This window comes from Perognathus longimembris, chromosome 13 (assembly GCF_023159225.1).
Source record: "Perognathus longimembris pacificus isolate PPM17 chromosome 13, ASM2315922v1, whole genome shotgun sequence".
Taxonomy (NCBI): domain Eukaryota; kingdom Metazoa; phylum Chordata; class Mammalia; order Rodentia; family Heteromyidae; genus Perognathus; species Perognathus longimembris.
The window spans coordinates 54,934,302-55,073,121 of record NC_063173.1 but is presented as its reverse complement, the minus strand read 5'-3'; the positions used below and the strand labels follow the sequence as shown (position 1 = coordinate 55,073,121).

The 138,820-nt window shown below is 53.4% G+C and overlaps 5 protein-coding genes across 9 annotated transcripts; 3 read left to right on the top strand and 2 right to left on the bottom strand.

Moving 5' to 3' along the window:
• The first annotated feature begins 16,931 nt into the window (after positions 1-16,931).
• Fth1 (ferritin heavy chain 1) lies at positions 16,932-19,716 on the top strand. Its single transcript, XM_048360432.1, has 4 exons — positions 16,932-17,251; positions 18,645-18,791; positions 19,159-19,284; positions 19,397-19,716. Exons 1-4 carry the CDS (start codon positions 17,138-17,140, stop codon positions 19,559-19,561), a joined length of 552 nt encoding a protein of 183 aa, XP_048216389.1. The 5' UTR covers positions 16,932-17,137; the 3' UTR covers positions 19,562-19,716.
• A 464-nt stretch (positions 19,717-20,180) lies between these two features.
• Best1 (bestrophin 1) lies at positions 20,181-29,631 on the bottom strand. The gene is made up of 10 exons (XM_048361146.1): positions 29,480-29,631; positions 27,253-27,347; positions 26,623-26,856; positions 25,574-25,728; positions 24,869-24,946; positions 24,004-24,156; positions 23,667-23,747; positions 22,856-23,007; positions 21,247-21,867; positions 20,181-20,238 (listed from the first exon to the last, which is right to left on the bottom strand). Exons 1-10 carry the CDS (start codon positions 29,629-29,631, stop codon positions 20,220-20,222), a joined length of 1,740 nt encoding a protein of 579 aa, XP_048217103.1. The 3' UTR covers positions 20,181-20,219.
• Positions 29,632-46,353: 16,722 nt separating this feature from the next.
• On the top strand, positions 46,354-75,504 carry Rab3il1 (RAB3A interacting protein like 1). Of its 5 annotated transcripts, none has more exons than XR_007213062.1 (11): positions 46,354-46,543; positions 58,048-58,291; positions 59,015-59,110; positions 59,201-59,278; positions 59,648-59,866; positions 61,506-61,634; positions 61,725-61,843; positions 62,070-62,169; positions 64,297-64,363; positions 64,802-65,149; positions 75,492-75,504. XR_007213062.1 is itself a non-coding variant. In XM_048361151.1 (11 exons), exons 1-11 carry the CDS (start codon positions 49,408-49,410, stop codon positions 64,882-64,884), a joined length of 1,293 nt encoding a protein of 430 aa, XP_048217108.1. In that variant the 5' UTR covers positions 49,289-49,407; the 3' UTR covers positions 64,885-65,796. The 5 variants fall into 5 exon arrangements, 4 of the variants coding, with proteins under 4 accessions (XP_048217106.1, XP_048217104.1, XP_048217108.1 ...); XM_048361151.1 differs by lacking the exons at positions 46,354-46,543; positions 75,492-75,504 and adding exons at positions 49,289-49,418; positions 60,652-60,798 and having other exon boundaries at positions 64,802-65,796; XM_048361149.1 differs by lacking the exon at positions 75,492-75,504 and having other exon boundaries at positions 64,876-65,796.
• Fads3 (fatty acid desaturase 3) lies at positions 73,740-88,932 on the top strand. The gene is made up of 12 exons (XM_048361152.1): positions 73,740-74,131; positions 82,542-82,652; positions 83,038-83,235; positions 84,793-84,894; positions 85,023-85,145; positions 85,358-85,418; positions 85,699-85,775; positions 86,138-86,235; positions 86,554-86,650; positions 86,828-86,907; positions 87,073-87,198; positions 88,620-88,932. Exons 1-12 carry the CDS (start codon positions 73,898-73,900, stop codon positions 88,669-88,671), a joined length of 1,359 nt encoding a protein of 452 aa, XP_048217109.1. The 5' UTR covers positions 73,740-73,897; the 3' UTR covers positions 88,672-88,932.
• A 5,232-nt stretch (positions 88,933-94,164) lies between these two features.
• Positions 94,165-119,856, bottom strand: Fads2 (fatty acid desaturase 2). The gene is made up of 12 exons (XM_048361154.1): positions 119,607-119,856; positions 114,354-114,464; positions 113,099-113,296; positions 112,910-113,011; positions 107,461-107,586; positions 100,917-100,977; positions 100,638-100,714; positions 96,270-96,367; positions 96,041-96,137; positions 95,707-95,786; positions 94,557-94,682; positions 94,165-94,358 (listed from the first exon to the last, which is right to left on the bottom strand). The coding sequence occupies exons 1-12, from the start codon at positions 119,811-119,813 to the stop codon at positions 94,307-94,309; spliced, it is 1,335 nt and encodes a 444-aa protein (XP_048217111.1). The 5' UTR covers positions 119,814-119,856; the 3' UTR covers positions 94,165-94,306.
• Positions 119,857-138,820: the final 18,964 nt, after the last annotated feature.

The window sequence follows — 138,820 nt, the reverse complement described above, 5'->3', positions numbered from 1 at the left end:
ATTGGATGTACCCAGAGGATACAGAATAATCTCTCCATCTTAAAATCCTTACCATAATGACATTTGTCATATCCCATTCACCATGTAAGGCAACATATATGCAAGTTGTAGGACAAGGACCTTGATATCTTTGGGAACTATTACCCAAGCCCATGGTACTCTATGGGAGAACATGTACGTCATCTAATTTTTGAATGGAAACATCAAGTTTGCAGGAAAGTGTAATGTCCAATTTTAACATCCCACTCTACACGCCTCTTATTTTTTTTTCAATTAATAAGCTATTAAAGGCAGCCAGGCACAGGTGGCTCATACCTAAGATCCTAGCTACTCAGGAAGCTGAGCTCTGAGGATCGCTGTTCAAAGCTAGTTCTGGCAGAAAAGTCCCTAGGAGACTCATCTCCATTAGCCACTCAAAAACTGGAAGTAGGGCTGGGAATGTGGCTTAGTGGTAGAGTGCTTGCCTAGCATGCATGAAGCCCTGGGTTCGATTTCTCAGCACCACATAAACAGTAAAAGCCGGAAGTGGTGCTGTAGCTCAAGTGGTAGAGTGCTAGCTAGCCTTGAACAAAAGAAGCTCAGGGACAGTGCCCAGGTCCTGAGTTCAACCCCCAGGACTGGCAAAAAAAAAAAAAAAATGGAAGTAGAGCTGTGATTCAAAGTGGTGCACTAGCCTTGAGCAAAAGAGCACAGGGACAGTACCCAGGCCCAGAGTTCAAGCCCCACAAGGGACAAAAAGAAAAAAAAATTAAAGGCTAGAGTTCAGTGGTAGAATGCTTGGGCTATCTTTCACGTGCAAGGCTTTGAGTTTGATCTCCACCACTACCAAACTAATTATTTAACTATTTAAGGTTGAGTTGAAGCCCCCTTTTGTAGATCTCCCCAACTTTTTCTTCAAATTAATTCAAGTATCATCTTAAATTTAATGTTCCCATCAGCATGGCTTTATATATTTAGTGTGCCAGGACACACTAATTATCTGCTCAAGCAGATAGGATCCGAGGTACAGACCTATTCTTCTTACTCCTCCCCTCCTTTTTTTTTTTTCTTTTTTTTTTCTTTTGCCAGTCATGGGGCTTGCACTCAGGGTCGGGCATTGTCCCTGAGCTCTTTTGTTCAAGGCTAGTAATGCTCTACTACTTTGAGCCACAAAAAACTGGTATTTAATTGGAGATAAGAGTCTCATAGGGGCTGGGAAAATGGCCTAGTGGCAAGAGTGCTTGCCACGTATACATGAAGCCCTGGGTTCGATTCCCCAGCACCACATGTATAGAAAATGGCCAGAAGTGGTGCTGTGGCTCAAGTGGCAGAGTGCCAGCCTTGAGCAAAAAGAAGCCAGGGACAGTGCTCAGGCCCTGAGTCCAAGGCCCAGAACTGGCCAATAAATAAATAAATAAATAAGAGTCTCATACATTTTCTTATCTGGGCTGGCTTTGAACCATGATCCTCAGATCTCAGCCTCCTCAGTAGCTAAGATTACAGGTGTGAGCCACCAGCACCTAGCTTCTACCACTTTTTACTAAGTATTACAGCTCATGAGGCAGTGTAACGCTTAAAGCAAAAATAGACCTAGGTGCTTTTAATCCAATTAATTTTAGTCAAATGAATCTAGCATCTCTGAATCCCTAGCTACCATTTCCTGTGCCTCGTTTTCCCTGATCTACCCTGCCTCATTCTTTTTTTTTTTTTTTTTTTTTTTTTTTTTTTTTTTTTTTTTTTTTGGCCAGTCCTGGGCCTTGGACTCAGGGCCTGAGCACTGTCCCTGGCTTCTTCCCGCTCAAGGCTAGCACTCTGCCACTTGAGCCACAGCGCCGCTTCTGGCCGTTTTCTGCATATGTGGTGCTGGGGAATCGAACCTAGGGCCTCGTGTATCCGAGGCAGGCACTCTTGCCACTAGGCTATATCCCCAGCCCCCCTGCCTCATTCTTGATGAACATAAGCCATTAAGGTCTAATAAGTTACTTGTATATACAATGCCTCTCCAAAGTGGTTATCACCAGTAAATCCTCAGACACCTCTCCTACTCTAGCTCGCTCTCTCTCTCGCTCGCTTTCTCTCTCTCGCTCGCTTTCTCTCTCTCTCTCTCTCTCTCTCTCTCTCTCTCTCTCTCTCTCTCTCTCTCTCTCTCTCTCTCTCTCTCTCAGAGCACCACCTGTCCCAGAGTGGGGATGAGATGGGAGACATAGATCAGATTTCCATGATGACACACTTGTCCTGCTAAGTATAATTCTAATATATAAGATGGCCCCTAAACGCAGAGTCACTTCTTCGCCTGAAGCTCAGCAGAAGAATGGACAACCCACTGCACTGCTGGAGGAAATACTGGCTTGGGTCACTCTGTGGAGGAATGACATGGATGACCTCCCATGTGAGAATGTCACCTGTACCCTAACTTCAGAAATCAACTAGCACCAAAGACGTGGGTCCACAAGCAGGAATGGAGTCTTACGGCATTAATTAGGGTTTAGCCAAGAAGAATGGGGAGATAGAGCAGGGTGACAAGGATGCTCCTGGGAAGAACAGTCCACATGTGGGTAGCAGAGCACGTGCGCTGGCTGAAGCATTGGAGGGAGGTGAACAGTAGGGACCAGACCTTTAAGGGCTCTGTGTGTTGGGCTGTGGTACCTGGATTTTACCTTCTAGGTGATGGGGACAGTCCATCTAAAGTAAAGAATGAGATCAATACACCTGGGTAGAATTCTGGCTACTGGCACCCCCTTGGCTGCTATGCCCCCTATGAATCTCACTCAACCCCCCTTTTCTCATTTTTCCATTTCTACACCCAACATAAGACTTCTCGATTGTGAGGCAAAGAAGGTTTCAATGAGGTAATTCGTATCTATAAACACTACCTGGAACGCACAAAGCCTTCACTAAATGCCAAACCCACTCCAGTTTGTTATTGTTGTTGTGGTGGTTGAAGGCATTCATGCAAGACAGAGGCAAGGGCTTTCTTCCTGGTTCATCCTGGGCACAGGGAAGAGGGCAGATTTGCAGTGTCACAATCTGTGGGCCAATCCTTTCCTACAGAGAGTTCCAGGAAAGCTGGCAAGCAGGGTGTGCAGTCACCTCCAGGGAATTTCCCAACAGCTCAGCTGCCCAGGGGGCCAGAGAGAAAACTTGAATATAGCCTTTCAAGAGGCCAAGAGTAAGCCAGGTACTGGTGGCTCACACATATAATTCTAGTTACTTGTGGGGGCTGAGATCCGAGGCTCACAGTGTGAAGTCAGCCCAGGCAGGCAAGTCCATGAGACTTACCCCCAGTTATCCAGCTCAAGTGTCAGAATGCCAACCATAGTGAAAAAGCTAAGAAGCAGTGCTCAGGTCCTGAGTTCAAGGCCCAGTACCAACACAAAAACAAAAAGAAAGAAAGAAAAACAGGGTACCTATCATCCTAGCTACTCAGGAGGCTGAGATCGGAGAATCTGTTTTGAAATAAGCCTGGGCAGAAAGTGTGTAAACTCTATCTCCAAGAACCTAGCCAATCACTAGAGTGGAGGCATGGCTCAAGTGGTTACAGTACTATCCGTGAGTGCAAAAGCTGAGCATGCGCACAAGGCCTTGAGCATGCATGCGGGCAAGCATGTCTTCCTGCCTGTCCTGGGTCTTAGGGTCTGGACCTTGTCCTTGAGCTTTTTAGCTTACGACCAGCACTCTACCACTTGAGCCAGGGATCTACTTCTGCCTTCTCAGGTTAGCTGGAGATAAGAGTCTCTCATCGACTTTCCTGCCTGGGTGGCCCCAAACCACAACCGTCAGATCTTAGTCTCCTGAGTAGCTAGGGTTACAAGCATAAGCCTTGGATAGATCAATTTAATAAAGGGAGAGAAAAAAACAACACTTCATCACAGTGTATTGGATTGACTTTGTCAGGATTATATATATTCATGGAAGATAGTGAGACATATTTTCCTCTTTGAACCTTGAATATTGATGGGACTGCAGTTTCTAGACTTTTCCAGGGAAGAGCTTCTTCTGGGAAGGGGCTCATACATGTGCTGAGAGCCTCTCTTCTCTCTCAAGAGTCCAAGGCAGATAAACACCCATGGATTCTTGGAGGTCTTAGCTTGTGAGTTACTATCCCTGGAGAAGCTGAGGACCCCCATATCTTATCAGAGTCCTTGCTACCACTAAACCCTCCTAAAGGAAAAGGCTCTGAGTCCAACCGAATGGCTCAGGTGAGAGGAAAAAGCTTGGTCACCCAAGGAGTGTCTGTGGCATTCCTCTGAGACTGGCTGCAGCCTGGGAGGACTTGAGACAGCCACTTCTCCTGTTTCCCCCTCACCTGCAATGAGACAGAGAAGGCCGCTGCCTGCGAGTGAGAAGAACTGGGTGCAGGGGTCGGGGGTATGGGGCCGAAGAGGGAGGCTGTCTGTGGCCTTGAATTACACATCTTTCTTTGCACTGTTTGCTTTCTCCTGGCTGGACTGGAGGCACAGCCCTGCAGTGGATTTGACAGTGGTTCAGACTGTTCCCCATGGCGCTTTCTTGGGGCTGATAGAGAGCGGGGTGTAACACTGGCCTTCAGGTTGCCCTGAAAGTGTCTTTTCTGCCTTTTATCTATCCTTCCATCCATCCTTGGACATCCTAAGAGCTAACGCTGAAGGGAGCTGTGCATCTAAGAGCAGAGAGGGAGGGAGAGAGAGAGGAAGAGAGGACCCGTCTCTTTGGTATCTGAGTGACAGATGTGGCCAGACCTCAGGCTTTCTAGACCTCCCAATTCTACGCAGTGGGGCTCAGAAACTCGGGCGCAGCTGAGCAGTGCTGTAACAGCGGGTCTGCACATCCATGCGCCAAGGTCAGCTTTCACTTCCTGGGGAAATTCCTGCACTTGACCTCTGAGACCTCAACACTGCGTGTGTCCTCGTTCCCCTGATGGTTTTGGTTCACGGGTTCTCTGCAGTGGATCAACTTCAGGAAGATGACATATACATTTGAGTTTCCTAAAGGCTATAATCCCAGCAATGCTAACACCCAGAAACCCAAGACACACTGAAACCAGGTGAATGAGTTAGAAAATATGTACTCTAACTAGAATTACAAGAGGATTCACATGGCCCAACTCCTAAGCTCATCAGTATCCTCCAAATTTAGTTGTTCACCCAGTTACCTCACAGTAGCCAGCTACATGTGGGTAAAGACCCACAGCCCTAGCTTACCAAGGACTGGCAGGCCCAGTCAGAGGAAGAGTTGGATCCAGAGCAGGACAGGGTAGGATAGGTGATGGGGAGAACTTTCAGAGCAAAGGAAGAGGGTCCTAGAGGCAAGAGTAACAAGCAAAGTCATCTCAAGAAAGGAGCACAGTAGGAGTCTGGAGGAAACCCTAGAGGTGGCCCTTACCCTAGTCTGTGCCACAGACTGTGATACGCCCCAGTCCCCAGGGGAAGCGAATATTGTGAACCTTGGTTGCTATGAACTCACAGAATTGTCTTTGGATGAAAGGATCTGCCTGATCATTAGTCACCCCCAGGGGTGACCTACAGGGAATGGTAAACTGACAGGGACAAAGCCAGGCAGTGTGCCAGCGGAGCTGAGATTCTTGAATGACTAGGGGGTACCCAAACAGAAGGACCCCCGGCTCCTTCAGCCTGACCTGGCCTCACTCACTTACTTTTAAAGCTCAGCAAGGGGGCTGGGGATATGGCCTAGTGGCAAGAGTGCCTACCTCGTATACATGAGGCCCTGGGTTCGATTCCCCAGCACCACATATACAGAAAATGGCCAGAAGTGGCGCTGCGGCTCAAGTGGCAGAGTGCTAGCCTTGTGCAAAAAGAAGCCAGGGACAGTATTCAGGCCCTGAGTCCAAGCCCCAGGACTGGCCAAAAAAAAAAAAAAAGCTCAGCAAGCAGGCCCAATGCCAGTGGCTCACGTCTGTAAGCCTAGCTACTTAGGAGGCTGAGATCTGAGAATCACAGTTCAAAGCCAGCCCTGGAAGACAGATCCAAAAGACCCAGCTCCAATTAACCAGCAAAAAGTCAAAAGTAGTCAGGTGTCAGGCTCACACTGGTAATCCTAGTTACTCAGGAGGCTGAGGTCTGAAGATCACAGTTCAAAGCCAGCCCAGACAGAAAAGTCCATGAGACACTTATCTCCAATTAATTACCAGATTATGGATCAGTGGTAGAACTCTAGACTTGAGTGAATAAGCTCAGGGACAGTGCCCAGACCCTGAGTTCAAGCCCCATGATCAACCAAAAAAGTCAAAAGTGAAGGCATGGTTGAAGTGGTAGAGCACCAGCCTTAAAAAGCCAAGTGACAGACTAAATTCCTGAATTCAAACCCTAAAAAAGAATGTAAAGAGACAAAAGATAAAAAGGCAAATGATTCCAAAAGCAATACTTACAAAACCATTTGGTATAAACCAACTGTACAACTCATTGGGGGGAGAGGGGAAGGGGGAGGGGGGAGCAGGGGAAAATGAGGGAGGAGATAACAAGTTGAACAAGAAATATACTCACTGCCTTACGTATGAAACCGTAACCCTTTTGTACATCACTTATGGCCTAGTGGCAAGGGTGCTTGCCTCGTATACATGAAGCCCTGGGTTCGATACCCCATCACCACATATACAGAAAATGGCCAGAAGTGGCTCTGTGGCTCAAGTGGCAGAGTGCTAGCCTTGAGCAAAAAGAAACCAGGGATAGTGCTCAAGCCCTGAGTCCAAGGCCCAGGACTGGCAAAAAAAAAAAAAAGAGAGAGAGAGAGACAATAAATAAGTAAATATTAAAGGGACCGGTCCTTGTCCTGGGTAACATGCTTATTCAGACAGAGGAAAAACTTGGAATTGAGGGACAGGCTAGGCAGTTAGAGATAGAAGAAGGCAGCTAGAACAAAGGCAGAAAACATAGGAGTGACATAAATCCCCTTTGTGTGTGTGTGTCTCTGTGTGTGTGTGTGTGTTTGTGTGTGTGTGTGTACATGTGCTTGATCTCAGGGCCTGGGTGTTCTCCCAGAGCATTTATGTTCAAGGTTACTGTTCTACCACTAAAGCCACAGCTTAAGCTAGCTTAGGTTGGCTTTGAACCTCAATCTTCGGATCTCAGCCTCCTGAGTAACTAGGATTACAGGTATGAACCTGTAATTTTTTTATTTTTAAAAAATAAATAAACAAAATTTAAATGATAAGTGGATGGTAAAAAAAACCACTATGATCTACATCACACACATTTCTACATTCACTATAAATACAAATATTCTTAGTGTACAATGAACTTCTAACAAAGATTTACAAAGGCCAACAACCCAACAGAAAATTCACTGAAGTGCCAATAACTCATAGAAAGATAAAAGTAAATATTACAAAACAGTATGAGGAGATAGCCAATCTCTTTTACAGTAAGTAAAACACAAATTGCCTCTAAGGAACTATTCCTCACTGATCAGATTGGCTAAAATCCAAAAACTTAACAAAATGCTCTCTTATCCCAGCGGTAAGAAAACAAGATCCTCACACAGCTGGAAGAATATGAATAGAGAACCTGGCCATGGTTAGCAAATCTGCACTTGCATTTGCCCTTTGATCCTGCAATTACGCTTCTAGGAACCCATCCCAGTGATCAAATGCACACAATACAAACACACACACAGGAACCAGGTTGTTCACTGCGTTTCTCTTTGTAATAACTCAACCCTGGAACTAAGCCACATATCCAGAGAAAGGCACTGGAGAAATAAACAGGAGTCCATCCACACAGTGGCCTACTTTGCCGCCATGAAAACAACACAAAAACAAATGAAATGATCCTCAGGACTTTGTGTTAAAGAAAAAAGAAAAAAAAAAGTGGTCAGGTGCCAGTGGCTTACACCTGTAATCCTAGCTACTCAGGAGACTGAGATATGAGGTTCGTGATTCCAAGCCAACCTGGGTAGAAAGGTCCATGAAACTCTTATCTCCACGTAAACATCAAAAAGCACCCAGGGGTCTGGGAATGGGGCTTTGAGGTAGAGCGCTTGCCTAGCATGCATGAAGCCCAGGGTTCAATTCATCAGAACCACATAAACAGAAAAAGCCGGACGTGGCGCTGTGGCTCAAGTGGTAGACTTGAGCAAAAGAAGCTAAGATCACTCAGCTTCATATTTCTTAAAAATAAGTTCCATTTCCATTTTTGAAAGACTGAGCATTATTGTGCAATGTTATACAAAATGAGCACATCTAGTACGCAGATGTCCTCTGACTAACATTTCCTACCAAAGGAACAAGGGTGCCTTAGACTCATGACTAAGTGCAAGAGTGAAGAGTAGAAATAAATGTGTGAAGCGAACAGAGTTCAGGGGTGAGGTGGCTCACACCTGTAATCCTAGCTACTCAGAAGGCTGAGATCTGAGGAATAGGTTCAAAGCTGGCCCAGGCAGGAAAGTCTGTGAGATTTGTATCTCCAATTAACCACCCAAAAAGGCCTAGTGGTAGAGCACTTGCCTTGTATATATGAAGCCCTGGGTTCGATTCCTCAACACTACATATATATATATATATATATATATATATATATATATATATGCCAGAAGTGTCACTCAAATGGTAGAGTGCTCACCTTGAGCAAAAAAGAAACCAGGGGCAGTGCTCAGGTCCTGAGTTCAAGCCCCAGGACTGGCAAAAAAAAAAAAAAAGCCAAAAGTGGAGCTGTGACTCTAGTGCTAGCCTTGAGCAAAAAAGCTCAGGAGAAGCATTCAGTCCCTGAGTTCAAGGCCCAGAACTGGCACACATACGAAAAAAATCTAGAAGTAGACCATGGCTCTGGTAGTACAACACGAGCCCCCAGTGAAAAAACAAAGGAAGATTGCAAGACTCTGTTTTCAATCTCCAGTACCAGCACATGCACATTACATGCACATGCACACATACATATACACGTATACAGATACACATACACACAATAAGTGACTCCTTAACCAAAGAAGCAAAAGATGCAAACACTGAGGACTGGGAATATGGCCTAGTGGTAGAATGCTTGCCTAGCATACACGAATCCTTGGGTTTGGTTCCTCAGCACCACATATATAGAACATGGCCAAAAGTGGCGCTGTGGCTCAAGTAGTGGAGTGCTAGCCTTGAGCAAAAAGAAGCCAGGGACAGTGCTCAGGCCCTGAGTCCAAGGCCCAGAACTGGCAAAAAAAAAAAAAAAAAAAAAAAGATGTAAATCACACAAGACATGCCTAAATAAAGATACCCTGTGTTCTTGGGCTCGATGTTTAAATGCTTCTAATACTCAAAGTTGTCTACAGATTCAATAAAATACCTATAAAAATCTCAATGACACTTTTTACATGAAAATAAGACAAATCCTAACATTCATATAAGATCTGAGTAGCAAAAACAGTCTTGAAAAACAACCAGGCTGGAGGCCTCAAATGACCTAACTTCAAAACATGTCACAAAGCTATGGCAATCAAAACAATGTGGTAAGGCTGGGGATATGGCCTAGTGGCAAGAGTGCTTGCCTCCTATACATGAATCCCTGGGTTCAATTCCCCAGTACCACATTTACAGAAAATAGCCAGAAGTGGCGCTGTGGCTCAAGTGGCAGAGTGCTAGCCTTGAGCAAAAGAAAAGAAGCCAGGGACAGTGTTCAGGCCCTGAGTTCAAGCCCCAGGACTGGCAAAACAAACAAACAAACAACAATGTGGTGCTGGCATAAAGATAGAGACAGATAGACCAACAGAATAGAATAGAAGGAATAAGTGTTCCTGCACCATAGCAAAATATAAACTCCTGAGTTCAAATCTGCAACACCTGCCTCATGCCTGGTCTAGGCCCGGGGAAGCCTGAGGTCCAACCCTCAGTCACCCTGTGCTCTGAAGAAATAACAATGCAACAGCATGAGTATCTGCTATCAGCTAACATGGAAGGGATGTTAGCAGATGCATGGGGGGCGGGGGGGGGGGAAATCACCTCTAAATCCAAGAAGTGAGGGCCAAGGAAAGATTGGGACTGGAGTCTGGAGAACAGTTGGAATGGGTCCTGTTCAGATATGGAAGGTGCTTCAGTAGGCTCTGCTTGCGGTTACTAATTGATGCTCCGGCTCCCCTAGTGAGGAGATGGCTGGACCTTCTGCAGCCTGATGGGGCCAAAGGTGTGGCTGGCAAGGTGGTTATTAAAGACCTTCACAAGGAATGTGTTAGGCCAGGCTAGAAGCTTATTCTTACTCTATTTGTCACTTTGTCTCAGTGGCCTGACCCTGGGCTTAGCCCAGGTTACTGGTTAAATATTTATTGAATGAATAGCTTGTTAAGCTACTTCCTTCCTCTCCAGGTTCTCGCCAGATCATCGTAACACAATGTGACGTCTTACCATGAGTGTTTTCTTTGCAAGTATGAGTAGACCCTAAAATAATAGCCAAAAGTGCAGTTTCGTATAATGAATATGTAAGCCAATAACACAGTCATTATTATCATCAGGGGTGGCAGATGGTACATAATTATGGGAGCTATGTGTCTCCAGGACTGAGAGTGCGGTGGATTTGCGATCACCACAAATGCAAAAGCAGTGGAGTGCAGTTTTGCTATGACATCACAAGAAAAGTTTCGGCTCCATTATAGTCTTACAGGATCACTGTCATGCACATGGTCCTTTGTGTTGGCAAAAATAACATACCACACATGACTGCATGTCAGTGTGGTGTGCACATGGGCTTGTATGTTGCTAAGTTTTGCAGAATCCTTTTTTTTTTTTGCCAGTCCTGGGGCTTGGACTCAGGGCCTGGGCACTGTCCCTGGCTTCTTTTTGCTCAAGGCTAGCACTCTATCACTTGAGCCACTTCCAGCTTTTTCTGTTAACATGGTACTGAGTAATCAATGCATGCAAGGCAAGCACTCTACTGCTAGGCCATATTCCCAAGCCCAGAAGCCTGCTTTTTATTTCTTGGTATTTCTCTCTCTCTCATCTCCCCATCTCTGTCCTCTCGCCTTCTCTCTGCAGCCTTCACTGCCTCTTCTTTGTCCAAGACACCAACGATAACTGCTGGACATAGAGGCCCCTGCTTTTTCAGGCTCACAGAACCACAGAGAAATGTGTGCCCCTCGCCCCAGTACTTCATCACTCATCCTGGGAAGCAAAGGGATGTAACAGAAGAAAGTTGGTTTAGGATCCAAAGGGCTAGCTGCTAATCCTTGATTCCATTTTCTTGTGACCCTGGGCTGAAATTCCATTTGCTGAACCCTCTTCTCTGTTTTTTGTTTTTTGTTTTTCTTAGACCTAGGCCAGGCAAAAAGTACCACCTTCCCCAGGTCCTGGTAGCTCATGCCCATAATCCTAACTAGTCAGGTGGTTGAGATTTGAGGATGATTGCAGTTCAAAGCCAGCCCAGCAGGAAAGTCCTGAAAACAATAAGCAGAGCTGTGGGTCAAAGTGGTAGAGTGTTAGTCTTGAGTAAAAGAGCTCAGGGACAGTGCCCAGGCCCTGAGTTCAAGCTTCACAATAAATACACCCCCCCACACACACACACACAGTACCATTTTCTTTTTTTAAATTTTTATTGTTATGATAGAGGGGAAGGATTCGTTACATAAATGAAGTAAAAAGTACATTTCTCTTTAGACAACATCACCCTCTCCCTCACTCTCTCCCACCCACAACTTGTATCGTTCATTTTCAACATAGTGTTCCATGAGTACTATTGCTGCCTTTGTTAACCCTTAGTTCCTTCACTTCTGTGCCTCTTCTTGCCGTCCCAGACAGATAAATGAGCAAACAAATGAACAAAAACAAAAACAGCAACAACAAAGAAAAAACTTGAGAGAAAATGAGGGAGGGAGGAACATTGTTCAAAAAGAAATAACTGTAACCCTTCTGGGCATCACCTTTACAATAAATTTTTTAAAAGAAAAAAACCCTCTTGTTCTCATTTAAAATATTCCATTTCCAGTTGAATGCTGGTACTAAATTGGAAAGTCTCAAAAGCTCCTTGCTGCTGACTTGACCTAAGTCGGTAAGTAAGGAGGGATCTTAAGAAATCACCAATTCCAGAAAGAAGAAACTATCTGGCTTTTTTTTCACTCTACATGCACCAACACCCCCGCCCACCCACATGCCCATATTGAAATAAAGGCAGACAGATGAGCATAAATTTTAGAAGGCAGGGACTCGAAGAGGATTAGAATCTCATCTGTGTAACTGTACCCTTTTTGCACAACACCTTGTCAAAAAAACTTGTGTTCAATTAATAAATAAATTAAATTTTTAAAAAAAGAATCTCATCTGTGTAGCTAGAAACAAAAATCTGGGAGAGGAAATAGCACATAGGATGGCCTTCTCTTGGGCAGGCTCTCCCAGGCCCAACTCAGACCAACAGAGTTGAGTCTGAGACGCGCGCTCAGACAAGAGATGGGTGAGTCAGCAGACTGGATGGAGGGGGCCCAGGCTCCTGCCCAGTTAGTTGCTGGTCATCCTACAGCCTATTGTGTGAGCTTAGCTTCTGCTCCAGGAACTCTGGGGCTCGCTTAGGACGGTCCAGGTGTTTCTCAGATCTCAGAAATCCTCCTTTTAACCCCCAGTCTGGTGCCTCCACCTGTGACTGACATATGGCTCCTCCAGGCCCTTCGGGGAATAGCCAACCCCTTTGGGAGCCCTGAAGGTCCCTATTCATACACAGTACACCCAGAAGTTCCCTCATGCCCCAAGAGTCAGCCTAGAAGTAGCATAGGGAAGGCCCAGCTCCAGATACTGTAAATGCTGCTTTTTTTTTGGGGGGGGGGGGGCTGCCAGTCCTGGGGTTTGAACTCAGAGCCTGAGCACTGTCCCTGCCTTCTTTCTGCTCAAGGCTAGCACTCTACCATTTGAGCCATAGCACCAATTCTGGCTTTTTCTATTTATGTGGTGCTGAGGAATCGAACCCAGAACTTCATGTATGCGAGGCAAGCACTCTATCACTAGGTCATATTCCCAGCCCTCCAGATACTGTAGATAAATACGGGAGATCACAGCTCCAAGGAGCCAGGTGGTGTCTTTGAAGCTTCTTGGATGTAAGCAGATGGGGGCAGAGGGATCACAGGGAAGGATTACAGCAGGGAACTAACCAAAAAGAAAGAGAAAAGAAAACCCTGTTCTTCAGATGCCTCCATGCCATCAGAGATGCAAGATGCAAAAGGCCAGTGATCCAGCTGCTGGGACAGGAAGAACCTCCTCCTAGGCTAGCTTCTGTGGACATGGAGTATAAAGCTCAAAGTCTAAAGGGAAGCCAGCAGAGCAAACAAACAGCCAGGGCCCCAAGGTACGGCCTCTGGCAGAAATCTAGGGCGCTGGCCTGCCACACTGAGAAGCTGGAAAGACTTCCGAGAGGCAGGAAGGCCTGAGTGGCCTTTACATAACTGTCCATTCACAGCTGTCTACTCACTCTCCAGGCTGTGGATGTCAACCTTTAACCTTCTGGAAGGGGGAGGGGGCGGGGCGGGTTCTGGGTACCTACAGGAGTCTACATAGCTAAACTTACAAGACAAAAAGAGTATTTAAAAAAATAAGGAAAAGTTCATAATTGCATCATCCAGAAATGTACCCAAAACAGAATGAATAGAGGGTTTGGGGTATTTTTCTTTTCCCCCAAGTTTGGAATTTCTGAGGTCTAATTTCCTTCATGTTTTACTTCATGGGAAATCCCATACTTTCACAACACTGGTTCTTAAGTTAAAATGTCTTCCAATTCCTTCTCATCCACTCCTGTGGTATTTCTTCATTGTAATCTCCTTGAGGGAACTATTTTGGATTCTGCATTTTCCTCATTATTCCATAAGCACCTTCCACACTGTGTTCCCTCTTGTGCTTTAGCCTACATTTTTCCCTTGTGTTTTGGCCACTGACTCTAAAGCCTCCCTTCTCTGGGCCTCCCTTCCTAATCTACAAAATATGATGATTTGGAAATGAAGCAATGGCTAGAAGACAGAGACCCAGTGTGAGAAGGGATACCTCCTTTCAGGCCAGAAGCAAGAACAAAACAAAAACCAAATAAAAACTACTAGGAAGACCCTTTGTTCCAGGTCCAGCCTCCTTTGGCCTTTGGCCCAGAAGGAAACAAGAAGAAATGACAGGTCTCAGCCCTTTCTGGATCCGTGGTAAAACCACAGCCCTCCAGATCATCTGACTTCCCCCCCCACCCATGACAAAGCACTTTTGCAGCCCAGGCCCCACCCTTGGACATCAGCAGAATGCTGAGTCACGGTGGGGCAGCAGCCCCTGCCCCAGCCCCTACTTCCTTTCCGCTCTGGAATGAGCTAGTATCTCCCAGAAACAACCTACTCTTCTCTGCCTTGCAGTCCCTCTCACAGCTCCTGGCTCTGGGAGGCTGTTGTTCTGGGAGGCCAGCCAAACTGCCGCCTTCCAGAAGTCATGAGGCACAAGATGGGTGTGGGGAGGCAGAAGGCCTGTCAACAAAGGTCCAAAGACCAGGCTGCCTCTAGACCCTAGGCCCTCAGTTTTCCTAACAGATGAACAGACCCAAGCAATTACAAACCCACTCACACCTTCCATTTTACTCTCCGCTGACCTCCCTCAGTGACCTCAACATACTACAAACCCGGTCTTGCTATGTCTCTGTCACTGAAGCTCTGGATTTGTCTAGGAAGCACAGAGACCACATGGTTTCATGAAGCCTACTTTATGTAGTAGACTTCCTTCGTGTGTGTGTGTGTGTGTGTGTGTGTGTGTGTTGGTATTGGGGCTTGAATTCAGGGCATCATGTTCTTACTTAGCTTTTCTGCTCAAAGCTAGTGTAGCATTTAGCCATGCTGGTGCTTGCAGCTTTTTTGCTGGCTAACTGGAGATAAAAAGTCTCTTAGATTTGTCTGTCCAGGCTGGCTTTGATCCACAACCCTCAGGTCTCAACCTGAGTATCTAGGATTATACAGGCATGAGCCACCAGCACTCAGCAAAGGCCAACTATGTACTTACTGACTCTTGTCCTCTTGGATGTGATAAAGGCCCAGACCCTCAGCATACCCAGTCCAAAACCAGGATGACCTTCCCCAACATCCTCACCCCAAATCTGCAAATATGGTGACTTCAGCTTTCCAGTAGTTTTGTGTGTGGTTTTTTTTTTTTTTTTGCGAGGGTGGGGGGAGGGGACTGTCAGGTTTCATTTTAGAGACATTTTTTAATGCATTACCTCCTTATTGTCTCCAGGATGAAGCATAACCATTGTTTTTCCTGAATAATTACTTATTTATTGGCAAAGTGATGTACAGAGGGGTTACAGTTTCATACATAAGGCAGTGGGTACATTTCTTGTATAATTTGTTACCTCCTCCCTCTTTTCCCCCTTCTCCCTTTCCCTCTCCCCCCATGAGTTGTTCAGTTGGTTTACACCAAATGGTTTTGTAAGTGTTGCTTTTGGAGTCGTTTGTCTTTTTATTCTTTGTCTCTTGATTTTGATATTCCCTTTCCCTTCCCTAGTACTAATACCAGTATATACAATATACAGGGTACTCAGATACTCAGATGAGACCTTTTTTTTTTTAAATAGCATACATCCTTGCCCCTATATTCTGTCCTTTGCTGCATTTCCTAACATGCCTTCTATGGTGCTGACCAACACACTTTAAGGACATTTCCACACCTTTACATCTTTGCAGATGCTATTCCGTCTGCTTGGAACTGAGTTGCCTTCCCCATCTTCTTCCTACACTTCCCCCTGTAGAAACTCTTTCTTCATATTTGCCCCCCCCACCCCCCGCCGACCTTTTATCCCTATCCAGAAGCACCTTCCTGCTTACTTTATCGAAGCTGTAGCACCATTAGATTTTACTCCTAGTTTGTGCCTGTAGTACCCTGTAGTAGACTCCAGAGGTAGGGATCAGGATAGTAGCTGGGCCCAAGTGGAGCTTGCCTGTCACCCCAGCTACCTTGAGGAGGCTAAAAATAAGTGGATCTCAGTCTAGGCCAGTCTGGGTTTAAAAAGACAACCACCCTATTTCCAACTAGAGTAGGGCTGAAAGAGCTGCCCAAGCAGTACTGAGTGCCTGCCTAGCCAATATGAAGTCATGAATTCAGAGCCCAGTATTGCCAAAGAAGAATATGTGTATCTTTACTGAACGTGACAGGTTCGTTTTGAAATGAACAACGACCCGAGAAATCTGTGGCGTGGCACGGACGATTTGTCTTGATGTTTCAGTAGACTACCTTGGAAGGCCTGGAAGTTCAGCTCGCAGTTGCACTCGCACGGGTTCCCCGGGAAAGGCCTCCCATCTGGGTGGGTAGGCTGGGTGGCCCGCCTCCCCCTTCTGCAAGCCGCAAATGCCCAGCCAGGGCGGGCGCCAAGGCCACCCGCGGTGTGGCGTCCCACACCCGCCCCCTGCCGCGCGGGGGGCCGAGGGCCCCCCAAGGACAAGCCCAAGGGTGACTGAGAAGGACGGAGAGGCCATCTTGGAGCGGCCTCGGCACGGAGATGGCTATTTACCAGGTGGCCTCTTCCAAGTCTCCTCCCTTTTGTCACCCCGAAGCTATGATTTCAAGCGGCAGCCCCCCCCACCCCGCCCTGGCCGTGTGCATTTCTTCGGAAACCCGGGCGTCCGGGGCACGCGCGCCCGCCCGGCCTCGGCGCCACACGCGACACCCGGAGCCATGTTTACGTGCAGCAGAAACGCGGCCCTCGGTCACAGGGTTAGCCGCCTCCCCCTCCCCCCCCCCCCCCCCCCCGCCTCCAGCCGTGAATCCCCGCTTCCCGGTGTTCCCTCACAAAGACTCGGAGGAGGACAATGTGGTGGCCACGTCTAACTTACCCACCGACACGGTGGGTGAGCCCGCCAGCGTCCCCGCTTCGGCCGCGGGCGTGGGGAGGGGAGCGTGGGGGGGGACGTGGGAGGGGCCGCGAAGAGGCAACCGCGCGCCCCTGCGCGCGCGCTCGCCGCCGAGAGGGGAGGAGCTTATCGGGAGGACTGCGCTGATTGGCCAGGATGTGCGTGACGCAGGCTCCTGCTATAAGTACCACCAGGACAGGCTGTGGGCGCCAGACGTTCCTCGCCGAGAGTCGCCGCGGTTTCCTGCTTCAACAGTGCTTGAACGGAACCCGGCGCTCGACCCCCCATCCCGGCCGCCCGCTCGGAGCCACCAACCTCCCACCACCTCTCTCTCGCTCCACCGCGCCCTCGGACCGCCCCCGGGCCTCCGCCGCCGCTCCAGCGCCGCGCCGCCACCGCATCTCTCCTCGCCGCCGCCATGACGACCGCATCCCCCTCGCAGGTGCGCCAGAACTACCACCAGGACTCGGAGGCCGCCATCAACCGCCAGATCAACCTGGAGCTCTACGCCTCCTACGTCTACCTGTCCATGGTGAGCGCAGGCGGGCAGGCGGGCGGGCGGCACGGGGGACCTCGGCACCCGGCTCAGGCCGCACCCGCCCTTTCCCGGGCCTGCTGGGGACGAAGCGGGGCGGGGTGTGGCCAGACGCCCGTCCGTGCAGCCCTGCGGGTAGGAAAATGGAGGTCTTCCCCCGGCCCAGGAAGTCTGGGAGCGATTGGTCCTTCCGGCTCGTCCCTCGGGAGGGCTCCCGCAGACTAGATCCAGTGCTGCACACTTTTCTCCAAAGGGAGCCTCCTTTCCAAGAACCCCGCGGTTGCACGCCCGCTTTCCCCTACCCCCACCCTTAGTCCATCCTTGCAGTTAGGTTAGGAAGTTGGAGTTTTGCACTCTTGTACCCCGTTATCTGCCTGGTCGCCCTTAGGTCCTCTCGTCTTGTTTGGATATCCAGCTCCCATTCCCCCCCCCCCCCACATATGGCAAGGACTCCTGGGTAATGGTGTCCAATAGCAACCTCTGGGGGCTGGTGGGAGGTGGTTTGTGTGCTTGCTTATCCGACCCTCCGGAGTAACAGCCCCTACCTCTGGGCCACTTATCTCTTCGACTCACTTGTAGGGGAGGCGTTATCTCTAGAACTATCTACAGTTACCAAAGTGCCTCCAACCTTGCACTTTGTAGTACTCCACTTTATCATTTTATTGCATGAGATTGTTGGGGTTGTGGCTCCCTAGTTATTGAGCCCTTAGTTTAGACATGTTCCAGTGTTGAAACAAGCCTGGGTTTCTGTAACTGACATTCCCTCACATAAATATATTTTTTTTTAAAGTTTGAAAATTCAAAGCTGAGTATTTGCTTACCCCCAATGTCACCTGGCATGGCAGAATAATTTTATAAATCAGCAATCTTCTGTATACGTGGCAAGCTCAAACTTGTTTTAGCCATGTTTTAGTATAATCAGGAAGGAGAACTAAACTGGACTGAACAATGCAGGATGGGTGCTCCAGTCCCTTTAGACAATGAAATTAGGCCCCCACTTAAGAAATTTCCTCTGAGCAAGTACAGATCCATATGACACTGCTGGTGGCAATTCCCATGGTGCTCTAAAAGTTCCTTGAAGTAATAACCTTTGACTATCAAGTTCACTTCTCTATTTCAGAATGGAAGTAAACTGGTGTTGTGTTCAATACAAGAACAAAACAGTTTCCCGTCTCCATAGGCACTCACTTCTTCCTGTACTGTGAGAAATGCAGAGGGCCAGGGGTGCAGCAAAAGTGGTAAAGCACTTACCTGTGAAACACAAAGTCCCTGAGTTCAAACACCACTACCATGAGAAAAGCAGGCGCTCAGCTGTTACTACCATAGTGTATCACAGCTACATCCCTATGGGACCTTCTAAAATCTTAACGTGTTCTTGTGTCACTTTCAGTCTTACTACTTTGACCGAGATGATGTGGCTTTGAAGAACTTTGCCAAATATTTTCTTCACCAATCTCATGAGGAAAGGGAACATGCAGAGAAACTGATGAAGCTGCAGAACCAGCGAGGTGGCCGCATCTTCCTGCAGGATATCAAGGTGAGCGGAGGGTCAGTGTGCTCTCACAAGTCTACCAGTAGTCAGTAGTGGCCCTGATACACCTACTTTCTAAAATGGACAAACAGGGGCTGGGAATATGGCCTAGTGGTAAGGGGTTCACCTCGCATACATAAAGCCCTGAGTTATTCCCCACATATATAGAAAAGGCCGGGAGTGGTGCTGTGGCTCAAGTGTTAGACTGCTAGCCTTGAGCAGAAAGAAGCCAGGGACAGTGCTCAGGCCCTGAGTTCAAGCCCCAGGACTGGCAAAAAACAAAGTGGACGAACAGTAGTGAGCAAGGTGTTAAAGCGGAAGCTGTTGCCATGAGAAACTTACTCCTGAATTGGCTTAACTTCCTCTCCTTCAGAAACCAGACCGTGATGACTGGGAAAACGGGCTGAATGCAATGGAGTGTGCATTGCACTTGGAAAAAAGTGTGAATCAGTCACTACTGGAACTACACAAACTGGCCACTGACAAAAATGACCCCCATGTGAGTATTGGAAGCCGGGGGGGGGGGGGTAAGCAAAGGGAATTGCTGGTCGTAGGGGCTGGGAAAGCCGGTGAGTAACTCACTCGTCCTCATTCTTTTTTTTTCCCCCTAGTTGTGTGACTTCATTGAGACTCATTACCTGAACGAGCAGGTGAAATCCATCAAGGAATTGGGCGACCACGTCACCAACTTGCGCAAGATGGGAGCCCCTGAATCTGGCATGGCGGAGTATCTCTTTGACAAGCACACTCTGGGAGACAGTAACAATGACAGCTAAGCCTCAGGCCGATCCCCCAAAGCCACAGTGACTGCCCCTCACCGAGGCAGTGCATGCATGCTGGGGTTACCATTACCTTTTCTATAAGTTGTACCAGAGCATCCTAAGTTCTTTTAATTTGTACCATTCCTTCAAATAAAGAAATTTGGTACCTAGCTGTTGTGTTTGTGGAATGAGCCAAAAATCTGTGTATTAAATTTCTTTTTTTTTTTTTGGTAATTTTTTAAAAATTTATTTGTTAAACAAAATTTTTTTGACAAGGTGTTGTGCAAAAGGGGTACAGTTACGTAGTAGGGCAGTATGTACATTTCTTGTGTTATCTTATACTGTGTGTGTATTAAATTTCTTAGTTGGGGAATAATATCGGGGTATGAGTGTGTTAAGTTCACTTTAGACTCCCGCTTTAGTAGTAGTTGTTCAGAGCTACTTGTTTACAGTGATTAATTCTAGCTCAGCTTACCTTTTTTTTTTTTTAAAGGCATTTAGAGGCTGAAGTAGTCCTTAATTTTTGTTATTAAACTAACCATTTAATTCAGACTGATTGGGAACATAATCTTCTGTGTAGACCACTGTATATCTGCACAACCAGATAAGTCGGTATCCCAGTAGCATGCACACAGGCAGGGACCAGGCAGCAAAATGTCCCCGTTGGCCAACATTAGGTACAAGCTTCATCCCTGTAAGGAAGGTGTGAGAAGACTGTTTTGGGTGCCAATCCTAGGGCTTGAACTCAGGGCCTGGGCACTGTCCTGGAGCTGCTTCTCAAAGCTAGCATTTTACCACTTGAGCCATTCTACTTCTGGGTAGATTATTGGAGATAAGCATCTCAGGGACTTTGCCGCCAGGGCTAGCTTCAAATGGCAAGCCTAAGATCTCAGCTTCTTGAGTTGCTAATATTACAGGCATGAGCCACGCAACAAAATTAACTTTGTACAAAGGTTGAGTCAGGTTTGGGGCCATCCACTTTTCCTACACCAGCTGGGGTTGTTTGTCCCAAGAAGCAGGACTGAAATTGTTGCCCTTTGTGGGTTTCAATCACAAGCCAGGTGTGACCACAAAAATAGCTTGCAAATGTAGAAGTAGGAAGTCACACTTCCCATATTGTGTGGGATGGGATAGACTTTCATTTGACAAGAGAAGTCTAGAATAAAGGGAACTCATAACTCTAGGCCTAAGAAAATAGGATCCCCAAAGCATTAATAAGATAATCCAAGGGGGCCCTGCCACCCTTCTTGACTGATTACTTGATTACTTCCCCACCTTAAAGACTGGCAGGAGGGAGGGCTGGGAATATGGCCTAGTGGTAGAGTGCCTGCCTCGTATATGCAAATCACTGGGTTTGATTTCTCAGCACCACATACACAGAAAAAGCCAGAAGTGACACTGTGGCTCAAGTGATAGTGTGCCAGACAGACATTGGGGTACAGGGTAGAGTCTCAGGTCTGCTTCAGTTTTCCTGTCAGGCTGCACCTGTCACCCTGCACAAAACTTATTGGGCCCTTCTGAATCTGGCCTGCTACCTCAGGGGTTCCAGGGTAGTCTGATATAAGCCGTTGGGTGCCTCCAAGAGTCCCTACTGCGGAGCCCCGTGCTAGCTTGGAACGAGATCTGGAGGAAGGGTGGCTTTGAGCTAGGAGCAAGGAAGAGTGATCACAAGGGAATGGGCCTGGTTTGGGAGAACATACCTGTTCTCCAAGGCTGAAAAGGAATCTGCATGGTCTTTAAACACGGTGTGTCGATTTCTTGGTGACTGTTCCAGTAAAGGATCTTTGAGATAATTCTTGGGGATCTCTGGCATATGGTTTAGATTAAACTCCACAGTCTTCCTCCTCGCAGGACCTGGGCGCTCCAGCAAAGTTTCAGCGTCTTCTGGGAGCAATTCAAAACTCTGCTTGGCCTCAGAAGTCAGAGGACTTAAAAGGCCTTGGTCTTCTGTGTCTGTGCCTGGGATACCATGAAGCCTCAAGGGCACGGATGGCTCTGGGGGAAAGACAATGGGGGTGTGACTGAGGGGTGTCTGAGGGGCACTGTGGTAGCCTGGGCTCTCATAGATTGAGGCAGCTCTGAATGCATCCAGCCCCTTAAGTCTCCAAGCCTTGCTGTCTTCCTGGTCCCTTGGATGCTGTTTGGCAGTTGTGGGCCGGCCCTCCAGGTACAATTCCTTCCTGGACCTTAGTAGCTTGCTCTTGGAGTCTGTCCTGGGAAGACAGTGGTCATGGGATTGCAGGCCTAGGAAGCGGCCAATGATGTCATTATGAGTGTCCTCCTTCTGGTTTGACTGAAACTCCATCTCTTCTTTCTGCAGGCTGGGAATAAAAACAACCGAGACAGTCGGGGCTGAGTGGGTAGACAAAAGCTGATCTTCCCTCCCTGGGTCCTGAGCCAAAGCTGCATAGCTCTGTGTCTGTGTCTGTGCGCACACACACGTGCGCACACACGTACTCCCTGCACACACACCATTACTGTTTCACCCGAGACTGGTGCTCTGCAACCTGAGCTACAGCTCTACTTCTGGCTTTTAGGTGGCTTGAACTTATAGCCTAACTACTGTCACTTAGCCTTTTTTCACTCAAAGCTATTGGTGCTCTGCCCACTTGAGCCACAACTCCAATTCCAGTTTTTTGGTGATTAATTTGAGATGTGGGTCTTATGGACTTTCCTGTCCAGGCTGGCTTTGAACTGCAACCCTCAGATCTCAGCCTCCTGAGGAGCTAGGATTAGAGGCGTGAGCCACCAGTGTCTGGCTTGCAAAGTCTACCCAGCAGGTGCTGAATGGCCCCACTCCTGTTAAGCTCCCCAGTTTGTCAGACAGCAAAGACAGGGAGAGAGTTGGGAAACAGGTTCTAACTTCCCACTGTGTGCTTAGCCACAGGCTGCCCTTGAGCAGCTCTCTTTCCTCTTCAGGCCTCAGTTTCCAACTCTGGACAAGGATGGGCAGCCTTGATAAAGGGAACTAGGAACCTTTCTAGCCTAAGGAGCCCTCACAGCATGGCTGTGGTGTGAGAACGTGGCAGCAAAGGCAAACATACCTGGCTCACGTGTGCCCTTTGCTAGCTATGTGACTCTGGCCCACACAACTTAGTTAACCTCTTTGAACTTGTACCCAATTGTCTGAGAACTAGAGATAACAAACAAGCTCAATTGAGGAAGAAAAATAAAAACAACATGTCTATAACAAGCCTAGTATACTACCTGGCCCTTATTAGACATCTTAATTATACATCATTAACAAAGGTTGCTAGGCATCCTTCTGCACCTCAGGGATTTCCCACCCAGTTTTCTGGCACGGCCCACCTGATGTTGAAGGTAGAGCCCCAAAAAGAAGGTTGGTGGGACTGGGCAGAGGCAGCTGTGTAGGGGGGGTGAGGTTCCCTCTCATTCCAGTACATGTCCCGTTCCATAGGAGGCAAGTCTTGGTGCATTTCATCCACGGACAACAAGGACACCTAGTCCCCAGAGACAGAACAACAATGCAATAGAAAGTTCAGCCCAGGCAGTGCCGAGCACTTAGCTGACGATTTACTGGAGTCACTTTTTTTTTTCCTCTGTGGACCTATCTCAACAGATGGTTATGTCTATCCTCAAAAATCCTGATGAACCTGACAGTGACTCACACCTGTAATTCTAGCAACTTGGAAACTTGATAGTGGGAGGATCGTGTTTCCAGGCCAGCCTGAGCAGAAAAGTTCACAAAAATCTGCCATCTCAACCAAGAAGCTGGGTGCAGTGGTACATGCCTACCATCCCAGCTATGTAAGAAGGGCAAATAGGAGCATTGTGGTTCAAGCCAGCCCAGGCAAAAAATGAGGCCCTAGTAGGAAAACAGCAAAAGCACAAAGGGCTGAGGGCATGGCTCAAGAAAAAATGGTAGGGAACCTATCTAGCCAGTGGGAAGCCTTGAGTTTAAACCTCAATACTACTAACACACACACACATACACTCAAAGTTGAAGTGAGAATTCTGTGAGTGAATGGTTGGCTATGAAGGGGGTTTGGATTGGGGACAGATCACTGTAAGGCATCCTACAGAACTGTGGGGACCGCCCCTCTCCTGGGGTCCGGCTTGGGAAGGCTCCATGGTATGTCCTTCCTCCCCTCCCCTATACCTGTAAGTTCCTGTCGATGATCCAGTTGGTCTCAAAGTCATCATCATCTTCTCCAAAGGGGTTGATGAGCTGCTCCGCCACCTTGGGGGACAGATGGGGCTCTGGGAACCCTGAGTAGAATCCCCGGAAGCTCTGTTCCCCATTCTTAATTAAAGCTTGGAGCCTGTCATCTCCACATCCACCCGACAAGTGTCTTCGGTGCCACAATGTAGGGCCAGGGGCTCTTGCCTGTAATCTGAGCTACTTACTCAGGAGGCTGAGATCTGAGGACCAGGGTTTACCTAGCTATGAGCACCCTGGCCAGGCTCCTGGCCTGGTGGGCGCAGGAAGGACTTACCTTCAGCCAGCCCATGTAGAAGAAGAACTGCAGGAATGTGTACAGAGGCACAATGAGGTCCATCTCATGGCCCGGGTAGGCCTTGGCTGGGTTCAGAAACTGCCGCCCCACCAGACAAGCCAGGAAGAAGCTGTACACTGCCACAGTCACCACCTGGGGTGGGGGGAGGGGGCAGGAGGCCTGAGCAGGGACTTCTGGGATGAAGAAATTCTCAGGATGACAGTCTTAAGCCTTGTTCTGACTTCCACCCTCATCTGAGCTCTCCTCTTGAAGATGAGTACCAATGCTTCTGCCTGTCATCTCAGCTACCCAGGAGGCTGAGCTCCAGAGAATGACAGTCCAAAGCCAGGTAGGAAAGTCTGTGAGAGGCTGGGAATGTAGCCTAGTGGTAGAGTGCTTGCCTTGCATGCATGAAGCCCTGGGTTCAATTCCTCAGTACCACATAAACAGAAAAAGCCAGAAGTGGTGCTGTGGCTCAAGTGGTAGAGTGCTAGCCTTGAGCAAAAGAAGCTCAAGGACAGAGCCCAGACCCTGAGTTCAAGTCCCAGGACTGGCACAGAAAAGAAAAGAAAAGTCTGTGAGACTCTAGCTCCAATTGTAAGACCCTAAGTTCAAGCCTCAGTACACACACACACACACACACACACACACACACACACACACTCAGATTAAGTTAATTAGACTGTCTCCCTGAGACTGGACCAGGCAGCAGCCTGAGTGTTTTGGACTTAGAACCTTCACAATCCAGACACACCTCCAGGGTGGGATTTATTTATTTTTCTTCAGCCTCTAGGTTGCGTCCACTTCCTGGGGCTTCCTAGCCTCCATTCCCCAAAAGGACACCCTTTACCAGCCTGGCCCTCACCTGTGTGTACACTAGTGGCACACTGATCCAGTCATAGGCATACAGGTGTCCACACTGAGTTCGCAGGGTATTCATCTCCTAGGGGGCAGAAAAGGAAGGAAGGATGGAGTCCTGATGCTACCTGTTTCCCCACGCTCATCTCAGCTTTTCCCAACCCTGACTTTGTTTCCATGAACAGCTCATGAGCCACTCTGTGCCAGTTTCCTTATCTAGCACGAAGAAGCCAGGATGTCACAGGCTCACTTAGAGAGAGTATGGAAGGGACACTTGGAGAAGAACCTTCTTGGGCTGTGGAATCCTGTTAGAAAAAAATCCTACAGCTAGGTGCCAGTGGCTTACGCCTGTAATCCTAGCTACTCAGGATGCTGAGATCTGAGGTTCAAAGCCAGCCCAGGCAGGAATGTCCATGAGACTCTCATCTCCAATTAACCACCAGGAACCTGGAAGTGGTGCTGTGTCCCAAAGTGATAGAGAGCTAGCCTTGAGCTGAAGAGCTCAGGGACAGGACCCAGGCCTAGAGTTCAAACCCCACGACTGACAAAAATGAATGAATGAATGAATAATAAATGAATGAAAATCCTACTGCCCCACTACAGGCTCAAAGAATCTCCAGGGGCTGCCGCTTTCTCTGTGTAGAAAAACTTGTTCTACCAAGACCACCAACCTTCCCGCTGCATCCCAGCCCCATCTGTGTAATGAGCTCACATTCAGGAGGCTCTGGAGCAGAATGGGGTCCCGGATTCGACCTCCAAGCCAGGCCTTCATTGACAAGTTGGCAAACCACACCCAGGGCACCCAGAACATGTTGTGTGACAGGCTCAACTTCTCCAGCTGCTTGTATTCTGCATGGGTCATAAAGCCTGCAGAGAAGAGCAAAGACAGAGCAGATGGGAGAACCTGAAGAGGAGGTTACTGGCCCTAGGGACCTTCTGAGCCCACAAGGGCCTGGGTGCTTCTTTACTATCCTCTTCCTTTTTTATGTTTTTAATTTTTTATTGTTATTCTAAAGGTGATGTACAAAGGGGTTACAGTTACATAAGTCAAGTAAAGAGTACCTTTCTTTTGGGACCATGTCATCCCTTCCCTCTCTTTCTCCCAGTTCTTCCCTCCTGCCCCCATCCACAAGTTGTACAGTTCATTTTCAATATAGTGTCTAGTGAGTGCCATGGCTGCATTTGTTCACCCTTTGTTCCTCCATTTCTGTGCCCCCACTTTCCCCTCCCAAAGACAGATAAGTGAACAAACAAGACAAAAGGAAAAGAAAACAAAACAAGCAACAAAGAAAGAAAAAAAACACCTCTTGCTTCCATTTCCAAGAAACCATCCACTTTCTTTGAACAAATACATTGCTGAGTGTCTGCCACCAGCTGATTTGGGCTGAGCACGCGGGGACAGTCTGTATGACTGTCCGGAATCAGGTTAAGGCAAGGCTTCTCCAGAGATCGGAGCAGAGGGAGGCAGATCCTGGAGCCTCTGTCCCTTTCCAAGCCACCCCAAGCTGCTTCCTTCATCCCAGGAAGCGCCTGGCCCCTGCTTCACACCCCCGCCTGGCCCCACTTTTAATCCCCGGCCCCGCCCCCAGATGCTGGCCCCACCCCCTTGCCCTCCACCCAATCCTCAAGTCCGAGAGACTCTGGTTCCACCCATCGACAGCTCTGGCCACGCCCCTATGCCCCCGCCCGCCTGCGCTTGCCCCGCCCTCCGCGCAGCCCCGCCCACCACCCGCGCAGCCCGTCCGCTTAGGCCCCGCCCACCTGCGTGCACCAGGTGCTGGAGGCTGGGGAAGCGCTTGTAGACGGCCGTGCTGACGCTGCGCAGGATGAGCGCGCTGCCCAGGTTGGCGTAGCGGATGAGCGTGCGCCGCAGCAGCCTGCCCTGCTCGTCCTTGCCCTCCACGAAGCCCGACACCTGACTCATGAGGCGATCGAGCCACGGCACGTTCTCGTACTGGTTCCACCAGCGGGTCACCACCAGCGTCACGTAGAAGCCTGGGCACGAGGGGCGAGGGGCCGGGCTGTGGCCAGGGACCAGCGCTGGCGGAGGCCTGGCTTTCTCCGTCTGATGAAGCGGCCCAGTCCGTGCCTTCCTGGCACGGGGAGGCAATCAGGGCCTCCTCTCATGGAGGCCCGAATGCTTCTGTTTCCTGGGCCCCAGAAATCCTACGGACACCTCCTCCACCTCCCCGGCTGCCAAAGGCTCCAGGCTCCTCCCTTGAGTGCCAACAGCAGGATGTCCTTCCTAATATCTTCCTTTACCTGAGGTACACTGAAGCACGCCTGGCACGCTCCTGCCTTCCTTCCTCAGCTCTTCCTGGCCAGCCCCGGGGATCCAGGTGGAGCCTGCAGAGGCCTAGGGGCAGGGGGCAGCCGAAAGGGAGCACTCACCCAGCACGAAGGAAATGGGGATGAGCTGAATGTAGCTGTCACAATGCAGAGCCAGCTTCTCAAACAGGAGCTGCTGTTCCTGGGTGAGGGCCAGCCTGTGGGCAGGGGACAGGGATGAGTGGGCAACGGTGAGGAGATGGCAGGTCCGGCCTAGCCTGATGTCTGGGTGCATCTCAATCCTGTCTCTTCCCCTAGGCTGGGACCAGAGCCCTTCCTCTACCTGAGCCAGGGCAAATCATTCTAGTGGGGCTCTAGTGGGATCCCTGCATGAATCCTCTGCTGACCATGGACCAAGGGGAGGAAGAAGGGCCAGCTGGAGGGCTCTGTTTTAGGCATCACAGATCCTTTTAAAGGATCAAGGAGCCATCGTTCAAAATCAGGTGGAGATTGATCTGGAAAACCGTGGTTCAAAGCAGAAAAGTCCAGGAGACACCATCTCCAATTAACCAGCAAAACTACTAGATGGCAGGCATGGCTCAAGTGCTAGAATGCCAGCCTTGAGTGAAAAAGCTCAGGGATAGTGCCTAGACCCTGAGTTCAAGTCCCAATATTGGCCAAAAAGAAAAAGAAGGAAAGGATTGAGGTCAGAAGTGAGCCAGAGGTCCAGGTGTGGTGGTTCATGCCTGTAATCCTAGCTACTCAAGAGGTGAAGGTAGGAGAGCCCCTGTCTGGCAAATGAGGTCCTGAGTTCAAGCCCCTATATTGCCAAAATCAAACCAACACCTCAAAAAACAACAACAACAAAAAAAAAAAAAAAACTAGCTGGTGGTGGCTCATGCCTGTAATCCTAACTACTCAGGAGGCTGAGATCAGAGGATCATGGTTCAAAGCCAGCCCAGGCAAAAAAGTCCATGAGACTCTTATCTCCAATTAACCACCAGAAAACCAAAATGGCACTGTAGCTCAAGTGGTAGAGTGCCAGCCTTGAGTTGAAGGGCTCAGGGACAGCACCTAGGCCCAGAGTTCAAGCCCCAGGACCAGCAACAACAACAAAACTCAAACTGGGGCTGGAAATGTGGCTTAGTAGTAGAGTGCTTGCCTAGCATGCATGAAGCCCTGAATTTGATTCCTCAGTGCCACATAAACAGAAAAAGCCAGAAATGGTACTGTGGCTTAAGTGGTAGAATACTCGCCTTGAGCAACAGAAGCTCAGGGACAGTGCCCAGGCCCTGAGTTCAAGCCCCAGGACTTGCAGAAACAAACAAAAAAAGCTCAAACTGCCTGAGATTAGTGGGGGGCGGGCTATGAACTCTTGCCTGGCTGGTCTTGAACCATGGTTCTCTCAATCTCAACTTCCTGAACAGAGAGGATTATGGTCATGAAGCTATCCCACCAAGCTGTTACTTTGGGTAAAAAGTACATATATATATATATACCTAGCCAGACACTGGTGGCTTACAACCACAATCACAACTACCAACAAAAAAAAATATTATAAAACCATTTTAGATGTTTGTTTTTTTTCTAATCCATTGTAGTCATTCTCATTCTCACTTTAAAATATGGCATATATTCTGCAGTTGTATCTGCCCTTCTATCCTACATTTTATTGAAATATATATGTATCTGTGTGTGTGTGTGTGTGTGTGTGTGTGTGTGTGTGTGGTTCTGAGGCTTGAACTCAGGGCCCAAGCTTTTTTTTTTTTAATTTTGCTCAAGACTAGTGCTCTACTATTAGACTCAGAGCTCCACTTCCAGCTTTAAAAAAACTTTTTTATTGTTATTATAAAGGTGATGTACAGAGGATTTTCTTTAGAGATAAGTGTCTCATGAATTTCCCACCTAGGGCGACTTTGAACCCTGATCCTCGGATCTCAGCCTCCTGAGCCGCTAGGATTACCGGCATGAGCCACCAGCCACGTATCTATTTTAAATGTACAGTCTGAGCCTGAGAGTGTGTACGAGGGAGTCATAAGATGGGCAGACCCAATGGGACTAGCTCAAGCCTGGGGTGCAGGCTCCTCCCTTGGTGGGAAGAGAGCCGGAAGTACTCTTAGCCTCCATGAAGCTATCTTCCTAGTCCGATTTGTTTTTCCTGGGTTGTGCATGCTCTGGGTGACACCCCAACACTCATTCTGATTTCTTTTCTCTCATCAGCTCCCCAGGGCCTGGCCAGGACCTCAGCTCAGCCTTACAGTGGACTGGCCCCTGATTGGGAGGGAAGCCAGGCCGGCCCAGCCCCCTCCCTCCTAGGCCCAGGCCCATCCCGCCACTCGCCCGGTCCTACCTGTAGATGAAGCGGATGGCATAGTAGCAGAACAGGAAGATGAGGAACTCGCCGTAGAGCAGCTTGTAGATGCTGCCCCTCCAGCACAGCAGCAGCCGCCAGAAGGAGCCCAGGCGGGCGTTGGCTACTTGGTTTGTGTAGGTGATGGTCATGGGTCCTGGGGAACAGGCAGAAGGTGACCCCGGTAGAGATGGGGAGACAACTTCCTGTCTGGGAGGTTTGTGTGACTTTGGCCAGGATCCTGCTCGGGGCCTTGACTCTGGGAGGATGAGGTGGGAACCCAGGAAATCAAAGCCACGGGCTGCTCCTCAGCCTCAGCGGGGAAGACATAGGCAGGCCTGTGAGTGGCTGTGGGCCTCTAAGTTATGGGGTGACATAGGCACTGAGCTCAGGCTGCTCCGACCCAGGCAGGGTTCTGACTTGGTCCAGTTTGCTTGCTCCCCTACATTCCCTCAGCCTCTCTGGAGCGAGACACAGGCCAGGGGCCGGGTCAGTCTAGAAAGGATGTACAGGAGTGACCTCAGGGCCTTTGCACTTGCTGCTCCAGCTACAGAGGGCTCACTGCATGGCTCATTCCCACTTTGGGTCACCTCTCCTCAGAAAGGATGTCCCTCCCCCCACCCCATCATCCTACTGAAAAGCGATGCCCCATTGCCGCCAGCAGCCCATCCTCTTAGCTGGCTTGGCTCTCGGCACACCATGCATCCCTACACAAAGTTATATTAGACAGGATATCTGCATGCAGTTTACGGTGTGTGTCTCCCCCCACTAGAAGCTTCCATTTGTTCTCAGAGCAGATACTCAGTGACGACTTAGGACCCTTTCCCTCCTCTTCCACTTGTTATCTCTCTGGGCTTTGTACACACCAACGTCATTGTACACACCCAGGACCTTTACACGCCCACAGGCACTGCCCAGGCGCACACACCAAATGCACACACATCCACCAGGGAAGTCATCTGCCCCCTAAGGCCCTCCAAGCCCTAGCCCTTTCTACCTGGGGCACCCCCTACTCACAGGTGGGGCTCCAGGCTGCTTGAGCTCCAACAAAAGGGCTGGCCACTGGGACAGCGAAGCTCTCCGAGTCCCTGTGGTCAGCGCCCCTCTCCACCCTCGGAAGCTGGCACTGCCCATGTACGGGGGGGGGGGGTGTCAGCTGATGGCATAAACCTCCACAAAGAAGCCCTTATCTTGACCCCTTTTTCTGTAATCTGCTCAGAAGCAGCAGCCAGAGCCTCTAATTCCTTCCTGGGGGTGACCACCCAAGACCAAGGCTAGAATCTGGGACAGTGTTCCCAGCCATGGCCCTAAAATCCGAAAGTTTGAGTCTGCGCCCTCTATGGCCTGTCCTGACCCCTGAGATCTTGTAGGGAAGAGGTGGGGTGGGCAGGGCCGAGCCTCATCTTCTGTATCCGGAGCTACCTAGGGACTGGGCTTTGGCAGTCTCGTTGGCCACGCAAACACCAGTCTGGGTTATCATGAGACGTCCGGCTTCTGTGTGCTGCCTTTGGGCCAGCCTCTGCTCCGCTTTGCCTCAGTGTCCCTGTCTGAAAAGGTTGGTGGTGTTACTTTGGAGTTTCATCATCTTAGTTAAGAGGGATGGAATTCTGCATACAAGGGTTAGGAGCTGTGATTGGCTGATGGTGACCTCATAGACTTCTCAGACTGTGATTGGTTGGAAGGACCTGTCAGGCAGTGCTTCAGAGTTAGGGTAGGAGACCTGGAGCTGAGAGCCCAGCCTGGAGGGATGTCTTGTGTGGCCTGATGCCTGAGTCCAGGTGTTTGTGCTGCTGGCTTCAAGCCAGCCAGAGCAGATCCCCAGGGGTACAGATCCCCAGGGGCAGCAGTTCCAATCTCTGCAGCTGCTTGGATACATTATTCCCCTCCAGGTTTCTTCTAAGGCCCAGGTGGTGGTATTTACCGACCTGCTCACCTCACATTGTTAAAGAGCTCAGCTCCAAGCAGCTGCGCTGTTGGGCTTTAGAATGTGTGAGGGACTTGCTACTTCTCCACAGTCTGTTCCTGGGGACTTCGAAATGTTTTTCAAGCACTACAGGGGTTTAAGGTGCAAGTGGTTTGGGGACTACACTTCCAAAGGCCCTGATTTACAACCCTGCGCCTTAAAATAAATCCACACTCTCCTCTCCTCTCCTTTCTTTCCTTCTCCTCTGCCCACTCTCAGTCAGACATAGTTGCTAGGTGGGCTGAGTTGCAGGTGACATTTGCATGGCTTTTTTGTCTTTATAATATATAAATATAGCCAGGTGCGAGTAGCTCATGCCTATAATCCTAGTCAGGAGGCTAAGATCTGAGAATTGTGGTTCCAAGCCAGCCTGGGCAAGAAAGTCCATGAGACTCTTACCTCCCATTAGCCACCAGAAAAAAAAAACAAACCTGGAAATGGCACTGTAGCTCAAAGGGATAGAGAGCTAGCCTTGAGCTGAAGAGCACAGGAAGAGCACTCAAGCTCAGAGTTGTTCTCTCTCTCTCTCTCTCTCTCTCTCTCTCTCACACACACACACACACACACACACTTTTTTTTTTCATAATGACCTTGGTTACTTTTTCTTTCCATTTTTGTGCTAAGCACTGGGTTTGAACTCAAGACTAGGGCACTCTCCCTTAGCTTTTACTACTCCATGCTGGTACTCTACCACTTGAACCACATCTACACTTTTTGGCTTTTTGGTGGTTAGTTTGACATAAGGGTCTCGTGGACTTTCTTGTCCAGGAAGGCTTCAAACCAAAGATCCTCAGATCTCCTGAGCAGCTAGGATTATAAACATGAGCCACTGTGGGGAATGTACTCAGGGCCTGAGCACTGTCCCTGAGCTTCTTTTTGCTCAAGGCTAGCATTCTATCACTTTGAGCCACAGCACCACTTCTGACTTTTTCTGTTTATGTGGTGCTGAGGAATCGAACCCAGGGCTTCATGCATGTGAAACAAGCACTCTACCACTAAGCCACATTCCCAGCCCTCACCTTGTATTTGTTAAGGAGAGCCCCTGTCTAGCAGATGAGGTCCTGAGTTTAAGCCCCTATGCTGCCAAAACCAGACCAATCCCTCAAAAACAACAACAACAAAAAAAAAAATCTCACAAAACTAGCCGGATGTGAGTGACTCACGCCTGTAATCCTAACTACTCAGGAAGTTGAGATCTGAGGATCATGGTTCAAAGCCAACCCAGGCAGGCAAGTCCATGAGACTCTTATCTCCAATTTCCCACCAGAAAACCAGAAGTGGCACTGTGGCACAATGGAAGGGCACTTGCCTTGAGCTGAAGAGCTCAGGGACAATGGCCAGGCCCAGAGTTCAAGCCCTACAACGGACAAAACAAAAACAATTCCAGTAGTTTATTTAATGATTTTCAGTGGCGCAAGCCTATAACCCTGACTACCCGGGAGGTACAGATGAGAGATAGATACCCAGGCAAAAAAGTCCACGTGACTCCGCGTCTGTTCTTGGCTGGCTGCAGTGGCGTGTGCCCGTCATCCTCACTGTGAGAGAAACACAATGGCTGGGCACAGAGGTGTGTACTTGTCACCCCCAGCGACACAGGAAAGCACAAGTGGGAGGAGCCGAGCTCAGGGCAGCCCTCGTGTGAGGCTGCTGCACACCAGTGTGTCACTCCAACCCCTTTGTGCAAATGGTTTTGTCAGGAAGACTCCATCAGGAACACAATGATAAGAATTTATTGTAGGGGGCTGGAGTTGCGGCTTAGCGGCAGAGCGCTTGTCTAGCGCACACAAAGCCCTGGGTTCGATTCCTCCACACCACATATGCAGAAAAAGCCAGAGGTGGTGCTGTGGCTCAAGTGGCGGAGTGCTAGCTTTGAGCAAAAAGAAGCTCGGGGACAGTGCTCAGGCCCTGAGTTCAAGCCCCAAGACTGGCAAAAAAAAAAAAAAAAAGAAAAAGAAAGAAAGAAGGAAAAGAAAATAACTTATTGAAAAAAAAAAGCAGGTGCAGATGTGTGTCTCTGTGTCCGAGTCTGTGCACTCACCACTGTTCTGTCCTGTGTGTGTGTGTGGTAAGGGAACAGCCAGCTACCTGATAAAACAGGAGAAGGAAAGAGAGTTAGTGCCAAGTACAGGTTACATAACCTTTTGGCTATAAGTGGGGGCCCGTGACTCAGAGCTTTTGGATACCTTAGGTGTGGTGTATGACTTTTGTATAGACTCCCATACACGTGGCTAAGTTGGAAAAATAAGTGCAAACGGGCTGGAGTCAGGGCTCAAGTGGAAGAGTGCCTTCCTGCCACATTCCTTCTCTAGTAGGGCAAAAAAAAAAAAAAAAAAAAGTTGTAAAAACAGGTTCCCGCTTTCCCTTAGTGGCCGCTGGAGGGCGTGCTGGGCTCACTGGTTCTTGCTGAGGACCTGCCGAGCTGGTCACAGTGTATGCAAACCAGCTACAGAGAGGTGACAGCATGCTAGATGCTCTGGAGTCCTTCCTCCTTTTCCCCAGAGAGCCAGGCTCTGGCACTAATAATCCAGTACCATCTACCTCACTGAGGCTCCTGTCTCCCTGCCCCTCCCAGATGCCCTAGGATGTCCTCAGACATACCCTATAAGCAGTTTCCACTGGCACCATCCCAGCGCTGAGAAAGCACAAGTCCTGGTCTCTCCCACCAGCTGGCAGCCCTGAAAATGCTCCCAGTATGGCCTTGGGCACATGGAAAAGCCTGAGTCAAGGACCAAATGACCCTACCTGTTCTGGGATGAAGGGTTCCAAGATTGAGCCTGTAAGACTGGTACCCTGCTGGACACAGGTGGCTTACACCTGTAACTCTACGTATTCAGGAGGCTGAGACCTGAGGGTCACAGTTTGAAGCCAGACAGGGCAGGAAAGTGTGAGACACTTATCTCCAGGTCACCACTAAAATGCTGGAAGTAGAGCTGTGGCTCAAGTAGCAGAGCAAAAAAGCTGAGTGAGTTTGAGAGGCCTTGAGTTCAAGCCCTAAGATGGCATACAAAGGAAGAGCATCAGTGTAATCCTAGCTATGCCTGTAATCCTAGCTACTCAGGAGGCTGAGATCTGAGAATCACAGTTTGAAGTCAACCTGGGCAGGAAAGTTTATCTCCTATAAATTACTCAGAAAAAGTCAGAAGTGGTGCTATGACTCAAGTGGTAGAGCACTAGCCTTGAGCACAAAGAGGCACTGGGACAGTGACCAGGCCCAGAGTTCAAGTCCTAAGACTGGCAGGAAAGAAAGAAGAACAGAAGAAGTAAGGAGAGAGAAGGAATGAAAGAAGGAGGGAGGGATGGAAGAAGGAAAGAACGAAGGAAGGAAGGAAGGAACCCAATTCAATCAGAGTGACCGCCAGTTTTCTAGTCCACAGAGTAATTGTTCAGCCAAACATCCCTGGTGCCGGAATCCATAGACTCCTGCCTCCAAGAATCCATAGTCAAATGAAAGCCAGGGAAAAACCTTAAATGCCTCAAACACAGAATGACAGGGCCTAAGATCTGTGCCAAATTCACAGAGGTCAAGGAAACTTTTACAGAGAAAGGAGCATTGGAAGGAATTGGGTCCTTGAAGCATGAATAGGAGTCTACAGAAGTTCAAGGTCTTCCTTGGCTATTGTTGCAGAGCTATCAATGACATGAGACTGAAACCTCAATCCTCTGATTTTTTGATTCAGTGCCTTTTTATTCCCCATTAGACCTCTGCAGCAGAGGAGAGTTTCTGAGATGAGGAAGGGGAGGCTGACCTGTGCGGCTGTTGGAGTTAGAGGGAGGCCTGAGGAATGGAGGATTCATGGCAGAGGTTTTGACCTGCTCACTAGAGCCTCTGATAGCCAGCCGTGTCTGGGGCAGGCAGAGCAGAACCAAGCAGATGGATGGGGGTTCCAGACCAGAACGCTATGCTCACCTCCCTTAGGATCACCATGGCAACGGGAGCATCACAAGGACCTGCTCCTGGGAGATGGAAACCCAGATTGGCCTGGGGTGGGGGTTGGGGGCAGTGGGCAGGAGGCCCTGGGATGGGCCAGCCAGGCCTGGATGCTGCTTCCAGGCTCTGTGTAGGGTGCCCGCCAGCCCATACCCCTCTCTTGGGCCGATCAGAGGTCAGGAGAGGACAGGAGGGGGCTTGGCGCCGCGGGACAGGGCGGAGAAGGGACGCTTGCCAGTCCAGGGCACGGAAGGAAGACGCAGAACGCCACCTCTGCCTTGGTGTCAGGCAGCCCACATCTCTGAGGGGCTGGGGAGATGCAACACTCACAGATATGAACCCCTAACCTCCGGCTGCCACAGGAGGACCCCAGGGACTGGGGGAAGCCAGGAGAGTCCGCGGGCCACACATCATCTCCATCCGGTTTCGCCAGGCCTGGTCCTGCCAGCCATGACAGAATAGTACGGATTAGGCCGGAGTCCGCCCAAGGAGAGACCCTAGGTGAGAGACGTCACTGCCTGGAAGAGCACGCCGGGATCCCCAGTCTGTCCTGACCTCCATGGACCCTGACTCCCTGAGGCCGGCCAGGTAAGGCCCTAACCCCTCCCCCTGCATCTTCCCCTATCCTCATCTCAGGCTCTGACTCCCGGAGCTAAAGGGCCAGGGGACAAGGAGGAACTGCCCTGAGCTAGGAAACACCTGGCTGCAGTCCCAGCCGCAGTTCCTCAATTCTAGCCTGCGAGCCAAGGCCTGCGGGAGCTCGGCCATTCCCCAAAGACAGGGAGGCTCAGAGAGAGGAAGATGGCTTCCCCTTGTCACTGAATGTCACTGAGGGAGGCAGGAAGAATTAACCTGCCAGGTAAGCGCAGTGTCTCTGGGCTCTAGGATCTTTCTCCCTACCCCCACCCATGTCTGAGAACCTTCTGGGTGCCAGGCTGGGTGCTTCTGAAGGATAATGTCATCTCTTGGGCTCCAGCCCCCACCCCCACCCCTGGGGGAGAACAAGGCCTGTCTCCATCCGTGGCCTGTTGGCCATAAGGCAGTTCTGAGGCTTGAACTTAGATCTTCACACTCGCAGTTTTGTGCTCAAGGCTAGTGCTCTACTACTTGAGCCACGCCACGTCCATCTTTTTGGTGGTTCACTGGAGACAGAGTCTCCGGGACCCTCCTGTCCCAGCTGGCGTAGCTGGGGATTACTGACATGTGTCACCAACACTGGGCTTGTGTGGTTAAGGGTGGATCGGTGTGGGCAAGGGGCAGGGCTGACTGCCTTCAGGTCATTAGGCCCTCAGCCACACAGTGCCTTTATCTGCCTCTGAAGGGCAGGATGGCCCCTTCCTGGCTCAGGCTTGCTTTCTCCAGGCTAGCCCACCAGTGGAACAAAAAAAGTAGGGTAATCAAGCAACTTCGAATTGCTGAAGAACCAGGAATTCTTTTTGAACCCAGAGCCTTATGCACGCTAAGCACTAGCTCTACCTATAAGCTGTTTGTCTGGCTCTGTAATGAATGATGTACCGGTAATGGGACTTGAACTCAGGGCCTCTTGCTCTGGCTTGACTTTTTCACTCAAAGCTAACACTCTGCCACTTGAACCACACCTCTACGTCTGGGTTTTTGCTGGTTAATTGTCCAATTAAGAGTCTCATTTTTCTGCCCGGGCTGGCAGGAGGATTAAAAGTACAAGATCAGCCTGGGCTACATAGTGAGACTCTAAACTTAACACAAAATTTAAAAACAGCTTTGTGTGTGTGTGTGTGCCAGTCCAGGGGCTTGAACTTGGGGCCTGGGTGCTGTCTCTGAGCTTTCTGAGTCAAGGCTAGTGCTCTACCACTTGAGCCACAGCTCTACTTCTAGCTTTTGGGGGGTTAATTGGAGACAAGAGTCTCACAGACTTTTCTGCTTAGGCTGGCTTTGAACTGTGATCCTCAGATCTCAGCCTCCTGAGTTGCAAGGATTCCAGATGTGAGCTACTGGTGCCTAGCTAAAAACTTTTTTTTTTTTTTTTTTGGCCAGTCCTGGGGCTTGGACTCAGGGCCTGAGCACTGTCCCTGGCTTCTTTTTGCTCAAGGCTAGCACTCTGCCACTTGAGCCACAGCGCCCCTTCTGGCCATTTTCTTTATATGTGGTGCTGGGGAATCGAACCCAGGGCCTCATGTATACAAGGCAAGCACTCTTGCCACTAGGCCATATCCCCAGTCCCCTAAAAACATTTTTTTGAAAATGAATTTTTCTAGCTTTAGCTCTTATGCTTGGGGATTTGACCTATTTTGAGTTAGTTTCTCAATGTTGGGCTGAGGTAGAGGCTCGATTTCCTTCTGTTACCTGTAGACACGCAGTTGTGGTCATGCAGCATTCATGGAAAAGAATCTTCTTTCCTCGTTGAATGGTTTTGGCACTGTTGTTGAAAATCAAGTAATGGTAGACTCATGGCTTTATTTTGGGATTCCTAGTTTTACCCCCGCCACCCACCACGGGTGGATATGTCTATCTTTAGGCTAGTCCCACACTGTTTTCATTAGATAGCTATTTAGAAATCTTGAAATGGAGAGGTGTTGGTTTTCTAACTTGCATTTTGTGTCAGTACTCAAGCTTGAACTCGGGGCATTTTCTTGCTCATTGCTAAGGCTCTACCATGTAAGCCACTCTTCATCCCACCTTTTGCTGGTTAATGGGAGATAAAACTCCTTTGAGTTTGTCTGCCCTGGGATGACTTCAACAGAGATCCTCAGATCTCAGCCTCCTGGGGGGCAAGGAGGAGCTAGGATGAAGACGTAAGCCACCAGCCCCTGGCTGGAGTTTGTAATTTTGTGCACTGCCTGATTCTGTTTGTGGTGTGGTTTGTCCTGCCGAAGGTTTATGGGAAAAGCTCGGTGGTTCACAAGTGTACATGGAGGAGGCAGAGCGAAAAGGAGGGGGACCGGGCCATTTCCACTCGTGCATGCTCTGGTGGGTGTGGTATCGTGTGTTCTGGTCTGATGCAGCATGAGTCACTTCTTATGACACGTGACGCCCAGCAGCTGTGGCTGAAGGAGTTTGTACTTGTCAGTCCCCACTCAAACTACAAGCCCAAATAAACCACCTTTTTACTTTATATAACTCAGGCCTGGTGGCAGACAAAGGCAGTCTGCTACCATATCCAGGCAGAATTTCACATCTGAGTTCACAGTGAAACTGGGTTGTCATTTTGCATTCTCCATATCACCCTTGGGTTCCTAGACTCACAGAACGATCTAGGGTGGTCTTCTGTCCTTTTTTCATTTTTAATTACTTTTTGGTTTTTATATAGCTGTCATTTGGTATGCTAGTCAGCTTGCCATAGGGTTGTCACAAATACCTGAAGTAAAACAGCTTATAAAAAGAAGAAAGGGTCAGGTACTGGTGGTTCATGCCTGAAAACCTAGCTACTCAGGAGGCTGGGATCTGGGGATCATAATTCAAAGCTAATCTGGGCAGGAAAGTCCATGAGACCCTTACCTCCAATTAGTTACCAAAAAGAAAAAGAAAAAGCCGGAAGTAGAGTTGTGGCTCAAGTGATTGAGCGCCAGCCTTGTTGTGCTAAAAGGCAAAGTGAGAGCCTGAGGCCCTGAGCTCAAGACCCCAGTGCTGGCACAAGAAATAACCCTGACTCTCCTTGGTATTGTTGCTTGTTGATCTTCCATTCATATATAGCCTTCCTCATGTTGCATCCTGGAGCCTTAACATCTGCCTAGGCTGCATCTTGGAATCTAACATCTGCCTTCCCACTGTATCCACACCCATTGTGTTGCCTGTGCTCATCTTTGATTATGAGCTGCTCGCCCCCTATTGACCAATGGGAGTACTTCACACACACATTTGGACACTTTCCTCTAAAAACAGATTTACATCTCCATCTCCTGCTGGTTGCCGGGAAGGGCCACCAACACGGGAGGTTTCTGCCCTCCAGAGGGTCCTGGCCCCTCCAGATTCATCCCCCACTCCCCTGCCCCCTCACCTCGTCCAGCTTCAGGATTCTCCTTACTTCCCTCCAGGAGTAAGGGAAGTAAGTGCCTTAGAGACCTTGGTAGCCAACCAGAACTCAAAAAAAAAAAAAAAAAAATTGAGTCTAGCCACTCTGTCTCTGGCTCCATCTCTGATATTTGTTCATTCTTTCTGCCATTTTATGGTTTGTTTTATGGTTTATGTTGTGAGACTGGATCTCACTTTGTTCAGCAGTGATTCCAGATGAATTCCATCATACCTGGCTTATGTAGCCTGCCTTCCTTCCATCCCTCCTTCTTTCCTGCCTTTGACCCTTCCTTCGTTTCTTTCTTTTCCTTTTGTGCTTGTACTTGAACTTGAACTCAGGGCCTGGGCACTGTCCGTTAGCTTTTTTGCTCAAGGCTGGAGCCCTACCACTTGAGCCACACCTTCATTTCTAGCTTTTTGGTCCTTAGTTGGAGATAAGAAACTCACAGACTTACCTGCCTGGGTTGACTTGAAACCAAGATCCTCAGATCTCAACCTCCTGAGGAGCTAGGATTATAGGCGCCAGCTACTGGGTCATCCTAGCTTTGCCTGGAACTCTGAATCCTCTGTCTCAGCCTCCCAAATGTGAGGATTACAAGCGTAAGCCATCACACCTGGCTTGGTGAACTTTTTTTTTTTGTGGGCACCTGGCTTTGGGTGAATTCTTTGTTAAGATGTTGACATTTTGCTACTGGTAAAACTGTTTTTCATAGCCTATTTGCATTTTAATTTAGATGATCTTTTTACCCATAGAAAGTGGGAAGAGTATAAAGAAGTTATTTATTTATTTTTTTTTTTTTGGCCAGTCCTGGGCCTTGGACTCAGGGCCTGAGCACTGTCCCTGGCTTCTTCCCGCTCAAGGCTAGCACTCTGCCACTTGAGCCACAGCGCCGCTTCTGGCCGTTTTCTGTATATGTGGTGCTGGGGAATCGAACCTAAGGTCTCGTGTATCCGAGGCAGGCACTCTTGCCACTAGGCTATATCCCCAGCCCAAGAAGTTATTTTTTTTAATGCCAGTCTTGGGGCTCAAACTCAGAGCCTGGGCACTGTTCGTGAGCTTCTTTAACCCAAGGCTAGCACTTTACCACATGAGCCACAGCGCCACTTGTGGCCATTTTCTATATATGTGGGGCTGGGGAATCGAACCCAGAGCTTCATGTATAGGAGGCAAGCACTCTTGTCACTAGGCCACATTCTCAGCCCCAGTTAAAATTTCTTATGTCAACAATATTGATTCCTAGCTGAACACCAGTGGCTCACACCTGTAATCCTAGCAACACAAGAAGCTGAGATCTGAGGATGAAGATTTAAAGCCAGCCCTGCCCTGCCCTGCCCTGGCAGGAAAGTCCATGAGACTGTTATCTCCAATTAACCACCAAAAAAGCTGGAAGTAGAGCTGTGGCTCAAGTAGAGCCCCGGGACTGGCACATGCACACATGCGCGCGCGCGCACACACACACACACACACACACATCTATTGATTCTTTTCTGTGGAGATCTTATTTTACCATATCCAAGTTTAGAAAGTCTTTCTCTTACAGGATATGTGATAAGCAAATGTTCCTGTCTATTTTTTGTGCATGTTGCCCTTAGCAGGACTCTGGTCATCTTCCTCTACTGCTAAAAAATGTTTAACTGTCTCCTCCCAGCCTTTAGAATAAAGTCCAAATTCCTTAACTAGACCTTAAGGCTCTCAGCCCGAAGCTACCTTCCCAGCCTTTTTTTTTTCCCCCCCATTTTCTTTCTTTTTGTTTTCTGTACTAAGGCTGAGCTCTGGCAGAATGAAGGGTTTTCTTGTCTGTGTATGTGTCCATGTTTTTTCCACCTCCCAGCCTTGTTCCTGCTGGCCCCCCAGCCAAGAATGCCCATCCTCCATTTTTCTTTCTTTTTTTCTTTTGCCAGTCCTGGGCCTTGGACTCAGGGCCTGGGCACTGTCCCTGGCTTCTTTTTGCTCAAGGCTAGCACTCTGCCACTTGAGCCACAGCGCCACTTCTGGCCATTTTCTGTATATGTGGTGCTGGGGAATTGAACCTAGGATGTCATGTATACAAGGCAATCACTTTTGCCACTAGGCCACATTCCCAGCCCCTCCATTTTTCTTTCTTACCATCCTGGGGCTTGAACTGAGGGCCTGGGCACTGTTCTCTGAGCTCCTTTTGCTCAAGGCTAGCACTCTACCACTTGAGCCACAGCTCTATTTCCAACTTTTTCTATTTATGTGGTACTAAGGAATTGAACCCAGGGCTTCACACATGCTAGACAAGCACTGTACTACTAAACCACATTCCTAGCCCCTATCTTCTAATTTTTTTTTTTTTTTTTTTGCCAGTCCTGGGCAAGCACTCTTGCCACTAGGCCATATCCCCAGCCCCTCCATCTTGCCTTTTCTTTTCTTTCTTTTTTGGCCAGTCCTGGGGCTTGGACTCAGGGCCTGAGCACTGTCCCTGGCTTCTGTTTGCTCAAGGCTAGCACTCTACCACTTGAGCCACAGCGCCACTTCTGGCCATTTTCTGTATATGTGGTGCTGAGGAATCGAACCCAGGGCTTCATGTATACAAGGCAAGCACTCTTGCCACTAGGCCATATCCCCAGACCATCTCACCTTTTCAAGTCTTGGTTTTTCTAGAGAGCTTCGCCTTTGCTTGCACCAGCGGCTCAAGCCTGGAATAGCCAGAAATGGAGCTGTGGTTCAACTGGTGGGGTACCAACCTTAAGCCAAAAAGTCAAGCAAGAGTGAGAGGCTCTGAGTTCAAGTCCCCATATCAGAAGGGAAGGGAGGGAAGGAGGGAGGGAAGAAGAAACAAACGAATGAACAAAGGAACGAAGAAAGGAAAAACGGTCTTACCTTACCCTTCCTTCTGGAAGGGTAAAGAAAATGAACGTTGGAGTGAAACACACCTGGATTTGAGTCTCCACTCATCCTCACTTGTTTAATGCTGGCCAAACCCTGTAACCTTTCCTGTGCTGGAGAGGGCACATGCATTATGCACGGTGTCATCTGGGCTGAAGCCTGGCCCTTGGGGTCGCTCCTAGCTTCCGGGTGGTCAGGTCTGTGCCCTTCCCTGAGTGTGTGACTGAGCTGTCACACTGGACAGGTCTTCACCTCTGACAACCCAGCCTAGCCCCACCCCTGGAGGACTCCAAACCCCCTCTTTCCTTTCCTCTTCTTTTGTCTCCTCATGAGATTGTCTCCAAAGAGGAAGTCCTTCATCTTATGCGACCAGCATGCCACAAGTTTGAAATAAAGAGGATTCTCCCCAATATTATTTTACTTTGTACTGGTATTAAGGCTTGAACTCAGGGCCTTGCACTTTTTTTTTTTTTTTGCCAGTCAGTCCTGGGGCTTGAACTCAGAACCTGAGCGCTGTACCTGAGCTTTTGTACCGAAGGCTAGCACTCTTCTGCTTGAGCCACAGCTCCACTCCCAATTTTTTGTACTTAATTGGAGATAACAGTCTTGGGCTTTCCTGCTCGTCTGGCTTCGAGCCACAGTCCTCAGATTTCAGCCTCCTGACACAGGTGTGAGCCACCCGCTTCCAGTGGGCCTTGCACTCTTTGAGCCTTTCCTCTCAAAGTTAGCACTTTTATTGCCTTTCTTTTTCTTTTTTGCCAGTCCTGGAGCTTGAACTCAGGGCCTGAGCACTGTCCCTGGCTTTTTGCTCAAAGCTAGCACTCTGCCACTTGAGCCATAGCGCCACTTCTGGCCGTTTTCTGTATATGTGGTGCTGGGGAATTGAACCTAGGGCTTTCATGTATATGAGGCGAGAATTCTTGCCACTAGGCCATATTCCCAGCAAAGTTAGCCCTTTTAACACTTAAGCCATAACTCCATTTCTGATTTTTCACTAGTCAACTGGACATAAGAGTCTCATAGACTTTCCTTCCCAGGCTGGTTACAAACCACAATCTTCAGCTCTCAGCCTCCTGAGTAGCTAGGATTATAGGCACGAGTCAGCAGTACCTCATCCTCACCATCTCACATTCAGTAAACTGAGGTAGAAACGTGCATCCATATCCTTGAATCTAGAACATGTGTGTGTCTTTGTAGGGTAGAGGAGGGGGGAAAAGGGGGTCTGACCCGCAGGCCCAAAGCGGGAGATGGAACAAGAAAGAGCCTCTCCCAGTCCACAAGGAGGCTGATGTCACTTTGCAGCAGCACACTGTGTGTGTGTGTGTGTGTGTGTGTGTGCGCGTGTGGTGTGCGTGTGTGCACACGTGTTGCACGTTTTCACAAACTTAGAGGAAGCACATACGTACTTGTTACTTTGCTTGGGATGTTTGTTGGGGGGGTCTCTAGGGAGGAGGGAGTATATGGGCTTCCTGCATGGGGGAGAAGAGTAGGTTCTGCTTGTTGGAGGCCTGGGTTCAGTTCCAGGTCTACGACGGGCTGTCATCTGGGGAAATGCGGCAGAGAGGTGCTGGGGGACCCTAACTGTCTGTGTCTGGAAACTGGGGGTGTGGAGGGGACAGCAGGGACAGATTGCATTCTTAGCATTCTCCAAGGGCTGGGCCCAGCCCTTCCTCTGAGCTCACATTGTCCCCGGGGGCCTGACTGCACCGTGTGGGCTAGCCCAAATCTCTGATATCCTCTGGCCGGCCCTTCCCTCCCCCACCCTCCCCGGAGCGGGAGCCCAACTCCCGTGCCCTGCCCAAGCAGAGGCGGTGGCCTGGGTGTGGGTTGGGGGCCCCTGGGTGGCCTTCAGGCCCATGTGTGACCTCTGGAGTCTCTCGCTCCTCTCTCTAGAGCCAGCCATCCTGCCCTGGCTCCCTCCTCCCTCCGGGAATCGGAGCGCCAGGATCCGGGGAGAATTCGGGTTGCAAAACATTCCAGCCAGTTGTCCAAACTCTCTGCACAGCTGGAGGAGGGAGGGGCAGCCCGGCGGCTGTCCGGAGCCGGGGGCTGGTGTTTTCAGGAACAGGGCGGAGGAGGGAAGTCCTCCTTTGGAGGACCGAGGCTGGCAGCCCGGAGGGAGCTCCCTGTCTGAGAGGACAGACAGACAGACAGACAGACATGCGTGTGTACACAGCCATTCACCCAGCTCAGGCCTCCCTCAAAGCCTCTGTTCCTGCCAGGGAAGAGCCGCAGAGGCCCAGCCAGGTGTGCACAGCTGCCCGGGCCGGCTGGGAAGGGTGGGAGCTGCGGGCTGGCTGGCCAGCCGAGGGCGAGGGCGGCCCTTCGCCATCCCTCGTGACCAGGCTGGCCTCCACAGCACGGGGGGGGGGGGGGGGGGGGGCGGGGGAATCGGGAGTGCGTCAGATCGGAGAGATGGCAGGCCCCAGAGGAACGCCGAGCCCCGGCTGGGTCCTGCTCTTCCGCCACCCTGGGTGAAGCTGCAGCCTCGGTGTCCTCATCTGTGGGATGAGAGGAGGACTGGAACTTTTCTGGCTCTGGTTTTTCCTCAAGTCCCAACCCAGGGGCATGGTCCTCATGGTCTGCATCCAGCCTGAGCTGTGTTGGAATGTCCAGAGAGCAGCAGCTTGGACTCAGTTTCCCAAGCAGGGAGAGATCCGCAGCTATGTACTGGGTGGCCTGGGGGGGTGTGGGGGGGAGGACAGGAGATGCTCCCTCTCTGCCATACATCCTGTTTTCCCTTAATAGTTTCCAGGTGGGGCCAAGGTTGCCCCACAGAGGAAGGTGGGGGCACGGGAGAATTTAGCAGGGGGTGAGCGAGGAGCAAAAACAGGAAGGGGGTGGGAGCAGGCGATGGAAAATTCTCTGCCAGGAAAGGAAGGCCAGCATCTGGTTTACATTAGGTTGAGAGGACTTTGCAGCCCGAAGCCGAGTGAGGAAGCAAGAGATACGGTTATCTGCCGTCTGGGTGGGGTCAGGCACTGGCGGAGACTCAATGCTGCTCCTCCGAAGGGGAGGACAAGAGGGGAGGGGAGCTTTCTTTCCATCCACCATGGGGCAGACACCCCACAAAGGTGATTGTCCATCTTCAAAGTGTCATGGAGAACTGTTTTCATTTAACCTCCCAGAGAAGTTAAGTAACTTGCCAAAGGTCACACAGCCAAGGCCGAGGGTGGTGGTGGTGAATGCCTTTTGGCCAGGTGCTTATAATCTTAGCTACTCAGGAGGCTGAGATCTGGGGATGGAGGTTCAAAGCGAGACTCTGATTTCCAATTAACCACCAAAAAGCCAGAAGTAGAGCTGTGGCTCAAGGGGTAAAGCATCTGTCTTGAGAGGAAAAGGGACAATGTCTAAGCCCTGAGTTCAAGCTCCAGTACCAGCATGAAAAGGGAAGAATGAAGGAAGGAAGGAATATGAAAGAAAGGGATAAATGGGATGGCATTTGCATATCCTGTGTGGAAACACAAGGTGGTTTGAGCCAGGCACCTGACGGCTCACACCTGTAACCCCAGCTATTCAAGAAGCTGAGATCTGAGTGAAGAGCACAGTTCCAAGCTCCTCTGGATAGGAAAGTCCAGAACACTCTCTCCAATTAACCGACCAAAAGACGGAAGTGGAGCTATGGCTCAAGTAGTGGAGTGCTAGCTTTGAGTGGAAAAAAAATCTCAGGAACAGTGCCTAGGTCTTGAGTATAAGCTCTAGTACTAGCATGCACACACACACACACACACACACACACAGAATGAGAGAGTGGAAGGTAAGGTGAGATCTAGGCACAGGCCCTCGTGTAAAGGTTTTAAGAGGATACTGAGGCCCACAGACAGAGGCCAGGGAGCCACCAATGGGGACACAGGTTCTATATGGCTTGCCCACAGGGGTAGAGAGGGGACAGGCAGCCTCCATGGCGGGGCCTGATTGAAGTCTGGAGCCTTAGGCACCCACCTCCCCTCCAGGGGTTTTACCTTCTCCAGCTCAGAACCCAAGAAGGAGGCCCAAGCTGGGGCCCTAAGAGTTAATAATTATGACTTAAGGAGATAGGGCCCCAGCCATCAGGTCCCGCCCTCCCGGGCAGCTGGTCCTGAGAGATTGCAAAGGTTAGTGTGAGGCTCAGCCCGGGGAGGGAGAGGCCTCCACCACCTGCCCTCCCAGCCGTCTCTAGAGGGACCCTCCGTGTGGCCCCCTCCCAGGCATGGACGCCGCAGAGGAGTCCAGCCGGTGCCCGGCCAGAGGGACATGCCCCGTGTACCTGGCCATGCGCTCGGGGGCTGTCCGTTATGTCCCACCAGGCCCTGAACAGGAGAGCAGCTTGGGAGAGGAGCCCTGGACTACGGGCAGGTGAGCCGGGATCTGTCATTTCTCTGCAGGAGAGGCAGAGGCGGAGCTCTGGGCAGCCTGCTAGATGGAACTTGGGAGGGAATTCAGGTGCCTCTTTGCAGGGTCAGCACCAAAAGGGGGGTACCTCTGGTGGTCTCATCCAGCTCCGTGGTTACACAGAGATGGGAGCTGCAGCTTGGAAAGGGCAAGACACTCCTGGGTTGCTGGGTGATGGTGGCTTGTGCCCGTAATCCTGGCTATTCAGCTAAGCAGCTATATAGGCTGAATAGCTAGGATCTGAGGATCACAGTTCAAAGCCAGCCCAGGGAAGGAAAGTCTGTGAGACTCTTATCTCCAATGAATCGCCCCCAAAGACCCAGAAGTGGATCTGTGGCTCAAAGAGTAGAGCGCTAGCCTTGAGTAAAAGAAGCTTAGGATCCATGCCCAAGCCCTGAGTTCAAGCCCCAGGACTGACACAAAAAACAAAAATACTTATCTGGGATGCTGAGAACAGACTTAAGTCCAGAATCATCTAGCATGGCGGTCTCCTGCTTCTCAACTGCTTCCAGTCAAGACCCTGTGACTGAGGGTGATGGGCTTGGAGATGAGATGGGGGGGAGGGGTGGAAAGAAAAAGAGGGGAGGCCAAGCAGGGCTGCCTCCTCCATCTGCTAGGCCAGGAAGCCATCTGTGGGCCGGCCAGCAGCCGAAGCATCCCAGCAAACCCTCTGGCTGCCAGGTTGTCTTTTGGGCAAATGTGAAAGGCGCCTCAACCTCACCACCCCTGGCTGTGTGACCTCAGGCAGGCTCCCATCGATGGGAGGTGGGGTGAAGGCACAGTGTGCGTCTGGGAGGAGCCACCGTAGCTGGATGCACGGATGGCAGGGTATTTTTGGCCAGTCATCGGATGTCCACGCTTGTCCAGTGGTAACCACACACTTGTCCTCTGAGGCTTTCTTCAAGGGCCTCTCCAGCCAGCCTGCTCCCTCCCAAGCTCAGGACGCTTCCTTGGGAAGGGGGACTGCAGGCCCTGGGTGGACACCCCCTGCACCCTTTATCTCCATCTAGTCTACTCGCCACAGTTTATCTTTGCTCTGGTTTTCAAAAACACTCCGAGGGCAAGGGCTTTGTCCTGAGCTCCTTTATTATCATCATCCCCATTGCCCTGGAGAGAGAATAAAGACAGGAAGGCTGAAGTTGTTCAAGGCTTAGCTGGGGGTGAATTCAAATCAACAAACACATGTTGACATCTGATTTGGGCTAGACCCAGGCGAAGACAGAGGAACCAACCCCCCTCCGAGAAGGGGCTAGAAGCCCTAAGTCTAGAAAACAATCACTGAGCAGCCTGAACGCTGTAGGAGGCCCAGGGCTGGATGAAGTTTGGAAAGCTGGGAGGCTGTCCAGGTGGTCTACTGCTCAAGAAATCAGCCCATGGAGTGGGCAAGGCGTGACATCCAGCCTGGTCTTGGCTCCCCAAGTTCTGTACTTGGGTGTTAGCTGTGCCCACTTGGGAAAGACACACCCTTTCTGGTTTGAACCAAGTCCCCATCACTTGGTAAAAGCAAACCCTAGACAAGTGGTCCTTGAGCAGAGACTGTGGTACCCACCATATTGGAGCCCCATAAGCTGGATGTAGAGATGTTCATTTGTTGTCCCAGCTACTCAGGAGGCTGAGGAGGGAGAAGCTCTTGAATCAAGAAGTTGAAGGCCAACCCGGGCAACCTGGCAAAGACCCCCTTTACAAGAGCTGATGGCTCATGACTGTGATCCTAGCTGCTGGGGAGACCTGAGGGATCTCGATTTGAAGCCAGCCTGGGCAGGAAAATCTCTTGAGACTTATCTCAACCACAAAAAGCCAGAAACGGAGCTGTGTGGCTCAAGTGGCAGAATGCTAACTAGCCTTGAGACAAAAAGCCCAGGGACAGTGCCCAGACCCTGAGTTCAAGCTCCAGGACCAGCACACCACACCACACACACAGGAAGGAAGGAAAGCTCTATGGGAACCCCAGGAAGGTCTGGGCCCTTATTTGGCCCTTAGATTGTGGTCAGAATTGAAAGTTGAGTGAATGAATGAATGAATGAGGTGTGTCCCTAAAGTTTGTCCTGCTAAACTCAAAGGTGTGGGGGGGGGGGGTCTGTGGGCTGCTGCATGTGGGAACCATGGCTGCATCACAGGAGAGGAGAGGTGGTGAAGCTCGGATTGGATTCTGCCCCTGGTGGCCAGGCCCAGGATGGGGAGTAGGGGTCACCAGTGTGTGTGTGGGGGGGGGGGGGGCAATTCTTGGACAGAGGGTAGACGGTGGAAAGCAGGGAAGGGCAGGCTGAATTCAGGACGGGAGCACGGATACTCGCTCCTGAAACCCAGAGTGGGACTGGGAGAAGTTGCTTTGGGGCTCTGCCCCTAGCAGCAGGCGGAATGTCACCAGAGACAGAGACGGGGTGCTCAGAGGGGGGACCCGCGGCCACGGGGCTCTGCTGGCCTTGGGTGGCGAACGCCGGGGAGACAATGGGAGCCCTGGTGGGTTCCGAAGCGGCGCTGGCGCAGGGCGCAGGGTGCCCGCCGGGGCCCGGGGCGCCGCGGGGAACGCGGGCCGGGCATCCCGGGCCGGGCATCCCGGGCGGGCGCGGCCCGGGGCGCGGAGGCGGGTGGGCTCCGCGTAGGGGCGGGGCCGGGCACGTGTCCCGGGGCCGCCCCCTGGCCACGTGACTCGCCCGGGGCAGCGGCGGGGCGGGGCGGGGCGGGGCCGAGGATCCCGGGCTGGGCCGACTGACCGCCCGACCGGCTGCGGGCTGGACCGGCGGCGGGACGGCCGCGGGCCCGGGGCGGAGTTGGCTGAGATCTGGGACGCAGCGCGGGGAAGCGGCCGGGCGCCCCGCGGCGCCGGGATGTGGAGTGGGTAGGTGGGGCACGCGCCGGGCGCGGGCCGCGGCGGCTCCGGGGCGGGGGGTCCGGGGGTCCCCGCGTGCGGGGGGCGCCGCACCCCGGCCCGGCTGCGCTCGCGGCGGGGCGGGGGAGGACGCCGGGCCGGCTCGTCGGTGTCCCGGGGACGGTGGGTGCATCCCATGGTATACCTGGGGCGCGCGGCTGGAGGAAGGACACCCGCCCGCCTCCCCGCGCCCCCGGGAGCCGCGCGGCAGGGGAAGGGGGCCAGGTCTCCCCAAGGTCGCTGGCCGGCTGGTGGCAGGGGCCGGGCGAGGGGACCTCCGGACCCCCGGGCGGGGGTCACGGGCATTGGTCCCGGCCGGTCTGACGGGGGTCTGTGCCCCGCGGGCGCAGGAAGGCGGACGGGGGGGTCTTCGTGGGAGTTGGGCTCGCGCTTCCTCCCCTTGAGCCCCACGCCCGGGGCCTGGGGCCGACCGCGGGACGGGATGGATGAGTGGCCCGGGGCGGGTCAGGACTCAGCGGGCGAGGGAGGCCTGGGCAGGTGGCCAGGGTGGGCCTTCTCCCTCCCTCCCCCCTTCCCCGCGGGGAGCCTGAGCCGAGGGCGGGCTCCTGGTGGGGAGAGGGGTGGAAGCTAGATCTCCGAAGCCCAGCCCGAGTTCGCTGGAGTTTGGGGAGAAGAGGTGCGATGTGGTTGAGTGAGGCGGGTTTGTGGGGCCTGGAGAAGTCCCGGTGGTGGGGTGGGGTGGGGTGGGATGGGGTCCTGTGTTCCTGGTCCTGCTTAGGGACCCGGACCAACGTTAGTGCGGAAGAAGCTTATGTTAGGTAGACTGAGGCGAAACAGGACTGCTTATTCCCTGGGTGACCTTTAAGAAATGGGCCTCTAGAATGTGAGCTGGGAGGCCTCCTTCCTTCCAGGCCAGGAGATGGATGGGTCAAGGGTCTCAAGATCTGGGACAAGGCCTTGCTGCCAAATTCCAAGGGCCCTCCTGGGAAATCTAAGCTACTGCCCCCGCAAACCCCTGTCGGCCCCCTTCTGTTACACTTGCTTGGAGTTCTGGAGTACAGTGGGGCACCGTGCACACAGTAGGGACTTCATAGATGCAGGTGAAAAGCTTGAGGGGCAGGAGGCAGAGTCAGGGGTCAGGAAGGCTGTATGAACCTCCTCATGTGGAGACAGAAGCAGGGACTTCATAGATGCAGGTGGAGAGCACCAGGGGCTGGGGAGGCTGGAGTTCGGGGTCACTGGAACACTGTATGAACCTCCTCATGTGGAGATAGAGGCAGAGAATCAGGGATCTGAAGCCAAGCTGCCAGAGCCCACGGTGGGGGGGGGGGTGTTAAGAGTTCAAGTTCCACCGCAATGGATTGGGGACTCTGCTCCAGGTTCAACTTGCCCCAGTCGCACTCTTAGTGGCCTGTGTTTGTGACCAGGTGCCAGTGGCTCATGCCCGTAATCCTAGCTACTCAGGAGGCTGAGGATCTGAGAATTGTGGTTCAAAGCCAGCCTGGGTAAGGAAGTCCATGAGACTCTTATCTCCAGTGAACCACCAAAAGAGTTTACGGTGGTTCAAGCAGTATACCGCTAGCCTTGAGCACAAAAGCTGGGAGCACCCAGGCCCTCGGTTCCAGCTCCAGGACTGGCACAAAAGTAAATAAGCCAGGTGTTGGTGGCTCATAACTGCAATCCTACCTACACATGAGGCTGAAATCTGAGCATCACAGTTTGAAGCCAGCCTGGGCAGGAAAATCTGTGAAACTCTTTATCTCCACTTAACCACCAGAAAACCGGAAGTGGTGCTGTGGCTCAATGTGGTAGAGCAGAAAAGCTCAGGAACTGTGCCTAGGCCCTGAGTTCAAGCTCCACATGTGACACATGCAAAGAGTAAATAAATTATATATAATAATTATTATGTATGATATATCTTGATATGCTTTTGATTCTAGACTAGGGGTTTGGGGAATCCTGCCCGAGCCACCTGGTATTTCTGAGGCTTGGTTTCCTGGTCTGAAAGATGAATTGAGCTATCTGTCTAGGATGATGGTTAATGGCCAGCCCCTAATCCCAGGCCCATCCTTGGACTTCGGGCTGCTATCCTGGGGGGGTGAGCAGAAGTGTCTGCAGGGGGGAGGGGGGAGGGGGGCAGGGGGAGGCTCTTCCTTGAACTCTGAGCCCAGGCTTACTTAAGGGTCTGGCCCTCTCCCATCGCCCCACTCTCCAGGGGACAGGGCTAGGCTGTCCAGCTCTCGCTGTCCTGGGCCCTTGGGACTTGGTCAGCAGAGGCCAGGCTCTGAATTCTGGGCTGATTCCTTACCATTGAGTGGCCATATAACCTTGCTGGGCGTGACCGGCTGGCAGGCCGGACTCTCCCCTGGGAGGGGGTCCTGTAGTCCTCTCTGATCTACCTGCCTGCCCATCCTGCCCTGCCACCGGTGGGAGGGAGCTCTTGTCCCCTTCCTTCTTACCTGTGCAGGACCAGGGAGGCTCCCCTGGCGTCTGCCTCCTGCCCATGGGAAGGGTCCGGGCTGGCCCGGTGACAGGCACAGAGTAGTCACACTCTAGGCAGCATTCTGGAGGGCAGATCTGGGGTGTGTCAACCTGGGGGGGGGGTGTTGGTACTGGGGCTTGAACTCAGGGGCTCACTGCTCTTCCTTCTCTTTTTTTTTTTTTGCTCAAGGCTGGCATTCTACCGCTTACTACATCCCCACTCCTGGCTTTTTGCTGGTTAATTAGAGTAGCTAACATTACAGGCATGAGCCCCCAGGGCTGCCTCGACTCTTAGACGAACTTGTTCGGGTGGAAGTGAGGTTTGTGCTAGATGCTGGGCCCTGTGCGGAGGAAGAGAGTTGGACTCACACCCACCCAGCCCTGGACTCCAGCTCTCTGATTCCCCTCCAGGGCTGGGCAGGGCTGTCAGGCTGGAGGCAATGATGGGGAAAGACTTGTCCTAGCCACCTGCTCCACCTGTCCTCACCTCCTCTTCCTTGCACTCAAACCTGCTGCTGCTCCTGCAGCTGCCACGCCCCCCCACACTTGATCCCCACTTCTGAGTGGCCAGGCCTCCCTCCTCTCTCCTCCTTTGCCTCTCCCAGCCCAACTCCAGGCCCTACCTCTCCCGCTACCTTCCCTCAGCTAACTTGCCCTCTCTGCCTTTGGGGGTCTCCTTCCTGGTCACCCCTAGCCGGGGCTGCTGGAGCTGTTTTCCCCGAGGCTGGCCCCTCCCAACAGCTGTCACTGTCTGCAGCTCCAGACTCTTCCAGCAAGCCCACACCGCGCCTTTTCACTTCCTGGTGGACCCCCGCCCACTTCCTCCTTGCCACCGAGGGTACTGCCATTCCCCTTCATCCTGTCCTGGGCTTTTAATGATCTCGATTACTGTATTTTGTTCCTCCTGCCCCTTTATCTGCTTCCTGGTCCTGCCATGGTTCCCCCCACCCCCACCCCATGGAGTGGGTAGGGCCTCTCCCAGTCTACCATGGCCCCCCTCCCCCGCCTTGGGGTGCACTGCCTCACACTTCCCGCCTGCATCCTGCCTTCTCTGAAACCAGCACTCATTCCCCCTTCTTAGGAACAGGTCCCGTGACATGTTCTGGGTTCATTTCCCCATCTGCTACTCCCTTGCTGTGTGTGTTAGCCAAGTTAGCAACCCTCTCTGGTCCTTCCATGCCTTGTCATTAAAACTAGGCTGTGGGGAGTGGGGGTACATCTCCCTACTGTGCTGTCCCCATAGGATGAGACTGTGTGGGTGGAATAGTAGACAGCCATAAACTTGACCTAGAGACTGGTAATCCTGTGTGCATGTGGCTTGGGGCCCAAAGCCTTGGTCCTCTGTGTGGACTGAGCTTTCTGAGCTTTCCTGAGACACCCTGGGACCTGGATACCTGTCGTGTAGCTGTCAGCCTCAGTCCTTTGTGGGCCACACTGGGAACTCTGAGGATGTATCTGGACAGGGCCCCTGGGCCCCAGCGCTGCCTGTTGGGAGCTGGGCCCTGGGTAGGGTTTCTGTGGCTTCCCTGGGCAGATGGACTGTAGTTACTCCTGATGGATCTTCAGCCTTGTCCTTTCCCTGGCTCCTGAACTACCCTCCCCACCCCCGCCTTAAGTCCATCAAGTATGGTGCCCAGGAGACACACATTGAGGGACGACCTGGGCCTTCGCCAGAGGGTGCAGAGACCTGGCAGCAGGCCGGCCTGTCCAGGCTGAGGAGGGCTGGAACCTCCGTGGGCCTCACGGGGTCATCAGTGACTTCTGGCTAGGTTCTGGGGACCCAGGCAGAATGACTGCATGCAAGAGTACTGCTGGTGTTTCGGGGTTTGGGGTGAGAATAGAAGCGCTGCTGGCCTTCACAGGCCAGGTCTGGTGGGCTGAGGCTTCCAGCCGCTCCGCATTGCACTTCCTGGGGAAGGGGCCTGGTGGAGTCCTTCCTGGCTGAGCTGAGGTGGGGGGGTTTCAGCTGCAGGAGCTGCTTCCAGAATGGGGGCACTGACCTTCCAGAATGGGGGCACTGGCTACCTCATCCTGCCCGGAGTTTTCTGTGTGCCAGTCCTGGAGCTTGAACTCAGGGCCTGAGAGCTGTCCCTGCACTTAAGGCGAGCACTCTATCTCTTGAGGCCCGGCTCCCACTTCTGGCTCTCTGGTGGTTAATTGGAGAGAAGACTCTCGTAGACTCCTGGTGCTGGCTTCAAGCCTTGTTCCTCAGGCCTCAGCCTCCTGAGTAGCGAGGATTACAGGCGTGGGCCACAGGTGCCTGGCTACTTCCAGCTTTTTTTTTTTTTTAAGATGTGGTTAATTGGAGATAAGTCTCAGGAACTCTCCAGATGGCTGCTGATAGCTCCTGAGTAGCCAGATTTATAAGCATAGGCCACTAGCACCTAGCTTTGATTTTTTTCTAACTGAGAATTGAACTCAGGACCTTTTGCTTGCTCAGCTAGTCTTACCACTTGAACCACAACTCCACACCAGCTTTTTGCTGGTTCTTTTGGAGATGAGGTCTCACTCTCTGAGTGCCTAGGATTACAGGCATGAATCAGTACACCCTGCTGCCTCTGACCTTGACCCTAGAATCTCTCACTCCAGCTGACCCCAGGAGCCTCTGCGCTTTATTCTAGATGCTGGACACTATTCCTGTTGGTAACTGGGATAAGGAGGGGTAGAGAGGCCGGGTGGAACCACCTCCGCCGGGGTCTGGATCTGCCCCGTGCCTGGGCGCTCACGCCCAGGTTTTTAGGCTCTGGTCTGGAAGGGTGTTGTGTATGAAACATGGGCGTCTGTGACTTGGCTGGGCCCAAGGGCCCCAGTCAGCACCTCCTTCCTCTGAACTTTGTGAGTCACACGGGGAGCTGGCCTCCAAGCCCGGAAGTTGGGGGGGGGGGGGTGTCTGTGCCGGGAGCTTCCCTCCATGCACTTGCTGGGCCCTTCTTTCCCTCCTCTTGCTCCTGCCACACCTAGGCCAGGCAGAAAAGGGGCCTTGGTGGCTACAGAGACCTCTTTTGCCAGTACTTCCTGCCATTCCCATCTGAGCTTGGGCATTGCCACTGAGAGCAGGGGCCGTATCCTGGAGATCTGCTCTCAGGCCTCCTGGTCGCTCTCCTCTGGCTGGAAAATAGGGTCCCATCCCCCAAGCTTGCTGGGAAGATGGAATCCTCCAGCCCAGACCTTTAGTGTTATCCAGGGTACCCAGAGGCCCAGGTGGACAACGCTTTGACCCCCTCAGGGGCCGGAAGGTGACACTTCTTACAGTCTTGTTCTGTTGGGCAAGGCGTGTGGACAATCCAGGGACCCCCGCCTCGGGAAGGACACCAGGGCTGGCATCGGAGGTCTGGGATCCTTACCATGCCCTACGCAGTGCTGTGTAGACCACCCAGACCCTTGACTTGCCGTTGCTGCTCAGCGGCCAGCAGTGGGCAGCTGGCCAGGCAGGCTGTCATGACCACAGCCCAGCGTGGGTTAACTATGGCCATCCTCTTCCACACAAGGGAGTGGGGCTGGCTCCCCAGGTCTCCAGGACACACCTTTGGGAGCCCTCAGGGCCAGAGGTGTGTCACCTACAGGACCCATGGCCAGCCGACCCAGGCTTCCTCTACTGGATGTGGTTACAATCTTCATCTGTTCAGCGAGCATCAGGCCTGATTATCTTATTTGATTCGTATAGCGCCTCCTGCAGGTTTTACCCCACACTACGGGGGGAATGCAGGTTACAAGGACGTCATTCCCAGGGGTTCACTGTATTCTTAGCCACCCCCGCCCCCAGCCTCCCTCCTGGAAAGGTGGTTTCTGGGCCTGAGCAGAGTGTGAGGAGACAATCCGGGCCATAATTGGGTCAAATTTCCCTGCTACAGCCAAGGTGGAGCCTCTGGAAGCCCCCTGGGCCCAGCAGCTCTTCATCCCGAGGCCGAAGCACTGATTCCAGCACTCACCCCACCGCTGGGTCACTTGGCGGGAAGCCTAGATGTGGCTGACGAGTCAGAGCACTGCCCCTGGCCGGCTGTGTGACCCCAGGCATGGCCCTTCCCTTCCCCAAGTTCCTGTCCCTCATCTGTAGAACGGGAATGAGAGCAGGGTTGAGGGCAGATCCCACCCCCCAGCCCAGGGGGCCACCATGGCACTGTGGAAGAGGCCACTCATTCGAGCCAATAAGACAAGACAGACCTCCTCCTTCCAACCAAGGTGATGGAAGACATTCCTTGACGCCTGCGCAGTGCTGGCGGGGTGATGGCTTTCTGTTCTCATCTAATTCATCTGAGGTGGAGCCGGGCCCAAGCTGAGAAGCTTCCAGACTACACACTAGGCCAGTTCTAGGGGAGAGGGCAGGGGCTGGATGAGGTCATGTGAAGGGCTGACCGTGGGCTCATTGCTGGGGTCTCTTGGGTGTTCGTCCCTTTGTGTTAGCAAGAAGGAAACCGAGGCTCAGAGGCTGGCTGCTTGGTGACCTTCCTGCGGTGCTGGGGACAGGGAGAGGAGGTGGTCCCCAGCCCCCTACCCTTCCTCCTCAGCTCTTCTGCGTGGCCTTGTGCTCCTCCTGTGCGGGTGTCTGGGGGCCCCCTCCCACCCCCCTCCCACCCCCCTCCCACCCCCTCCCTGCTGTCCGCCCCTGCGGCTCAGAAGCTGCTGGCTCAGGAGCCCCTGACTTTTGCTGAGCAAGCAAATCTCAAGGTGCTGTCTTGGCACAAATCACCGCTGGCCGGGCCCTCCTCTCCCTTCCCTCTTCCAGGGTCTCTTTTCAACTTGTGGGTTGGGGGGTGGGGGGGGTGGTGTGTACTTGGGGAACTGGGGAGGGCAGAGGTGTCTCTCGCAAGGCCTCCAGAGTCTTTCATCTCGGCAAGCAAATCTCGAGTCATTGGAATCTCTCCCTACGAAGTCTGGGAAGGGAGGTGTCAGGAAGTGGATCTTCCTTGCCTGGGCTATTTGCAGAATCTAACTGGCTACCCTGGCCTCCTGCTTCCTCTCTGGTCCTCCCTGAAAGAGGTTGTATCTGCATTTATCTAACTCCTGGCATTGAATGTGTCAGGTGAACTGTGCCAATGAGTTTATATTCATTGCATCCGTGCAGGCCACATCCATGAAGCTCATCCTGGGTGCGGAGGTTTCTGCACATCTTGGCTTTGATGACCATTAGGGCTGTCCCCACTGGATAAAAGTAGAGACCTTGAGTTGGGTAGCTCATTCCTACAATCCTAGCTCATAAGGAGGCTTAGATCTCTGAGGATTGAGGTTCAAAGCCAACCGCAAGCAGAAAAGTCCATGAGATTCTGATCCCCAATTAGCCAGAGTGGCCGGGCGCCAATGGCTCACGCCTGTAACCCTAGCTACTCAGGAGGCTGAGATCTGAGGATTGTGGTTTGAAGCCAACCTGGGCAGGAAAGTCTATAAGACTCTTTTTTTTTTTTCCCCCAGTCCTGGGCCTTGGACTCAGGGCCTGAGCACTGTCCCTGGCTTCTTTTTTGCTCAAGGCTAGCACTCTGCCACTTGAGCCACAGTGCCCCTTCTGGCCATTTTCTATATATGTGGTGCTGGGGAATCGAACCCAGGGCTTCATGTATACAAGGCAAGCACTCTTGCCACTAGGCCATATCCTCAGCTCTCTATAAGACTCTTATCTCCAATGAACCACAAAAAGCCAGAGGTGGAGCTATGGTTCAAGAGGTAGAGCATTAGTCTTGAGTACAAAAGCTCTAGGATAGTGCCAAGGCCGAGTTCAAGCCACAGCACCAGCCAAGAAAACAGCTGGAGTGATGTATGGTTCAAGTGGTAGAGCACCAGCCTTGAGTGGGAAAATCTAAGGGACAGTGCCCAGGCCCTGGTTCAAGCCCCAGTGCCAGCACACGCATACACCATTGATGGATTTACAGTCACCTGTGTGCTTAATAAATGCACACTGGGCACTTACAGAGAGCCACAGGCAGCTCTAGGTCCTAGGCTGGCAGTGGGGTCGACAGAGGTGCCTGAGCCCTATCCTTAAGAAGCCGCATGCTTGGTCATTCTACCCCCGTGACCACCTCCTTTGTAGCTTGTAGTGACCCCATTTTGCAGACAGATGGACAGAGGCCCACGTGGCAGACGCACACCGCCCTGGGTTGGTCCCCGTTCCAAGCTTCCCGTCTGCCCATGCCCTTGTTTACTTGCTACCTTGTTTGATGCCTTGCAGCTCACCCCAACCAGAAGAGGGGCTCCTGCCACCCCTCACGGCTGTCCCGGGTTCCTGGAAGAGCGTGGGGGCCCACCGGGAACCCCCAGGAGCCCTGGGGGAGACCTCTGCAGGGGAGAAGGCCCAAGGCGAGGAGGGTCCCACAGCCGCCCAGCTGGACGTGTCGCGCCTGCGCAGCAGCTCCATGGAGATCCGAGAGAAGGGCTCAGAGTTCCTGAAGGAGGAGCTGCACAAAGCCCAGAAGGTGAGGGCCCAGGGCAGTGGGTGGGGTGCGCGGAGGTGGCAAAGGGAAAGAAGGGGTCAGGAGCTTATGCACACTTACCCAGGCCTACTGCATGCTGGGGCTGTGTTGGGTGACCAGAAAGGGCACGGAAGAGCCCAGTTCTTGTGTCTTTTTCTTTCTGCTGCTGGGGATAGAACCCAAGACCTCTTGGGCTGGCTGAACACCTGCTTTTACTATGGGGCTACATCCTGATCCTATCAAAAAACTTGCCCCAAGTTCAGCTTGCGTGGCTCCCGCCTGTGAATCCTAGCTACCCAAAGAGGCTGAGAGCTGAGGATTGTGATTGGAAGCCAGCCTGGGACTGAGACTCTTATTTCCAAGGAACCACAAAAAAAAAAAGCTGGAAGTGGAGGTGTGGCTCAAGTAGTAGGGCACTAACTTTGAGCAAAAACAAGAACAAAAACCCCTCAGCTCCTAGGCCCTGAGTTCAAGCCCTAATACAGGCAAAAGAAAACAACAACCCTGCTCCAAGCTCTGATGGGCTGACAAGCAAGGCTTTACCCTTGTGCTGTGGACTAAATAGAAGGTGTAGTTCAAAGTGTTGGGGCACCAAGGAGGTAGGCTGGTGGTCCAAAGCCTCCTACCGGATGCCCATGGGTAGGACAGAGCCTGGTTGGGCGGGCCCACTCTCCTCCAGTGCCTGGCTGGGGTCTCCCAGGGCTGACAGCCTATGCCCGGCTGCAGGAGCTGAAGCTGAAGGACGAGGAATGTGAACGACTGTACAAGGTGCGTGAACAGCTGGAGCGGGAGCTGGAGGAGCTGACTGCCAGCCTGTTCGAGGTACACTGGGCGGGCAGGGGAGCCTGGGAAAGGGGTGGCCCCGGTGTCCAGCAACTCCTGACTACTCACGCAGAGGCTGCCCTCTTCCAGGAAGCCCACAAGATGGTTCGGGAGGCCAACATGAAGCAGGCTACATCAGAGAAGCAGCTCAAGGAGGCGTGGGGCAAGGTGAGGTCTCCCTCCATCTGCCTAGACCATGGGGCTCCCGCCTGGCCCCTGGTCTGGCTATCGTCGGCCATCACCGGTCCAGGGAGGGCAGGCCAGGGGCCTGAGAGCCCATAGCCCCACCCCAACTCCACGTTTCTCTTGAAACGCAGAGACGGTTCTGAGGCTTCCAGGGAATTTGAGGACACAAGTGTGTCATTTCCTCTCTCCCTCCTCCCAAACCCCTTACCAAGCAGAAACTTCTTCCAGAAGCTTCCTCTCTCAGAGCCTGCTTGTCTCCCCCCCCTCCTCCCCCCACCCCATGAGGCCCTGCACCCTGGGGCTTGGGCTGTCATGCAGTTGACGTTGACTGCCCCCTCCTGTCCCCACCAGATCGACATGCTGCAGGCAGAGGTGACCGCCTTGAAGACGCTGGTCATCACGTCCACGCCAGCCTCTCCCAACCGGGAGCTTCACCCCCAGCTGCTGAGCCCCACCAAGACCGGGCCCCGAAAGGGTCACGCACGTCATAAGAGCACCAGCAACGCCCTCTGCCCCGTCGTGTGCCCCGCTGCGGGCCGCGCCCTCACCCCAGACAAGGAGGGCAAAGAGGTGAGGCGGCTGGCCAGCGGCGGGTGCAGGGTGGAGAAGGGGCTCCTGCTGTCAGATAGATCAGAAGCCACTGAGAGCCAGCCCCACCCCGCGCACCCCCTTGCTGCGTGGCCCGGAGCCCGCCTCGTCCCTCTCGGGGCCTCCATGTTCTCCGAGCGAAGGAGATTGGGAAGTTCCATCTCGCCAGCCTCCTGCAACAGGAGAGGTCTGGTAAACTGCTTGCCGACCCTGTGCAATGGCCAGTCAGTGGTCTCTAAACGGGAGTCTGGTTTTGACCCTGAGGGTCTTTCCTTGGGTCCTCAAGGACGACACACATTACCTCAAAAGGAGGCTGGGAGGCCTCCTGGGTCCAGTGTGGTCATGGCCTCGAGGCTGGGCACCCCTGATCTCAAGGGTGTGTGCTGCCCCTGGCCTTGTAGTGGGAAAGGTAAGATCATCCAGTAGAGCCCTGGCATTGTCTCCTCCTGGTGCCCTAGGAAGAACTACCAAGACACCAATGGCAAGAGCCAGCTGGGGCTGCACTGGAGGGGCACAGGAGAGAGGCACTGGGTGGAATCCAGCTTTCAGGGGTTCTCACGTCAGGCCCCCCCCCACCCCAAGCTTAGTGCTCTCCTCCATCTCTACCTCTGCAGGAGACATAAGCAAAGCCCCTCCCCCTCCCTAATTGTCCCTTTCTGACTTGACCTTTCAACCAGAAATTGATATCTCCTCCTTGTCTACCTCTGTGCTCCTGTCTGTCTGTCTGTCTGTCTGTCTGTCTGTCATCTGTCTTCTCCGTGGCCCAGCCTGGGCTGCCTCCTCTACTCTCCCTACTCCTCTGTGTGACCCCCAGCAAGGCTGTCCACCTCACCTACGAGCCGGCCTGGCAGCTCCTGCCTGGGGAGCCGGCCACGGCCCCTACTTCTGCTACCTCTTCCTCCTTTTTCCGACAGGTAATGGCTCCACACAGGGGCCTCCCTTTCTGGGCTCCTCTGGGCTCCACTCATTGCATGCAGTGCAGGGCAGGCCGGCTTCTCCTCCTCTGAGTGTAGAGCAGGGCACGCCGGTGTGTTTCCTCCGTGCACACGCGTGTGCCTATGTGTCCCTCCGTGTGCACGCGTGTGCCTGCATGTACATCCTGACCCACTGGGACCTGCAGATTGGATTCTTGCAGGCTGAGTGTGCGGCTTCAAGATGAAGTCAGTTCTGTAATTGTATTTATTGTTAGTTATTTGGGGCGCTGGTCCTGGGACTTCAACTCAGCCTGAGCTCTGTCCCTGCTTTTTTGCTTAAGGCTCCATATCTGGCTTTTTGGTGGTTAATTGGAGACTTTTTTTTTTCCTGGGCTGGCTTTGACCCATAATTCTCAGATGCCAGCCCCTTGAGTAGCTAGGATTCCAGTTGTGAGCCACTGGCTCAATTCTGTGATCTTGAAGCACCAAGAAATTTCAAACCCCTCTGAGAGAAGAAGGGTCAGCTCTGAAGCCTTTGGTGCAAAGGGCAGAGGGGAGGCCTTGGTCCTCACCTGCATGGCTACGGCCTGGACACAGGCTTGCTGGTGTGCTGGACCCTCCCGCGCCTCCCCAGCCCCTCTCCCCGAGCTGATGGTGCTGGCCCGCCACCTTGACTGTCCCCTCCCCTGGCTCCCCTCCCTCCCCAGGTGGACACAACCCTATTTGCAGAGTTCCAGGCCTGGAGGGCATCGCCCACCCTCGACAAGACCTGCCCCTTCCTGGAAAGAGTCTACCGAGAGGATGTGGGGCCCTGCCTGGACTTCACCATGCAGGAGGTGAGGGGGGGAGGGTGGCCGGGGGGACTGCCCCCCCTCCCCAGAGACCCGAGTCTTCACCACCCCGCCTCTCTCCTTGGTCCACCACAGCTCTCTGCCCTGGTCCGGGCCGCCGTGGAGGACAATACACTGACTATCGAGCCCGTTGCTTCACAGACACTGCCTACAGTGAAGGTGGCCCCTATTGAGTGTGGCAGCTCCAGCAGCAAGTACGCTCAGTGCCTTGTCCGCCCCCCCCCCCCACGCGTGGACGCCCCACCTGGAGTCTGTACCCGGGGGTCGGGTGGGCTGAGCCTCGGGGCTCTGGAGTCCTGGCATGGGGCATTCAGGCCTGGCCAGACCCCTGGGGTGTATGGCTGCCATCTCCTCTCCGTGAGCCGGGGAGTGGGGGGATGGTCCCGGTCAGCTCCCGCCGCCTCCTCCGCCTCCCTCCAGCACGTGTGCCCTGAGCGGGCTGGCTCGCACCTGCCGCCATCGCATCCGGCTGGGGGACTCTGAGGGCCACTACTACATCTCACCCTCTTCCCGGGCTAGGGTAAGTCACGCTTTGGGGCCACACCAGGGGTGGGGGCTCAGGGCCCCAGGCCTCCTAGATCTGCAGGGCGTGATTCAGGCACAGAGAGGGGCAGAGACAGACTTGAGCTGCAGTCACCTGTCCTAGTCTGCTCTTGCTGTGTGACGGACCTAATGGCGCTCCCACCTGTCTCCTGGGTTAAGAGCAGGGTTTTTACCCAGTGTCTCCATCACGTGTCAGGGCTGGATTCCTTGCTGAGCTCTTGTGGTTCAGGCTGAGCTTAGGTGGCCAGATTCAGTCCCACAAGCTTGCAGGAGGGGCTCTTTGTAGAGTGGGGGACACCCTCAGGTGTACCCCAGGGTACAATGTGGGGCTTCTAGCCACAGCGTCTGCAGCCCTTGCCCCTTAGATTGTTGTCTAGACCCTCATTCGGGAGCCACAAGTCCCCTGCGACTCTAATCACAGCACAACTCCTCAGCAGATCACAACTTTCTGGGGCTACTGGTCAAAGCTAGGGAGCTTGATGGTGCCCGAGAGACCCCAGGGTGGGGTGCTGACAACCCCTGGTGGTGGGGGGGATGCTACCACTGAACCCCTCCCTGCCCTTGCGTCTCCCACGGGTGCCCACTACCCACCTGGTGTCGGAAGGGACCTCACCCCGCCACCGCCTCCCCTCCTCTCCCTCCCCATGTAGCTCAGTCTTACACTGCGCAGCCTTTGCATCCTAGACCTTGTGTACCTTACACACAGGGTGCTCCTCCCTCAGAGCTCTTGGGGGCCCAGGGGGGCTCTTGGGGGCTCAGCTGCCAGATACCTCCCACCCTGCCTCGGCTGGGTTGCCTAGAGCCAGCCCAGAGGTACGGACTTCCTTGTAACTTTTTCTTTTTCTTTTTTCCCTTTTTTTTTTCTACTATAGGACCAGAAACATTTTATTGTAGTCATGAGCTGTAAGCACCTCATAGACAAATACAATTTCTTATTTTAGAATTTTAGCTAGTATAACCTCTGACACATAGTTGGTTGACTATATGTGGACTATATGTGTTTATTTTTAAATTGTTACTGTAAAGGTGATGTACAGAGGAGTTACAGTTATCTAAGTCAGATAAAGAGTATATTCCTGGCCTGGGAATGTGACTTAATGACAGAGTGCTTGTCTAGCATGCACGAAGCCCTGGGTTCTATTCCTCAGCACCACATCAAGAGAAAAAGCCAGAAGTGGAGCTGTGGCTCAAGTGGCAGAGTACTAGCCTTGAGCAAAAGAAGCTCAGGGACAGTGCCCAGGCCCTGAGCTCAAGCCCCAGGATTGGAAATAAAAAAAGCAAATGAAAAAAGGGTATATTCCCTTTTGGACCATGTCACCCCTTCCCTCACTCTCTCCCAGTTTTTTTCTCCCAACCCCACCCACATGTTATAGAGTTCATTTTCAATATAGTGTCTCGTGAGTACCATGGCTACATTTGTTCACCCTCTGTCCCTCCATTTCTGTGCCCCCTTACCTTCCTAAAGACAGATTAATGAACAAACAAGACAAAAATAAAAGAAAAAATGGCAACAAACTAAAAAAAAAAAACTCTCATTTCCATTACCTGGAGTTCATTTCGATAAGTATTATTGTATATAATCAGAGGCACATACGCATTGTGCCTTTCTATTCCTCTCCTGAGAGTATCCTCCTCTGGCCTCACTGTTTCCTGTACCTGGAGAAAGCAGAAGAAGCAGAATGGGCACAAGGGAAGGAGCCATGCTGTGCCACCTTGGCAGATCCCTAGGGACTGGGGCACGGAGCTGGTGCCACCAGGCAAGGGGCTGGCCTTGACTTCCCTCTGTGTCAGTGGGCAGTCGCTGGCTGAGGTCTGCGGGGTAGGGGTGCAGAAGTAGTCACCTGTGAGCCAAGACCAGCTTACCTTCTCACCATCTGGATGGGGCCCCAGCCTAGGGACAGGCCCCAGGGAAGGCCACCAAGAGGGTCCCCATGGCAGATAGGAGAGCCCATCCATCCTCATCCGCTCTCTGCGGATAGGTCCTTCCTGCTGGCTACCAGAATGGTGTCTCACCGGCCTGCAGGCCATGGGTGGACGCTAATGGAATTAGGGACTGCTACCCAGTCTCCTGGGGCTCCCCACACACTCTGCCTTCTGCCCACAGATCACCGCAGTGTGCAACTTCTTCACCTATATCCGCTACATTCAGCAAGGCCTGGTGCGGCAGGACGGTAAGCGCCCCCTGGTGGCGGCTTTGGGAATGGCGGGGAGAGGTGGGGAGGAAGGGGCAAATAAATGCCTTCAGGGAAAACCTGCCCTGGACCATGGGCAGCGCACTGGGGCTCTCCCAGGAGAACGGTTAAGGCTGTGGGTGGCTTTTTAATCCTCCTTGGTGCTGAGTCCCGTGGGGAGAAGAGCGGCGGAAGGGGCCTGTAGCTGGCCCGTGGGCCTGGGTGTCTGGGTCCAGAGGTGCTTTCTGTGGAGAAGGCTCTTGTGTCTCCTGTTACTGCACAATCGAGCCTCTCCCCCCCCCACACCCCGTTATCACTGTAGAGTGTGTGGCAATGTGTGTCTGGTCACTAGGGGCAGAGAGGGCCAGGCCCTCTGCCCAAGGTAACCATGAGCACTCGCTCTTCCCCCTCTCTCCCTCCCCCCGCTTCCCTCCCCAGCGGAACCCATGTTCTGGGAGATCATGAGGCTGAGGAAGGAAATGTCACTGGCCAAGCTGGGCTTCTTCCCCCAGGAGGCCTAGGGTGTGTGGCCTGGAGCGGGACTCTGAGCCGGAGCAAGCGAGCCGCCTCGTGACACATAGGATGACAGGGTCCCGAAAAACAGCCCTGAGCCAGAAGCTGGAAAGTACAAACAGCCAGGCTATGAAGGCACCACTGAGCCAGGACAGACAGAGGGACAAGCTGGCCTGGACCGCATGAGATGACCCTTCTGTCTTCACCGAACAACCACCAGGAGAATTTCCAGAGAGCACCAAAGACCGAGGAGCCCTGAGCCATATTTAGGGGGTCCGGGAGAGGACACCTGGAGACACCTGCCCCCAACCCCCATCCCGGGAGCTGCTACCCATAGGTGCCTTGTTACTGCCACGGATTCAGAGAGGGACTGGTGGTGCTATCAGGGTAGCCACCATCCCCGTCCCCAGGCCCTGGGCCACCAGCGCCCCCTGGTGGCCACCCCACAGCCTGCTTCCCCCGTGGGCTTGGGTGTCGGGCTGTCCCCAGGGGCCTTGTTACTCTGAGGGCCTCTTAACAGCTGTCTCCTCCAACCCGCACAAGTGCTGCCATCCTCCCAGTGCATACAGCCTGCCCCGTCCCCCTGACCTCCCACTTCATTCCTGGCCGCAAGAGCTCCTGTCCCCAGAACAGCCGGTGGACTGGGGCCCTTTTCCTTCCAGAGTGTGACACAGAGGGGACCTCGGGACGTATTTGCAGCCGTAGTGGGGAGGGGGCCTTTCAGATCCCAGTGGCCCTGTATGTGGGACCGGGAGAGGGAGGTGGGCAGGCCCCAGGCCCCAACCCACCTGTCACAGCCCACTCAGAACAGACCGGGGTTAGGGGCTCTAACCTGGACATGTCCCTCACCATGCCCCTGTTTCCTCCTTTGAACGGAATGTAACACAATCTCTATTTAATAAAGGAAGGCTTTGTTGGTAGGGGCTAGGCAGGGGTGGCCTGCCTTCACTCCTGCGCCCTGGGGCTCCGGCCAAGGCTTGGGCATCTGAAGGAATGAAACCAAATCCTTTCCCTGCCCGCCCTCGTGCTTGGGATTAACCCCAAATCCCGCTGGCCACTTTCTCGCTGCAGTGAGGACTTTTGGAGTTCTCAGAGTTGGGGGTGGGGAGGGGGCCCGTCTTCCTCTCCCAAGCCTCACCTCTGGGTCCCTCCAGGCCTTAATGATGACCTCCAGTCTACAGGAAGCCTTGGGAGCCCAGAGCTGAAGCGTCCAGGCGGCCTGTGGGTTGTCGGGGCAGTGCAGGATCCATTGGTCTGGTTTGTCAATATGGAGGAAGGGGGAGACAGACCTGGGCATGGAAGGGTTCTTAATGAGGGACAAGTGCACAGGTGCAAGAGGTGGGGGTGGCTGATTCTCCCAGGACCCAGCGTGGAGCAGAGGAGAAGGTGTCGCGGTGTCTTGGCCCTCCCAGATGCCTTCCTGGAAGCGGACAGCAGCTGTGGGGTGGGTCAGTGTGTGTCGGGGCCGGTGACACCCGAGGCCCAGCACCAGGAGGCCGTGCAAGTGGTCTGGGCTGTGCCGCCTCCTTTCCCTGAACCCTCCTCATCCCCTTTGTTCCCACGTGCCACTCTTGGTCCCTGTGAGTGGAGCCCCTCACTCTCGGTCCCCTCACGTGGTCCTGGGCCTAAGCCTTCTGTCATCTGAATCCACCCCGTACCGTGGACTGCTCTGTGCGGCACAAGTCCCCGGCGCTGCGTGGAGGGAAGTAAAAGAAGAAAGGGCAGCTGGGCACTGGTGGCCTGGAATCCTAGCTGCTCAGGAGGTTGAGATCTGAGGATCACAGTTCAAAGCCAGCCCAGGCTGAAAAGTCACCCTGAGACTCTCGTCTCTAATGAACCACCAGAAAACCGGAAGTGGCGCTGTGGCTCAAAGTGGTAGAGTGCTAGCCTGGAACAAAAGAGCTCAGGGACAGCACCCAGGCCCTGAGTTCAAGCCTCATGACCGACAAGAAGGAGAAGGAGATACAGGCAGCACGTCCTGTATGTGCCGTGGGGCCACCCAGAAGTGCTGCTTCCTATCTTGCACCATGTCCACTCTGGGTCAGTTGAGGCAAAAACAAGCAAACACAACAACAGAGCTCTGGGTCCTCTCACCTCTCCCTCCCAGCATACAGGCCTATGGGCCTCAGATCCAGTCAGGACCAAGAGGGCACCAAGAAATGGGGGAGCCCTACACCCCAGACTTGTGGGGCATTGTCAGGCCCCAGCGAAGCCATCTTGAGCAGGGACCCCATGTGGTGGCTTTAGAACAACAGCTGCCAGCAACAGCTGGTACCTCAGCAACTGACACTGAGATGGGCGTGGCTGGCTGCTCGCCCTTCTAATGAATCCACTCACTTCAATAGTGGAGCGCCTTTCTATGTGGTTGGTAGATGGAGGCACTGGAAAGTCAGGAAGCAGGCATGGTGGCCTCGGGGGAGGACTGAGCGCTGTTTATAGGGCTTTCATGGAACACCTGCACTTTGACTTTAAGAGACTTCAAGGCTAGAAGTGTAGCTCAAAGGTAGAGCCTTTACCCAGCATGCACCAGGCCCTGGGTTCCATCCTCAGCACTCTTAATTATTTTTGTATGTGTATGTTCCAATACTGGGGCTTGAACTCAGGGCCTGGACACTGTCCCTTAGTTGTGTCCATTGAAAGCTGGTAGTCTACTATTTGAAGTATACCTCCACTGCTGTCTTTTTGCTAGTGAGGTAGAGATGAGAATCTCACGGGGGCTGGGAATGTGGCTTAGCAGTAGAGTGCTTGCCTAGCATGCATGAAGCCCTGGGTTCGATTCCTCAGTACCACATACATAAAAAAAAAAAAGCTGGAAGTGGCGCTGTGGCTCAAGTGGTAGAGTGCTAGCCTTGAGCAAAAGAAGCTCTGGGACAGTGATCAGGCCCTGAGTTCAAGTTTAGGAACTGGAAAAAAAAATCAATCAGACTTTTCTACCAAGGCTGTTTTATAGCACTATCATCAGATCTCAGCCGCCTGAGTAGCTAGGATTACAAGTGTGACCCTGGCTTGAAAAAGAAATTCAGAAACTCGGATCATTCAGTGATAGCGGAGCTAGAATTCAAGTTTCTTTGCTTCCCACATTCTGGCCCAGCTGCCCTCAGTGGCTCTCGGGGGGGGGGGGGGGGGGGGAGGGCTGGCTGACATCAGCTGCACAGTTGTGTCTATTTATTTGTTTGGGGTTTTTTGGCCAGTCCTGGGGCATGGACTCAGGGCCTGAGCACTGTCCCTGGCTTCTTTTTGCTCAAGGCTAGCACTCTACCAATTGAGCCACAGCACCACTTCTGGCCTTTTCTATAGATGTGGTGCTGAGGAATCGAACCCAGGGCCTCATGTATACGAGGCGAGCACTCTATCACTAGGCCATATTCTCAGCCCCTGCACAGTTGTTTTTAAGTGAATGTTCTAGATAACTCAGGCCACTCTAAGTGGGTCTGGCACATAGGAACCATGTAAATCCTCCTTAGCCACCTCTTAAGAGGCATTCCTGAGCGTGGCCCCCAAGAAGGGTGACACTGAGCCTCAGCCCAGTGCCCCTAGGGACATCCTGAGCAGTCAGGCCTTGTAATCAGCCCGAATCCCAGGGCAAGCCATTTCTCAGTCTTCTCATCTCTCAGTTGGGAAGGTTGGGTTAAATGGCCTTTTCCTCCTTTCTTTCTTTCTTTCTTTCTTTTTTTTTTTTTTTTTTTGGTGGTGGTCATGGGGCTTGAACTCTGGGCCTGGGCGCTGTCCCTGAGCTCTTCAGCTCAAGGCTAGCGCTCTACCGCTTGAACCACAGTGCCACTTCTGGTTTTCTGGTGGTTCATTGGAAATAAGAGTCTCAGGAACTTCCCTGCCTGGACTGGCTTTGAACCACAATCCTCCGACCTCAGCCTTCTGAGAAGTTAGGATTAGGGCTGGAATGTAGCTCAGTGGCAAAGCGCTTGCCTAGCAAGTGCAATGTCCTGGGTTCGATCCCCAGTACCAAAAAAGAAAAGACAAAAAATACAGTTTAAAAAAAAGAAAGAAGTTAGGATTATAGGCTCTTTTTTTCTTTCTTGTGGTTTATAAAACACAGAAAATTTACCATTGTCATGTTTTAAGTGTACATCTGAGTAGCGTTAAAAACCCAACCCACGGGCTGGGAATGTGGCCTAGTGGTAGAGTGCTTGCCTTATGTACATGAAGCCCTGGGTTCAATTCCTCAGCACCACATATACAGAAAAGGCCGGAAGTGGCATTGTGGCTCAAGTGGCAGAGTGGTAGCCTTGAGCAAAAAGAAGCCAGGGACAGTGCTCAGGCCCTGAGTTCAAGCCCCAGGACTGGCAAAAAAAAAAAACCCAAAACCAATCCACTATCAAAAGTAGATCTCAGGACTTCAGCATCTAGTAGAACTAAAATGTTGTGTCTTAAACATTTCCCTTCTCACAGCACCTGACAACTAACATTTATTGCCCCCCATCTTTTTGGTGTCAGTACTGGAGCTGGAATTCAGGGTCTCTTGCTTGTACTTGGCTTTGTCTTTTTTTTTTTGGCCAGTTCTGGGGCTTGGACTCAGGGCCTGAGCACTGTCCCTGAGCTTCTTTTGCCCACTGCTAACACTCTACCACTTGAGCCACAATGCTACTTCTGGCTTTTTCTACTTATGTGGTACTGAGGAATCAAACCCAGTAAGTACTTCATCCACATTCCCAGCCTCTCACTTGGCTTTTTTATTGTACCACTTGAGTCACACCTCCACTTCGAATCTTTTGCTGGTTCATTGGAGATAAGGGTCTCACAGTCTTTTCTGTCTGGGCTGGCTTTGAACCATGATCTTCAGATCTTAGCCTCCTGAGTAGCTAGGATTATAGGCACAAGCCATCAGTGCCCAGCTTATTTTTTTGCCTCTGAATGTGAGCACTCTACAAAACTTTTAAAATTGGAATCAGAGGGCTGAGGATATGGCCTAGTGGCAAGAGTGCTTGCCTTGTATACATGAGGCCCTGGGTTCGATTCCCCAGCACCACATATACAGAAAATGGCCAGAAGTGATGCTGTGGCTCAGGTGGCAGAGCGCTAGCCTTGAGCAAGAATAAGCCAGGGACGGTGCTCAGGCCCTGAGTCCAAGCCCCAGGACTGGCCAAAAAAAAAAAAAAATTGGAATCAGAGTCATCGTCTTTTATACCATAGCATAATGTCCTCAGTGGTACTGTGGTACCATGTGGCAGGATTTCCTTTCTAGGGCCGAATATTCCATTGTATATGAATAACATTTCGTTCCCAAGTGATTCTAATGCATTAGCCTCATCTGTTCATGGGTATAGGTTTTTTTCTGTAGCTTGGCTCTTGTGAATCATGCTGTTCATGAATGAATACGAGCAGTTGTACCACGTTGAGGCTCTGCTTTCTTTTCTCCCAGATAGATTCTCCTAGGTAGGATTGCTGGATCGTTTGGTCATTTTTAACTCGAGGGCCTTCCATACAGTGTTCCACAGTGGTTGCAACATTTAGTCTCAACAATAGTGCACAAGAGCTCCAATGTCTATCCTCATCAATACTCGTGTGTGTGTGTGTGTGTGTGTGTGTGTGTGTGTCCTTACAGGTGTGAGGGGGTCCTCGCCGAGGTTCTGTTCATTACTGATGTGGACCATTTTTACGCCTTTGCTGCTCATTTGGGTGCAGACCCTTTCTAGCAACTGTTCTGAGGCAGCCTGCCTTGAGGACGGCCCTGGGAGACGACTTGAGTTCCCCCAGGCTCCTCTTACCTAACTCTGAGGTCTTCCCTCACCGCCCCCCCCCCCCCCACTTCCTTCGGCCTGATCCCTCGGCTCATCCTGGGTGGAGCTGCAGCTCAAAGCAAATAGAAATGCCGGGACTTCAGTTCCTCCCACCATGTCTGTGTGCAATAAATGGCTCAACTTTGAGACTGTTTGTTTTTTGTTTGTTGTTTTCCTTTGGTCTGTCATGAGGCTTGAACTCAGAGCCTGGGAGCTTTTCTTCACACCAGGGACTGGGGCAGAGGCTGCATGTGATTCAGGGGACCTATCTAGAGCTCCCTCTATCCACCACCCCCCCCCCCCCGCCCCGAGCAAAAACTACAGCTGGCCAGTCCCCTCCTCCCTCTGTGGACACACACACACACACACACACACACACACACACACACACACACACACATCCTGGCTGGGGCCCAGTGGCAGCTCAGGAATGTTGAGTGGTCTGAGAGGCCCCAGGCTGCCCTGGCTGTAGGGCTGGAGTCCCCAGTTGTCCTGGCTGGCTTGGGTTGGAAGCATAAGGGCTGGAAGTGGCCCCCGGAAGGCTCCGAGGCCTGTCAAGGACTAACGTGGAAGAAGGGGTCACAGTGTCAGCTGCAGGTGGGACTGGTGTGTCCAGAAAGGCAGCCTGGCCTAAGCCTGCCCTTGGCTTAGCTCCTTCCCCAGCACCATGGTGGGCCTAGGACACGTGGAGTTGGTAATCTATGCCAACCCCTGACCATTCCATACCCTGTGTTCAGTGGGAACTGGGGCGGGGGCGGGGGGGGCGCGCGGGCAGGGAGGACGGAAGTTCCCATCATCCCCTCTGCCCCCATGCTGGGGCTACCTGCACAGGGATCAAGCGGCTCCCATGTGAGGTGGCTTCCCAGATCTCTCTGCTCGTCCCCACTCCTCAAGCCAGGTGTTCCGGGAACTGGGGAAGAAAGCTGCCGAGGTTCATTGAACCCTGCTCTCCCTGTGGCACAAACACTGCCAGCCTCTGGTTGCCACACGTACTGCGTCTGTCATCTGCAGACTCAGTGGCCCCTGATTGGAAATGTTTAGGAAAAAAATTCTAAAATGTGACACTAGAATTTGCCAAGCATTCACCCAGACCCAGTGACTCCATCCAGGTGAAATAAACATGGTGGTAGCCCATGGTTCTGTGCATTTAGGCCTGGGATGGTTGCATCCCTACTGAACTACAGACTTTAAAAAAAAAAAATTTAATTCTTGCCATGGCTTCGCCAACCATGCAGCAGAACAAGTATTTATGGAGCATTTGCATTGTATTAATCGTCTAGAGATGGCTTAAAATATATGGAAGCAACGAGGCACTAGTGGCTTGCCTGTAATGCTAGCTACTCAGGAGGCCGAGAGCTGAGGATTGCAGTTGAAAGCCAGCCCAGGAAGGGAAATCTATGATGAGACTCATCTCCAATTAACCACCATATAAAAGCCAGAAGTGTAGTTGTGGCTCAAAAAAGCTAAGAGATAGCACCCAGGCCTTGAGTTCAAGCCCAAGAACTAGTGCAAAAGAAAAATTATATACATGTGTGTATATATATGTATGTATACATATACATATATATATATATATATATATATATATATATATACAGAAGGATGTGTGAAGGTTAGATGTCAATTCCATGCCATTTTATACAAGGAACTTGGGCTCAAGGGTGGTTTTGGCAACCACACGAGGCCCTAGAAACAATCCCTCACACAAACAATAAAATCCTGGGGCCAAGATGTTATGCATATCAGGAAAATGTGCTTCAGATTTTCAGAATTTTTTCCTTCCACTAGCCGGTTAGTATCACCTGGGAACTTGATAGAAATGGGCCTCAGCTCCCAACCTATTCTGAATCAAGCGTGGTGGCCGCTGGCTGTGTCTTAGTAACCAGCTCTGAAGGCAGGTGCAATGGGCGCTCAAGTTTGACAAGTTCTGCCAGGGTGGGGGGGCAGTGTGATTCTTTTTGGTGTGACCGCTTAACTGTTAGCACCAGGCATCCATGTCACTGAAACAAAACAACACTCAGAAAGGGACTGACGCCTCTAATCCTAGTGACTCAGGAGACTGAGATCTGAAGATCCCAGCTGGAAGCCAGCCCACTCAAAGACCCCTAGCTCTGACTGTGTGGCAAAAATGCTGGAAGTGAAGGCGGTGTGGCTGAAATGGTAGAATGCCAGCCTGGAGTGGAGGGGGGTGGGGAGAAGGGAGCTAAGCAAGAGTGTGAGACCCAGAGTTCCAGTCCAGCACCAAAAAAGAAAAAAAAAAAAAAAAAAGAGGGAGGAACTTGGATTTTGTTTGAACAGTGCCAATCCCAGGACTTGAACTCAGGGCCTGAGCACTGTCCCTGGCTTCTTTTTGCTCAAGACTAGCACTCTACCACATGAGCCCCAGAGCCACTTCTGGCTTTTTCTGTGTATGTGGTGCTGAGGAATCGAACCCAGGCCTTCATGCATGCAAGAAAAGCACTCTACCACTAAGCCACATTCCCAGCCTCACCAACGGAGGTCGGCAGATGTGGGGGGGGGGAACCCCTTTGTTTAGTCACCCTCAAATCATGTCCCCACGTCTGAGGTGGTCCAGACTTCAAGTTTCAGGTGGGGCGCCTGGAGCAGCATCCCAGGCCCAGCCTGGCCTTGGGCCCCACTGGGAGGGAGGAGGGGGAGGGGGTCCCCAAGGGTGCCGCCTGGGACCCCCATGGGGGTGGTGGGGGTGAGGTTCTCCAAGGGTGGCGCCGGGAGCCCCGTGGGGGTGGGGTCCTCCTAGGGTGCCGCGGGGACCCCCCGGGGGGTGGGGGTCCCCGAGGGTGCCGCGGGGACCCCCGTCGGGGTGAGGTGGGGTCGGCTGGGGGCCGGCCGCGGACCCGGGGCGCGCCGGGGAGCGAGCGCCGGCGGCGGCCCCGCCCTCCCCGGGCGGCCAATGGGGATCGGCGCGGGCGCGGGCCCGGGGCGCGGGGCGGGCGCTGCGGGGCGCGGCGGGCGCTGTCAGCGCGGGTATAAGAAGGGAAAAGTTGGCCGCGCCGGGTCGGGCCGGCAGGCGCACGCTCGCGGGGACGGCGGCCGCGGCGCGGGGCGGGGCTGGCCGGGGCCGGCAGGGGCGGCGGCGGCGGCGGCGGCGACGGCGGCGGCGGAGCAGCAGCGAGTCCCGGAGGAAGGCGACCTCCCTCCCTCCTTCCTTCCCTCCCTCCGGCCTCCAGCCTCCGGCCTCGCCCTCCTCCGGGCGCGGCGCGGCACGGGGACCCGGCCGCATCCCCCGCTCCCCACGCCCCGGCGCCGAGGACTCCTGCGCGCAGCCATGAGCGGCGGCGGCGTCGGGGAGCCCGGCGGGGGCGGCTCGGGGCCCCGGGCGGAGCCGCCGCCTCGGGGGCCGCCGCTGCCCGCGCTGCGCTGGGAGCAGATCCGCCCGCACCACCTGCCCGGCGACCAGTGGCTGGTGCTCGAGCGCCGCGTCTACGACATCAGCCGCTGGGCGCAGCGGCACCCGGGGGGCAGCCGCCTCATCGGCCACCACGGCGCCGAGGACGCCACGGTAAGCGAGCCGGCGCCCCGGGCGCCCCGGGCACGGGCCGCCGGGCCTCGCCCACCTGCCGCCGCGGGGCCTCGGCGCCCGGACCCCGGGTGGGATGAGGATGGGGGTGGGGACGGGGGTCAGTCCCGGCCGGGGTCTGCCCGGGAAGGAGCCGTCCGCGGTGGGCGTGCCGTGGCCTGTGGACCCGGGGAGCGGGACGGGGTCCCCAGCATCCGGACAGGGCTGGGCAGGGCCCCGGGGTCACCCCGCTCTCGGGGCCAGTGACTCACCTCGCTGGGCTGGCCGCTCCACGTGGGAGGATGGGGCCAGCCAGGCTGGCGGGGGGGGGGCTGGGGGGGGCTCCTCAGGAAGGTCGGTCACCCCAGGACCGGATCCCTAACTCCCCCCCCCCCCCCCGTCTTGTCTAGATCCGGAGGGGTGTGGCCGGCCTCCCTAGGACTGGCCGGCCGGATCCCGCCCTTGAGCAGCCCCCTCCTTCCTCAGGCCCCTATCTGGACATCAGGGATCGAGGCCATCCTGCTCTGTCCTTGACCAGCAAGAATTCTGATAAACCTTGAAACACACGCACACCCACACCCACACACACACACACCTGTAATCCTAAGTACACAGGAGGCTGAGATCCCAGGTTCCTGTTTCAAAGCCAGCCTGGGCAGACAAATCCAAGAGACTCATTATCTCCACCTAACCCGCAAAATAAAATAAAATAAAATAAAAAGCCAGAAGTGGAAGCATGGCTCAAGTGGTAGAGCACCAGCCTTGAGCAGTGAGGGAGAACTGGAGGTCCTGGGTTCTAGGTTAGCCACCCTAGGCCTTTAAGACCTTGGCAGAGTCTGCCCCTCCCCCCCACCCCCCAGGACCTCTCCCTTCCTCCCAGGATGTTGAGGGATTGCTGAGAAGGTTCTTGAACTCAGCAGCATGTGGAGCAGGGAATGTGTGTGTCCCCATGCATTTGAGTGTGGTTGTGGGTGTGGCTGTGTGTGTGTGTGTGTGTGTGGTTCTACTGGGGTGTGGCAGGCATTTGATGCGGCAGCTCCTCACCCTTGAGCCCTAGCTGCTCTGGGAAGGCTATAGGGATGGTCACCCCGGCATAGGACAGGATGGGGCACAGGGCAGGGGCTACCGACTATTTACCCATTGTTTTTCCTGCTTGGGGAGGCAGGGGCTCCCAGGTGGTATTCTCAAGTTTATATTTAGCTTGAGACCCTAACCCTATGGTTTGATTGTCCTTGATTTACGGCCAGTGAGCTCCATTATATATTTTTTTAAAAAGCTAGAGAAAGAGATCTCTTGTTTCCATATCTTGGAATTCATTTTGATATATATCATTTTATGTAATTTTTTTTTTTTTTTTTGCCAGTTGTGGGGTTTGAACGCAGGGCCTTGGGCGCTGTCCCTGAGCCTCTTTGTGCTCAGGTTGCGCATGCCACCAAATGAAGCACAGCTCCACTTCCTTTTGTGTTGTTTTTTGAGTGACTAATTGGTGATAAGAGTCTCCTGAAGACTTTCCTGCTTGGGCTGGCTTTGAACCTTGATCCTCCGGTCTCAGCCTCCTGAATAGCTAGGATGACAGGCTGGAGCCACTGGCACCTGGCTAATGTTTTTTCTTTTTTAAAATGATTTTGCCTTCTTTATGTATGATACATTCATGTATATATCTTCTGCGGGGAGGGCACCGAACACTGATCAAAGTGGACTTCACAACTTGTGGGTGGAGACGGAAGGGAGGGAATGGGAGAGAGCGAGGGAACAGAAGATAGTGGGCGAAAGGAAACGTACTCATTACCTGACTCATGTCATTATAACCCTCTGTACACCATCTCTATGATAACAATAAAGTAAATTAATTATTAAAAAAAATTTGTCCTCTGAGGCTGGGTCCTGGCTTTCCCATTGGAGGCTCTGAATGGCCTTGAACCAGGCACGCCACTCCTTGGAGCCTAAGTTTCCTCGCTCGTCAGGTGGGGTGAGCAGAGGCCTTGCTGGCAGGATGTACCTGATTTATTTGGCCCTAGGGCGCCCATGTTGTAGATGTGTAGTAAATGTGGCCTCTCGGTGTGAGTGCATCGTGCAAACTGCAGCGTACACTGGGCAACATTGTCTGGCTCCAATCCTGTGTAATAGGAATGGCTCCTAACACCGGGCTGGACTTGCCAGAAATACCTGGTCTGCTCAAGCAAGCCACGGGGACAGGAAGGTGGCTGGGTCTAGCACACCCCCGGCTTTGTTCATGACGGCTTCACAGGCATACTAGGAACTGGGCCAGCCCAACTGCCTTTATGATCAAGTGCAGATGCCAAGCACCTCATCCTAGGCCGTGGAATTCAGGTGTGTGTGTGGTGGGGGGGGGGGTGTCAGTTCCCTCTCACCAGCTGGGCCGTCCATCCATCAGCTGTTCTCATGTCCAGCCAACAGAAACCTTCCTGCCAGGAAACGCTCTGAGTTCCTGTGCCATGAAGTCAATCTGTGACCATCCTGGGATACAAAGCCCAGTGCCCTGGGGAGAGCACTCTGGGCCCTGGGCCAGATCCGTGTAAGAGTCAGAGGACCCTGAGACTAACACGCCCAGCCAGCCAGGAGCCAGGCCCAACCACTGCCAGCCTAAGTACATAGGGGCCCCGCAGGGCGCATCTACCGTGTGCTCGGCTCTAAGTTCAGTACTTGCCATTGCTAATCTTTAAACCTTCAAGGTAGCTGGGCACCTGTGGCTCACACCTGACATCCTAGCTACTCGGGAGACTGAGATCTGAGGATGGTGATTCGAAGCCAGCCCAGGCAGGAAAGTCGGTGAGACTCTTACCTCCAGTTAATCACCAAAAAAGCCAGAAGTGGAGCTGTGGCTCGAGTGGTAGAGCCCCAGCCTTGAATGGAAAAAGCTCAGGGCTGAGTTCAAAGTCAGGCCCTGAGTTCAAACCCCAGTACACACACACACACACACACACACACACACACACACACGGATCCCTGAGGGAGAGGACAAAGGCACAGCCCCAGGAGAAGAGCAGGGATAGTGGGAGCCTGCTTTCCCTTTGGGGAGGCCACTCATGGGGGACCATCCACCTGGTCCCCAAAGTGTGAATGTGGCCCGGAAGGAAGATTAAGAGATGCTGTGGACACGAGGACACTGGTGGGAACCATTCCCCTGGGTCTCAGTCTCCCCATCCGTGCAATGGGGTAGGAGTGCTTTCATCTTGGGTGACTGGTTGTCATGGGCAACCAAGCCCATAGAGAGAGAGAGGCGGGGAGGATTTTTCCCAGCACCCTCTGGTGTCCTTTAGAAGGAGGCACCAAGAGCTGTGGAGGAAGGATCCAAGATTCAACAGGCCCCCGAGCCACCCACCCACGTGACCTGTTTCTGCTCATCACACTGGTGGTCTTGGGACCACTGGGCCTTTATCGACCATTCCCCCCTCCCCCCGTGCTGCCATCTAGCCTGGCTCTTTTCCCTAGCCAGCCCCAGCAGGGGAGGAGTTGGGATTGTCTGGCACTGGCAGGAATGCAGTGTGCAGAGGTGGGAATGCTGGTGAGCTCTGAGTATGGGGACAGCTGTTCCCATTCCTCCCCCAGGGTGTCCCCGCTGCTTCAGGTTTCCGGATAAAACAGCCGGGCTGCAGCGGTGGAGGGAGGGCCAGGGTGCCAGAGAGGCGAGCTGCTTGGGTGAAGCCAAGCTTGGGTGAAGGATTTGCCATAGGCGCCCACCCTTCCTTTGGACCCCAGGGGTGCTGGGGGGCAAGGGCAGCCTCCTGCGGGGCATTTCCCTGTAAGCTGGGCACCGTCTCCAAGGCTGGAATGGGAGGCGCTCTGTTCAGCGCCGTTTGGCTTAGTTTCCTCAGCTGTGCCTTGGTTTCCCCCTTCTGCAAAAGGGAACATCCCCCTCCCCTTCTCCCCCCTGGAAGGGATGGTTTGCAGGGAGGACGGTGGCAAGGAACATTGGTGTGCAGGGCCTGGCTTCCTTGCTTTCTCCTCCATCTGGGAAGAGCAGAGGGGCAGGGACTTCCTAGGGGTTTCCTTGGAAACCCAGTGCCCACCTCCACCTCCAGTAAAGACAAACCACCTGGGCTCCGGCGGCCCTGCCCATTCTAGGTCGGCCCTGGCTCACCAGGAACATGCATCATCCTTTGGCCAGTGGCCAGAACGCCCTCCCTGCCTCCCCCTCCTGCCTGCCCCTGCTGAGCCAGGAGATGACTGACAGATCTGCAGCCACTGACTTTGAGGGTCCCATCCGGGCCGTGGGACTCAGATGAGGTCTTGGCCATGGGGCCCTTGCTGGCCATCAGGCCCCTTCTAAGTGCTTTCCCTCCGTGACTCAGGCCGCCCAGCAGCCTGGAGATGGGCACTAATGGCCTCCATTTCACTGATGAGGAAATGCGGAGTGGATGGAGCAGGAGTGGTGTTGTCTGGGGCTCCGTGGGTCCTAAATGGCTGCTTGAGTTATACCCTGGGTGGGCAGGCTGCCTCCACTGTGTCCCCACTCCACCCCCACCTCCAGCCAGCCCGCCTAGCCGCTCAGGGGTGTAGCTGTCTTCTGACAGTTAGGATGACATGGGAAGCCCACTTCTGACGTGACAACTCTGGAACCTGGGCAATGAGGCCCACGTTCTCACTAGCAAGTGGGGCTCTGGAGAGATGGGTCTGGTCCACTTTTTCTTTTTTGGCCAGTCATAGGGCTTGAACTCAGGGCCTGGGCGCTGTCCCTGAGCTAGTGCTCTACCATTTTGAGCCAGTTTTCTGGTGGTTCATTGGAGATGAGAGTCTCAAGGACTTTCCTGCCCCAGCCTCAGTTCTCAGCCTCCTGAGCAGCTAGAATTACAGATGTGAACCAGCCTTCCTGCCTGCCTGCCCTCCTGCTGCCCTCCTCCTCCTCCTCCTCCTCCTCCTCTTAAATGTAATCGTTGCTATTAAGCTGTTGTACAGAGGGGCTGCTATTTCATAAGTCAGGCAATAAGTCCATTTCCTTTTAGGACAATGTCACCCCTTCCCTCGCTTTGCCCCGTTTCCTCCTGCGTCTGTGCCCACACGTGACATAGTTCATTTTCTACAACGGAGCTTGTGCTCGGGGCTGGGGTGCTCTCTCCTAGCTTTTTATTTTGGCCCTCTACCACTTGAGGTTCAGCTCCATTTCTGGCTTTTTAGTGGTTAATTGGAGAGAAGAATAGCATGAACTTTTCCTGCCCAGGCTGGTTTTGATTGATAATCCTCTGATCTCAGCCTCCTAAGGCATGAGCCCCTGGTGCCTGGCTCTCTTCTCCTTCTTCTTTTGTGTTGGTCCTAGGGCTTGAAGTCAGGGCTCCGGCACTGTCTTTGAGCTTTGAGTCTTGAGTCACAGCTCCACCTCCCGCTTTTTTGTTGGTTATTTGACGATGAGAGTCTCATGGGTTTTCTTGCCCAGGCCGACTGGGAACGGCGATCCTGAAATCTCAGCCCCTTGAATACCTAGGATCACCAGGCGCAAGCCCCCAGCCCGAGGCCTCACTTTCTTCTTAAGGGCCTCCACCTTAAGCAGAGGTCAAGCAAGGACTGGTTCCGTGACCCCGGCCAGGACTATCCAACACAGCCTGAACTCAGAGTCCAGGAACCTACTTCACCAAGGTTTCCTCCGGCATGAGAACCCAGGCTCCATTCCCAGTGCTACCTCAGCCCCAGGACCCCAGCCTGCTACCCAACGGCCTGTTGCCCCCCCTGAAAATTTCTGGCCAGCCTGCCGGGGGCGGGGGGGGGGGGAAACTGTCTCTTTGTAAGAGACAGACCCAGCTGGAAAGAGCCTTGGGTGGGCCCTGCCCTGCGTCCTCTTAGTACAAGAATCAGCCCCGGGGAAAGGAGGCAGAGGCTGTCCTCCCTCCCACTCCCTCTGTTCCTCAGATCAAGGGAGTGGCCCCACACAGACCAGGGGACAAGAGAGGGAGATGCTTGCTTCACGGGAGGGAGTCTTAGACCTGTATTGTGTAACTGTGTGTGTGTGTGTGTGTGTGTGTGCAAGACTATGTCCTGAGTCTCTAGATCATGTGTACGAGTGTGACCTGCTCTTGTGTGCGCCTGGTTCTGTGCAGCACACCTTCATGCACGCTCGGCTTTCAAAGAAAGGCAGCTCCGGCCCAGGCCACACTGCAGAAGGCCCGCAGGACACTCGGCTGAGTGAGATGAACCAGCACAAAACCATCGCCTGAGCCACTTACATGCGGTTCCTGGAGCGCTCGGATTCATGGCGAGAGAGTGGAGAGACCATGGCCGGGGGCTGAGGGAGGGGACGGCACAACATAGGGGCTGCAGGGTTTCATCTGTGGAAGCTTGAGAAAGTTCTGGAAGTAAGTGAGAGTAACGGTTGCTCAACCACGTGACTGTATTTAATGCCACTGAACAGGACACCTGAGAATTGTTTGTTGAGATACATTGCACCGCACTGTAATCCCAGCTAACTCAGCAGGCGGAGATCTGAGGGTGGAAGTTTGAAGCCAGGCCTGGGCAGGAAAGCCTGTGGGACTCCTTATCTCCAGCTAACCATCAAAAAGCTGGAAGTGGAGTTGTGGCTCACGTGGTAGAATGCCAGCCTCGAATGAAAAAGCTAAAGGACAGCATCCAGGCCCTGAGTTCAAGCTCTGACACAAAAGAAAAAAAAAATAAGTTAATGCTTAACAGCCCAGAGGCAGCAGGGCTCTGAAATCTCTTTGCCTTGGCTTACCCCAGGAAATGGAATTTCGCGATTAGGTCAACAGAGCCCCAAGGCCAGTCTTCCCTTGTGGCTCCTTTGCCCTGACCAACCCCAGCTTCTCGGGCAGCTTCCTGGGGCCCTATCCCCCCTCCTCCTTTCTCCTTCAACATTCCTTATTCTAGAAGCTGCAACTTCCAGCCCTGTGCCCGCCCCCCCTCCCCCCACCCTGGGCTGCCCTGGGCCAGGAAGTAAGGAAATTATTGGGAAAGAGGATGCTAGGTGAGTCTCTCTCTGCAGGTATGGTTTCTAAACCAGGGCCTGCGGCGCCCCCACTGTTCCGGCACCCAGACCAGGCGCTGCTACCAGTTCTGTTTGTTAATAGACAGTAAAGCAGGGCGTCGGTGGCTCTCCTATCATCTCAGCTCCTTAGGAGGCTAAGATCTGAGGATTGAGACTCAAAGCCAGACCCAGGGTAAAGCAAGTCCATGAAAATCATCACCCCAAAGCTGGAAGTAGTTGTGGCTTCAGTGGTAGAGTGCTCGAGTCCCAAGGTCTGGGCACTATCCCTGAGTGCTTCTTTTGCTCTAGGATAACGCTCTGCCATTTGAGCCACGGTGCCACTTCCAGCTTTTTCTGAGTAGTTAGTTGGAGATAGGAGTTTCACAGACTTTTAGGCCCTGGCTGGCTTCGAACCACAATCTTCAGATTGCAGCTTCCTGACTAGCTAGGATGACGGATGGGCCACCAGAGCTGTGTCACCTGTTGCAATGTCACCTTTACATGAGCTGCTGGGCTCTGGGGTGGGAGGGGGGGTGTTGGGGGGGACGACAATAGAGGGCCCCTGTCCTTCAGCAGCCTTCTTCAAAGACATCCCCTCTAGCAGCCAGAAACCTCTCAGCGACCTTTCCCAGCACCCCCCCCCCCCCCCCCCGGGGAACAGGACACGAGGCCACCACCCGGCTTCTGTTCCTGCAGTCCTGCTGTGTTCACCTACTCAGAGGGAGGAGCTGCTGAAATTTATGGCAACAATAAAAATCCAGACCAAGTAATGGGCCCGGTTCGGTGTCATGTGAGAATAATTCCCGCGCCAGGCCTAGCACCCACACCACCTCAGGCAGGAATCAGGAGGGCTAAGTGAGCGCCCAGGTGAAGTTCAAGTGGACTCTGACTGCTGGCTGCTCCCTCCTGGCTCCTAATCTTTCTCCTCGCCTCTTATGTCCTCCCATCCCCCTGTCCTTTATCTTCTTTCTCTTGCCTTGCACCTACCCTCCAGCCCTATGACAACATCATCACAGGAATGTTAGCCTTTGTGTGTGTGTGTGCGTGCGTGCGTGCGTGCGTATGTGCACGCATGTGGGGGGCACACACACAGTCCTGAGATTTGAACTCAGGGCCTTGTGCCCTCACTTAGCTTTTCCATTCAAGGCTGGCCCTCTACCAGTTGAGCCACACTTCCACTTCCTTTTTTTTTTTTTCTTTTTGCTGATTAATCAGAGGTCAGAGTCTCACTGACTTCTCTTCTGGTGGGGTGGGGGTAGAGGTGGCTTTGAACTGTGATTCTCAGATCTCAGCCTCTTCAGCACCTTAGGATTACAAGTGGAGCCACTAGCACCAGGCGCAGACAGCTGATGTTCTGTGTGGCTGTCTGTCAGCGTTGCCCATCCCTCAATGGCCCTTCTTGCCCTGTCTCTGCTGGCGGCTTCCAGGTGCGATGCCAGCTGTCTGTCTATCTGTCTGTCCAGCTGACTGTCTGCTCTCTTCCAGGATGCCTTCTATGCCTTCCATCAAGATCTCCACTTTGTGCGCAAGTTCCTGAAGCCCCTGCTGATCGGAGAACTGGCACCGGAAGAGCCTAGCCAGGATGGACCTCAGAATGTGAGGGGGCATTGGAGGGGCTTGCCCTGGTCTGCCGTGGCCTGTGGGGGTGAGGGCCCCAGGTCTGGCTTGGGGCCCCCTTCCCTTCTCTGGGCCTACGAGCCTTGTCTGCCATGAGGGTGTATGGTGAGTTGACTCCGGCTCCCCGTTTATCACACTGGCTGGCCTTTAGGCCCCAGGGGAGATCTTGCCATCAGTTAGTCACCCAGCTCCACGCTAGCTGTGGACTCTTGCTCCTCCTCTGCCCATCCCGCCCTGTCCACAATTCTCGGGCCTGGCATTGGGCCCTAGAAGGAGTCACTAAGGTTCTGGGGAGCTGTTGGGGGCTTCTGGGGACCACAAGAGGCCTGGCTTCCTCAGCTGACTGGACACTCTCCTGTGGCAGACCCAGCTGATCAAGGACTTCCGAACTCTGCGCCGTACAGCTGAGGACATGAAACTCTTTGAGGCGGATCCTGTCTTCTTCGCCCTCCTGCTGGGCCACATCCTGACCATGGAAGTGCTGGCCTGGCTCCTCATCTACCTCCTGGGCCCCGGCTGGGTGTCTAGCACCTTCGCTGCCCTCATCCTGGCTCTCTCCCAGGTGACTCCGGGACCAAGCAACACACAACGGGGCCCCAGCCATGTGGGCATTGGGGAGATACCTGCTGAATGAATGAATGAACAAATAGGAGAATAGTCAGAGGGCCCTGAAGGTGACCTGTAGGTCACACTGGGCTCTCATGGAGCTATGCAAGTTTCTTCCTTGTATAATAAGTGTTGAGCAAGCACAGGGTGGGGAAGGTCACAGCAGAAGGTCACAGTTCTGCGTCAGACTTGTGCAAGGGAAGAAATGGGGTGCTCTCTTTTCTGCCCATCATCCTTACTAAAGGGTCCTTGCCAGTTCCCACCAATGACTGATGACAGGTTCCCAGAGAAATGCCTGGCGTCATTGTTTCTTCTGCCTTAGTTTTATAGGACACAGGCACCTACAGATTGAAGATCTAAAGACTCAGTGGTCCCCCCACCCTTCTCTTTGTGCTGGTCATAAAGCTTGAACTCAGGGCCTGGGTGCTATCGTTGAGCTCTTTTGCTCAAGGCTAGTGCTTTCTCACTTGAGCCACAGCTTCACTTCCAGCTTTTTTTGGTAGTTCACTGGAGTTAAGAATCTCACAGGGCTAGGGATATAGCCTAGTGGCAAAGAGTACTTGTCTCCTTTACATGAGGCCCTGGGTTCAATTCCCCAGCACCATATATACAGAAAACGGCCAGAAGTGGCGCTGTGGCTCAAGTGGCAGAGTGCTAGCCTTGAGCAAAAAGAAGCCGGGGACAGTGCTCAGGCCCTGAGTCCAAGCCCCAGGACTGGCAAAAAAAAAATGAATCTCACAGACTTCCCTGCCTGGGCTGACTTGGAACTGTGATCCTCAGTCCTCAGCCTCCTGAGTAGCTTGAAGTATAGGCATGAGCTACCCTTGCCTGGCTTGGGTTAATGAATCCAACGTAATATAAATGATTACATGGAAAGGGCCAGAGCTCATGAAAATAGACTAGGCAGAGAAACCTAGCGAGGTCTGTCTGTCCAGAGTCTTCCATTCTTTCCTCCCAGCTATGTGGGAGTGTCCTAGGATCTGCTATCTGGTAAGAGGCGTGAGGATTCATGGCCAGCTCCAAGACAAATGGGGAAATGAGAGTCTGATTTGCAAGCCTGTGGCTGGGTCTTGGGAAAGAGAGGCTGTGGCTTTCATGACCCACCTTGAGGAAGAGATTACCTTCAGGGAGAAAGGCTTGCAGGCCTTAGGAAGCCTGGAGAAGATGGGAGGCAAGCTTGGCTTTGGGCTGTGTTTTTCTGATACCTCAACGTTTGTAATTTCCTCCACCCCTGCCTCACCCGCCCTGGTCTGTAAAAAGAGGTGTCATCGGCCGGGGCTCCAAGTGGAACCTCGGCAGTGGGTAGACACAAGGACCTGGGAAGGGCCCAGGCAGCAGGCATCCTTGGCCGTCCCTGCGTGGGCCCCTCCCCCAGCCCCTGACCAACCCCTCCCCCATCCCTGACCATCCCCTCCCACAGCCCCTGACCACCCTCTCCCCAGCCCCTGACCATCCCCTCCCCCAGCCCCTGACCACCCCCTCCCCCAGCCCCTGACCGCCCCTCTTTCCCCAGGCCCAGAGCTGGTGTCTGCAGCACGACCTGGGCCATGCCTCCATCTTCAGGAAGTCCCGCTGGAACCAGTTGGCCCAGCAGTTTGTGATGGGGCAGCTGAAGGTGAGGCGGCGGTGGGTGGGTGAGCAGGTGGGCGGGCAGCAGGTGCTGAGCTGGGGCACTGGACTGGGGCTATCAAGTGTGTGGCTACCCAGTGTGGGTCCACGACCTGAGCCTCCCTCTCCCCACAGGGCTTCTCCGCTCACTGGTGGAATTTCCGCCACTTCCAGCACCACGCCAAACCCAACATCTTGAACAAAGACCCCGATGTGACCCTGGCGCCTGTCTTCCTCATGGGGGAGTCATCTGTGGAGGTGGGGGGGAGGGGCATGGACGCAGCTGCCTGCCTGGTCACACCCACCCTGTCCCCAGGCTTGGTCCCCCCTCCAGCTCTTTATCCCACCCCTGGCCCAGCATGCCTCCTCCCCATCTCCCTAGCCAGGGCCCGGTTGCTAGAGTCTAGGGGTGCCTTTGGCCTCGGCCAGCGCCAGGGCTGTTTTCCCTAGCCCACCGCCTGTCTCCACAGTATGGCAAGAAGAAACGCAGATACCTACCCTACAACCACCAGCACCTGTACTTCTTCCTGAGTGAGTATCCACTGGTTCCTCCCGGGGTGGGGGCGTGGAGGGGCCATGCCTGAACCTGCACAGCCCTCCCCATGGTCCTGAGGGGCCTCAGCCACCTCCGCACCATGAGGTACCCCCCAGGGAGGGGACAGGACATGGCTGGACGGGGACTAGCCTTGTAGGTGATGAGGGCGTGGCCCAGGTCCCGCATTGGTAATGCTGGGCGCTCCTGGAGGAAGCAGCCTCCTCCTGCTGCACGCCTGGCGCTCCAGCCCTGCTCCTGTGTGCCCTCTTCTTGCAGTTGGCCCCCCTCTGCTCACCCTGGTGAATTTCGAAGTGGAAAACCTGGCATACATGCTGGTGTGCATGCAGTGGACGGTGAGTGACCCGTGGCCATGGGCAGGGCCACAGGGACAGCAGTGTCCGCCCATGAACGCAGACGGGTGCCCCTGGGTACGCCGTGGGGGCGTGGCTGGGTGTAAGCGTGCACGTGGCTGGGGGCATGGACACGGGGAGGGGGGTGGAGCTTGGGTCTCTGGGAGGTTGTGACTGGGACCTTGTTCATTTATCCAGTGGGGGAAAAAAAAAAAAAACAGAAGCGTAGGGAGAGCCCACACCTGGCTGGAGCTCTGAGACCGATGAGAACAGAAGGCTGGGTGGCCCCAGATCCTGCTCCCCCACTCCCCCAGACTCCAGGCCCGCCTGGAGGCCGCTCAGCCTGCCCTCTGCCCTCCCCGCAGGACCTGCTCTGGGCCACCAGCTTCTATTCTCGTTTCTTCCTGACCTACGTCCCTTTCTACGGCGTCCCCGGGGCGCTGCTTCTCTATGTGGCTGTCAGGTATGGCCAGCTGTGGAATGGCGGGCGGGGGTGGGGGAGGGGCGTGCAGGTCACGCGGGCCTCCACTTGCCCCTCTCAGAGTGGGCACCGTGTCACCGCATTGGGTGGCTCCGGGGAAATCAGGGCCCAGGGGCTGGCTGGCCGTTGGCACTCCTAACTAAGCAAGGTGGCTCAGCCTCCTGGAGGACGATCGGTTCCGTTTCTGTCGACATCTGGAAGGGAAAACTTCACGGTCCCAGTCTACGGACGAGGGAGCTGGGGCCCAGGTCTGGGCCCAGTGAGGGCTGGCGGGGTCAGAACCCGAGCCTTCCTCTGCAGGGTGCTGGAAAGCCACTGGTTCGTGTGGATCACGCAGATGAACCACATCCCCAAGGAGATCGGCCACGAGAAGCACCAGGACTGGGCCAGCTCCCAGGTAGGCAGCAGCGAGGGCCGGGTGGGCGTCACGCTTGGACAATGTCGGGGGTGGGGGGGGCTTCTAGCTCGGAGCTAGTGGGCACGGCTGGGTGGGGCTGCCACGTGTGGGAGGCCCGGCCTGCGGCCTAGAGCCAGAGCAAGCCGCCCTCACCAGTGCCCCTCCTCCTCCTGGCAGCTGGCGGCCACCTGCAACGTGGAGCCCTCGCTCTTCATTGACTGGTTCAGCGGGCACCTCAACTACCAGATTGAGCACCAGTGAGTAGTGTGACCCAGGGGCCCCCTTTCCCAGCTTTCCCCAGAAAGCCAAGGCAGACTCCTAGACTAGCCAGGGACTCTGGGAGAGGTAGGAAGGGGGGCCCGGGAGGTGAAGAGAGGTGTCAGCATATTCCTGACCTCCCCCCACCCCCAAACCCTCCCCAGCCTCTTCCCCACCATGCCGAGGCACAACTACCACAAAGTGGCCCCGCTGATCAAGTCTCTGTGTGCCAAGCATGGCCTGCACTATGAGGTGAAGCCCTTCTTCACGGCCCTGGCGGACATCATCAGGTAAGGCTGTATCCAGGCTCCACTTGACCCCAGTCAGCACCCTCCCAGGCAGCTGGCCCCTGAACCTCCCCAAGAGCTGGTGTTCCAGGCCTTTCTAGATCAACACAGCCCTTCTTTCCCTCCCCTACCACTCATCCACACAGAGGATTCACAGAGCACCTACCAACACATCAGTGGGTAGTATAGGGCCAGTGAGCATACTGCTTCTTGGGGGGGGGGGGGAGGACAGCAAGCAGCTTTGGAAGAAAAAGAAAGGAAAGGCAGGGTGCTGATGGCTCATGTCTGTATTCCTAGCTACTCAGGGGGCTGAGATCTGAGGAACATGGTTTGGAGTCAGCCTGGGCAGGAAAGTTTGTGAGACTCTTAACTGTAATTAACAAAAAAGCTGGAAGTGGAGCCGTGGCCCAAGTTGTACTGTGCCAACCTTGAGCAGAAAAAGCTAAGGGAGCGTACAAGGATCCGAGTTCGAGCAAACCTCCACTACTATTGGCACTTAAGGAAAAAAGTGGTGAAAATGTAGGAATTGCTTTGGCAAAGCAACCAACACCTAGGGTGGGCTGAGCATCTGTGGCTCGTGTGGGTCCTCCTAGCTACTCAGGAGGCTGACATCTGAGGATCATAGTTCAAAGCCAGCCTGAGCAGGAAAGTCCGTGAGTGTCTTATCATCTCCAACCAACCATAAAAAGGCCTAAAATGGAGATGTGACTCTTGAGCACAATATCTCAGGGACGGTGCCCAGTCCCAGAGTTCAAAGCCTAGGACCAGCATACACCCCCAAACACCTCAGGAAATCCTAGGGTAGGGCTAGGTGAGGAGAAAGAAGGCCAGGGAGGGACACAGTTGTCAGCAGGGGCAGGAAGCTGGTCACTGGGACAGAACATTTCAGGCAGAGGGCACCGCAGTTGCAAAGGCCCTAAGGTAGGCATGGGCTGGGATGTGGGACAGTCACTGAGCGAGGCGGGGACCTCCAGGTTTACATGGTGGAGAGAAGAGCCACAGCCCCGCCCCTCCCTGGATCTTCCTCCTCTGAGCCTCTGCATGTTGGGCTCCTCCCGTCCATCTTGCTGTTTCAGACGTGGGCTTCTCCTTGGTGAGCCTTCCAGCCTGGTCCTCTCAGCCCCAGCCCCTTGGCTCACCCCATCCAAGCACCTGGCACGGGGTTTCCCTTCCCCACACAGACTTCAGGCTCCCCATGGACAGATTCTGTGTACTTACTATGTGTCGGCTCACACGGCCCAGTGGGGCTCAGACCTGGGCTTGCCTGGCTGCCCGCATGGCTACTCTAGCTCATACTTCCACCAATGAGTGCCTGGCCTGGCGTCCCCTCCCTGGCCCCACGGCCACCTCCCCCCAGGGGCACAGGGAGGGGGGAGGGGGTAGCGTCTTGCAGTAGAGCCCTGACCCCTGCCTTCTCCTCCCAGGTCCCTGAAGAAGTCTGGAGATGTCTGGTTGGATGCCTATCTCCACCAGTGAAGGCAGTACTCACCCAGGTGGAGAAGGGGGAAAGGGACCTGAGCCCCAGGACCATCAAGCCCCTCCAGGCAGACTTGCCGGCACCAGCCCCACCCTCTCCTGTCCCCCCCACCCCCATAGCCTTGGCTTTGGGGTGGCCACGGGGCCAGGGGTGGAGGGGGGCGGGGCGCGCAAGGCCCTTCTGTCAAGGACAGCATGTTTTCCTAGATCCAGAATTGGGGAAACCTGATATTTTTATATAAAAGTCAACTCTCTATATTATATTACAGAGCCATGTTGAATGTGTGTGGGTCCTGAAGCTGGGGTTGGCCGCGGCCTCCCACGTGGGGGTGTTGGATGTGTGTGGTGGGGGTGAGTGGGGACTGAGCTGCCCCGTTCCCCGCGTATCCGCTTACAAGGACCCCTGGGTGAGGCATGGGGCATGGGCTTCGGCGCTGAGGACCACATCTGGGGGTGCTGGCGAAGTCAGTGTGCCTGGTCCTACAGCCCTGCACGCAATGGAGTCCTCGGGGGTCCCGGGGTGGGGAGGGACAGCAGGTGGGTAGGAGCGGTGAAGCCCGTGCCTGGTGGCGCCCACCGCTAATGCACTGAATAAGCCCGGCCGCTTTCCCCTAAACAATCACCGCCAGCTCACCCGGCCTCGGGCTCCCCATCGGGACAACACGAACAGCAAGGCCAGGGCTGGGTATTTGGGGGGCAGTTCTCAGGGGACACAGTTCATTTCGTTTGTCTACATCACGAGGGTGGAGCTCTGGGCCACCCCAGGTTACACAGGTGCCCTGCCGGTGAGCGCCACGCCCCCAGCAAGGGCTTTGCCCGGCCCCAGAGCCCGGCGAACTCTATCTGCTCTCACAGGGAGACAGCCTGGATGTGGCATTCTGCTTCCCTTAGCCTGGGCCGGGAGAGCACAGGGGCCCTCAGCTCCACCCCGTGCAACCTCAACCACACCACTCGGAAAACTGTCAGGAAGACAGGAAGCGGAAGCCGGCCTGGACAGTCTCACGAGACCCTGTCCCCAAATCATTCTTAACAATTATTGTTAAAACAGCCATTGGACGTACAGCTCAGGGTAGATAGAGCACTTGCCTCGCATGTTCAAGGACTTGGGTTGAGCAGAGAAGGAAGGCAAGGAGAGAGGAAGGAAGGAAAGGAAAGGAAGGATGAGAGGGAGGAAACAAGGAAGGAAAGAGGGTGAAAGGAAGAAAAAGGGGGGGGGGGGAAAGGAGAGAACAAGGGAAGGGCAGAGGAAATAAACCCCGGGTACAGAGCCCCTGCACAGCCTGTTCCCTCCGGGGGAGTCGCCTCCTGCCACCGCCTCGCCAAGTCCTGACCCCGGGTGGCACACGGAGCTAGGGGTCAGCGGGCATTGACCCACGCCCTGGCAGGCAGTCACCAGAATTCCAGCGGTGGGTGGCTGTGATGGGCTGGGGAGGTGCTAACACCCATGCAAGCTCCTGCCCGGGGCACACTGAGCCTGCAGCGCCCCCTAGGAGCTCCCAGGGTGCCTGTACACCGTGGGGCAGGCTGTGCTCCACGCTGCCCCTGCTGGTGGCCCAGGGGAGTGCACGCTCCCCTGGGCAAACAGAATTTCTCTCACTTGTTTATAGACCTCCCGTAGGTTTCTTCCTTTGCAATCACAGAGCACATTGGTCAAGACAGGCCATGTTTCTCAACAGAACAGAGAAAGGCCTCTGAGAAACATGGAGTCTCCTTTTTATATTCCTGCACAGAAAGCAACAACAGCAATAAAAACTACCTAAGGGGGGGAAAGAAGCATGACTTGTGTGTTTAGTTCTTTCAGTCAACCCACCTGAGTCTCCTGTGACCAGGTCATGAGAGCCAGCTCCTCCTAGCATGTGGGAGTGGCTGGTGGACAGACAGACAACAGTTCATGGCAGCATGGATGGTGAGTCCTGGAACTGTGACACTTCCAGTATCGGCTCTTTTTTGGGTAGGTGGCGGGGGGGGGGGGGGGTCGGTTGTGAGGCTTGAACTCAGGGCCTGGGCTCTGTCCCTGAGCTCTTTTGCTCAAGGCCAGTGCTCTACCACTTTGAGCCACAGCACCATTTCCGGTTTTCTGGTGGTTAATTGGAGATGAGTCTTATATGTTCCTGCCTGGGTCAGCTTTGAACCTCAATCCTCAGATCTTAGCCTCCTGAGTAGCTGGAATTACAGGTGGGAGCCACTGGCACCCGGCTGTTAGCCATCCTTATCTGTTATCAACCTTATCAGCTGTCACTAGCTCTGCCAATTGTTCTTGAGCTGGATGACTAAACTGCCTTCAGTCTCAAGAAGATGGAGGCAGAGGACAAGGACCGTTTATATGTTGAACCACTTTGGTTAGCAAGTGTAAAACCCTATACAAATAACACTTGAGCAGGGCACCTGTCATCCTAGCTGCTCAGGAGGCTGAGCTCTTGAGGACTGAGGTTTGAAGCCAGCAGGGTCAGGAAAGTCCGTGAGACTCTTTCTCTCCAATGAACCACCCAAAAGGCCGGAAGTGAAGCTGTGGTGCAAATGGTAGAGTGCTAGCCTTAAGCAAAAAAAAAAAAAAAAAGCTCAAAGACAGTGCCTAGGTCCTGAGTTCAAGCCCCAGTACACAAGAAAACAAACAACAAAAACCATGTAACAGCCAGGATCTGGACTGGCCCTCCCCATCTGCCTGTTAAGAGAAGCTCCCAGAAACCCTGCCTCCATCCACAGCTGCCCCACCCACCTCAGACATTTGCACTGGGGTCCCTGGGGGACTCCTTGCTAGAGGCCTTGGTAGGTGCATGCAGAATCAAGCACAGGCCGCAGGGCGGTCCCCACTACCTCACCCCTCCTTCCAGAGTGCCCCATTGGACAGTGGGGGAAGCTGTCTGGCAGCCTCTGGGCCTCCAGCTCCACCCAGCCCCACCTCTTGGCCGGGTACTCTGCAGGTGCCCATACCACAAGGCCGATAGGGCTATCTCACCCCACTGTGGGTGAGAGCTTATCTCCTCCGTCCTGAATGGCCAAACCCTCCCCACTCCCCCACATGGCTTACAAACCTCTCGGGCCAGCTTCAGGGCCTCCAGCAAGGGGCCCGACATTGGACAAGACGGCCAGGCAGACTGGGTCAGAACCCCATGTGTCTGTCCTGACTCAACTGGTGCCGGCCTCCAGCCAGGCCTCTGGCTCTCTCCTGGCCCAGGGGAGGAGATGCCAACAGCTGCCCACTGGAATATTCGAGTGTCGCAGCTCAATTCTAGGGGGAAGGGGCTCGTGCAGACAGCAGGTATGGCTGTCCCCAGCTCCTTGACCCCCAGCAGTGCTCAAGGGCAAAGCAAGGACTGGTGGGGGAATCACAGAAGTCAAGAGGGGTGTTGTGGGGGACCAGGTGCCCCAAGATCTAGATCCAGATTTGCCTGACAGCCCGATAGCTGGGCATCCCTTAGTCACGAGTCCATCCCTTCCCCTCCACCCTACCACTCTCCCTCCCTTAGCCCCTGGCCAGCACAGTTGATGGGTCCCAGATTCCCAGCGGACAGGGCCTGGACTGGCTGCCAGGCCCGTCCCAAGGCATGCGGACAGCCAGGGGTCCCAGGCCCCAACCCGAGGGCAGGCCAAACAGTAGCGATGAAGGATAGAATCTACTAGGTTTTTAGCCTCTGGTGGGGACGCAGCTGGAGGTTTTCAGTACCAAACGGCAGAAATGATGGCCCAGAGGCCAAGTTCCTACCCAGGGCCTAGGTGAGTTAGAGGTGTCCCTGCTTCCAAGCCCAGGGGGTCACCTACCACACCCCCCCCCAGGCCATTCCAAGGGCTATGGGGCTCTCCTCCCCCAGGGCCGCCCTACCTAATCCGGCTCCAAGGAGCAGAGCACCCCCGGGGTGCTGGCTACCCTGTGCCTCTTGGCTCTTTTCCTGGTACCCTTGGTGTGACCTGGCCAGGGCTGGCCCGTTCGGAGCCAGTTGGTCAGAGCAAGACCCGGTCTCAGGAAGTCGAGCCACTGAGGTGCCCCTGGCTCATTTTTCCCCACTTGTTCCAGGTTCTGGGGGCAAAACCAACCTAGGCCCTGGACTGTCCCTTTGTGTAGGAGCAGGTGACCGGGCTGAGATGGCATCAGCCTCCCTCAGGCCATGTGGGCTGGGCGAGCCACTGCCCAGAGGGAGACGGGATCGGCCATTTGCTTTGGCAGCACCTTCTGGGGAGGACAACGGTTCCATTCACCCCCAGGACCTTCGAAACGAGGTCCTCTTCCCTACTGGGAGGGCGTCCTGGTCCCGTCCAGTCCCCCCTCCCTCATACCAACCCCCAACATCAGCATCGGGAAGCACACTAGCCAGCCAGCTGTTCTACGGAGAGACAAGTGAGAATAAAACCACTTCTTTTATTTCCCAAAACCTTCGGGGTCGGGGAAACCACGTGTGAACAGTTCCGATTGGTTCCCTGTGGGCAGGGCAGCTCGGCCTCTGGGGGAACACGCAGCAGCTAGTTGGTTCTTGTTTATTTGGGGAGAGTGTTTCCATGGTAACCCGGAGGTCTCTTGGAGGAGCCAGCTGGCCTCTCCTGGCCAGCCAGCCAGAGCTAGGGGGGGGAAGAGCGGGCTCCCTCAAAGCCGACCCCCCCCATCACCCCCAGGTGTGAATCTAAATCTAGTGGGTTACAGCTGAAAAAGCCCCGGCGTGGGTCCCTCCCAGTGGGACAGCTGCCCGTTGCTGCCAGCAACCTCCCACCCCATTTCTCAGACCCCCCCCCCCCCATACTCCGGTACCTCATGGTGGACTTCCCCTCCTGGGCCTCCCCTCCCCTACGATGGCCTCAGCAGCTGAGCCCAGCGCTGCCCACTGGGGCAGAAACAGCTAGAAGAGGCAGATTGTCCTGAGACGGGCCTTGCTGCCACCCTCCCTGTAAGAACATGTTCTGAACAAGAGGTTAGAAGAAACAAAGGTTAAAAACAACAGTGGAAAGACAGGAGCACTCAGGAGAGAGGCTGAGAGCCGGCCAGCCCCCGTCAGGTGCCCAGAGACTGTCGGGTACGTGGGGAGGGGTCTGCGCCCTCCCCTAACCGAGCCGACGCCTCTGCTGAGCCCACACCTCGGGGCCTCCCTTCGGACCACGGCTGCAGCCTCTGCAGTCAGGAAGATGATGGACTAGATCCTGGGGCTCTGCTCCCGTGGCGGGAGAGGGAAAGCGACATGTCCCTGGGCCTCGAGGTCAAGGTTCAGGGCTTTGCTGCAGGCTGGAAGCCCCCCCGGAGCAGGAGGGAGGCATAGGAGAGAGACCAGGGCACAGCGCACGCCTCCCTCCAAACAGTGTGCCAGGGACAGAAGGAGGGAGTTTGGGGGTGCAAGAAGAAGGACAGTCCCAGGCCAGACTCTTGGGACCTCTGATCTCAGATCTCTACGAGCAGAAGCTGGAGGCAGGGGCAGAGGCACCTCCTACAGCCGAGGCTGGTGGGGGGGGGGGGGGTGGCGAACACAGGATGATGGGGAGGCAGAGAATGAAGGGAAAGGAGGAGAGGGAGATAGAAAGGGAGGGATCCATGAACTGCTGCGTGTGTACCCCGGCCTTACACAAGAACTTCTCAGAAGGAAAGCCCGCCCCTCCCTCGGGTCCTCGTCCCCCACACCTGCACCCCGTCCCCCTGGCTGCCCCGAGGGCTGCCGCTTCATTTGTGGAGGTAGGCGTCCAGCCACAGCTGCCCCGACTTCTTCAGGGAACTGCAGAGAGAGATGGGGGGGGGGTTGGGGGGGGTGATCAGGGTTCAGGTACCAAGGAAGCCCCTGGGGACGAGGGGAAGGCGTCTGTCCCACGGGGTCTCCAGGGCGAGGGATCCCAGCTGGAGACCTCTCCGGATCTTCAGCTCCCGCCCAAGGCCCCCCACCCCCGTCTCCCCGGAGCCTCAAGGACCCCCATACCTGATGATGTCCAGCAGGGCCCGCAGCAGTGGCTTCTCCTGGTACTCAATGCCATGCTTGGTACACAGTGACTTCACCAGCGGGGCAATCTTGTGCAAGTTGTGCCGGGGCATGGTGGGGAAGAGGCTGGGGAGACAGAGGCAGGGGGAGCATGAGATGCTGGGGGCTCAGCCACACACACACACACGCACACACACACACACACACACACACACACACACACACACACACACACACGCCACGTCCCTTCACGGGCTAGGACGTCTGCAGCTAGGACTCTGTGTCAGGCCCTCTGGGTTAGCAACCGGCACCATGTCAAGGGTAGAAAACTGGAGCCATGGGGCTGGGAATATGGCCTAGTGGCAAGAGTGCTTGCCTCGTACTCACGAAGCCCTGGGTTCAATTCCTCAGTACCACATACATATGGCTCAAGTGGTAGAGTGCTAGCCTTGAGCAAAAAAGAAGCCAGGGACAGTGCTCACGCCCTGAGTTCAAGCCCCAGGACTGGCAAAAAAACAAAAAAACTGGAGCCACGAACAGATGGCCAGCATAATTTCCAAGAAAGGAAATGAAGCTGGATGCTGGTAGCTCATGCCGGCAAGCTTACGTACTCACTCGGGAGACTGAAAGCCTGAGGACTGTGGTTCAAAGCCATCCCAGGCAGTGAAGTCCCAGGGACTCTGATCTCCCATTAACCAGCCAAGAGCGGTGTGTGTGTGTGTGTGTGTGTGTGTGTGTGTGTGTGTGTGTGTGTGACATGATTCAAGCAGCACAACACTGGCCTTGAGTGAAACACTAAGGGACGGCGCCCAGGCCCGAGTTCAGGAGGGAGGGGAAGAAAAAGAACAAAATGAGAGAGAAAAAGAAGAGACAAGACGGGAGGAAGAGAACAGGGACAAGAGACCAGAGCAAGGCCAGCCCTTGGCCAGCTGTGCTCCAGGAAAGCTCTCTAGCCAAGCCTCAGTTTCCCAGTCAACACAGTGGGAGTGTTTCCCCTGCCCTGCTTGCATCCCGGGGGTCACGAGATGCAGGTGCAAGCTCCAACCGCAGTGCTCAGGCCTGACGTGGGGGAGCACCATCACCGTAGCCATTCATCCACCCCCCCACCCCAACCCCCCCTTCCCCAGCCTGGCCGGGTCACACTACTCACTGGTGCTCGATCTGGAAGTTGAGATGCCCGCTGAACCAGTCATTGAAGAAGGACTGTTCCACGTTGCAGGTGGCCGCCAGCTGCAGAGGAGACAGGAGGAAGGTCCCAGGGCCTGGCCCTTGCCCTCACCATGGCTGGCTTTACTCCTGAGTCCCAGGGTCCCAGCTTCATCCACCATTCTGCCAGCCAGCCTCAGTCTACCCGCCTAGATCCCCCGCTGTCCCTGCCACGCAGGACGCGGCCACCTCTAAGGGTGCCCGGCACACTCCTAGGATGGCCGGGACAGCCACAGCTGGGGGCAGGGGTCCCGGCTCAGGGCTCTGGCTCGCCTCACCTGGCTACTGAACCAGTCTCGGTAGTGGTCCAGGTCGATCTCCATGACGATGTGGTTCATCTGCGTGACCCACACAAACCAGTGGCTCTCCAGGAACCTGGGGGGAGAGAGCACAGCGCCGAGCTGGAGCCCCCAGCCACACACCCCGTGACCTTGCCAGGCCGACCCTCCTCCGGCTCACGCCCCAGCCCCGCCGAGGCACCCGGCGGGACCGGCAAAGCTGGGGTACCTGATGAAGTTGAGGAAAACGAGGGCTCCCAAGACGCCATAGAAAGGGATGTAGGTAGAGAAGAAGCGAATGTAGTAGCTGATGGCCCAGACCAAGTCCTGAGGGGAGAGACAGGATTAGAGCCGTCGTACCCCCACCTCCCCGGCACAGGCCTCTAGGAAGTTGGGGATCCAAGAGAGGCCACACCTCCCTAAACTGCCTACCTGCGAGGGTCTGCACAACTGCCTTGGTTTCCAGGAAAATGGAGGGAGGAGGGGGAAGGAGAGTTACCAGCTGAGGGGCAGCTCTGGGCTGGGGGATCTGAAAGTGGATAAAATCCACCCATCTCCCCAACACATGAGGCCCTGTCTCTCTGGCCAGCACCCCCAGCTCTGCAGTGGCAGGCCGGGTGCTCTATAGAAGGACCCAATGCTCTCCACTTCCTCTCCCACCAAGCCCCATAGGTCCTGTCTGGACCACCACAAGGCTGCCCTCGGCTCCCAGCATCCCTCTGGGGCCACAGAGCTCAGCAGGATTAGGAAGCTCTTTCTCCTCAGCACCCTGGCCCAGCCTGCTCCTGCCCCAGGGCCTTTGCAATGGACGGAGCATTCTCTGCCAGCTGTGCTCAGAGTGCATTTCACAGGGGACTGGCCTGTCACAGGGAAAACAGGCAATAAGGGTTCGCATCATGGATGAGGAAGTGACGGATTCCAGAACTATTTACGAGCCACAGGTGGCTACATTTAGTGACTGCTTGGTTGTGAGGCATCTGGCTTGGCCTCTGCTTTTGGCGTAATGGGGAAGAAGGGCTACCAGTTGGGACCTCTAGAGCCAACAGAATGACGACCTCGCTCTGCGGGGCCGAGGGAAGGTAGATTCCCCAAGTTCTCCTGCTTCTCCTCATATTCAATGCAAGTTTATTATTCTGCCAGGTACCGGTGGCTCACACCTATATAACCCTAGCTATTCAAGAGGCTGAAACCTGAGAATCATGGTTCAAAACCAGGCCCGGAAAGTCTGTGTGACTCTTAACTCCAAATACCAAAAAAAAAAAGCTGTAAGTGAAACTATGGCTCAAGTGGTAGAGTGCCAGCCTTGAGCAAAAACTCAAGGACAGCAAGCTACCTAGGCTGCCCCGAGTTCAAGCCCCAAGACTGGATGGCACGCTTGCACACACACAAACACACACACGCACGCGCACACACAAACACACACACAGGAAAGAAGAAAGAAAAGGAGAAACATTGTTCCTGTTTGGAGTTAGAAATGGAACTCAGGCCTCGTGCACTCTAGGCAAGCGCATTACTACAGAGCTACATACATCCCCAGTGCTTTTGTGTATCTGTGGTACAGAAGTGTCTATCTGTGTATGTGTGCATGTGTACATGTGCTGCATATAGGACAGATGGCAGTACGTGGTAATCATATGAGGTCATATGATATATGGTATATACACAGGTACACACACACACACACACACACGGGCCGATTATCTATCTCAGCACATTGCTACAGCTACACATTTCTTGGGGCCCCCTGCACCACGGGCAGGGGTGGAGAAGACCCAGGAGCTCCACAGAGCAAGGCAGGGAGAGCAGGCAGAGAAGAGCCCAAGAGCTGGGGCTGGGAAGGTGACAGGAATGAAGCTAAGAGGAAGTAGTTGCAGTGTGCGGCCCAGCCCAAGGCCAGGATAGCGAGGCCTGGAGCGTACCCAGCCAGCCGTGCCGGCTTGTGCAGGGGCCAGGAAGCACACTCCCTTCCTCTGGAACCTTCCTCAGAGTTCTCTGAGTTTGTCACCTATGTGTGGGCCATGTCAGGCTCCACATGGGGGGGACCTGGACTGGTTGGGGCTTTCTCACCAGGCAGAATGTTTTTTGCTGTTGTTGTTGGTTGTGGGGCTTGAACTCAGGGCCTGGGTGCTCACCCTGAGCTTTTTTGCTTGAGGCTAGTGCTCTACCCAATTTGAGCCACAGAACCACTTCTGGTTTTCTGGTGGCTAACTGGAGATAAGAGTCTCACAGACTTTCCTGTGTGGGCTGCCTTCAAATCGTGACCCTCAGATCTCAGCCTCCTGAGTAGCTAGAAGTACAGGTGAGAGCCACTGGTGCTTAGCTAGCAGACTTTTTTTCTCTTTCTTTTTAGGCCAGTCCTGGGGCTGGAACTCAGAACCTGGGCACTGTCCCTGAGCTTTTACTCAAAGCTAGAGCTCTACCATTTGAGCCACAGCGCCACTTCTGGCTTTTTCTGTGTATGTGGTACTGAGAAACCAAACCCAGGGCTTCATGCATGCTAGGCAAGCACTCTACCACTAAAGCCACATTCCCAGCCCATCAGAATGCTTTAACGCATGGGCCGCTAGCTAGAAGCCAGCCCCATGTGGTGACAATCCACGCATCTCCACATTGCCAAGTGGACCAACAGAATCGGAGCTGTTGGGAACTGCTGGCCCAGGCAGGTGCCTCTGGCTCTGCCATCTGACACTGTGAACACAGCCTGATTTCCCTTCCTGCTCTTCCCTCTGCTGCTTATGGAGCAAGCACTGTAAACAAAGAAAACACAAGCACATTTGCATGCATGCGCACACGTACACACGGCCCACCTTCCATAAAAACTGCTTAAAACATCCCACCTGGTCCCCTGACACACACACAGACGCACAGACACACACACACAAACACCCTTGCTATAAAGCTGGCTTAACCACCCCACCCGGCCTCCTAGTCAGCAGCTCAGCACTCTAAGGCCCAGCTACTTTTCAGCAATGCCTTACCAAAGCCTAGCTAAATCCTACTGGAAACGGCAGGCCTGGTAGGGAGAGACGGGAGAGCTGTGTTTCTTTTCTGTCTGTCATTTGGCTGACTCAGAAACACACCTTCCCATGCGTGGCAGGACAGGGCCGGCAGGCCACACCTCCTCCTCTCACCCTCACCGCTCCAAGATCCGTCTAGAAGCAAAATCCAGAGGCAGGAGCCTCCTGCCCAGCCCTCACGAACAACACAGAACGCGCAGCAGCCGGAAGCCCCACAGTGCTCCATGAACAGGAGGTGGACTGGGATTGGGGGAGGGGGTACAGGCCTCGGGAGGCCATGCCACCCTTGGGTGTCACCTGGGTCAAGTCTCAAAGTCCAATCTCTAGTACTCATGAGGGAGACAGTTTTTTTTTTTTTTTGGGGGGGGGTGCTGTTGTTCAGAAAGGCCAACAGTAGCTATCACGTGACTAGGAACACTGCCACCTTGCACAAGGCCACAAATGCACACCTACAGGACCTAAGGTCTCCTCGGCACCCTCCTGCAGTCCTCTCCAAGGACCCTTCCTCCTCCTTCCTTCCTCCTCCCTCTTCCTTCCCCTTTTCTTCTGTACTGGAAATTGAACTCAGGGCCTGGGTGTTCTCCCTTAGTTTTTCCGCACAAGGCTAGCACTCTGCTAACCTGAGTCACCATTCCACGTCCAGCTTTTTCCTGGTTAATCGGAGGCCAGAGCTGCTCACTCTGAACTGAGCGCTCAGCTTCCTGAGTTGCTGGGTGGGATTACAAGTGTTAAGTCACCAGCGCCTGGCTTCCCTTCTGCTCTTGGAAGCAGAATCCAGAAGACCCCTGCAAGTCAAGTCTGTTGTCTGGGGTGGAACTGCACCATCCCCATTCACGATGTTGAAATTCCACTGCCATTAACTTCAGAAAGTGACCCTCCGTGGCTGGCGATGACTAGGTAATAGGAGGTCATTAGGCTGAACCATGTACCAATAGATGGGCGTTGGGGAAGAGACAGGAAGGGCAGGAAGGAGCCCCCCTCCCTGCTGCGGGAGGGGCCTGGACCAGGTCCCCCACCCCCACCCTCACCCCTCCTCCCAAGGGCTCCGATGGGGATACAATGCATTCCTCTAGCTTAAGCAGTCCAATGTGGAGCTCTCTGTGACACCGTCTTAATAGCAAAGGAACCTGGACCCGTCAGGGCCCAGATGCAAAGGCTGCCGTGGCCCTCAGGGTCCCCTGTGTGTGTGTATTTGGGGGAGGGGGGGAAATGACCTCTAGGATCATTTTACTGTGGCTTTCTTCTTCTCTGCAGGGACCCTAGAGGGAGGGCCTTGAGAGCAGTAAGGGGGTGAGCGCATGCCACTACGCTACTCACTGGACACGGTGTGGAGAACAAACCAGACAATTTACGTGCGGGTGGGGATGGGAGGGAAAAACCGGGCGCGAGCAAGGGCAGGGCTGACAGTGTCCAAAAAGAAATCGACTCCTTCCTTGTCTGATGCACGGAACTGTAACCCCTCTGCTCGTCATCTTTAGCAGCACAAGTTAAAATTGCTGCCCCCCCACCCCACGGCAGGGGAAGATGACTGAGACCCCTGCTCCCACCCTCACCCCAGGCAGCACCCCGCCCCGACTCACCACCCAGTCCTTGCGGATAAGCATGGTCATGATGATCTGGTACTGGAAGTACATGGGGATGAGCAGCGGAGGCCCGACTACGGAGAGAGCAGAGGCTGAGTATGCGCGCACGGACGGGCCGGGCCGGTCCACCCAACCCACCCAGCCCCGGGTGAGGGGGGAACCAGCCAGGCGACCAGGCCAAGAGGGGTCTGTGTGGGCTGCCGGGGCCTCTCCTCCTGGGACAGGCCCGGGGTGGGGTGGGGGTGGAGGTGGGGGTATGAGGTGCTTGGTACTCACTGAGGAAGAAGTACTCGTGCTGGTGATTGTAAGGCAGGTATTTCAGCTTCTTCCGGCCATACTGAAGAGAGAGGAGAGGTGGTGAGTAGCTGCCTCCATCCAGCCACTGTCCCCGCCTGGCAGCCTGCGCCCAGGGCCTGCCTACGCCAGCAGTGGCCAGCGGCCGGAGTCCTCTCCTCGGGGGCCGGGGGGTAAGCACTGCTGGAGTTCAGGCTTCCATTCAATCAGTGCCCAAGGCCACCAGAGGGGAGCTGGCTGTGCGGGGCTTCCCTTTGTGTGTTCACGTCGTGTTCAAGTTCCAGGCTTGCGACCCAGGGCCTCAGTCGGGCTAGGCAAGCACTTCACCACCAAACCTGCCTGGGATTTGGGATTTAAACCTTCACGCAGGCCTGGACCTTTGGAGAGAACCCCTGGGCCCAATTCCAGCCCTCTGGGAGAAGCCAGGGGATCGAGGTCTCTCTCAGGCACTCCAGGGAGGGCCACAGCCGCTGGGAGAAAACAGGTGAAGGCCTGGGGATCACTAGTAGTCATTAGACAAGGAGTATCTACTCCCTGGAGCCTTCTGGAACTTTCTAAGCACTAATCACCTCTCCCCAGAGAGGCATGGGCAGAACAGGAGAGACCATGCACAGACAGGCTGAGGGCCACCACATAGCTGGCCATTTGACACCGGGAAATTCCAAGGCCCGGCTGGCTAAAAGGCCCCTGGGTCTTCTCTCCCGCAGCGCCGGGGAGCTGTGGAAGGAGCCTGGGCTGGGAGCCAATAGGCTGGAGTTGGTTACACTCTGCCTCTCACCTGTGCGGGGGCTCTAAACAAGTTGCCCGGCCTTTCCCAGCGTGCTTGGCATGAAAGTCACGGGTTCTAAGAGGGCATGCGCGCGTGAGAGGCCAAGCAGATGCCCGGGCATTGCCCTCACTCCCCCCTCTCCCCTCATCCACGCGGCTTAGGCAGGCCGCTCCCTGCTTATGAGCCCTAGAAGATCAAGGCATCACAGGCCAGGCACCAGAGGCTCACACCTGTCATCCCAGCCACTGAGCAGGTTAAGATCCAGGACCGTAGTGGGAAGCCAGGCCCAATAGCAAGGTCCAAGATTCCATCTCTAGTGAACAGCAAAATGCTGGGCTGGAGGCGTGGCTCAAGTGGCAGAGGCCAGCTACCATGGAGAAAGCCAAGTGATCACCAAGCCCCCTGAGTTCAAGCCTCAGTACTGGCAAATACACACACACACACATACACACACACATACACACGCACACACACTCACACACACACACACACACACACACCATAAGCAAAACCAAAAACAGAACCCAGCCACGAGAACCTCAACAGAGTGGGACAGATTGATGGGCACTTGAGGTGACACACAGAGAAGGAACTGCAGATCACAATCTCCGGGGCAGCCTATGGGCTCCCACAAGGCAGAAGCCACGGGTGGCCACCAAGCTAGCTTGTCCCAGGGGACTTGCATGTCAGTACCAGCGTCCCCGGCCCCCCCCAGAAGTGGTCAGGATGGCCTCCGGTGGCCCACCAAGGTCCCCCCCCCCCCGCCCTTGTTCCCAGAATGGACATCACGAAACAGTCTGACGTGAAGATCAGGGCCAAGGCGGCCTTGGGCAAAGCCCAGGCAGGGAGGCCTCTGGGGAACGTTTGATGAATCCCACAGGACAGGACACTGGTCCGTGGGAGCCTGCGGCCCACACAACAGGACCCGGGTCTTGGGCTGACCTCCTCCCGCTGAAGCGGGGGAACTGGCCTCCGGATCCACCCCAGATGTGTGGGCTTCTCTATCCTAGGCCCCCAGCTCATCCCTTTCTTCTCCAGGACTAAGCACTGGGGATGGTCCCCGAGCCAGCAGAGGCCAGGGGAGTTCCCTAGGGAGGAACTTATGAGGGACACAGGGGCGTCCCTGGACCTCAACTGAAGCTGCCGTGTTTACTGGTTTACAGTAGCAGAGATGGCAGCAGGGCTGCCCTCAGCCACTCCCAGCTAGTAGCACTGCTCCATGGGCAGTCTTCCAGTGCCCCCAGAAACTGACCCACAGACCCTCCCTGGGCAGGGGCAGGCCCCCAATCCAACCTCGGAGGATGCTCAGCCTTACGGACCTGGGCTGATGATTTCAGTAAATTTCCTCTCTTTCCTGAGTGCTGGGTTCCTGGCTACAACCTGGAGGCCTGACATGAATTTCCTGGGGTGGTGGAGGGCCTCACAGGCGAAGCAGACATGAAAAGCACCCTCAAGACCAAGTTGCTGGTAGCTACTCAGGAGACTTGTGAGACTCTTATCTCCAATTAACCAGCAGAAAGCTGGAAGTGGAGCTGTGGTTCAAGAGGTAGAGCTCCAGCCTTGAGTGGGAAGTTAAGAGTGCCCAGGCCCTGAATTCAAGTCTTGACAGACAGGCAGACACACATACACACACACACAGAGCATTCTAAGGTGACAAACAAAATGTTAGTCATTTCACGTGTGCACACACATGAAGTGACACACCACTGCACGCCTGTGTCCACTCCCGGGGTCTTTAATGGGACAGGTGCAAGGGTGCTGTGCCCAGCCTGGCACTTGTCTAGAAACCAGAAAAGACAAGGGTAGGCTGGCAGACACCAGGCCCTGCCCTTTGTGAACTCTGCATGGATCCCTTGGCCAACGGCTTGGTCAGAGCTTGCTAAAGAGCAGAGAAGGGATGAGAAGAGATATTCTGGGAGGCAAAGAGTGAGCAGCGGCTTCTTCGTGAATGAGACAACCGGAGCCACCCAACAAAACCAGTTCCCAAACGCCTGCAAGGTGGCCTGGAGCCAGACAGACCCAGCTCCGATGTGGGCGCTGCCTTTTTCTAGCTCTAACTTGGGGCAAGTCATCTCCTGTCTCAGCCTCAGTCCTTCCTAGCTAGAGGGCTGATCACTGCTCCTGCCCCAAAGCACTAAATAAAGCCCGCGTGGCACTGCGCATGCCCAGAGCTCCCCACAAGCGCTGAGCTCCGGACGCCACTCCCCAGGAGTCAGCCGGAGGCCGCAGGGGCGGCCGTGCAGCAATCACGAGAACCCTGCGCATCTCTCTCTCCACTCAGGAACGTCTCTGCCCATGCAAGAAGAACGCTCAGGAGCCCAGGCAACAGCTTTCTGTGGCTGGACCCTGAGAAGGAGACGGAGACACGCCCAGAGCTCGCCTTGAACAGGGACAGCCCATTTCCAAGGCAAGCCCATCGCAGGCTGGCCCAGGCCTGGCAGCGAGCCTGGCCCTCTGCACTCGGCCTCCCCCAAGGACCACGGGCCCCGCAGCGGGACACTGGGCGCATGGGAGGGGCTTTGTAGTCTGAGAAAGGAGACAGGGCTTTCCTTGTTAGGGCTGGAAGGAGAGCGGCCCCAAAGCCTGGCCACTGTCTCTGGCAATCCCTAAATTCACAGGGGGAGAGAGAGAGAGGGAAAGGAGAAAGTTCCATCACAGCCACCTTCAGGCGCGGACAGAATGGCAGGGTCCCCAGCCAGGGGCCCTGGTTCCTGGGGGTCACTCATGGCCCACTGGAAGCAGGAGTCCTAGGGTTCAGCTGTGGACAGCTGCAGACAGCAGAGGCACCTGCGGAGGGGTTGTGAGGGTGCGATCTCAGGCAGTCGCACCCCAGGAACCCACTTAGCGCACTCCAGGATAATGCCCGTGCTTTGACATGGCCAAAAAACAAAAACGGGGTGGGGGATGGGCAAAGCAAGACTGCTGCCATGTCATCATATTTAATTCAGCGCTGGGAGGTCCCACCAACGAGGACATAGCAGCGTGGATGGAGCCATTAGAAAGAGATTAAATTGTCCTTATTTTCAAGACGATCATCTGCCCAGGAAGCTCGAAAGAACCAACTGGGGAAAAAAAAAAACTGGAACCGTAAACTACTAGCTGGACATAATCAAGCCAGATATGGAGAGCTTTTCTGGGAAACTTTTATTAGGAGAAAAGGGCACTTCCGTAAACAGAGAGAAAGGCCTGGCTGCCGGAAGGGAAGGCAGAGAATATGATGCACTTTCTTTCAAGAACAGGGCAGGTCAGCTGGGCGCCTGCGGCGCACCCCGGTCATCCCAGCTACTCAGGAGGCTGAGACCTGAGTGTCACAGTTCAAAGCCAGGCCAGGCAGCAAAGTCCTTAAGACTCTCACCTCCCACTAACCACCGAAAAACCAGAAGTGTAGCCGTGACTCAAGTGGCAGAGCGCCAGCCTTGAGCGAAAAAAGCTCAGGGACAGGGCCCGGGGCTCAGCACAGAAAAGAGAGAGAGAGAGAGAAAGAGAGGGGGGGGGACGGCACCCAGCTCACCCCACATGCACCCCAGAGGAAGACAGCCCAGAGCAGACTGTGGGGCTCAGGAGAGCTAGCTCCATCGTTTAGAAGGGGTCATGGAGGCCCCTTAGGGGCTGGGGAAATGGTCTCACTTCCTCCAGTTCCTGGACAACAGCTAAACACAGAGACACAAAGGCATAAGACTGGTTTTAAAAAACACATGAAGAACTTCCGGCGGGGCGTTTTCAGGAGCGCCTCTCATGCTGGCTCCTCAGGAGGTGGAGACACGAGGATGGCAGTCTCCCACCTCCACCTCCAGAGCAAAAGTACATACAGGAGCTTATGTGAACCACCACTGAAGCGAAACAAGGACGGGCCATACAGCTCCAGTCAGAGCACTTTCCTAAAGCAACCATGAGACCCTGGGTGCAAACCCCAGTCCTGTACACAGAAAACAAAACCTTCTCACCCACGAAATCTCCAGGGAGGAAACTTCACACACACACACACACACACACACAAACACACTCTCTCTTGGGGTTTGGGGCTCAGGGCCTGAGCACTGTCTCCAGCTTCTTTTTGCTCTACCCCTTGAGCCACAGCACCACTTCTGGCCTTTTCTATTTATGTGGTGCTGAAGAAACAAACCCAGGGCTTCATGCATGCTAGGCAAGCGCTCTACCACTAAGCCACATTCCCAGCCCCAAGTTCTTATCTTTTGCAAAGAAAGAAATAAAAACTCTTTTCTCCAAAACCTGGGCTGGTGGCTGAAGACTCCCAGGCCTGCCACAGAGGGGCGGCGGGGGGTGGGGTGGTCCTGTCACCACTGAAGAGACCCCCAGCCCCTTCTGAGACAGCACTGTGGGCGACCAGGAGCCCAGGAAGCACAAGCCCTTCTCTTCCCGAGTCTTGGTGGAGGTGGGAATCTCCACGGCGCTGGACTCAGTCTCCTACACACTGCTGGCAACTGGACAAGCAGCTCCTGCAAACACCATCCCCATAGCCAGCCCCGGTGAGTGCAGGAAAGACGAAAGGCGAGACTGGTCTTTTAGCGGCCAGGGATACAGAAAGACTCGTGTCACAACAGCCAGGCGTCCTACCACAGGGAGAAAGGAAACCTGGGTGCTCGCTACAAGGCCTCAGCCTAATCAGCTCTGCTATCTAGACAACCTCAATGGAAGCTAGCCGCAAGCTGTTTCCTAGAAGAAAGGCAAAAGGCACGTATGTATTTGGGCCAAAAAAAACTCCGCAACCGCTCAGCCCAGCCAGCTGGAGAGGCAACACTTCTCCAGAGCTCAGAGCTAGGACTGATTTCATACCACGATGACATACCCTGTCACCAAAACTGTGCTTCTGCCCAGAGAACCCCTTAATGGGGAGAGAGGGCTCCACTCCCCCCAACAGGGCTGGGGACATTGCTCAGTTCATGACACCACTGCGTACAAGGGTGAACTGGCTCCCTTCCCAAAGGCTTCTTAGGCTCCTACTCTGACGTGGTGGTCTTTTCTTCCTCTTCCTCCTCTTAATCTAGTGAGTCTCTTGGTTCTTTCTTATTCTAAGGAGGGAAACAGCTGGGGCCCCTGACCTCCTGGGGCCAGAACCCAGGGCCCTGAGCAAGCCTGACTGCCATTCTTAAGACACAAGGATCTGCTGGTAACTTCCCATCATCAGTGCACGCAACGCAGATGCACTTTATTTTTGTAATGCATTTTATTTTTGTAAATGAAACCTTAATATAAAAACTGTACTTCAAGTAGGAGCACACAAATGGAGATGGGGGAGAAAAAAGGTGGGCAAATGTAATTGTTGAGCTCCATAGCTTGAGGAGGGGGCATGGGTCAACATGCATTGTACCCAGAGCCTGAATGTTTAAAAACAAAATGCATGCCAGGCAAGCACTGGACCACTGAGCCCCAGCCCCAGCCCCAGCCCCCCGCTTTCCTGTCTGGAGGCGAGGCAGCGTGGAGCAGGCCGGCCTAAGGACGGGGGCCACATCCTCTCAGTGCAGGACAGAATTCCCAAAATGGTTTCCTTCACGTGACCTAGCCCCGTGGGCCCCCATACCTGAGGCCTAGAGGCTTTCCTCCCCGCTGAACCAGAACCTGACCGCCGACCCCCAGAGAGCTCGAGAGGAAGACGGCCTGCCGTGGAGACCGCGTCTGGACTACGGCAGGGGACCGGGGAAAGCCGGCGGTGGCGGCGGCCGATGGCCCAGCGGCCTGCTGACCCTCTAGGACCCCAGCCCTCCCCCCAGGACCCCCAGTCCACGACATCGCCCGTACCTCGAGGGGCTGCCATTCACCCAGGACGAAGACGTGCAGCATCTTCACATCCGGATCCTTGTGGAAGATGTTGGGTTTGGCGTGGTGCTGGAAATGGCGATGGTTCCACCAGTTGGCGGAGGCACCCTGTGTGGGGAGAGGGGTCAGGGTGAGCCGGGTCCTCCCTGTGTGCCTCAGTTCCCCCAATCAGAGGACCGTGGCAGGCGAAGAGTGCAGATATATGAGGCTAGAGAGCGGGTACTTACACGGGTGCAGGGGGTGACTTCTGCCTCTCTGCTCACCTCAGAGGGGCAGAGCCTCCCGTGCTTGCTCACCCATTGCCCGCTTCCTGGGTGCTATAGTTGAGCGAGGAAAACAGACACTAAGAAGTCTTCCCTACCAGGGAACTAGTATACAGCCAAGAAAAAAGGAAAGCGTGTCCACATCAAAACTTGCAAAACCATCACCTATGTCCAAAGCAGAATCGTCAAAAGTACCCAAAAAGAGTAGAAACAACTCAAATGTCCACCAACAGAAGCAAGGACAAGAAGAGTGTGACACAAGGGTGCACTGGGATGATTGGGCCACGCCGTGAAGGAATGTAACACGGACAGGAGCTATAAACACAGAGGAAGCTGGGAACAGGCTGCTTCAGGAAACAAGCCAGGCACAGACAGCCCATAGTACGTGGTTCCACTCGGGTAGAATCAACAGAGACTTTGCCAGGTGTTGCTGGCTCACGTCTATTATCCCAGCTACTCAGGAAGCTGAGACCTGAGAACCAAAGTTTGAAGCCAGCACGGACAGGAACATCCATGAGAGTCTTAGCTTCTACGAACCAGCACAAAGCCAGAAGCGGAGGGGTGGCTCAAGTGGTAGTGAACCAATCACGAGCGGAAGAAGTTCAGGTAGTGTGAAGGCCTGAGTTCACACTCCAGCACTGATGTGCTTGCCTACGTGTGAGCACATGCACACACACCACCACCACGAGGAACTAGAGGGTTGGGTCCAATGGCTTAGGAGTATGGAGCTTGTAATAATGAGCAGATGGATATATTCCAAGTATATACAACGATCTGTACCCTCTGAATGAGTGAATGGTATAGAGCGTGCATTATATCTCATTAAAGCCTTTTTGGTTTGGTTAGGGCTTTTTTGTGTCAGTCCTAGGGCTTAAACTGAGGGACAAGGCACTGTCACTGAGCTTTTATGCTCAAGCAACTAGTGTTCCACCACACAGTTCTACCTCCAGCTTTTTGGTGGCTCATTGGAGGTTAAGAGTCTCAAGGTCTTTCCCTGCCAGGGTTGGTTTTGAACTGCGATCCTCAGCTCTCGGGCTCCTGAGTAGCTAGGATGACAGGCGGGAGCCACGTTACTGGCTTAGCTTGGTCGTTTGAGGCCGAGTCTGTATAACCTAGTTAGCCTGGAATCTGCGATGCTCCTGCCTCTGTCTCCCGGGTGGTGACGTTACAGGTGTGCACTACCACACCTGGAGAAGAGAACAAAACCCCCTTTTCCTTACTGCCAGGCTGGGGGTTCCCACTGGCAGGGAAGGGCAGCCCCGGGATCCTGGCACGGGACGGGCTTCCATAAGACCAGGAGCACAGCAAGCACTCTAGCTGTTGTTTGTTTTGCTCAAGGCCAGTGCTCTACCATGTGAGCCACGCCTCCGCTCCCAGTTTTTTGTCAGTCAGTGAGATCTCTTGGGTTGATCTGCTGAGTTGCTTCCAACCACGGTCCACAGCCTCGTAAGGAAGCTAAGAGGACTGCAGGGGTGAGGCCGGGGGCCCAGCTGGCCGGTGTACTGTAAGGTCACAGCACACGGCGTCACCAGTGCAAGCTGTCCGTCCTGAATCAGTGTGTGGCACAGGAAGCAAAGAGTGAAGAAAGAAATCAGTCTTTCCTGCTCGTTAGGAAGCAAGAGTGAACTGCAACAGGATGAACGCTCCAAGGTCACCAGGGAGGCGATTGTGGCACACACACAGCCCTGGGGCAGGTGGGACCCGCCCACCCCCACGTCACAGCAAAAAGCGAAAAATGCCCGAGTAAAAAGGTTGAAGTGATCAATGACACATTCATTCTCGAAGCCAAGAGGAACAAAATTCCTGGGAAAAGAGCTAAATGGAAAAGCTGGTGACACCCAGGAAAATGAGGATGGAGGCAGAGGACAGGTAAACACCGCACCGTTCGCCGTCCTCCAACCTAGACAGGTTTGTTGAATGACTCCTTAAAGGAACCAAAGAAGGAAGCGTGGACAGTCGAGGGACAGTCAGGGCTTTCCAGGAATGTCAAGGGAGAAGCAACTGCTACTCCTGCACCTGCTGACTCACGCCTCTGTTCTTCACTGGGCAAAGTTCTACTCATTCCTCAAGAACCTCTCCTGCAGTCAGGCGTAGCGGCTCAATCCTAGAATCATAGCTACTCGGCAGACTGAGATCAGGCAAACGCGGTCAGAGGCTAGCCCAAACGTAAACGTGTAAGTGACCCTATCTCAATCAAGGGCTGGGCATGGTCATACACACCTGTGATCCTGAGCTACAAAGGGAAGCGCAAACAGGAGGATCACAGTCCAGGCTGTGCCAGGTGTAAAGCCAGACCATATCTCCATAACTCAAAAAGGGACGTGAAAAGGGAAGCCCCGCTGCCACACACCACACAGCGAAAGAGGGGTGCTCATCAAACTGGGGAGGAGGTCCAGGCTGGCCTAGCAAGACTATCATGGAGAGCCCTGGGAGGAGATGGGGTGTCAAGAATGTTCCAGAAGCCAAGACAAGGTGTCACTATGTACCCCAGTTGGCCCTCACTCTCCATTCTCCTACCTGGGCCTCCCAGAGGCTGGAACTTCCAGGCAGGACACACAGAGCTGGCAGAAAGGCTCCTTGGTAAAGGGTAGCCAGGGTGCTGAGCAAAGTCATCCCGGAGCGCCAAGCAAGGGGGGACACTGTGTGACCGGCTTTAACAGACAAACTCACCAACAACACTTCCAAGAGTCTCCATTGGGGTTCACTCTGTTCCCAGTCGAGGGAGTTGCTGGGTGTGACAATTTCTGTCCACTGGGGACACATTTAAATAAATTCATCGCCTTACATTGACATAAGACGTTGTAATGGCAGGGCTGGAAAGGTAGCTTAGGGGTAGAGCACTTGTCTAGCTTATGCCGAAGGCCCGGGGTTCAATCCTCAGTATTGGAGGGTTGAAAACAAAGTTAATAGCAATTAAAAGATTTTTTTTTCTTAATGAAGTGAAAATACAATGAATTCTATTTTGGTATAAGTTGACACATTTAAGCTTTAAATACTGTGAGGATTTTGAATACATTGACTTCTTGATTTTAAAGCACTTTCACAATTGTTGGTGGGGGGGAGGATAAACTCTCTTACAATACGGCCTATGAGTGTTATACAGAAGTTTTGTTTGTAGTACTTAGTAATGGGGCTTGAACTCAAGGCCTTAGGTTTGATCGGCTTGCCTGCTCAGTTAGCATTCTGCTATGCCGCCAGCCTGGCTTTGTACTGGTTATTTTGGATATGGAGTCTGTGGGACTTTTGTGCCGGGGCTGGCCTCGAATCAAGATCCTCCAGATCTCAGCCTCCCAAGTAGCTAGGATTATAGCTGGGAGTCACTGTGGATTGGCTTAGGAGCACAGGCCTTTTCTTCTCCTGTGACTCAGTTCAGCCCTGATCTTTATTAGAAGCCTGGATATTATTTTTTGCACTAATTCTGATTTTAAATTGTGCATTAAAGGTTTGTTTATCTTGGTTGACTGCTCTTGGTATTCCCCCTCAGAGCCTGCACCCTGGGCCAGTTCTGCTCTCAACCCTGGAGGCCTGAGGTGAGACGGCAGGAGGGTGGGCAGACTCCGGAGTCCAGATGCAACCTCTGGCTGCAGTCCAGCGCTGGAGGTGTGCAGGTCACCCTCGAGGCAATGCTGGGTGCACCGAGGATTGTGTAAAGCAGAAGGGTAACACCTGGAAACCGGCACTGTAAAAGTTCGTAGAAGACAATTCCATTTCGGGAGGAGCACCTCCCGGAAGAGGCAGAGGATGGGGAGAGCTTGAGCCAGCTACTACAGCGGCATGGAGGAGGACCGTCAGAAGCCCTCCTGCTGCTCTCGGGTCCCCTCCACCTTGCTTACTGGCTACACTGGCTGGCACTCAAACACCCAAGCTGGAAAAGCCAACTCCCTACGAAGAGCCCAGAGGAACAGATGGACCCACGAGCTGTGTATCTGCTAAGTACCAAGGCCGGATTTCAAGCAAGCCACCAGCCTCCTCCCCCTGAGGCTCCCCCTGGGGAGCCATAAGGCCAGGTCACCCGCTCAGCTCTGGGCCCCAGCACCAAGGACACGGCCTGAAGAGGCTGTCTGTCCATCATGCACAGAACCCATATCCCCGGGTGTCAGGATGCTCCTTTTCTGTCAGGGCAGATTTGCGATTGCAGAAGTAAACATCTCCCGTGGGGGGCCGGCCCTCTGTCCTGCCGCTGTCTTCAAGGACTCAAGGCCACGGAGCAGGAATGACCCCCCATTCCCTGCCCCGAATCTGGAACCGGGACACAGCTCATCTTTGTTAAAGGCATGGGGTGGGGGTAGGGAGGTGGGGTAAGAACTCGGGTGGAATGAAATGTTACTTTCTGAAACCGAGGAGGGTTTTATCCAACAGAAAAGTGCAAACATGGAACAAAAGGCTCCACTATGCAAGCCCTTCTCCCTTCACCCCTGAGCTTCTGGAAGGGGTCCAGATTCTCAGAGCTGCTTGGGCTTCAGGCCAGGCAAACTGTTGCTGAAGAACTGGCGACCAGCTCAGTGCTGGCTCGGCCTGAGCCCAATCTGCAAGCAGCAAGGCAAGGACCCAGGGTGACTGTGGTCCCAGGGATGAGGCGCTTAACCCAGACCCAGACTCATCCCCCACCCGGGCAGGGAGGACCCGGCTCTTGTTAGGAAGATGCTGTATGTAGAGCTCATCGAGGGGACAGTGGGTTGATGTGAGAAGTTATTTTCTAGGCTGAGAATATGGCCTAGGGGTAGAGTGCTTGCCTAGCACGCATGAAGCCCTGGGTTCGATTCCTCAGTGCCACATACACAGGAAAGAAAAGGCGGAAGTGGTGGTGTGACTCAAGTGGTAGAGTGCTAGCCTTGAGCAAAAGCAGCTCAGGGACAGTGCTCAGGCCTCGAGTTCAAACCCTAGTACCAGCATATTAACAAAAAGGGGGTAGAGGGAGAGAGAGAGAGAGAGAGGGAGAGAGAGAGAGAGAGAGAGAGAGAGAGAGAGAGAGAGAGGGAGAGGTCTGTTTCTACAGTGAGGATACGGTGGCTCTGTAGGTCTGACTCTGTACAGTGGCAGGGCTCAGGAAAGGAGAGGCATGAAGGACTAGCAGGTCCCCGGGCACAGCCCAAGGGTAACAGAGCCAAAGGACTCGACACCATCCCCGGCGCGGCGGTGGGACCATCAGCTGGGCAGCTCACATTTACCTTTAAGTGGCCGATGACGAACTTGTGGACAACGTGATTCCACTTGGACTTCTGGTAGACAGAAAGGTGGCCGTAATCGTGTTGAAGCCAGCCAGCTTGGGCCTGGGGAGAGAGAGCCAGAGATGCCAGGGCAGGGGGGACAGGGAGCTGGGAGGGGGCTCAGGGGAGGCTCCAAACACCATGCCTCACCTGAGAGGTAGCAAGGACAAAGGCCGTGATGAGGGTAGGAATCCAGCCATTGCCGAAGTAACGAAGGATAAGCCATGCAATCATCTCCATGACGATGATGTGAGCCAGGAGGAGGAAGAAGAAGAAGTGGTTGGTTTTGAACAAGTTCATGTCCTCCGCAGTCTTCTTCAGGGCCCGGAAGTCCTCGGTGATCTGAGCCTGTCGGATCGCAGCACAGAGAAGGGCATCAGCCACCGGCTTTTCCTCCTTAAAAGGGACCTTTGTTTTGGGTGCCAGTCCTGGGGCTTGAACTCAGGGCCTGGATGCTGTCCCTGAGCTTCTTTTCCCTCAAGGCTAAGCACTCTGCCACTAAAGCAACAGCTCCATTTCTGCCTTTCTGTGGTGGTTCCTTGGAGATAAGAGAGTCTTTATAGACTTCCCCGCCCAGGCCGGTTTCAAACCGCCATCCTCAGCTGTCAGCAGCTAGGAGGGCAGGCATGAGCCACTGGCACTCAGCAAGAGACCTCTCTCCTTTTCCACACACAGTGCATCTTCGAAAGCTGTGGTAAGCAGGGGCAGTCAACCCTAAATCCTGCACGTGCCCGGCTATCATGCACTGCAACAGCTGCTGTCACTGGTGTCAGCCGCACACGCCGCAGCCCTGGGAAAGTGGTAGAAAAAGAATCCAGAAGTTTACACCTTGTACCCCAGGGTTCTCAGGGGCATTCTCCACAATAGGCAAAAAAAGAAAAAAGTAAATAAAAAACAAACAAACAAAAACTTCAATATCCATGGATGGACAAGGCCCTAAACAAATGTGGTCTATGCAATGAGGGAATATTATGCAGCTTTAAAAGGGAAGAAGCCAGGCATTGGTGGCTCACAGCCATCACCCTAGCTACAGAGGCTGAGATCTGGTCCCACGCCAGCCTGGATGAGAAAGTCCGCAAGGCTCTTCACCTCCAATGATCTACCGAAACGCCGAAATGCTGGAAGTGGCCCGCACGGTGGCTTAAACGGTACAGCACTAGCCTTGAGCAACAGGGATCAAGGAGAGCGCCCAGGGCCCGAGTTCAAGCCCCAGTACAGGCGTGCGCGTGCAAGTGTGCACATGTACACACACACACACACACAGAGCAGCTGGGAGAGGGCACCACCAGCCCCGGCCAAGTCCTGGCTCCCAGTACAGCTTCTTAGGTCCTTGGGCACCCCGGCGCCTTCTCCTGGGTTGGCCCCCAGCCCCTCACCCTGCACCCAGAGTGCAGACCCCACTCACACTCTTGCCGCGGTCCAGGCTGGGCTCCTCGGGGGCCAGCTCCCCGATCAGCAGGGGCTTCAGGAACTTGCCCACCAAGTCCAGGTCCGGGTGGAAGGCACGGAAGGCATCCTGAGGCAGACAGCGGGAGGTGTGAGGTGGGGCTGAGGCCTCCAGCCATCTGGCCCCAAACACCCCAGTCTCAACCGCAGGACACATTCTCCCCACCCCCTTTGGTGTCCAACTCCCAGCCACTGGCAGAATGGGCCCCCAGAGCTCCTAGAGTTGTGGACAGGTTGGCCCCAGGGACTCAGTGCACACACTAAACAACACTCCACCCAGGGAGATGTCCACCCACACACCCAGAGCTACCCACCACAAGAGCAAGGCCTAGAGGCTTAGCTCAGGGGTGGAACATTAGCATCACAAAAAGACCAAAAAGAAAAGGAGAGGAGGGGAGGGAACAGGGCTTGGCAGTGCTCATCTGTAATCCTAGCATGTGGGAAGCTAAGGTAAGAGGGTTAGGAGTTCAAGGCTAGCTTCGGCTACATAGGAAAAGCTCTGCTGAAAACAAACCAAAAACCAGAGGAAGGTGTGGAAAATGCTACTGAGTCATAAAAATCTTTGCAGTGAGGGCAAGACTGTCTCCCAACAATAACGGCCAGCTTCCTTGCGCTTTCTCTGGCACCAGCCTTTGTTCCATGTGTGTCTAGAATAGCCTTACAAAGCAACACTTTTAACAGAGGAAGGTTTTAAAAAAAAAAAAAACCACTTGTGTGCCGCTGGCTGAGTGGGAAAGGACAAATCCGATCAAAGGGTCAGACAAAGTGAGGTCTGTTTTGTTCTAGTTTTCTCCGGGGCCCTGCGTGGACGCTGAGGAAGCCCAGGCGGTTGGCAGGTCTAGCTGTCCCCACCTCTCCACAAAGTGATCAAGGACCAAGGACCAGGCCTAAGGCTGAGAACACCTTTTCCTGGATCCCCTTCCCCAGCCCCCACAAGGAACCAAAGCCTTTGAGAAATGAACAGAAAGTTCTTGGTAAGGCAATTTCCTGAGAAACAAGGCCCCTGTAGGATCACCATCGAAAAGCAAGCTGCACAGTTCGAAACTGCCTTCACCTCAGAGTTTCCGGCCTGCCCCCTTAGCTGGGCACCCCATGCCCACCCTACAACCTGTTGGGGGGGGGGAGAGGGGGCAAATGGGAGCCCTGCTTTGGCTGCTCAGCATTTCTAGATGGTTCCTGGGCAGCCTCGCCTCCCTAAGGCCAGGGGAAAGGAACAGCCAGCCACGTGCCAGGCAGGAAGCTGGGGACTTTATCTACATGAACTCCCTTCAGCCCAGGAGCCCTGGAGGCGAGAGGGAAGCGCCCCCTTGCTCCAGGTGGCAGCACCAGGCTCAAATCCAGGTCCAGCTGCCTCCAGGGGCTTCTTTTTCCCCTGGAGAAACTTTCTGCCAGTTCAGGGAAGAACCAACAAATAGAGAGTACTTCCGGGAGTGGACTGGAAGAGTCTTGGAATCCATCAAGGGCCTTCTGCCACCAGGGCTGCCCCCGCCTGGAAACGGGCTCCCAGCCCCCTCGTCCAGCTTTCTTGGGGACACAGCCTCATTCCAGCTGCTGCTTGGTACTTAGCAAGACCACAAACTGGGGCGCACTCACCCTCTGTAGAGGACCCCTGGACCCCACAGCTGTGCACCCCTTTAACCAGGCCATACCCATCCGGGCTCCTTTGTCTTCTGTTCTTTCTGAGCACTGTTCTCCTTGTCTTTTCTAGAATCTGCACCAGAGGGTTATCTGGGCCAGCTACCGAGAGCCCTGAGGGCTCTGCCTAACTCTAAAGTCCCCTCTTCATCATGCCCCAAAAGCGTCTCCCACACTAGCAGAAGGTCCCAACTACTGTTTGGCTCCCAGGATGTCGGGCTGTTGCCTGATCCAGCCATGATGCAAAGGGGCGACCGGGCCAGATTCTTATTTCTATTTTTTTTGGAACAAGAATCGGAACCAGGCTCTTTGCTCATCTGAAAGGGAAAGGAGCCAGAGCCTTTCCAGGAAGCTAGCCCAGGACATGGGGAAGAAAAAGGAAGCAGAAAAACAGGAACTGATCTGAATGGTGTGTGTGTGTGTGTGCATGTGTGTTAGGGTGGGGAGCTCACACTGCTGTCTGGGGGAAAGGCGGGCGGGTCAGAACTCCAGACTCCCGAGTGCCAGCCACACTTACTGGTCTTTACCAGCTCCTGCTGGCACCAACACCCAGCCTGCAACGCCAGCTAAAGGACGTCTTCCCTGCCTAACTGCTCCAGGCAGAACTCTGCCCTGCTCTGAGCACCTGGACTAACACCTGTTGTTGGCTGTGCCCAGATCATCTTACAAGGCAAGGCTAGACTGAAAAGACTGCTTTGCACATCCAAAGGCTAGCCCAACGCTTGGGAAGTGTGAGATGAACAAACCCTGGACACACAAGTGAGCAGGAGGCAATTCTAGAGACCAGGACAGTGTAAGAACTGGTGATTTAAGAGGAGAAGCAGAGCAGGAACTCGAGTTCTGAGACAGAGTTTAAGAAAGGTGGGAGAGTTGGGGTGTGTGGTGGCTTCCACCTTTAATTTAATGCCAGCTACTCAGGAGTCTGAGATCAGAGCATCAAGGGCCAAAACCAGCTTGCACAGAAAAGTTCGTGAGACTCATCTCCAATTAACCAGCAAAAGCCAGAAGTGGTAGAGTGCCAGGCTTGAGCGCACACGTCAAGTGAGAGCGCAAAGCCACATTCACACCTCAGTGCTGGCACCAGCAGGGTCAACTGGCTTGCTTTATGCAGGTGAGAGGTGCAGGCAGGGCAGGAAGTCCTTGTGTCATCCTCCCAAGAGGACAAGCTTCCAGAAGGAGGCAGTGGTCTCTGTAGTCAAAGAATCCATTAGCATGGTCACATGCACCCCGAGACACAGACCGGCCTGCACAGGTGGACCAACAAAGCAACCTGGGCATAGGGAATGGATGGCATTGAACACCTCACTCTCAAGTATAACCTGAGATGCTGGGGCTGGACACGGGGGTCCTCCTATAGCGTGCAATGGCCAGCAAGGGGCGGGCGCTACCTAGGTCTCAGGGAGGAGGAGAGCCTTCCATGCCCATGAACTCACGAAGCTGGGACTCTGCTCCAGGTGAAACTCACCTGTTCCTGGCTGTGCCCAGATCCTCTTACAATGCAATCTTTTCTCCCATGGAGGGGGACAGAATTCCACGTTCCACTCCCGCCTTTTTAAAAGAGGAGCAGAGGGCAAGGTAGAGCCTTCTTTTGATTTTGAAAGCTGAGCAAGGCAGACAGGACAGGCTGGGTATCCCAGCGTGTGTGTGTGTGTGTGTGTGTGTGTGAGAGAGAGAGAGAGAGAGAGAGAGAGAGAGAAAGAGAGAGAGAGAGAAGCAAATCCAGTACCTTCAGGCCACTGTCTGTGAATTATTCATCTTTGCGTAGAGGTCCAACTCAGAGCCATGGAGACACTCAATGAATGTTTGATGAATTGTTCCAGAAATGAGAAGCCCCAAGTGGGGAAAGTTATGCACTGACAGGACCACCAGAAAATAAAAGCCGACGTGTGCGTGTGGCACAGGTGACAGAAGCTCTCTGTGCTCATAGCACAGCAAAGCCAAGACAGGCTGTGGATGGAGGAGCAGAAGGAGCGATCAGAGAGGTGGAAATAGGAAGAGAAGGAAGGACACTGGGATGTGAGCTAGCGCTAGCAGAGTTCCAGGCTAAGTGCTGCACAGGAGCAAGGTTTCTGATGCTCAGGACAGTGAGAAATAGGTTAAATGAGATAGCAAGTATCAATGTACTTTGTGAACAAGGAAGGTTAACAATGAAGGTGTGTGTGTGTGTGTGCATGAATATAATTCGCTGTTCATTGTTTTTCTACGCACCTGACCCTCAGGATAGTGAGAAATAGATTAAATGAGATAGCAAGTGTCAATGCACTTTGTGAACAATGAAATTAATAAGTGACTGTGTGTGTGTATAAGTTTCTGTTCAGTGTTTTTCTATGCACCTACCCAGGGCCTTATACCTATCAGGGCAAGCACTCTGCCACTAATCTACAGCCCCCCCCCCCCCAATTTTTTTTTTTTTTTTTGGTGATTCTGGGGACTGAACCAAAGAGTTCAGGGAGCCACGCCCACTCATTTTCTTTAGAAACTTAAAACTCCTCTCCTCAGGATGGATTGTCTCCCGCATCCTGGCTTCTCCTTCTAAGCCCTCCTTTTCGCTATAGCTCCTGGGGGACCCCACCTCCCGGCTGATCCTTCCTTCTCTGAACTTTTTCGGCGGTGCCATCAATCCTTTGCCCGTGCAAGGGGGCACAGCTACTAACAACAGCTCCGCTGCTCATCTAAGATTGTGTGTGATGGATGTAGTCAGGAGGTGCAGCCCTGGCTCCAGAGAAGCCTGGAGGCCACAAGTTCCCAGAGTGCAAGAAGAAGAAGAAGAAGAAGGGGAGGTCCTGGCGGGGCTTTACACAGAGGGCTATTGAGCTGGATGTCCCAGACAGACCTGTGGCCCATCCCTCCAGGGACTGCAAAACCAAGGTTTCAGGCCCTCCTCTCCACGTGGGTTTTTTTTCTTAATAAAATCAATGGGGAATGAAAAAAAAAATCCAACCCGTTTTTCCCTCCCTGGCCTTTGCACTCCGGTCCGCCATAAGGCCCGTCCCTCCCTGCAACGGGATTCCAGTACTCCCCGGGAGCGTGGGAATCCGCGGTCTCCCGCGGGCAGCCACGGTGAGCCTTCCTCCCCGCAGGAGTCCAAGCCGGGGCGGGCACCCAGGTCGGGGCCGAGCTCGCGCCCCCCCCTTCCCCAAACCCCATGCCCCCGCGGCCGGCTGTGGAGAGTGCGGGGGGTCCCGCGCGTCCAGGAGTGGCCATCTTCCAGGCCGAGGGAGCCCCGGGCCCCGAGCGCCCCCTTTGGGGGAGTCCCCCGATCCCGCCCAGCCTGAGCGAGCGCCTGGCGCGCGCGTGCGCGCCGGGGGGAACCGAGCACCGGCACCGCTCGCCGCCTGGGGGACTGGTAACCGGGGCGGAAGGGGGCTACGCGCAGCCCCGACACCCCACGAGCCCCAGCCGGCCCGGAGGGAAGCCGAGGCCGAGCGCGCGAACAGAGCGGGAGGAGTCCCGCCGGCCTTCCCTCCGCGGGCGTCCCCAGCTCCACGCGGAGCCGGAGGTCCGCGCGCCGGGCGCCCGGGGATCCCTACCCCGCGGCGGGCCGGGGAGCGGCGTCCGGCGTCCCCCGGAGCCTTACCGTCGCGTCCTCCCCCGCGTAGTGCGCGATGACCCGGTGGCCGCCCGGGTGCCGCTTGGCCCACGCGGTGACGTTGTAGACCTTGCGGTCCACCACCAGCCACTTGTCGGTGCGCAGGTTGTGCTTCTGGATCTCCTCCCAGCGGAAGGTGGGCTTCGCCGCCTCGCGCTCGCCCGCCGCCTCGCCCTGGTTCCCCCCCTTCCCCATGCTCGCCGGGCCCGCCGGGCTGCGCCCCCCCACGCCCTCGCCGCCTGCCGCCCCGACGGCTGCTGCCTCCGCGGGCCGCTGAGTGCGCTCGGCGCCCGGCTCGCGGCCGGCTTTTGTCTTCTCCTCCTCCCCGCCTTCCTCCTCCCCCTCCTCCCGCCGCGCCTCCTCCCCCTCGCCCTTCGCTCCTCCTCGCCGCGGAGCCTCCTCGTGCGGATCCCCGGCTGCCCACCCGAGTTCCCGGGCTCCCCAGGGTCCCCCCCCCCCCGCCCCTCGCGCCGGAGCGGTCCCTTCCCCGACCCCGCCCTCCGCGCGCGCGCGCGCCCGCTCCCGCCGTGGACTTTCGCCTCCGGCGCCGAACCCGCGGGAAAGCGCGGGGCTCCGCCGCCGCCCCCGCCCTCCCCATCCCGCCCCCGCCCCGCCCCCCTCCCGCCCGGGGCTCCGCATCCTCCCGCGTTCCCCGCCGCCCGGGGTTTCCACAGTGATCAGCAGAGCGCCTGCACCAATCAGGGCGCGTCGCCCCGCCTGCCATTGGCCCAGGAGGATCTTTCGAAGGCCAGCGGGCTGGAGCGCCGGCGGTCTCCGGCCTCCCCGCCCCCGCCCGCCCTGCGCCCCGGCCGGCGACGTGTCCGACTCCTCTCCACCCCCGGGAGGCAGCCCCGGGGGAGCCCAGGCGGATCCCCCCCCCCACCACCACCTCCTCGCCCAGCCAACTTGGGGGGCCGCCAGCCGGGCTCTGCCCGCAAAGCCTCAGCGCCTGGCGCGCGCCCGCCGCGCGCACCCCGGAGATCTGCACCTGATGCGGCCACAAAGGAAAAGCCCCGCCGCCTCCCCGCGGCTGGCCACCGGGGCCGGCCGGCCCCTCGCGGCTGCTGGCACGGATGCTCTGGGATGCCGTGCCCCAGGCTCGGCGCGGCTCCCGGAGGTCTGCGCTCTGCTGCAGCCTCCCGGGAGAAAGGAGCGGTCTCCGGCCAGACCCGCGCTGTGAAATCCCCCTCGGCAATGTTGGAACCCAGAATTGCGGAACCTCCGCTTTCTCTTGGGCTAGGCGGGACGGGGATCCCGCAAGGCACAGGTCGGGGGACGGGCGGGGTGGGGGGGGGAGGGAGGGGCTCCCTCGCCCTGGAATCAAGAAGCTCACATTGTGCTTAGAAAACATGGGAGCTGCGCAGGACTCGATCGTGCCGACGGCATGAACGGAAGACCTGGGTTCCAGAGGGATTTATTCCACCGATATTCCAAAGGAATAGGAAGAGGGCCGGGTTTCCTAGGGGTAGGACACGGAAGATCCCCTAGATCCTAACTGCAGAGACTTGTTTAGTATCAAGCCCTGAGATAAAGGGCTGGGCCTGAGCCGGGGGGGGGGGGAGGGGGGGAATGGGTGTGGGAAGAATGGACTGAGATTTGGGTGCACAAGGCCCTCATTGGTCAATGGGACGTACAGGTCCCTAGGAACTAGCACGTGCCACACTCTGCCTAGGGTCTCCCCCCAATCCTGTGACACTGACGGGGATACTGTGGTCATATCAAACTTAAAACAGCAACCGGAAAGGCCGAGTTCCTATGCGGCCTTCCCTCACTCTCCAGGCTGCAAGCAGGATATTTCCAGCTTTGAGGAGAATTAGACAACCAAACAAAAGGGCTTTCCCACAAGGTAATGTCACTGACACAGGTGAGGGTTAGTGACATTTTCGTTTAACTGTAGGAATTCTTCACTTAGGGCCCTTGACTTGGATGGCTCACAGAATACAAACTTCTGGAGGAGTCACAACGGTAAGAAAACCTGGTGGAGTTGTATTGACAGACACAAAGCAGACAAACAGAAAAGCAGAAGGGCAGGAGCACATCCCAGCAGAGTGGGTGCGCTTTCACAGGGAGATAGACACACAGCTCCTAAGGCTATTGGGTTTGGGGTTTTTTTTTTTTGGGGGGGGGGTGTTGTTTGTTTTGGCCAGTCCTGGGCCTTGAACTCAGGGCCTGAGCACTGTCCCTGGCTTCTTTTTGCTCAAGGTTAGCACTCTGCCACTTGAACCACAGCACTTCTGGCTGTTTTCTATGTATGTGGTGCTGGGGAATCGAACTCAGGGCTTCATGTATACGAGGCAAGCGCTCTTGCCACTAGGCTATATTCCCAGGCCCTGTTGGGGTTTTTATGGGGTAAAGGCAAGGTCTGGCTTCAAAGTTAGGTGCTTTTTGTCTTTGCTCTAATCACACCTGGTCTGACTGAGTTTCCAGGAAAGAATTCATCCTGCCATAAAACAGATTTTATCCTTGCATTAAGGAGGTGGCCTGGGGCTGGGGATATGGCCTAGTGGCAAGAGAGCTTGCCTTCTATACATGAGGCCCTGGGTTCAATTCCCCAGCACCACATACATAGAAAACAGCCAGAAGTGCTGTGGTTCAAGTGGCAGAGTGCTAACCTTGAGCAAAAGGAAGCCAGGGACCAGTGCTCAGGTCCTGAGTTCAAGGCCCAGGACTGGCCAAAAAAAAAAAAGGAGGTGGCCTGCTATCCACATTTTGGGCATAAGGTTGCTTAAGTTTGGGAGAAGCAATTTTCTCAGGAAGGGATGTGTCCTGTCAGACAAGTGTTAACTCTTAGGGTGAGGAATGCACCCCTCAGGAAGGGATGTATCCTGTTGTCTATCTTGGAGGTAAAGCTGGCACTTCTGTGTTTCTAAATACCCTATTTGTGAATTGCCTCCAGCAGGCCTCGGTTTCCTTAAGCGATCCTGCTCCATTTCCCCTAAAATGACCTTGTTCACTTAATTTTAAGGGAAGTACATGAAGGACTATCTCCTGTATTTGCTGTAAGCTTGACCATTCCTCATTTTCCCCTAGTCTATCTGGCTTTATTTCCCCTAAAATGACTTTGTTCCTTTAATCTTAAGGGAAGTAGATGGACAAGCTGGAAGCTTGAGGCGTTGAATCCCTGGCAGCCATTTATCATGCCCCATTTTTCCAAGGCTCTCGTCTTTTTTTTTTTTTGCCAATCCTGGGCCTTGGACTCAGGGCCTGAGCACTGTCCCTGGCTTTTTTTGTTTGTTTGTTTTGTTTTTGTTGTCAGTCCTGTGGCATGGACTCAGGACTTGAGCACTGTCCCTGGCTTCTTTTTTGTTCAAGGCTAGCACTCTACCTCTTGAGCCACAGTGACACTTCCGGCTTTTTTCTCTATATATGGTACTGAGGAATCGAACCCAGGGCTTCATGTATACGAGGCGAGCACTTTACCACTAGGTCATATTCCCAGCCCCTCTCTTGTCTTATTTTCCCCCCAAAATGACTTTGGTCCCTTAATCTTTAGGGAAGTTATGGGTGAAGATCTGTCTTCCATAGCTGCTTCAAGCTTCAGGTTCCAGAATAGGGACCTGAAGTCATGCCCTATATTATCGAGGTGGGACAGGGACATGAGATGATCTGTTGGATTGCCAGGATCCGACGTCATTCGGAGCATTCCTGGACACTGGAACATCCAGGTGATTTGCTTCAGCCTCCTTTCTTTGATGAGGAATGTGAGGTCTTTTGGTGGTTCATAGGTACCGCAGCCCTATGCGTCCTTGGGTCCAGATGAATCTGAAGCCTGAGATTGGGGGGTGAAGAGAGGAAAAGGTTTTATTCTAGAAATACATATATCCCAGGGGAAATACCAGACTATTTCACAGCTGTAGGAATACTGAGAAGAACCATCTAGGGTGCCTTCCATCTAGGTAGAAGTTGATCTGAAGAAATTTGAGCAGAAGGATTGCAACCATTTTTTACCCAGCAGGTCAGTACAGACTGATCAGCATTCTGAGCTGTACAAGCATTTCTCTGCGGTCTGGGGAACCTGACCTTTGGTGGTCTTTACAATGCACAACAGCTACCTGTGAAAGTTCCCAGACAGCTTTTAACAGGGACAAGATCTTAGGTCCATATTTTACTGTGGAGTTACAGTACCAAGAAAGTGTTTTTAGAATCTGTACAGATATATATTAAGACCTCTTTACATGAGTGCATGAGTCCTATTAGATCCAAATGGCCAGATGTCCTATTTGGAGGTTCCAGAAGCGTGTTTTGATTTATGAACACTCCAGTCTTATCTTCTTTCCCTGACCAGATGAATTCAGATGGCCAGACAACAATTGTACTGCCAATTAGCGCCTTGAGCAGATACTGGGGGCTGGGATTTTTGTTAATTTTATCCCCCATTTGACAACCATCACTTTTTACTACCCACTATAACAAATGACTGTTAGGCAAGGGTGTATGTTCCTGTCTGTTAGGTTTTTTAAATAGGTAGACGGTAAAGGAGAACGCCACGCGGTATTCAGGCAAGAGAGAAAGTTTATTACCGAACTGCTGGCCTGTGGTCGAGATGATCCATGGCCGGAGAGAAGAGAGGGAGAGAGAGAGAAAGAGAGAAAGAGAGAGAGAGAGAAGGGTGAGAAGGGGGCGACCCCCACCCAGCCCTGCTTTATCTAGGGCAGGAGCAAGGGGTGTGGCCAGGTGGATTAGGATGTGACCTCAGGGAAAGGGAAGGTAACTGCCTCCAGGTCTGCTGGTTACCCAGGTAACTGGGTGGAGACTTAATGAGGTGGGGGCATCTACATGGAGCCTTCCAGGGACAGGCCTTACATTCCAGCCTTTTAATAGTTATGAAAAAGGGCGAAGACTCTCTCCGGCTGCTTCCTGCTGGCAAGCAGCGTCGGCTTTAGGGATAAAAGGCAGAAATGTGGCCCCTCCTGGAGAAGGCGAGCAGCAGGGTCCCTTGGTGGTAGATGCCAGTCCTTGAATGAAGCCTGGAAGAAGTCTCATGAGGCAGGGGCTGGACAAAAAAAAAAAAATTAAGGCAAAAGGAAGGGCTTAGGGCACAAAATTAAAAATTGGATGACTTGGCTAGTTCTTATACTCAGGTTTGGACATTAGATGGACAAGCTACTATCTCTTGATCCCCTGGCTCTGATTAATTTTGAAAGGGCGAGACAAAGTGACTCCATTTAGGATGTGATCATTTTCCTCTTACTCCACTCCATGATCCTTGTTCCCGGAACTGGCTGAGTCCCAGTGGTCTAAGTGCTTGTTGCTGGGATGGCTTGCCCCCATTGGCATTCACGGGGGTTGAACTCAGGGCCTGGGCACTGTCCCTGAGCACTTCTGCTCGAGTACTCTCTACCACTTGAGCCACAGCTCCACTTCCAGCTTTTGGCTGGTAAGAGATAAGTCTCTTCAGCCATGCTTCCAGCCTAGCTCTTTGCTGGTTAGTTGGGAGATGGAGTTTGAGAGAGATTTTCTGCCCAGACTGGCTTCGAACTGCAATCCAAGGAGTCTTTACCACAAAAGCCCTTTTTTATTTCCAGTTAAAACAACAAGTCCAAGGGGACTAGAGCTTACCTGTACCTTGTCGAGAATTGACCAAATACTTGCCAGAATTCTGCAATGACAAAACTCAGTAGATGTGATGAGCTTTAGCACAGATATATAGCTAGATGGACATACTAACAAATGACATTTACACAGACATACACACTGTGCACATAGTTTTTACAGCATGCAAAAATGAATTTCAGCAGTAGACTCTTTTGGAATTCCAATAGTAAATGACTTTTTTTTCCCCAATATTTTAGAACCACGTGGTCGGTTAGAAAAAGTTTTGGTAGCAAACAATTTTCAGATTATAAAATGGAGAAACCATATTTTGATAAACTCCAGTGGGATGCCATGTTGAGGGGGGTGGCAGGAGGACACAAACACACTAATAGAGAACACGTGGCATGGCATAATGGCGCCTGAGCTGGTGCCTGTTAAACCCAATATCCACCATGTGGTCAATGCGAGAGAAAAGAACTTTTAGATATCTTTGCTGACAAAGCACATTGGTGGTCAAGCCTCAGTATCGGAGGTCTGTGAAAAGGCAGCTTTTGAGCAAGGCACGTTATCAGGATGGTACGACTTGGAGTTTTTATAAAGTAAGCAAGTAGGCAGATGAGAGAGGGAGAAAAAGGAAGAGAAAGAGAGGAAAAGAGAGAAAGAGAGTCTGAATATAGGTGACTTCTAACCATTTACCATTGCAGTGGCAAAAACTGTATCTGTTTGAGTATTTCGAGCAGACCTCATTGCACTGTCAAGAGGCGTGCTAGCAGTGTCCCAGCTCGGGTGTGACTGTGATGCAAAACCCAAAAAGCACAGGAGGGAGGCGCCTGGTTGTTATGCCAAGTCGCGAAACGACCACCAAGAAGGCCACCAAGACTCAGACGTACCAAAATGCAAAAGCAAGGCAAGGCTTTCAGGCGAGCTGCAACTCGGGCCTCATCCTACCCACCGACACAGCAGAGGTTAGGAGGAAGCCCCGAGCTGTGATTGCACCAGGCTTATAAAGGCAAAAAACAAAGATACAGCCATCAGGTGTTCAAGCAAGACAAAAAAACAAAGTTACAGCAATCAGGTGTTCAAGCAAGCAAGATTAGGACACGCGTACAAATCTGATTGGCTCAGGGCTCAAGGCATTCTAGGGGCGGTTAGAGTTAAACATTCCAGCGGCTAGAGTTCTTTTTTTTTTTTTTTTTTTTTGCCAGTCCTGGGCCTTGGACTCAGGGCCTGAGCACTGTCCCTGGCTTCTTTTTGCTCAAGGCTAGCACTCTGCCACTTGAGCCACAGCGCCACTTCTGGCCATTTTCTGTATATGTAGTTCTGGGGAATCGAACCCAGGGCCTCATGTATATGAGGCAGGCACTCTTGCCACTAGACCATATCCCCAGCCCAGCGGTTAGAGTTCTTGACCAGCTGGGCCCTAATAAGCTTGTCCTGGGTTTGCTCACAAGGCCTGCTTACCTCAGGTTCACGTGGTAAAGTGGGGTTCACGTGGTAAAGTGGAGTCTGACTTCAAAGTCTGGCTCTTCATGGTGAGTGAATGAGCTTACCGGGCAGAAGGGGCAGAAGCGGCGGACGGAGCGGCAGAGAACCAGAGCAGCAGCAGTTTCACTCACCAGGGTAGACAAGCGGTGTGGAGGTGGAGGTGGATGTGGAGGCCAGCAATGGTGTTGGTGAAAAAAGTCCCATGTGGCGTCTTGTAGCAGTTCGGTTCGCAGAAAAAGGGCCGTCAGGACTGGGGATACTCCCAGAAAAAGAAGAAAAATAGAGGGGAATTCCGCCTGTCCTGACTCTTAAGCCCTATCCGAGTCACGGCACCATATATGTTAGGTTTTTTAAGTAGGTAGATGGTAAAGGAGAACGCCACGCGGTATTCAGGCAAGAGAGAAAGTTTATTACCAAACTGCTGGCCTGTGATCGAGATGATCCATGGCCGTAGAGAAGGGAGGGAGAGAGAAGAGAGAGAAGGGAGAGAGGGGAGAGAAGAGGGCGACCCCCACCCAGCCCTGCCTTATATCTAGTGCAGGGGCAAGGGGTGTGGCCAGGTGGATTAGGATGTGACCTCAGGGAAAGGGGAGGTAACTGCCTCCAGGTCTGCTGGTTACCCAGGTAACTGGGTGGAGACTTAATGAGGTGGGGGCATCTGCTTGGAGCCTTCCAGGGACGGACCTTATACTGTCCAGGTATAAAGGCAGACATGGTCAATAGACGGGCATGCTTATAAACTGTTCTATGACCTCCCAACTCGATTAATGTTGAAGGGCCAAGCACAAGGGATCTGATACCATCTGCTCTCATTGGAGCAGTGTCGTCCAACTGCTTCTTGGTGCTCTGTTGTAGGGCCAGGACAGGCTTTGTCCCAGGAGCTCTCCTTGCTGGGATAACACCCCCACTGGCATTTCCCTTGGTGGCTTGATGATTTTGAACTCAGAGCCTGGATGCAGTCCCTGAGCTCTCCGGCTCAAGACTAGCGCTCTACCCCTTTCAGCCACAGCACCTCCCCCTCTTCCAGCACTCTGCTGGCCAATTAGAGGCGAGAGTCTCACAGGGACCCTTCTGCCTGGGCTGGGTTTGAACTGCAGTCCTCACATCAAATGAACCTTTAGGGGCTGGGAATATGGCCTAGTGGTAGAGTACTCGCCACGTGTTCATGAAGCTCTGGGTTGCATTCCTCAGGACCACATATATAGCAAAAGCCAGAAGTGGTGCTGTGGCTCAAGTGGTAGAGTGCTAGCCTTGAGCACAAAGAAGCCAGGGACAGCGCTCAGGCCCGGAGTTCAAGCCCAGGACTGGCAAAAAACAAAACAAAAAAATTCTTTTAACTGAATACCGTTAGGTTTTTAAAGTAGGTAGTCGATAAAGGAGTATTCAGGCAGGAGAGAAAAGTGTATTACCAAACTGCTGACCTGTAGCCAATCGGGCCCTGCTTTATGGAGGGCAGGGGCAGGGGGTGTGGCCGGGTGGGTTAGAATATGACCTCTGGGAAAGGGGAGGTAACTGTCTCCAGGTACTCCAGTTAGCCAGGCAACTGGGTAGAGACTTAACTAGGTGGGGGCATCTGCTTGGGGCACTTCAGGGCGGATTTTACAAATACCGTACACTAACTGAAACCATTGTCACCAAGTCAAACCTTTCTGATTGCAATGAAGAATGCGGGAAGAAGGCTCTGTTTCCAGGGCAGCTCACATCCTTGAAAACAGACATAAGGATCTGGGCATAAACAAACTCTCAAGTGAACTTTGGTTGAGTTACCACTTAGGCTTTAAAAACTTCAACAAACTTGGAGCTGGGAGTGTGGCTTAGTGGCAAACTTAATACTACATAATTACTTCTATAGATGGACACCAACAATGAGATAGTGGTTTTATATTGGTGTATATTTGTCCTTATTTAATCATAGCCAACTTAATTACACACCAATTTTATTAATATTTGATAGTAAGCTTTATCTTATAAAAATTTAGCACATACTTATACCATCTGCTACCTACTAGAACCTTCTGGGGTTTGTCTTATTTTCTCCCTTTTTCCATTTTGGAATGAACATTTAAGACAATTCCTGCCTTCCAAATCCTTTCTTATGCAAAGGAAACCATTTTTGTTTCTTCAATTTCCTTTTCCAAGGATTTCTTCACTAATTTTTCTTTCTTTACCTCCTTACTGATTTTTTAATTGCCTTTTGAATTAACTCTTAGGAAACTTTTACAGTTAAATGATGTAGTCTCTATTAGTGTAAGGTAATAACCCGTAGACACACATATTGTAAGCCAATCTTTCCCATTTGGTCTTAAAACAGGGAGAACAGGAGAATTACTTGTAAGACCAACTGTCTCTGTAGTAGGAGCCCAAACTTAAAGGAATCTCAGACCAATTTTTTTTGCATCTAATTGCAAAATAGTATTGAAATTTAAAGTTCTATTTGAAGCTATATATGCTAACTTATATTATGGCCAAATTACATTATACAGAGAAATGAACCTTTTCCTTTTAAACCTTTTCCTTTTTAAGTTTCCCCCAAATTAAAAGAGAAAACATCCAAAGGAGGAGTTTTTAGGAATAGTAATTGCATCACCCATATTTTTTCCATGTAAGAGAAAAAGAAATAGAAAGACCTTTAAATGTAGGAACTCTTTACTTAGGGCTCCCGACTCCAAGGGCAGAATAAGAATTTCCGGATAAGTCACAACGGTTAGAAAACTTGGTGGGGCTTTATTGAGTAAATGAACAAGCAGACAAATACACAAGCAGAAGGGCAGGGGCACACTCTAGCAGAGTGTGGGTGCTTTCACAGGGAGATAGGGAGACACACAGTTCCTTGGGCTTTACCCTATAAAAATAAGGTAAAGGCAAGGTCTTTCAAAGGTAGGTGAAGATAGGTGCTTTGTCTTTGCTCTAATCACACCTGGTCTGACTTTCTGAGTTTCCAGGTAAGAATTCATCCTGCCATAAAACAGATTTTATCCTTGCGTTAAGGAGGTGGCCTGCTATCCACATTTTGGGCATGAGGTTGCTTAAGTTTGGGAGAAGCAATTTTCTCAGGAAGGGATGTGTCCTGTCAGACAAGTGTTAACTCTTAGGGTGAGGAATGCACCCCTCAGGAAGGGATGTATCCTGTTGTCTATCTTGGAGGTAAAGCTGGCACTTCTGTGTTTCTAAATACCCTATTTGTGATTTGCCTCCAGCAGGCCTCGGTTTCCTTAAGTGATCCTGCTCCATTTCCCCTAAAATGACCTTGTTCGCTTAATTTTAAGGGAAGTACATGAAGGACTATCTCCTGTATTTGCTGTAAGCTTGACCATTCCTCATTTTCCCCTAGTCTGTCTGGCTTCATTTCCCCTAAAATGACTTTGTTCCTTTAATCTTAAGGGAAGTAGATGGACAAGCTGGAAGCTTGAGGCGTTGAACCCCTGGCATCCATTTAGCATGCCTCATTTTCCTTAGGCTGTCCTGCCTCAGTATGACATGCTAAGATCTAGACACAGTGCCTCGTGGCCCTCTGGACGCAAAGACAGAGATCTTGAGTTCTGGGCCAGGTTGAGCTACGTACTGAGTTCCAGCACAAAGAGAATATGAAACAAGTTTTACAGTAAGCCATACCAGCTTTTATGGACAATAAAGATTCAGTGAAGTAACTCGGGCACTTTCACGCCTGTCAATCTTAGCTACTCAGGAGGCTGAGTCTGGAGGATCACGGTTTGAAGCCAGACTGGGCAGAGAAGTCAGCAAGCCTCCATCTCCCAACAAGAAATCAACAGAAAACAGAGCTGGAGGTGTGGCACAAATGGTACCACACAAGTGGAGTGGAGCAAGTGTGAGATCCTGAAATCAAGCTCCAGTAGCCAAAAGGAAAAAAAGAAATTGAGGGCTGAGGATATGGCCTAGCGGCAAGAGTGCTTGCCTCGCATACATGAGGCCCTGGGTTCAATTCCCCAATTCCACATATACAGAAAATGGCCAGAAGTGATGCTGTGGCTCAAGTGGCAGAGTGCTAGCCTTGAGCAAAAAGAAGCCAGGGACAGTGCTCAGGCCCTGAGTCCAAGCCCCAGACTGGCACACACAAAAAAAAAAAAAAAAAAAATGAGATGCAACCAATACGTAGATAAGTTGGATGAAAAATTTAAGGGATTGTAGAAATCAGAGGAGGGACTATCACTAAAACCCAAGAGATATCTCACAGAAAGCCTTGGTAACTCCCATATTTTAAATGCTATTTTATACTGTCATTTTTTGAAATCATTGTCTTATTGCTATTTTTTTTTAAGTATTGAGGTTTGAATTCAAGGCCTTTCACGTGCTAAGGTAAGCATTCTACCACACCTCTAGCCAAGGAAATAGCGAGAAGAGCCAGAGGATAGATAGGCCAGGGCTCCTAGCAGGTACCAGACACAAGCCAGAGTCAGCTCTGATTAGAGAAAAAAAAAAAACAATAACAGGCACCATTGACGGCACTAGGAGTAACAGCTCAGGAGAGGCCCGCAGCGAGGGGGGCTCAAGTGGAAAAGAGCGAGCCTCGAATGCTTAGGTAAGGACAAAGATGGAAGGCGCCATGGTGAAGGGGGTTGGGGAGCCTCGAAAATCAACCAAGCAAGGGCTTGCTCCCATCAGATCTATGGTGTGGAGAGAATTCAAGAAGGAGCTTACGGCTAGGTTGAGATGCAAGGCTCAGGCTTGAACTCAGGGCCTAGGAGCCACCCCTTCCTAAGTGACCATGGGGTCAGCTGGAAACAAGTTCTCCCTGAGAAGTCTCTTCAGCCCATCTGAACAGAAAGAGTAAGCAATCCGAGAGGAATGGAACCAGGGGAAAGCCGGCGGGGCATCTGGGGTTGGATCATCACATCCACGCCTCCTCTTCTTTTGCTGGAGCGTTGAGCTGATCTAGCTAGTGACCCGGGGTTAGGGGAGGGGTCACTTAGGGAGAGAAGTGATGGATTCTTCCTGTTCCTCAAAAATCTGCCTTCTGCTCTCCCTGCCCCTGCCCCCCCCCCCAGCACCAGGCTTCCTGTGGATTCTCCTAGTGATCATTGGTCTTTATGAGGAACAAAAGCTCAGCCTGAGTCACCCACTTCCCCACTCCTCACTGAATGGGTGTAGAAGGCTCTCATCATTTGTGTGCGCGCGCGCATGCCAGTGCTGGGGCTTGAACTCATGGCCTAGGTGTTGTCCCTTACTTTTCTTTCTTTTTTCTTTTTCAAGGCTGGTGCTCTACTAATCACTTGAACCACAGTGCCACTTCTAGCTAGTTAACTGGAGACAAGAATCTCACAGACTTTGCTGCCCCGCCTGGCTTCATCAACTGTGATCCTCAGATCTCAGTCTCCTGAGTAGCTAGGATGACAGGCTTGAGCCACCAATGCCTGGCAGCTTTCACCTTTCTCACAAGGAGACAAATGGCTCCTAGGAGGCTTGTGGCTCACTGAAGGAAGAGACTGGTTTGTCAGAGGGACCGTGAAAACTAGCCACACTGATCATCCACTCTTTTGGTGGGACAAAAAGAAGGAGGAATGTTCTAGAATCACAGCAAAGGCAAAGCCTCTTCGAAGGAAGCGCTGCTCATCTAGGTCTCTTCCATTTCTTCTTTTCTTGTTGATCACTATGCCCGAATCCTCCAATATAATAAAATAAAATAAAAATCTTCCAAGTTGCACGGTTCTAAAACCCTGGTCCCCATTTCTCAGTGCATTCATAGTTGAATTTCATTAATGGTCTCTCATTCATTATTCAGATCATCACAATCTTCTCTAGTTCTAATAGTGGATTGCTTGGCTTCCCATAACTATAACAAATACCTGATATTATCAACTTATAAAGAGAAAAAGGTTGGGCTGGGACTATGGCTTAGTGGTAGAGTGCTTGCCTTGCATGCATGAAGCCCTGGGTTTGATTCCTCAGCACCACATATATAGAAAAGGCCAGAAGTGGCGCTGTGGCTCAAGTAGTAGCGTGCTAGCCTTGAACACAAAAAGCTCAGGAACACTGCTTAGACCCCGAGTGCAAGTCTCAGTACTGTCATATGCACACATACATACAAATGACAAATCCCTTCTACTGGTCTATCAGATTAGATGGTGCAAAAGACTTCCAAATAATGGACAACCCCATTGTGCATTGTTTGGTGCAGAGGAAGCATTCAGTTGATGCAAGGCCTCATCCTTCGGCACCATCCCCAGTCTTCAGCGCGAGACCTAGGCAGGTGTTCTTACTCCATTGTTGCAGAGGAAGCCAGAACAGGTCTCCTCCACCTGCTCACAGCAGACTGGGGGTCCTGGAACTCAAACCCCAGACACTAAGGGAAGCATTCTTACCCCGTTCCCATTAAGCCTCTGGGAACCATTGGGAAAGGTCACCAACACTGTCATCCCTTCTTGGATCCTCTCCGATGCATGGCCACTGCCCCTTAATTCTGGTTGTGTGCAGTCCCCACTCTGCCCTCTGACCACACCCCCTTATTTGGGTCTACCTGCCCCTCCTACCCTCTCCATGTTCTGGGCCTTTGCCAACTCACACCTAACATAACCTCTCCAAAACCAAAGGAAGCATCCGTTAGGTCTAACGCCTTCTCATCTTTCCTGTTTCAGATGTCCAAGTGAAATCTGTTACTTCTCCTTCCCCCAAACCAACCCCGCCTTTAAAACATCATCATTTCCCTTGTTCCTTCCATAGGGTCTCAGAATTCTAGAATGTTGTGTGGCTTCTCCTCGTTTACCTCTCCTCTTACAAAAGGGTGGTGGTATTTAGCAGAGGTTAATTTTGCCAGTCTTATTCAGTGTTGCCGATGCTACTGCACTGGCTGAGCAGCCCTCCCCGGAACTACTCCCTGTGTGTGCTCACTGAACCCAGCTAGCTGTGGATGTCCACTGTCCCGGACTTCCCGTGGGCCCTCGGTGTCTGGTGAGTTCAGCAGCAAAGAGTGAGGAAGGAAAGCATTCGGATATTAAGGGTGATTCCCAGGGGCTGGAAGTGTAGCTAGTATACCTCAGTGCTAGAGCACTTGTCCTGTATACATGAGGTCGTGGGTTCAATTCCCAGCACTGGAAAGTTTTGAAAAAGTGTTGTGAAGCAACGAATAGTAGAAAATGGGAGGCGGGGAATCAGGCATATTCACTAAATCCTAGAATATCAAAATTAGAGAGGCTTTCTTGGGAATCAAAGGAGAGAGGCAACACACGCTGCAGATCTTAGAAGGCTTGTTTAATCTAGAGGGAACACAAAGAAGAATGAAGGATGGTGGCTACTTGAAGCTCCCCAGGAAGCCCTCTCGGGATACAGCATGTGGAGTCCTTGATTCTCCTAGGTGATAGGAGCACCGTGTACTTTATCACATGCCGCTTTATGTCTGTGCCAAAGAACACTGACATTATAGGCCGAGGGCCAACATTGTTTTTCTTTCTTCTTTCTTCCTTTGTTTTGTGCCAGTACTACGGCTTGAACTCAGGACCTGGGGCTTTCTGCTTGGCTTTTTTCACTCAAGTCTAGTGCTTGAGCTACAGCTCCACTTCTATCTCTGTGCTGGTTAGCTGGAGATAAGAGTCTCACAGTTTCCTGCTTGGTCCGGCTTTGAACCGTGATCCTCAGATCTCAGCTTCCTGGGTAGCTAGGATTACAAGCATGACCCACCAGTACCCAGCTCAGAAGCTACCGGTACCAGGCTCAGTACCCTAGATTCTTGTTCCATCTCTGGCCTCTGATGGCTGTGTGATCTTTCTCAACTGGATCACCTGATTTCTCTGAGCCTCCGGCTCCTCATCTGTACAATGGGAGCAATACCTACTTTAGAGAATGCGGAAGGGATTAAAAAAAAAAGACAATGACAACTAAAACCATTTGACGAGCTACAAAGTTATCCACACTCAAGGTTAGGGGCTTAGCAGCATACCCTCAGTGGTAGGGCTTTGCTGCCGCTGCTATCCTTTGTTTCTACAATTAACATTTACTATATAAAAAGCACTGTGTCTGATGCATGACTTCCATTCTCTATTTGAGACCCTAGCGTAAGGTCACAAGGCAGGGTCCATTCTTATTTCACAACGGTGTTAGAGGTTCAGAGAGATTACACGGCTCGCCCAAGGTCCACACAGCTTATAAACATTAATGGAATTCGCTGATCCTCAATCCCTACTCTTTCCAACCAACCGCACTGCCTGGCTGGGAGTAATGTCTAAACGGTCGGCGAGTGCTTAAACTTAAACCCATTCTTTGATGTGTGCAAGTGTATTTACTGAATTCTCACTAATGCCAAGCACGGAGTAAACAAGGTTAGGAAATGCCGGTGGGCGGAGCAGCGCTCTGCTAGGAGGAAGAGCTCAGCCCATGGAGGTCAGAGACTGTGCTTTCAACCTCACCAGGCTCAAGTGCATCTGAGCATTTCATACTCTCATAGATATCAGTAGAAAGGCCTCGTCTTAGATGGCTATGGCCCAGCAAGGATGACATTCTTGACCAAGGCCACATCGCAAATGAATGACAGAACCAGGACTAGAAATCCTGACTCAAAGGTTTTTCTGACCTCAGACTCGGGGTTTTATGAACAGCCAAAGCAAATAGAGAGGTGAGACTGGATTGATCCTGTAAGCCCAAACTGACAGATGCAAGGGAGTGGCACGCTCTTTTGTCAGAGAACTCCCAAGCTCTCAGAGCCTGGGGTCCCGGGCCCGCTGCCTTTCCGTGGGTTGCACCTGAGTCCGCTCCTCTCACCCCTGGCTGTCTGCTGACAGATCCGGGGCTAGGTGAACTCCAGTTTGCCTGGAGTGGGGGCTCCCAGGGCCTTCACCTTTGGTCCACCACACAACCAACCGTCACCTCTGGCGCCCGGATAGCAGAATGACAACACCGAGAGGTGGGGACCACTTTATCACTCTCCTTTCAGAACGGGGTACATCGGAGCTCAGGGAACTCTAATTGCCATGCATCAGCTCTTTCCACACGGATATTTCTTTGAGGAACTCACTTAACCACCCCCTCCCCAGTAGTCAGTTTTAGCACGTGGGGGGAGAAAAGAGAGAGACAGGGAAACTGACACAGCTCATTGGCATCCAAGGGCCGTTAGGACAATCATGAGATGTAATGAATAGAAAAGCCCTTGGAAAATTCTTACAGATGCAGACGGACCTGGTAGTGCGTGCCTTTCATCTCAGCACTCAGGTGCTCGAAGGCAGGAGGAAGAACAGTTGAAAGCTAGCCTGGGTTATGTCATAAGACTGTCTCAAAAAAAAAAAGTATTGTAGACACGAGTGAAGTAGCACAAACACATCTAAATACAGATCTGCCCTGTGCACATATTTCTAGCATGTTGGAGCTGGAAGCCGTTTATCGCCTCATCTAATCATCTGCAAGCTGGGTGGCTGCAGGAGCCAGACCAGACTTTATGTGCTTGGTTGCTCTCCTGGAGCTCTCCCCCCTCCCCCCCTCCCCGGGCACGCAGGAGGAGGCCCTCACGCCCTTCTCTCCTCCTGTCCTCTGAAAAGGCACAGATAGTTGCTGTTGTGCTGGAGATGGAGAACCAACTCTGGAAGACTCTGGAGAAAGGCTGAGGAAAACACAGCCGAGGAGAGGGAGCCCGGGAGCTGAGTTGGTGCAGAGGAGGCCATGGCCCCGCGACAGGAGCCTCAGGGACACTCAGCCGGAGTCAAGGCCAAAAATGCAATGAGGCCGTGGAGAGCAGCCTGGTGTTGGCTTTGAGACAAGGAAACTGAGCACCAGAGATTGGCTTGTCCAAAGTTGCAGGGTAGGAAACCTAAGAGGTTTTCTAAGAATAAGATGGCCTAGGGCTGGGAATATGGCTTAGCAGTAGAGCGCTTGCCTAGTATGCATAAAGCCTTGGGTTCGATTCCTCAGCACCACATACACAGAAAAAGCCAGACGTGGGGCTGTGGCTCAAGTGGTAGAGTGCTAGCCTTGAGCTAAAGAGCTCAGGGATAGCACCCAGGCCCCCGAGTTCAAGCCCTGGGACTGGCAAAAAATAATAAGATGGCCTGTTCTAATGCAAAGAAGTGAATAGAAACACAAAATGAGAATAGGAAGCTCTAGATATCTGGATCTACCCTCTTACTGAAGATACATACAAACTCTGAAGAACGTATAGAAGCTATCACAAGAATGTCACCGTCACCAATTGCCTCAACTGTACAAAGGTTTGTCGGGGTCTCTCATGCTACCCTGATGTCCATGGGCACCTTTGGGGGTGTGCTCCCTGCCGCCAACCAGAGGGCAGATGAGCTGTCCTCAGATGCTGAAGACAGGTTGGAGCTGTGTGCCCCTGGCTCACACCTCTAATCCTAGCTATTAAGGAGGCTGAGATCTGAGGATTGTGGTTCAAAGCCAGCCTAGGCAGGGGAAGTCCGTGAGAGTCTGATCTCCAATAAACTATTCTGAAAAGGCTGGAAGTGGCACTAGTCTTAGAAAAAGAATGTCAGGGGGCTGGGAATATGGCCTAGTGGCAAGAACGCTTTCCTCGTATACATGAAGCCCTAGGTTCGATTCCTCAGCACCACATATATAGAAAAGCCCAGAAGTGGTGCTGTGGCTCAAGTGGCAGAGTGCTAGCCTTGAGCAAAAAGAAGCCAGGGACAGTGCTCAGACCCTGAGTTCAAGGCCTAGGACTGGCAAAAAAAAAAAAAAAAAGAATGACAGGGACAGCACCCAGGCCCTGAGTTCAAGGCCCAGGACCAGCACAAAACAACAACAATACAGAGAGTTTGGGAGTGTAGCTCAATAGTAGAGAGATTGCCTAAGTATACAGAGTTTCCTGGGTTCTAGCACCAGCACTGCAAAGACAGACAGACAGACAGGAAAACCTATAAATACAACAGTTTCTTGCTTTATAAAGAAAAACAAAGAGAGCTCAGATGTAGCTCAGTGAAAACACTTGCCTAGCAAGTACAACATCCTGGATTTGATCCCCAGCATCAAAAAAGAAAAGACAAAAGAAAAACAGCTAACAAATATCCCCAACCAACCAAACAAACAAAATCTTTTTAAAAGACTAGGTGCTGGTGGCTCACGCCTTTAATTCTAGCTACTCAGGAGGCCGAGATCTGAGGATAGCCTTCAATGTCATCCTGGGCAGGAAAGACTGGGTGAAACTCTTGTTTGTTTTTTTTTTTGTTGTTTTTTTTTGCCAATCCTGGGCCTTGAACTCAGGGCCTGAGCACTGTCCCTGGCTTCCTTTTGCTCAAGGCTAGCACTCTGCCACTTGAGCCACAGCGCCACTTCTGGCCATTTTCTGTATATGTGGTGCTGGGGAATCGAACCCAGGGCCTCATGTATACGAGGCAAGCTCTCTTGCCACTAGGCCATATCCCCAGCCCTGGGTGAGACTCTTATCTCCAATTAACCATCAGAAAAACCAGAAGTGGAGCTGTGGCTCAAAGTGGGAAAGTGCTAGCCTTGAGCAAAAGAACTCAGGGACAGGGGCTGGGAATATGACATAGTGGCAAGAGTGCTTGCCTCGTAATTATGAAGCCCTGGGTTCGATTCCCCAGTGCTGTATCTATAAAAAACGGCCAGAGGTGGCACTGTGGCTCAAGTGGAAGAGTTCTATCCTTGAGCAAAAAGAAGCCAAGGACAGTGCTCAGGCCCTGAGTCCAAGGCCCAGGACTGCCCCCCCTCCAGAAAAAAAAAAAAAAAAAAAAAAGAACTCAGGAACAGAGCCTCCAGGCCCTGAGTTCAAGCCCCACAAGTGAAAAAAAAAAGAAGGAAGAAAGAAAAAGGAATGGCAAATAGAGGCAATCTGGGCCCAATTTCCCCTCCCTCATTCTACTCCTCTTGTTTCTTCCTTTTCTCACAAGACAAAAGGCATTGACTAGGTCTTTTGAAAGTCTGCCCTCATCTCTGATTACCCTAATGGCTTCAAATACAAGACATTACTTCCCCTATTTCCCGTAGGAAGGGGAAGTTGGGGGTGGGTAGGAAGTATAGTTGGAAGAAGCCCATCCCCGGGGCTGGTGGCTGGGAACTGTTGCCTAACAGTCTACTGAATAATCTGGAAATCCTGTCTGGACAGGTACTGGCAGGGTGACAAACACTAAGGGCCTTCCTGCTCTGGGAGATCTTGCCTGTGAGGGAAAGAGGCCTGGTGCCTTACTTAACCCTGCTGGCCCATCTTCTGCCTGGGGCCCTGATCTGAGTGTGAAGGCTGGGGAATCAGCTATGCACCCTCTTCTCAGCCCCAA

Coding starts and splice junctions, on each gene's coding strand:
- Fth1 (XM_048360432.1), top strand. CDS start 17,138: ATGACGACCGCATCCCCCTCGCAGGTGCGCCAGAACTACCACCAGGAC. Junction 18,792..19,158: donor TCTTCCTGCAGGATATCAAG/GTGAGCGGAGGG, acceptor CCTCTCCTTCAG/AAACCAGACCGTGATGACTG. Junction 19,285..19,396: donor CTGACAAAAATGACCCCCAT/GTGAGTATTGGA, acceptor TTTTCCCCCTAG/TTGTGTGACTTCATTGAGAC.
- Best1 (XM_048361146.1), bottom strand. CDS start 29,631: ATGACCATCACCTACACAAACCAAGTAGCCAACGCCCGCCTGGGCTCC. Junction 26,857..27,252: donor CCCCATTTCCTTCGTGCTGG/GTGAGTGCTCCC, acceptor CCTCGTGCCCAG/GCTTCTACGTGACGCTGGTG. Junction 25,729..26,622: donor CCAGCACCTGGTGCACGCAG/GTGGGCGGGGCC, acceptor TCTTCTCTGCAG/GCTTTATGACCCATGCAGAA.
- Rab3il1 (XM_048361151.1), top strand. Junction 59,867..60,651: donor CAGACAAGGAGGGCAAAGAG/GTGAGGCGGCTG, acceptor TCCGTGGCCCAG/CCTGGGCTGCCTCCTCTACT. Junction 61,635..61,724: donor TGGACTTCACCATGCAGGAG/GTGAGGGGGGGA, acceptor GGTCCACCACAG/CTCTCTGCCCTGGTCCGGGC.
- Fads3 (XM_048361152.1), top strand. CDS start 73,898: ATGAGCGGCGGCGGCGTCGGGGAGCCCGGCGGGGGCGGCTCGGGGCCC. Junction 85,419..85,698: donor GCACCTGTACTTCTTCCTGA/GTGAGTATCCAC, acceptor CTCTTCTTGCAG/TTGGCCCCCCTCTGCTCACC. Junction 86,236..86,553: donor CTTCTCTATGTGGCTGTCAG/GTATGGCCAGCT, acceptor CTTCCTCTGCAG/GGTGCTGGAAAGCCACTGGT.
- Fads2 (XM_048361154.1), bottom strand. CDS start 119,813: ATGGGGAAGGGGGGGAACCAGGGCGAGGCGGCGGGCGAGCGCGAGGCG. Junction 107,587..112,909: donor TCGTCATCGGCCACTTAAAG/GTAAATGTGAGC, acceptor CTCCCCACACAG/GGTGCCTCCGCCAACTGGTG. Junction 94,359..94,556: donor GCCCTGCTGGACATCATCAG/GTATGGGGGTCC, acceptor CTCTCTCTGCAG/TTCCCTGAAGAAGTCGGGGC.